Source organism: Lissotriton helveticus, chromosome 12, assembly GCF_964261635.1.
Source record: "Lissotriton helveticus chromosome 12, aLisHel1.1, whole genome shotgun sequence".
NCBI classification, from domain to species: Eukaryota; Metazoa; Chordata; class Amphibia; order Caudata; family Salamandridae; genus Lissotriton; species Lissotriton helveticus.
Genome location: NC_136073.1, coordinates 902407646 through 902551824, shown reverse-complemented (window position 1 = coordinate 902551824; position 144179 = coordinate 902407646). Strand labels below are relative to the sequence as shown.

Sequence of the window (144179 nt, the reverse complement as noted above, 5' to 3'; positions counted from 1 at the left end):
CGCTGTGCATCGCCGGATTTTATTGCAGCAATAACGTGCTATTAGCAACGTTTATCTCAAATGCGATAACATTTCCGGCGATAGCGGCTTAATGCGTGAATATTGCTGGAAATCCAGAGATATTCAGGCATTAACGCCAATAGGTTCTTAACCTGAATATCCACCTCCCATTGGATATACAGGTTAAGAACTGGTCTGAGCAGGCGTTAGTTTTCAGCGATATTTGCGCTTAGCGTAAATTTTTTAATCGCTACGCCTGTGTTGATAATAGGCGATAGCAATGTTAGCGACTGCTTTCAGTCGCTAACAGGTTGGGGATGCCCACTTTGCATGTCATTAGCGATAAATATCGCTGACATGCAAAGCGGGCCTCAAACTGCTCGCTATCGCCTCAAAACTGTCGCAATTTATCGCAGCTTTGTGGCCGCAAAAGCAGCGATAATTTCATTTTGCCTGCCTTTGTCATATGCCGCTAAGTGTTGTCATCTCTTTGTGCCAGACACGGAGACCAGATAGGACCCTCTTATCGGCATATTACCAAGGTGGCGCTATGAAACAACCACGTTGTAAAGGCTGTTTCCTGTCTTGGGACACTCTTAAAGCTCCTGAGGTGCTAAATGTCTCAGGGGAAGCAAGAGCAAAGAACACAGGCATGAATGAATGCCGTTTGCATGCAGTCGCACATTAAAGGCAGACCCGCTGGCTTTGCGGATGTGTTTTCTCATACTGGCTCCTAAGATGCCTCCGCCCCCGCTATGTGGACTGTTAGCCCCACCACAGTGGCTTTACCGACCAGCCCCCCCAAAGTTCAGGACTAGTTCTGCCCCTGTCTCTGCCTCATCAGGTCTGACACAAACTGCACGTAAATACTGGCAAGTGTCACAGTGGCATCAGATCAATTCCACAAAAGGAGGAGCTATACTCATTTCATCAAACATTATCCAGTCATTCAACCATGAGCCCTAAGGAATTCCAACTGGAAAACATTCTCAGGGATGAAATTAAACAGCGAGGAAGGACACCGTGCCCCAAGCCACTTAACCTGGAAGAGCAAAGTTAAATTAATGGCAAAGCAGGAAGGTTTTGAAAGAGACTCACCTGAATGTCAAAATGCCTATAAAAGGAGCAAGTACATAGCAGCATGTCTGTAGCAGAAGCTGAGAAGGACCTCAGCAATACGTGGTCAACATCTGATCCTAAGAACTCAGGAGCAGGGTGGAAGTTACCGCTGCCTCTGCAGGAGGTCAGGAGTAGGCATGGGTGAAGCACTACGCTATGCACACGTAGTTTGTGAAATTTGCGCTACTTCGCACTACACGAACTGCACATAGCACAGTGCAAACACGCATAGCGTAGTGTAGTGCAGCGGTCATTTTTGCTTGCTCGTGGTCCTCAGCGTCAAGTTGACGACCGCGAGCAAGCAAAATGACATGCCGGCGAGACTTTTTCCTCGTTCGCGAAAATAAACCTCCAGGCGAGATTCTCAACACGGGAAGGTCAGGTTTCTCATTGCGAGTGGTCGTGTATGCTCGCGACCGCTCGCGATGAGAAACTACCAGTCCACATTGAGAAAGCTGCCGCTCGAGTAAAAATCTACTCGAGCGGCAGAAAACTACAGCTCACACTGGGCAAGATGTTGTTTTCAATGATTGCACAGTGTCAGAAGAAAAGAAAATGGCAACTTTCTAAAAGTGGTATTTTCAGAATTACAATTTAATATCCAAATTCACCATAAGTTTGTATTTTAAATTGTGATTCCAAAGACACTAAACTTGAACCAATGATATCTTCCCATTTAGAAATTACTGTTATAAAAGGTAATAAGGTAATCCCAATGTTATCCTATCAGAGATATATGCCTTGCAGTAGTAAAAAGTGACTTGGAGAGTTTTTCACTGCCAGGACATGTAAAACTTAAAAGTAAATGTCTTCCCTTTTAAATACAATGCACCCTGCCCTTAGGGGTGACATATGTAAAACAAGCATTTACAATGCAACGGTCTCGCCTTTGCAAAAGTTAGAGCTATTGGCATTGTAAATGACAATTTTTTTATTTATGTGTTGGTTTTGAAAACAGATAAATAAATGGCTTTGTCATTTACATTGCCAATAGCTTTTCTGGCTGCATAACTTAGTCAACTATGTCGCATAATTTGGTCCTCCTCCGCCACATAATTCAAGGAGGCCTTGCTTAGTGGTGCCTTAAACCAGTCATCGTGCATTGATCTAATTTTGTGTCATTCCCATTTTTCTTTCATTCACTACTGGTACAGCATAGTGCAACGTGTCAGCCCACTTCAGCCATTGGCTAACTTCACTGAGAGCTCCTGCACGATGTGCACTAATTTAGAAAAAGTAAGGTCCTGTAATCTCAGCGACTAGTGGCTCGGTGTAGGCTTTTGATTAACAAGATCAATTAAGCAAAAAGGGTTATCTAAATAAAGTTTTACAAAACCCAACAAAAAAAGTAAGTATTCGCAAAAACAAAAGGTTAGAACCAACCCCAGACATATGGGCTTTGCCAATGTTTGATTTTATTAACACGTTCTTCTCTAGTCTACGAGGAATAACCATGCCGGGGAGCAGCCAGTCTACTCCAGCTATCTGCCTGCAGCACATGCTGAAAATGCTGATACCACATTTCAGTGACTTTCTAATATCTTACAGGACTACACTTGAAGAGATATGCTAGCACTGCCACCTCTCAAATTAAATAACAAAATAGTGCTGCATCCACATCTTTTCAAAAAATAAATGTGTGTACGTTAACCGAGGGCTGTGGCTACGAGGAAGGAACTTTCTACTAGAGTACAATATGGCCTAATGTTTATGTTTAAGGTGGCAACGTAAGAACACTAATGTATTTTAGATGATAAAAGAGACATGTGAACTGCATGAACGAAACAATGGTGCATTTCTTCTTCGTACTGCCACGGGCTGAAAAATAATAAAAAAAGATCACATAAATCCCTAATGGGCATATGATTTGAATAAGCGTTATCATGTTTCGAATTAGCGACACCCAAGAAAGACTATTTCAATATGGCAGCCATGTTTATAGCGATTAGTACATATGGTATTTTTGACTCTCGCTCCGTTTTTGGTGCTGTGTGTTGGAGGGGCTCAGCTCCAGCATAAGTCTCTGTCTCAAATCTTCTGCACTGCCCGGTCATAGCTCAGAGCTGAGGATGCAGCACAACCCCACAGCATTTTCAATTAGGCGCCAATAAATACATGAAAACATTCACTGAATAATAACCACAGAATGCCATGACGAAAAAAGGGGCGGGACTTAAAAAAAGACACAGAAACGCCCACGAATCGCATCCAGCCGGTGTAAAATCTTGGCTCCCCCACTTCTACACATTGCGTGATCCTGAGAGCAACGCGAGCTCAAAAACAAACTAAATGGCGATTTGTACATGTTATCAGAGCAGGGCTCGGGCCGGTGTGGGCTATGCCACTCGCCCGGGCGGTGTCACCAATCGGGAGGCGAGGGGGGGAGCGGCCGTGCAGGGCCTGCCCACAGCGGGATTAAGAAGCTTACAAACGCCCACAGATTGCCATGACGAAAAAAGGGCGGGACTTAAAAAGACACAGAAACGCCCACGAATCACATCCAGCCGGGGGAAAGAGTAATTGAAACGCCCACGAATCGCATCCAGCCGGTGTAAAATCTGAGCTCCCCCACTTCTACACATTGCGTGATCCTGAGAGCACCGCGAGCTCAAAAACAAACTAAATGCCAATTTGTACATGTTATCAGAGCAGGGCTCGGGCCGGTGCGGGCTGTGCCACTCGCCGGGGCGGTGTCACCAATCGGGAGGTGAGGGGGGGAGCGGCCGTGCAGGGCCTTCCCACAGCGGGATTAAGAAGCTTACAAACGCCCACAGAATGTCATGACGAAAAAAGGGGCGGGACTTAAAAAAAGACACAGAAACGCCCACGAATAGCATCCAGCCGGGGGAAAGAGTAATTGACACCCATCTCTTCCAATGGCTAGCCTCCATTTATGGAGCTAGCCAATGGAAGAAGGGGTGGGTTCAAGTACACAGTATTGAGATAACATAAAATCTCGGCCTGCGCCAACACTGCTGCACAGTGTACGCTAGGTCGAGACCTAAAAAAAATAAAGGGGAGGTTTGGGCCTGGCAAAAGGTTTATTTTGCCAGCTCGATATGACAGTGTAAACTGCACACACAGGCTCTGCAATGGCAGGCCTGAGACTACTTATGTGGAAGGCACATTCAGCGCTGCAGGCCCACTATTAGTTTTTAACGTACAGGCCCTGGGCATATGTAGTGCACTTTACTAGGGACTTATAAGTAAATTAACCCGTTCCGTGCTCCCGTCGGCCAACGGCCGAGGGGAGCACTGCCTGCCTGGTGCTGCAAACGACCATTGGCCGTCGTAGCCCCGCCCACCCATTGGAACGCCCGCACCGCGGCAGAATTGCCGCCACGGTTAAGGCGTTAAATATGCCAACTGGGTATGAGCCAATGTTACCATGTTTAGAGGAGCGAGCACAAGCACTTAGCTCTGGTTAGCAATGCTAAGTGTACAGAAAAGTAGAGGATGTAGGCAAAAAGTTATGGGTAAGCCCGCCCTAAGGCCGTCAGGTCTAACAATGAAAAAAACTGGATTTAGGTGAAAAATCACCCATGGTGCAGCAGACTTACCTAAAAAGAAGGTTGGGACAACACCAGAGGAGTTTGAATAGCAGCAAGACATTAAACAGAAAATAGATTTGCTGTTAATTTGTCTAAAGCGCAGTTTCAAACAACACATGGAACTTTGTCGTAACGCTGATTATATAACCGTTTTTAATAAAAATAGTATTTTCCTTACAACCACAATTGGATAGAAATGTATTCATGGGTTCTTTTTATAGATGTAAGATATACTGCAAAAGATTTTAAGCAAGTGTGCTCTTTTATTACTGATGTAAGATATATTGCAAATGATTTTAAGTAATTGTGCAATAAAAACAATTTCACTTCACATCACAAGATCAGCAGGAGTGAGGAAAGTAGGCCTGGAAAAAAAAATTAAATTGCAAAATCTTGTGAAATTCCTGAATTTTTGCTAACATATTTGTTGGCAGTTCACAGGTGTTACATTTTATATGGATTTTGCCCCCAAGGGACAGGAACAAACAAAATCTCTTGCAGGGAGAGCAAAACGGCAACTAACAAACGAATTTTTCTCCACAAACCAGTCTTCTGCAAATGTTTCGAAACTCCTGAACGTGACTTTTAACCCTTGGGTACAACCTCACGTTCAATGTGGACCTCAGAAATCAGCAAAAGCATGTTTTGCACAAGGAGAAATAGTGGGGCATATTACCAAGGGGGGCGATAGATAATTATCGCCGATTTACTGGCTGTTTTTGGCTAAGCGGCGATATTTCTATCGCCCTATTAGCAAGCTGTCGCTAACTGATGTTAGCGACAGCTTTTAGGTGATAGCGAGCGGTTTGGGGCCCGCTTTGCATGTTAGCGATCTTTATCGCTACTGACATGCAAAGTGGGCGTATCCAACCCGTTAGCGACTGAAAGCAGCCGATAACGTCGCTATCGCCTATTAACAAGGCAGACGTAGCGTTGGAAATATTTGCGCTAAGCGCGAATATCTCCAAAAACTAACGCCTGCTCAGACCAGTTCTTAGCCATGTTATCCAATGGAAGGTGGATAACATGGCTAAGAGCATTTTGTCAATAATGCATGAATATCGCTGTAGTCTCAGCGATATTCACGCTATCGCTGGAAAATGTATCGCTTTGGAGATAAATGTTGCTAATAGCACGTTATCTCAGCGATAATTTCCGGCGATGCTTAGCGATAAAAAATGTGTTGCTAAGCCTGGTTAGTGATAAATATCACTAATCGTTGGTAATATGCCCCAATGTTGCTTACTTTTGCTTAATTTGTGCATCTAATAGAAGCAAAAATCACCTTTTGGTGCAGGTGGGAACAAAATTGCGTTTAGATGGAAAATTAGGACTAATATAATCTTTGGCGCCACACCAGCAGACGCGAGGAAGCACTTTAGGTAAAAAAAAGCACATTTAGATGCAAAATCACATTAAATTACGAAATCAGTTTTGGTGCCACAAATTCACCTGGGTGCAACATCAACAGGACGGTAGAGACAATTTTATATGCAAAAACAGATTAAAAAGCAAAAATCAGATTTCCATTCACAAACGCATTTTTGTGTAAAATCACCCTTGTTGCAAAGCAAGCAGGCGCAGAACAGACAGAAACCATGGCAGTAAGATGTCACATCAGTGGTAAAAGATGAGCACGAGCATGGCAGCACATTTGATGCTAGCACATGGAGGTGAAAAATCAGTTTTAGCTGAAAAAATTGCTTTTGTTTAAAGGAGGCTGTACTTTGGTCATGCATTTAAGAGAAAAAAGAACAGAGTTAGATGAAAAATCACTCTCTCCGCAGTGGATTCGGTAGTGTCAAATCAATGTCAGGGCACAAATCACATTCAGGAGCTAAAATAAATGTGGTGCAAAATCACATTCAGGTGTAAAATCACATTCAGGTGCAAAATCACATTCAGGTGCAAGATCACATTCAGGTGTAAAATCACATTCAGGTGCAAAATCACATTCAGGTGTAAAATCACATTCAGGTGCAAAATCACATTCAGGTGTAAAATCACATTCAGGTGTAAAATCAAATTCAGGTGCAAAATCACATTCAGGTGCAAAATCACATTCAGGTGTAAAATCAAATTCAGGTGCAAAATCACATTCAGGTGTAAAATCACATTCAGGTGCAAAATCAAATTCAGGTGCAAAATCAAATTCAGGTGCAAAATCACATTCAGGTGTAAAATCACATTTAGGTGTAAAATCAAATTCAGGTGCAAAATCACATTCAGGTGTAAAATCAAATTCAGGTGCAAAATCACATTCAGGTGTAAAATCACATTTAGGTGCAAAATCAATGTGAGTTTTGAGAGCACTAACTCACCTCCAGCGCGATGGACGTGCTCACCGTGTCACTGTCCATGTGCTCCAATGGGATGCACTCTTCAGGCGTGGGGTCTAATTTCTATGAGCCAATCGGAGCCTGCGAGCCTTTGATACCCCTCTGTCCTTATCCAAGATGTGAATGGCACTTTCTAGAAGCATGAGCTAAACCAGGCTGCCCCACCAAGCCAGGGGCTGGAAGGGGCTGACCTAATGCCTGTGTGTAGGATCTTGTGGTTATAACATTAGCTTGGCATACCATCTACAGCTGTCTCTGGCCAGACCTGAGTTGGTGCCTTGCAGCATTCGCAAGGGCAATGCATTTTCAAAAAGAAATAGGAAATCAAATGCATGCTCGTTTGCCAAATGCAGCTCAGCAGTGTGTTCCTTGGAAGGGTGACAGGCACAGTGGGGCCGCTGGGAACACTCCCTGCCTCCACCAATAGGAACAAACGCACAGGGGGGATGCTGGGCGCCTTTGTACTGTTCTTCTGTCCCTCCCCCTCTCATCTTCTCGACAAACAGGGACCACTTGTACTTCCACAGTTCTCGCCTTCACAGCAAAGATACTTTGAAAGTTTGTGTCTGCGGCAGATACTGGACAACAGCGACATAAACAAGTGGGAAGCCTGCCCTGTCAGGGGGAGAGGGAGAGAAGCCAAGCTGCACCCTGGGAAAGGCTTCTCAGAGGCAGGTCACCCCAGGTCAACATCCGGGACCTCCTGACCTTGGATTGAGGCCCCTGGTGAAAAGCAGCAGGAAACTTCAGAAAGCTGCAAAACAAACGGGCATATTTTATTCACACGTTTTACAATTTAACTAAAGTAACCATAAGGAAGAAAAGAAAGTGCCCCAGACAATTAGACAATTTATCTTCAGGAACACCTTCAGTTTCAAAGGCACCTTTAGTTTCAAAGGCACCTTCAGTTTCAAAGGCACCTTTAGGTTTAAAGTCTCTGCAAACAAGTGTATTTTATTTACATAAATGAGCGTTTTACCTTAGTAGATCAGATTGTCAGTGCATTGAGAGGCCTTTCTTAGCAGTGGTGGTGTTCAAACAGGATTTTGGAAACTTCCATGCCGCCTCCATTCTGAAAAGAATGTTATTAGTGGACCAAGAGGGAAGCCATTGGTCAGGTGCCCCCTGTGTGTAGCCGTGGCTGTTGTATGATTGGAATACTATTACAGTTTATTAAACAAAACATGAGAAGGTTTTGTACCCTGCATGTCCTGTTCCTGAACCCATGTATTTCACGGGGCCCTCATATGTGTTGATGAAGAAATAGGAGGCAAAGTGGAATGAACAGGTTGCCTGGGATCACACAGTTTCATCAAGTGGGGCAGCCGGGACTGAAGCCAGGTGGTCTGGTTTCACATTTTTCAATGCAGACACCGGGTGAGTATCTCTTTCCCTCTCACGTTTTACATTTGAAGTTGATGCTTTGTCTTTAATTCTTGGTGCATGAGAATAGAGCATCACTGGCAGACAGATGTCACATGAAGCTCGGTTTGTTGTCCACACCATGCATCTGCTTCGCGTCTATCTACGCCCACCCTGGCATCGGTGCAGCCCTCGGTGTGCCACACACAGTTCTTTGCAGCCCCTGGCATAATGTGTGTGAGCACCCATGGTCTAACTGAACCCTCTAAGACTTCAGGGGTATATGAGGGTACATGGGTACTGCTGATCGTAGGGGGGCTGGCACAGAGACTGCCACCGTGGTGGGCATGCACATGGCTTGTTTACCCTTTCTGATTTAACCACAGCTTTATTTACCCACAAACTCATGGTCAATGGCCTCCCCGGGTTTGGACAACTGATCTCTACTTTAAACACTTTTCATGAAGAAATCCCTATGGTGCCCTCTGTGCCAAGAAGAGCCTTCATGTTCGGTGTTGATGCGTCTTGTGTTTACCCAATTACCGCCAAGTTCCTGGTTTAATACAGCTGAGGACCGGCGTGCCGGAAATGACGTGTGACACGCAGTACCCAAGGAGGGTACAACACTAGCCCAGATGGCTAGGTGCCATCATGGGCACTAAGGTGGCCGCCCTCCTAGGGGGCCCCCTGTGTGGGCCCCAGGTGCCTCATTTGGTGGGGATTATTTTGTAGAATGACAGAAAAAGAATAAAAGCAGTGGAATGGAATGCTAATCCGCATCATTCACTGTGTCTAAGATTGAATCAGGCATTCCATTCCTTCTGTTTTTGTCTTTTCGAGCTTTAAAGCCAACTGAGGCACCAGGTGGGACTGGTACAGCCTGACTCAGAGAGGGAAAATGGAACCTGCAACTCCAGCAAGACAGTAGCGCCCCCTGGGAGAGAGTAAATGTTTCCCCTTAAACTGGAGGAGAGCCTTGAGAGGCGGCAGGGTGTTACATTTACTTGTGCTTGTTATTTAAGAGTGTTTTCTTTCACTCAGAGTTCTAATTCTTTAGCAATGTTCTTGTAGAATGCCGAGCTGCATCTTGGGCAGCTGCTCTAGAAACTTTGTACAGGCTCAGTGCATGTTGCTGTGCTGCCTACTATTTACATTAAAACTTAATATTCATTATTCGAAGTTGGAGTTCACACGGCTCTGTGTCACACTTGGCGAGGGACCCTTGCCAGCTGCTGTGGGGTGCACACCTGCCCAGGCCTGAACCCCCGTGACGCCCAGTGGGACAGAGCAGCACAGGCAGGCTCTGAGGATGAGACCACGCCCCTGTCTCTGAGGGCCATTTCTGCCCCTGCCCCAGGGCAGCAGCTCTGAAGGGGAAGTGGGTCACAGCAGGGCTCAGAGCACTGCAGGCTCCGGTGTCCACGAGGGCTGAGAACACGACCCTGGTGGGAAAGAGGCGAGAAACCAAGGAGCGGAAGTGAAAGCAGAGCGAGGCCAACAAAGGGAGGGGCAGGGCTGCTTTCTGGAGAGGAGGAGGGGGGGGGGGCTCTTCATTCACTCAGCACAACGGATGCTCTTTTGTGTTATTTTATTGTATGCCTTATTTATCTTTTCGAAGCCAGCGACATAAAAAGAAAATACATCGCCTTTCTTGTAGCTGTGTGATTGTGCAGCGTCGCGCTCAACGTCTGGTATGACCTCAGAAATGCATGTCTGATGGGTAATACCACACACATGCCATGGCCCTCAACTGTGGCTGGCTGGCTGGAAACAAGAGATGGCAAAGCCAATAGGCCTCACCTATACAAGAGCAAGCGGACTTGACAATGCGTTTTAGCCACGTGGAACAGCGCGGCTGCTGCCCAGCATGGCTGTAAATTAGTGGCGTAGAGAAGAGTGTGTGGAGTGGGGTGTCATGGACTTGAGTGTCTTAGAGTGGAGTGGCTTAGAGTGTAGTGACATAGAGTGGCCTAGAGTTAGGTGGCGTACAGTGGTGTAGAGTGGCTTAGAGTGTAGTGACATAGAGTGGCCTAGAGTTAGGTGGCGTAGAGTGGTGTAGAGTGTCTTAGAGTGGAGTGGCTTAGAGTGGAATAGAGTGGCCTAGAGTTAGGTGGCGTAGAGTGGTGTAGAGTGTCTTAGAGTGGAGTGGCTTAGAGTGTAGTGACATAGAGTGGCCTAGAGTTAGGTGGCGTACAGTGGTGTAGAGTGTCTTAGAGTGGAGTGGCTTAGAGTGGAATAGAGTGGCCTAGAGTTAGGTGGCGTACAGTGGTGTAGAGTGTCTTAGAGTGGAGTGGCTTAGAGTGGAATAGAGTGGCCTAGAGTTAGGTGGCGTACAGTGGTGTAGAGTGTCTTAGAGTGGAGTGGCTTAGAGTGTAGTGACATAGAGTGGCCTAGAGTTAGGTGGCGTAGAGTGGTGTAGAGTGTCTTAGAGTGGAGTGGCATAGAGTGGAATAGAGTGGCCTAGAGTTTGGTGGCGTAGAGTGGTGTAGAGTGTCTTAGAGTGGAGTGGCTTAGAGTGTAGTGACATAGAGTGGCCTAGAGTTTGGTGGCGTAGAGTGGTGTAGAGTGGCTTAGAGTGTAGTGACATAGAGTGGCCTAGAGTTAGGTGGCGTAGAGTGGTGTAGAGTGTCTTAGAGTGGAGTGGCTTAGAGTGTAGTGACATACAGTGGCCTAGAGTTAGGTGTCGTAGAGTGGTGTAGAGTGTCTTAGAGTGGAGTGGCTTAGAGTGTAGTGACATACAGTGGCCTAGAGTTAGGTGTCGTAGAGTGTCTTAGAGTGGAGTGGCATAGATTTGAATAGAGTGGCCTAGAGTTAGGTGCCGTAGAGTGGTGTAGAGTGTCTTAGAGTGGAGTGGCTTAGAGTGTAGTGACATAGAGTGGCCTAGAGTTAGGTGGCGTACAGTGGTGTAGAGTGGCTTAGAGTGTAGTGACATAGAGTGGCCTAGAGTTAGGTGGCGTAGAGTGGTGTAGAGTGTCTTAGAGTGGAGTGGCATAGAGTTGAACAGAGTGGCCTAGAGTTAGGTGGCGTAGAGTGGTGTAGAGTGGCATAGAGTGGAGTGGCATAGAGTGGAATAGAGTGGCCTAGAGTTAGGTGGCGTAGAGTGGTGTAGAGTGTCTTAGAGTGGAGTGGCATATAGTGGCCTAGAGTTAGGTGGTGTACAGTGGTGTAGAGTGTCTTAGAGTGGAGTGGCTTAGAGTGGAATAGAGTGGCCTAGAGTTAGGTGGCGTAGAGTGGTGTAGAGTGTCTTAGAGTGGAGTGGCTTAGAGTGTAGTGACATAGAGTGGCCTAGAGTTAGGTGGCGTACAGTGGTGTAGAGTGTCCTAGAGTGGAGTGGCTTAGAGTGGAATAGAGTGGCCTAGAGTTAGGTGGCGTACAGTGGTGTAGAGTGTCTTAGAGTGGAGTGGCTTAGAGTGTAGTGACATAGAGTGGCCTAGAGTTAGGTGGCGTAGAGTGGTGTAGAGTGTCTTAGAGTGGAGTGGCATAGAGTGGAATAGAGTGGCCTAGAGTTTGGTGGCGTAGAGTGGTGTAGAGTGTCTTAGAGTGGAGTGGCTTAGAGTGTAGTGACATAGAGTGGCCTAGAGTTTGGTGGCGTAGAGTGGTGTAGAGTGGCTTAGAGTGTAGTGACATAGAGTGGCCTAGAGTTAGGTGGCGTAGAGTGGTGTAGAGTGTCTTAGAGTGGAGTGGCTTAGAGTGTAGTGACATACAGTGGCCTAGAGTTAGGTGTCGTAGAGTGGTGTAGAGTGTCTTAGAGTGGAGTGGCTTAGAGTGTAGTGACATACAGTGGCCTAGAGTTAGGTGTCGTAGAGTGTCTTAGAGTGGAGTGGCATAGATTTGAATAGAGTGGCCTAGAGTTAGGTGCCGTAGAGTGGTGTAGAGTGTCTTAGAGTGGAGTGGCTTAGAGTGTAGTGACATACAGTCGCCTAGAGTTAGGTGGCGTAGAGTGTCTTACAGTGGAGTGGCATAGATTTGAATAGAGTGGCCTAGAGTTAGGTGCCGTAGAGTGGTGTAGAGTGTCTTAGAGTGGAGTGGCTTAGAGTGTAGTGACATAGAGTGGCCTAGAGTTAGGTGGCGTACAGTGGTGTAGAGTGTCTTAGAGTGGAGTGGCATAGAGTGGAATAGAGTGGCCTAGAGTTAGGTGGCGTAGAGTGGTGTAGAGTGTCTTAGAGTGGAGTGGCATATAGTGGCCTAGAGTTAGGTGGTGTACAGTGGTGTAGAGTGTCTTAGAGTGGAGTGGCATAGAGTGGAATAGAGTAGACTAGAGTTAGGTGGCGTAGAGTGGTGTAGAGTGTCTTAGAGTGGAGTGGCATAGAGTGGAATAGAGTGGCCTAGAGTTTGGTGGCGTAGAGTGGTGTAGAGTGTCTTAGAGTGTAGTGACATAGAGTGGCCTAGAGTTAGGTGGCGTGCAGTGGTGTAGAGTGTCTTAGAGTGGAGTGGCATAGAGTGGAATAGAGTGGCCTAGAGTTTGGTGGCGTAGAGTGGTGTAGAGTGTCTTAGAGTGGAGTGGCTTAGAGTGTAGTGACATAGAGTGGCCTAGAGTTAGGTGGCGTAGAGTGGTGTAGAGTGTCTTAGAGTGGAGTGGCATAGAGTTGAACAGAGTGGCCTAGAGTTAGGTGGCGTAGAGTGGTGTAGAGTGTCTTAGAGTTGAGTGGCATAGAGTTGAATAGAGTGGCCTAGAGTTAGGTGGCGTAGAGTGGTGTAGAGTGGCATAGAGTGGAGTGGCTTAGAGTGGAATAGAGTGGCCTAGAGTTAGGTGGCGTACAGTGGTGTAGAGTGTCTTAGAGTGGAGTGGCTTAGAGTGTAGTGACATAGAGTGGCCTAGAGTTAGGTGGCGTAGAGTGGTGTAGAGTGTCTTAGAGTGGAGTGGCATAGAGTGGAATACAGTGGCCTAGAGTTTGGTGGCGTAGAGTGGTGTAGAGTGTCTTAGAGTGGAGTGGCTTAGAGTGTAGTGACATAGAGTGGCCTAGAGTTAGGTGGCGTAGAGTGGTGTAGAGTGTCTTAGAGTGGAGTGGCATAGAGTGGAATAGAGTGGCCTAGAGTTAGGTGGCGTAGAGTGGTATAGAGTGTCTTAGAGTGGAGTGGCATAGAGTGGAATAGAGTGGCCTAGAGTCAGGTGGCGTAGAGTGGTGTAGAGTGTCTTAGAGTGGAGTGGCATATAGTGGCCTAGAGTTAGGTGGCGTAGAGTGGTGTAGAGTGTCTTAGAGTGGAGTGGCATAGAGTGGAATAGAGTAGCCTAGAGTTTGGTGGCGTAGAGTGTCTTAGAGTGGAGTGGCTTAGAGTGTAGTGACATAGAGTGGCCTAGAGTTAGGTGGCGTACAGTGGTGTAGAGTGTCTTAGAGTGGAGTGGCATAGAGTGGAATAGAGTGGCCTAGAGTTTGGTGGCGTAGAGTGGTGTAGAGTGTCTTAGAGTGGAGTGGCTTAGAGTGTAGTGACATAGAGTGGCCTAGAGTTAGGTGGCGTACAGTGGTGTAGAGTGTCTTAGAGTGGAGTGGCTTAGAGTGGAATAGAGTGGCCTAGAGTTAGGTGGCGTACAGTGGTGTAGAGTGTCTTAGAGTGGAGTGGCATATAGTGGCCTAGAGTTAGGTGGCGTAGAGTGGTGTAGAGTGGCTTAGAGTGTAGTGACATAGAGTGGCCTAGAGTTAGGTGGCGTAGGGTGGTGTAGAGTGTCTTTGAGTGGAGTGGCATAGAGTGGAATAGAGTGGCCTAGAGTTTGGTGGCGTAGAGTGGTGTAGAGTGTCTTAGAGTGGAGTGGCTTAGAGTGGAGTGGCATAGAGTGGCCTAGAGTTAGGTGGTGTACAGTGGTGTAGAGTGTATTAGAGTGGAGTGGCATAGAGTGGAATAGAGTGGCCTAGAGTTGGGTGGCGTATAGTGGTGTAGAGTGTCTTAGAGTGGAGTGGCATAGAGTGGAGTGGAATAATGTGGTCCATGAAGTAAGCATCAGCGGGTGCTCCTCTGCCAGAGTCTTGAGCAAAAATCACGCTGGTAGGACAAGCAGTGTGCGACCAATTGGACTTTCTTTTATATTCAAGCTCCCTTGAGCTGGTGGGGCTGACGAGCCCGGGTTACGCACCTGCGTTCCACGAGTGGTACCGGACCTGAGAATATTTTTTGGCAGCCTACGCAGCACCCCTACATATATGCCTATTCCCTGCTGACGAGAGGTAACAACCTCGAAACACGTGTCCAGGGATGGCCAACGCAACAGTGATTTTTGCTCAAGACTCTGGCAGAGGCGCACCCGCTGATGCTTACTTCATGGACCACAATGCTTTGGGGCAACACGCTGGTAGGACAAGCAGTGTGCGACCAATTGGACTTTCTTTTAAAGCCAGCAAATAGAATGCAAGCAAATGTAAGTTGCAAACCACAGAGCAAATTGTAGGCAATGGGCAGGATTTGGTCCTAGTCCAGCTTTCCGTATGCTCCCAAGAAGTCTTCAACATATGAAGCGAGTTTTCAGAGCAGAGTCTGGACTTGGAGGTGTGTCAGGTCTTTACACTACGCCACCTATGACACTTTCTTGAAGTGACAGCAGAAACACTTTTAAACTCCTGTTTATGGGTGCCAATGTGGGGCACATTTATGAGCCTGGTAAGGGGGCAAAAATCAAACCCCAAGCCCCCAGTGAGGTGGGGTGCTTTTTGATCGTATCCCCCTGTCTAGATGACCCTGGCACACTAGTGGTCTCTCTTTATAACTGCAAACCTATTCAAACAAGCCATCGGAGACGCGATGGGTTCAGGGATGCGGGTTCAGGGATGCGGGTTCAGGGATGCGGGTTCAGGGATGCAGGGTCAGGGATGCAGGTTCAAGGATGCGGGTTCAGGGATGCAGGTTCAGGGATGCAGGTTCAGGGATGCAGGTTCGAGGATGAGGGTTCAGGGATGCAGGTTCGAGGATGAGGGTTCAGGGATGCAGGTTTAGGGATGCAGGTTCAGGGATGCAGGTTCAAGGATGAGGGTTCAGGGATGCAGGTCTAGGGATGCAGGTTCAGGGATGCAGGTTCAAGGATGCAGGTTCGAGGATGAAGATTCAGGGATGCAGGTTCGAGGATGAGGATTCAGGGATGCAGGTTTAGGGATGCAGGTTCAGGGATGCAGGTTCAAGGATGTCGGTGCAAGGATGCAGGTTCAAGGATGCAGGTTCAAGGATGCGGGTTCAGGGATGCAGGTTCAGGGATGCAGGTTCAGCGATGTGGGTTTAGGGATGCAGATTCAGGGATGGGGGTTCACGTAAGCGGGTTCAGGGAAGCGGGTTCAGGGATGCGGGTTCAAGGATGCAGGTTCAAGGATCAAGGATGCAGGTTCAAGGATGCGGGTTCAAGTATCAAGGATGCAGGTTCAAGGATGCGGGTTCAGGGATGCAGGTTCAAGGATGCAGGTTCAGGGATGCGGGTTCAAGGATGAGGGTTCAGGGATGCAGGTTCAGCGATGCTGGTTCATTGATGCAGGTTCAGGGATGCTGGTTCATGGATGCAGGTTCAGGGTAGCAGACTCAAGGATGCATGCTCAGGGATGCAGGTTCAGGGATGCGGGTTAAGGGACGCAGACTCAAGGATGCAGGTTCAAGGATGTGGGTTCAGGGATGCAGGTTCAAGGATGAGGGTTCAGGGATGCAGGTTTAGGGATGCTGGTTCAAGGGTGCGGGTTCAAGGATGCTGGTTCAGGAATGCGGGTTAAGAGACGCAGACTCAAGGATGCATGTTCAGGGATGCGGGTTCAGGGATGCGGGTTAAGAGACGCAGACTCAAGGATACAGCTTCAAGGATGCAGGTTCAAGGATGTGGGTTCAGAGATGCAGGTTCAAGGAGGAGGGTTCAGGGATGCAGGTTTAGGGATGCTGGTTCAAGGATGCGGGTTCAAGGATGCTGGTTCAGGGAGGCAGGTTCAGGGATGCAGGTTCAAGGATGTGGGTTCAAGGATGCAGGTTCAGGGATGCTGGTTCAAGGGTGCGGGTTCAGGGATGCAGGTTTAGGGATGCTGGTTCAAGGATGCGGGTTCAAGGATGCTGGTTCAGGGATGCAGGTTCAGGGATGCAGGTTCAAGGATGTGGGTTTAAGGATCAGTGTTCAGGGATGCGGGTTCAGGGATGCAGGTTCAGGGATGCAGGTTCAGGGATGCAGGTTCAAGGATGCTGGTTCAGGGATGCAGGTTCAAGAATGTGGGTTCAAGGATACAGGTTCAGGGATGCTGGTTCAAGGGTGCGGGTTCAGGGATGCAGGTTTAGGGATGCTGGTTCAAGGATGTGGGTTCAAGGATGCTGGTTCAGGGATGCAGGTTCAGGGATGCAGGTTCAAGGATGTGGGTTCAAGGATGCAGGTTCAGGGATGCTGGTTCAAGGGTGCGGGTGCAGGGATGCAGGTTTAGGGATGCTGGTTCAAGGATGCAGGTTCAAGGATGCTGGTTCAGGGATGCAGGTTCAGGGATGCAGGTTCAAGGATGTGGGTTCAAGGATACAGGTTCAGGGATGCTGGTTCAAGGGTGCGGGTTCAGGGATGCACGTTTAGGGATGCTGGTTCAAGGATGCGGGTTCAAGGATGCTGGTTCAGGGATGCAGGTTCAGGGATGCAGGTTCAAGGATGTGGGTTTAAGGATCAGTGTTCAGGGATGCGGGTTCAGGGATGCGGATCTCATTTTTCTTCAGACCATCCTTCCACACAGATGAGTACATAAAGCACCAGGAAGTTAGAATTTGGCAAATGTGAATTTAAAGATGTCTTCTTTAATTGAAAATATGTTGCAAACATTCCTCATCACAGCAGTGAACAGTATTTTGTGAAGGGTCGAAGGTGGTATGAATGTGCACCCCAATATATGAACCTTTTACACAAAACCCTCACAGTTAATAAAGACACGAGTGAGGCAGCTAGAGGCGCTAAGAATGTTTAGAAAATCAGAAGAATAACAAGGACTGCATTATACCTCATATGTCTAATCACATAATTCAGAACGCCTCTAGTGCACACCACGGTGACCTCCCGCATGTCCTCTACTTATACGGACTTCCCGTGAATTCAGCCTCATGCCCGGCCGTCTACGTTTGCTGATCTTTCAACAGTTATGTTCCGTGCTTCAGCGCTTCCTGGTCGCATACTAAGCGTAGTTAAGGCTCTTCTGCTACAATGTTAGGTGATCTAGGATTAGGAGCACTGAAGGCTTCCCAGCCAATCCTACAGCGCCATAAAGAATTCTCAAGTGCTGATTGGCAGTAGGGTCCGCACGTGTCTTTGTACGATCCGATCTCTCCTCTCACAGTCACGAGTCCCGCCCATCTTGAAGGGATTTGGGTAAGAGTTTAGGATCTGGATTGGGTTGGTGCCTAGGTACGAACCGACCCCTGAGAATATTTTGGCATGTCATTAACATTTTATTTAACAAGCGCAGCTGCAATTTAACCCCGACGGCTCTACCTGGGTCCCTGTTGCTGTCTCTTCTGGCATTTCTGAAGTCCCGGGCCACGCACTCTTTTAGACAGCAACACAGCCTGCTTGGGTGCGCGCTCGTGCGGGCTGACGTAAGAACCAGCATGGTAGGCTGTACCTTTTTCTTTTCTTTCCAGGAAGAGCAACGTGTGAGGTGATGCGGTGGCGCCTGTAGCAGCGGAAAGAGCCCGGTGAGTGGGAGGGGAGGGTGTGAGTGGGGGGAGGGAGGGTGTGTGTGCGTGTGTACGCACGTGTGCGCGTGTGTCTGCGTGTGTGTGTGTGCGCGCGTGTGTCTGTGTGTACGTGTGTCTGTCTGTGTGTGTGTGCGATTCCTGAATGTCATTGTGAGTGTCAACAGCATGTAGGAATCCGAGCGCGTGTTCACGCGCGAGACCTGATCCGATTCCGGCATGCTGCACGTGCCCATCTCTTGTCTCCCTTTTGGCTCCTTGTAAGCAGAGCTGACGGCCATAGGTCTCGCGGCGAGAACGCGATTTGCGCTTTTTCCAGGGCGAGACCTTAAAAAGCAAGACCCTTGTCATTGGAAATGGAGAAAGCAAACCCCAGGAACCTTCTGAACTTGGGGTGGGAGGAGGGTACTGGTGGTGTAAGTGACGCCCCCAGGGGCACTGTCTCCCGACCCCACTCTGAGCATCTCCGGACAGCCCCAGGAGAGGGTCGGATGGTGGTTCATCTCCAGTTTTGAAGCAGTAAAAATTAATCATGTTCACAAATCCTGAACTAAGTTGAAGCCCCCCCCACTACCACAAAATGACATACACTAGGTTTAAAGGGCCTCATTTATGAGGCCGTGCGTCACTTTTACGCCGCAGGCGCGTCACTTTTTGTGACGCACCAGCAGCGTAAATAATGTGCCTTGTTGCACCATATTTACAAAGTGACGCATCTAGGTCACTTTGTAAAACCCCTGCGCCACATTATACCTGCGCCAGGTATAATGTATGCAGGGGGGGGCGTTCTGACATAAGAAAGGGTCATAGAAGTTGACGCAGTGAAATATATGTGATTTCACTGCGCCACTTCTAGGACATAAATGTGTCAATTTTTTACGCCTGCCTCACAGCAGGCGTAAGACTGACGCAGGCCCTTTCACATGGGGCTTGCCCCATGTGAAAGGATACATTGCTGTAGTTGCGTCACTTTTGTGACACACTCCAGCAATGCGTCACTTTTGCGCCATACAGATACGTCAGAAATACTGACGTATCTGTAACTCCTTGCGCCATGATGCGTTATATTGTAAATATGACGCATCATTGGTGTCGCAAGGAGTGCGTAGTGAAAAGTGACGCATCGCTGTTTTCACGCAGCGATGCGTCACTTTTCATAAATGAGGCCCAAAGTTCATTTTAAAAACTGCCTTTTGACGTTATTTGAGGACTACAAACCTCATCTAGAAAATAGAATAAAACCATCACCATGACAATTGATAAAAGAGAAAAGACAATTCACAATTAAAATGACACAATTGTACACATAATCTCTTTTTCTCTTAAAGCATGGCTACAAATATTTTAAAAATGCATATACTTTAAAACACGAGTGTTCATTTGGAGGATTTCTAAGTAGGTCCTTCACAGCTTGGTGTGTGCGCGTTATCTCTGTAGGGATTACAGATTCAGATCTACCTTCTCTCTTAATGCTGGACACAAGGGCAGCTCATGAGACAGACCGTTGACCCCTTCTGACAGAGACACAGAGGGGAGGTTTTTGAAGAGTATGTACTCCATCTCACCATTACATCATTTAAAGGCACACTCCCTATACAAAGGGGCATGGTGAACGGCCAGACACCATGAGACATTCGAAAGGACAAAGGAAACATCTGAACATGTTGAGTTATCGCATTTCACAAATTTACATAACTCTTTTCAAGTTCCAGTCTAGGTAATTCTACAAGAAAAAACGAGTTTTATTTGCAGTGTTGTTTTTTAAAAGCTTTCCTTCAGAAACATTTAAAAATGACCAAGAGGCAATAGGAGTATGCTCTAGGGCAGTGTTTCCCAAACTGTGGTCCGCGGACCCCCAGGGGTCCGTGACACATTCCCAGGGGGTCCCGCTTTCACATGCAAAAACGTATTGGGCCATGTACATTGCCTATTTCGCGACTCACAATTTGTTTGCGACTCGCTAAATAGGTTTTGCAACTTGCTATTTGGAAGGGGCATTCCCTTCCAAATAGCGAGTCTTAAAACCATGTACAAATGTTTTGCGGTCGCAAAACACTCGCAATTACCACTTACTTCAAGTAGATGGTAATGCATTTGCAAATGGGAAGGGGTCCCCAGGGGACCCCTTCCCCTTTGCAAATGCATGCAAAATTATTTTTTAAGGGCAGGCAGTGGTCCCAGGGACCTCTGTCTGCCCTTAGAAAATAAAACGAAAACGTTTCATTTTCTTTTTTTTTTTTTAAATGCATGGTAAATGGGCTGCATTTTTTTTTTAAACTGCTTTATTTAAAAGCAGTCCCAGACATGGTGGCCTGCAGAGCCCAGCAGGCCACCATCGCTGGGAGAAACACTTCAGTGGGGTTTTTAGAAATTCAGATCTCTCAGGCGCACTACCTCGGTTATACGTTACAGAGTGTGAACTGACAGGTTGCAATGTAGTGCGTGAAGAGCAGGCGGAAAAACACCCTTAACCGTCTAAAAAGTCAAGGGACTAAACAAATATATACAATTGTGCTCTCGCTACTACAAAAAAGTTATCACAAACAGTACATTGACTGAAGAGTATTTAAGGAGACAGAAGCAGATTCTTTGGTGTGTTCTTGATACAGCAAGAAGATGGTTTATTCTCTCCAGACTCAAGAAATGTTATGCAAAGCCGACACGTGTTTCGTCGTGTACAGTTGAGTCAACACGACTCTTCAGGGCTTGGAGATTGGTATGTTCGTGGTACTTGGCATTAGGTCTGGGCTAATATCCATGTATTGGACGTTACTCTGTACGGACAGAGAGACGGCGACCGGGAACCATAGGAGGAGGGATACCATAACTTAGCGCACCGCCTCTTTAGAGACGCACTCGTCTCTAGCAAGCCCAACACAAGACGGATCCCCTCCCGGCTACCTCCTGATACACCAGGAGTCAGAGTGGACAAACACGAAGATTTCTGACATTCTAAACGGCAGATTGCCATTTCATAAGTACGTTCTATGTGACTATCCTAAAGGGACAGACCGTTTCTGTGTAGTCACATTTGAATTGTGTCTCTCTCCGACAAGTAACGTCCAATACATGGATATTAGCCCAGACCTAATGCCAAGTACCACGAACATACCAATCTCCAAGCCCTGAAGAGTCGTGTTGACTCAACTGTACACGACGAAACACGTGTCGGCTTTGCATAACATTTCTTGAGTCTGGAGAGAATAAACCATCTTCTTGCTGTATCAAGAACACACCAAAGAATCTGCTTCTGTCTCCTTAAATACTCTTCAGTCAATGTACTGTTTGTGATAACTTTTTTGTAGTAGCGAGAGCACAATTGTATACACCATCGCTGGGAGGGCTGGCATTCCCAAGGGGCTCGCAAATTGCGAGAGGCTCATTAGTATTAATGGACCTCGCAATTTGCGACCCCATTGGGAATCCGAAACAGTGTTAAACACACTGTTGTACATTTCATTTAGCGACTCGCAATTTGCCACTAGCAATGTGTCGCCAATTGCAAGGCGCTAAATGAAATGGTCGTACATCTGGCCCCAAAATCCTTAGGGGCAGATTTACAAGCCCCTTGCGCCTCTCTTACGCCGCCGTTGCGTCACTTTCGTGATGCAGCGGCGACGCAAATGATGCGCCATGGTGCAGGTTATGTACAACGTGACGCATCTGGGAGATGCGCCACGTTGTAAAGCCCTGCGCCAGAAGGAGGCGTTCCGGCGCAGGAACGCCTCCTAAAAGTGGCTGAGTGAAATCTACAAGATTTCACTCAGTCACTTTGGGGCCCATGCTGCGTCAAAACCCTGCGCCTGCTTGAAGCAGGCGTAAGGATTGACGCAGCATTAACAAGATTCGGCCCCCCAGAGCATTGCTGGAGCTGTGCCGCGCTTGCGACGCAACTCCAGCAATGCGCCACCTTTACGGCACAGATGCGTCATGCATCTGTGCTTTTTTGCCCCATGAGGCGCAGCATTGTAAATGCGGCGCATCAATGGTGGCGGAGGCATGGCGCACAATAAGTGGCGCATCCCTGCTGATATGCATGGATGCGTCACTTATTGTAAATCTGCCCCTAAGTATTTTGAGTATTTGTTTTGTGTGCACACGTGTGTATTTTTTTCGAATTACTGTTTTAATATTTGAAATGTAACTCATACAAATCGCTTGGGGGTCCCCGGCTTCCAGTGGTGACTCAATGGGGGTCCTCAGGAGTCCAAAGTTTGGGAACCACTGCTCTAGGGCACTAATTAATTTGGCGGGAAATTTAATTTTATATTTTAAATTAAATCATCAAAATGTTTTCACCCAATGAAATTATAAAAAAAACTGCAGACAGCTTGCACGTGCAAGTGCTTTGGTACTCAAATGAATAAAGTGCAATTTACCCTTCTAATTAGTGGAGAAGTTTCTACCTAACTAGGAATATTTCTTTGCTACTTCCTACTTTCCATTGCCCAGGTCCAGTTACCTTTCAGTTCTCTTTTCTTTCCTCTGAAAACTAAAATGTTTGACTTTGTTCTATTGATCTTTAAAACATGTTTTAAAGCATAACTGAGCAACACCGCAGTCTTCTTTGGAGGCTACAGGTGTCTGGTCAAATACAAGTATAACATCCGTACACAAGAGGGTGTGCATAGGTTTTATTCTATTTTAAAAAAATATCTACTTTTTGAGATGTCATTTTTTTCAACCCCAGAGCTGGCATGGAAAATCTAGGTAAAATGTATATTTTTAAAACAAATATTGGGTGTATTTCTGAAAATTTGCACTACATATCTGAAATTCCAGGTGTTCTTCAGAAATTACCTAATTGCAAATGTTGACTTAAAAGCAGAATTTCGATTTTTTTTTCTGAAGATGCAATTGAGTGCTGAATATTTCATGAAAATGTGCAGTCTTGATACTTTTGAAGAGAACCATTTAATGTCATTCATTGTTAACAGTTATATAGGTTGGATGCTAAGACTGATGGGCAGCAGAAGTGATGTCACACAACCTTTGAACTCTGATGACATCAGAGCGTTGGCCTCATTTGACATTGACATCATTAGCCTTTAGAAGCCTCCTATTTACTCATGAGGAGGGGAAGGAGTTGAAGGTACAACATGGAGGTCTCAGCACCTCATTTAAGGTATGCTCCTGCCATATTGACTCCTGAGTCCAGGAGCAGCCTGGGCAGCGCCGGGCATTAGACGTGGCGAGCCGGGTGCAGCTGCTGCAAACCCTCCGGGGCAGATTTATGTCAGACTTGCGCCGCGTTTACGCCGCCGTTGCGTCACGCAACGGTGCGGAAACGTGGCGCATCCCTGCGACCTATTTACAACGTGACGCATCTAGGCAGATGCGTCACGTTGTAAAGCCCTGCGCCACAGGAAACCTGCGTCAGGTTTCATGTGGGCGTTCTGTCGCAGGGTGGGCGTTCCCTCGTAGGAAAGCCCCGTAAAACTGACGCAGTGAAATCTACAAGATTTTACTGAGTCAGTTTTACGACGCTGCTCGGTCAAATTCTTACGCCTGCTTGAAGCAGGCGTAAGGAGTGACGCACCACGTTATATATGGGTGGCCTCTGTATATTGCAGGAGTTGCGTCGCACTTGCGACGCTACTCGAGCAATGCGCCGCCCGTACACCACAAGATGCGTCACGCATCTGCCCTTCCTTGCACCATGGTGCGCCGCATTGTAAATGCGGCGCATCTGTGGTGCCGCAAGGAGGGAATTGCATGACGCATCAGTTCTGGCGCATCCCTGCTGATTTGCAGAGATGCGCCAGAACTCATAAATCTGCCCCTCCGTGTCCATGATGGTCATCAATCAACTTCAATGAGTGAGGGTGGATCCTTCTCTGAAGATCAGCCTTAGGAGGGCGACACACACTGGGTGGCGGGAGGGACATGGAGAGACAGAAAGGACTTGGCTTATTCTGGAGGAACTTTACAGAGGGACCGAAGGAGTGAAACATCAGAAGGAAGGAGGGTCCGCTGACCCGGGTTCACTTCCCGCTCCTGAGGACCTGAGACGTACGTTGAACTATGTCAAATGCCACAAGGGGTGACACCAACGATAGACTTCTGAGAGGTGTGAGTGGGAGATCTGAAGTCCCTTGGATTTGGCAGGATTGAGCTCCAGGCAGTAAGAGGACCTCCAGCTCTCACTGGAATGAAGGTGGCCCTTTCAGTGCCATATTTCAGTATTTGAGCGCCTAGATACCCTCACGGGTGACAAGAAGCGCTTTACAAATCTACTGATTGGTTGATTGAGCACACGCTCAGACAGATCTGAGTGTCATCTCCATACCAATGGATGGGACCTTGTACCGGTCAATAAGCCACCAAGCAGGCCTCCGGGTATGCTTGATCTCCGGAGGAACTGCTTTGGGGCTGACCTTTGAGGAACCCCCGTGGACCTGGGACTGATCCATCCCACTGGTCCTGGCTTGTGGGAAAGATGAGAACTAGATCAGCACCCTTCCCTGAGCAACTCATGAGGATGGAGAAGACGGGGGCAGTTCTCCTTTGTTGATTCAAATGAAAGCCGCTGATAGGTCGAGAAGGACCAGCATGGATGAATGAATGAATGCAAGAAGCTGCCTCCGCTGTCACGCACGGATATAACTCATTGTACTGAGACATTTATGACATGTTAAGATTGCAACCTGATTACAGAGTTTATTATAAAAGACAAGAGTAAGTGGATCGTGGGAGGCAAAACATTCTCTCCAGAAGGGTACCTATGACATGAAAAGACTACCGATATATATAGACTTCTCAACACCAAACTATGATGTCACTTCCCCTCTTGGAAATGTCATTCTCATCTGTTCAGGATAGTCCGCTGTGGCCGAGTTACATAAACATACAAGGTTAAACATACAATATTTAGCCTTATTAAAATTCAAATTCAAATATTTGAGAAGCAGAAAGAAACTGTAAAGGAAGGCATTGACTGAGGGACAAAGCAAGCCCAAGGAAATGATGGACGGAGCACTCAAACTTTTGAGACACTCACCCCCAGTCACCCCCATCATCGTTCTTTAGTTCACTTCGCCAGTTCAGACCAATCCATATCAGTCTTAACCCCTAGCCTGGCTGATGAGGGCTGAAAGCCCAAAACACATCCTAGAAAGCTTGAATCCGGTCCAGGGAAGGCATGGCTTGGCAGTTCGGGCTGGACTGTTCCCATGAGGCACAGGATCAGACTGATTTGCATATGGCCATGTCTGAACTGGGGTGGCAAAGTGAGCAAAAGAACAATAGATTAAACCCAGATCTGGGACTGGTGAGTGTCTAAAAAGTTTCAGCGCTCTGTCCATCATCTCCTTGTGTTTGCTTTGATTGAGGTACACCATGCAGACACAGCACACTAAGAATGCGATTCTGTGTCGATCCTTCAATATTTGTGACTCGAGTGCCTTCGGTTCGTTGATGATGTCTCATTACTTGCGCCTCTGTACTACCCATCTCCCGTCAACACGCTGTGATGGTCGCCGATGGCTGGTAGATGCAGAGGACTTCTTGAGATCCTCAAGCCGTCGTTTAAGGAAGCAGAAGGCCACGGTGAGTCCGTACACGGAACTGAGGAAGAGTGCACTCAGATAGACATAGAAAGCCTCACCGAGAACTCCATACAGGTCAACTGGAAGAAAGAGAACACACATGAGTCTGACTTTAGGACTACAAAGGGTTTATCTGTATGGTTTAGGACTGACATAACACACACAAGTCAAGACTTTAGGACTACAAATGTGTGTTTGTTTGTAAATTGGGGATAGCAGATTAGGTGTGGTTTCTGCTGTCTTGTTTTTGTTTGATTCTCAGGAGTCAAGACTTTAGGACTACAAAAGGTTTATCAGGACTAAGAGAACACACGAGTCAAGACTTACAAATTGTAAGATACCGCCTCTCTGTACAGAGTACTAAAATGAAGAACCTAATGTAGAGAGTACGAGAAATCCCCAGAGGAGGAGAGAGGCAACAGGTAGATAATATTAACTCTGTATTTGTGATAGTGTGGCCGAGAGTTAGGCTTATCAGAGGGCAGTGTTAAGCATTTGTTGTACTCACAGAGGCCATAAATGAGACACACACTCAAGAATAAAACAGAGGCCAATTTTGTATAAACATAACAAGATTCTTTATATATGTTGTGAGAAGCAAGACTTGAAATCAAAAATATACATTGTATAGTTGTAATACTTGAATAAACACTTAGTTTGCTTGTGGTTATAAAAATAAAGCAGTGTAGTTCAAAGCATGCAGCACTTTCGGTTTCTAGGTTCTTGGTGGTCGATACCGTCAAATAGTTACCATCGCGGTCGGCAGGGAAAGCAATGGATGCGGATAGTTGTAATGGAGTTCACTAGGCCACCAAAACCGTTACCATCGTGGTCCAGCAGCAGGTCAGTGGGAGTGAATGGATTCGGAACACGGTCAACCCGGTGGTCACGGTCACTGGAGGATGGTGGATTTGAATAACAGAGTACTAGTGACTCAGTTACTGTCGCTGATAGGAGGATTCAGTCAAGGAGTTTTGGTTGACCACGGTCCAGTGGAAGGTCAGAGGTCATCTTCACCAGTGGGAGGAAGATCTTTGGGGGTCCAGGGCTTGGGTACAGCAGGCAGACAATTTATACCTGGATAAGGAGTACCGGAGGTAGTAGGGGCTTTTTTCCGAGATCACTGGCAGTGGTTAGGCCACAGGTGTGATGCAGGGTAAACCGTCACAGGGGAGGAGATTGTGCCAACATTGCTGATTTGTGCTGTCGACACCACTGAGAAAAGGGTACAGGCTCTCAGGAACGCAGCTGTTTCCAGCCTCGGTCGTTGAGCTGAGAGGATTCCTCGAGTTGATGGAGGCATGCAGGAGTCGGTTCCACCAGACTGGTGAGCCAACAGGCCTGGGATGCTGCAACCTTTCTTTCAGTAGTGAGTTGCGTCAACACGTAATGTGCCGGTCCTCAACCACAGTGGTTTCTTCACCGGCGGACCCCGGAGACTAGAGCCTCTAGCCCAATTGGTGGATCTTGGCAACTTGCAGAAGACTGGAGGGCTCTGGGGTTTCTCGGCGGCCTCGCAGGTATCAGGAGTGACAGCAGGTTGCAAGGGTCGAGTCCTTAGCAGCAGCGGGGTTTTGTGCCAGTTTCTTCTGCATCGGGTCTCAGTTCTTGAACTGCAACGGTCTTCTTCCATCGTCTTCTTGTGTCTGTCGAATCTCAAGTCTGGTTCTTGGGGAGAAACCTAAATATTGAATTTAGGAGCGTTTTTAGGGGAGGCCAGGTAGTAGCCAATGGGCTGCCTACCTATAGAGTGCCGACACCCTCTGTATGCTCACCCCACGTGTGGAGTGTACATACTGTAATTCTTAATAAGCTAATATCCCCATCCTCAAGATAGCGGATAGTGAAAAGTGGGGTCTACCTTTCCTTCACCACCTGAGGGGTGGAACAGGATGAAGGTAGAACCACCACCAACTTTATCTAATTTTCCTGCTAGTCCTCCCGCCATAAGTGGAGGAGGACTGTGGGGGTCGCACTCTGCTAAAAACAGCAGTGGGCTGGGGTCAGGGTTCAAAGGCGGCATGGCCTTTGAGATTCCTGCTTCTTACTAGGCAAATCCTGCAGGGGGAGGTGTGACCACCTCCACCGAGAGCAGGTATTGTATCTGGATCCGGAGAGCTCTTGCTCTCTACCCGGGGTCCAGAAACATGTCTGGTAATGACAGGCTGACAGGGGCAACACCAGTGTTTGGTAGGTTTCATGAGACCCTCTAGCAGGGTCTATCTATTGAGTGAATTTATTAATAAATCCAATACTGGCTTCAGCGGGGATCTATTAAGACAAGATATTTGGTAGCAAACACCTTAGAAATCAGTAAAGCCATCACGGAGCTAGGAAACTCGTGTTGAGAAGTATCCAGCCTGTGTACTTGTTATGGCTTCCCTGTTCAGTTACAACGACCAGAAGGGGCTGGATGTTGTAGGAACCTATCTGCTTGTGCTGATAGGCCCTCACATAGGATATAGTACACCCTGCCTTAGGGCTAAAAGTCTGCCATAGGCGTGACTTACCTATATCTTATGCAATGTGAGGGTGGCCTGGTGCGAGAAGGAGCGCCCTCTGCTGTTGGTCCGATGGATCTGTGAGGAGTTTGCGAGAGAGATGGAAGCTGATCAAAAGTGTCTAGTCTGCTGGTGGAGGGTCAAGATTTTGTTGATGTATGCTGGTCCTTCATTGTGCAAGGCCTTGTAGGTGTGGGTCTTTTAACGACAACAAGGGACCCCAAAATAAGTCAGCAGGGACCATGGGGAGCATACTTTTTTCACAACAACAACGGTCCCCAACATTGAGAAATTTCAACACAAGGATAAAATATAGACAGAGTCAATCTATATTTTTAGAAAGGCATGTCCAGCCGGACAGTGGTCTTTCAGAGATTTTACTCAGAATTCATGTATTCAAATCACATAGAGATACCTTCCAACAGTCAACCAGTGTGGACCACAAGCCTGTGTCCAGTACTAACAGAGCAGGTACAAAGGGTTGATGTAGACAGCAAAGAAGGGCTTTGTAAGGCGAAAACACGTTACTCTATCAACAATACAATTGTACAGAGTATTACAGTCATGCACTTGACATTCAGTAGTAATCACAATTCGGTTTCAGTGCATTTAAAGTCGACGGCGTTTCGGACCCCTATTAAATCTCAGGGTACATCATCAGGACAGATACAATGAAAAGCCTTAGGGTAATTAAGCCTCTAAATGCCTAAAAGGGGGGAAGAGGAAATATTTACATTCAGTACAAAGACAGCGTTTGTATGATAAAGAACATTGTAAGGAAACAGTGTCTTGAGTGTGACCAGTGAACGGCGCAATACCAGTCATTTAAATCAAGTGAACTGTGGTGATCGGTGCATGAATATACATAAGGTCAAGACCTAGTGTGCAACCGTGATGTACCTGCTCTGTTAGTACTGGACACAGGCTTGTGGTCCACACTGGTTGACCGTTGGAAGGTATCTCTATGTGATTTGAATACATGAATTCTGAGTAAAATCTCTGAAAGACCACTGTCCGGCTGGACATGCCTTTCTAAAAATATAGATTGACTCTGTCTATATTTTATCCTTGTGTTGAAATTTCTCAATGTTGGGGACCGTTGTAGGTGTGGGTCAGCATCTTGACCTGGAATCTCTTCTGAATCGGAAGCCAGTGGGTCCTTCTGGGGAGGTTGAGTATGAGTCTTACCGCTGAGTTTTGTATAGTCTGGAGTCTCTTCAGGAGATGCGCAGTGACTCCTACGTAGGAGCGTGTTTCCATAGTCTAGTATGCTGGTGATGAGGGCCTGCATGACTGTCCTTCTGGAGTCTGCCGCGAGCCACCTGAAGATCTTACGGAGCATCCGAAGAGTGTGGAAGCAGGCAGATGAAACTGCGTTCTTTTGCTTCTCCATGGATAGCTTGCCATCTAAGCTGATGCAGAGGTCGTGGGCATGGTCTGTTGGGGTGGGGGGGTGCCGAGCTCCGCGGGACACCATGCGGCAGTCCATGGCAAAGGGTTGTTTCTAAAGGTGGGGACTTCTGTATTTTCAGTTTTGAGTTTGAGACGCTTGTCCTTCATCCAGTCAGTGACATTCATCTTGCATCTGTGGAAGTTAGCTTTTGTGGTGGAGGGATCTTCGGACAGTGAGAGGATGAGCTGTGTGTCGTCTGCGTAGGAGATGATGTTCAGTCCCTGTGATCTGAAGTTGGCAGCCAGGGAGGTCATCTAAGTGTTGAAGAGGGTCAGGCTGAGGGTCGATCCTTGGGAGACTCTGCAGATGATCTCCGTGGGCTCTGGGGTGAATGGTGGGAGGCGGATCCTTTGGGTTCTGTCGGTAAGATACAAGGTGATCCATTTGAGGGCGTTTCCTTGAATCCAGATCTGATGGAGTTTGTTGAGCAGGACATGGTGGAAGAAGGTTTAAAATGTAGAGGATAGGTCCAGAAGGATGAGGGCTGCTGTTGCCCCGCTGTCCAGAGAGCTCTGTTGTTGTCTGTGTCTGTGATCAGGGATATCCTGATGCTGTGGTTAGCTCGAAATATGGATTAGGAGGGGTCCAGGAGGTTGTGGTCTTCTAGGTGTTAGGTGGGTTGCTGGTTGATCGCTTTCTCAAGGACCTTTGCTGGATAGGGGAGGAGAGAGATGGTCTTGTAGTTCTTCATTTGGGCTGTGTCGGAGGATGGTCTTTTCAAGAGGGGTCTCGCTTCTGTGTGTTCTCAGTCCTCAGGGAAGGAGGCTGTGGTGATGGAGGTGCTCAGAACCCTCCTGAGCTTGTTGCCGATTGTCTTGCTTCCGAGGTTGAAGATGCAGTGGGGGCATGGGTCCATGGGTGCTCCAGAGTGCACAGAGTTCATGATGGAGATAGTGTCTTGTGCGGTGAGGAATTTCCATTAGTTGTGAAGGTGTTCGGGGTTTGTGCTCGTGGGTGTGAGGTGGTTGATGCTGTCTGCGATCGAAAGTTGGTGTTCAAAGTTTTCATATATGGCCGAGATCTTGTTGTGGTTAAATGGTTTGTCTGTATGACTCAGGAATGAAAGAAAACGTGTGAGTCAACACTTTAAGACTACAAACGGTTTATCTTATGAATTAGGATAGAGGGGACACACATGAGTCAAGACTTCAAGACTGCAAAGGGGTTATCTCTATACATTATCAGTCATGACTGCTACAACCCACATAAAATAAGACTGTGAGAAGACATGTGAACCATACATTGTTAGGGGCTGTTTATTTGGTGATCTTTACTCCTGTGACTACAGCAGATGGACCAAATCAGAAAACCCCTTTAACAGAACCAATACGAAAATGTATTCTCGAGCAATACAGCTGGTCACCACTTGCAGCCCTCCCTCAGCCACCTAAAAATCAGGTGATCCTGCTTGGAGGTTCGTCCGCTCCCCAAGCCGCACAGCACCACCTGTGTGCCTGTGCCTCTGTTGTCTGCTGCTGCCGCTCTGTAAGTTCGCTGCTCCCCCTCTGCCCTTCCTCTTTTGCATGCGCCTGTTTTTGTTGCCTCTGCTTACTGTATTTTTCTGGGTGTGTTAAACTGTATTTTTCTTTTTTTCTTGCCTTTCTCCATTTCTGTAATATTTTGCATTTTGCTTCGTTCCCCTTTTGCCTTCTGTACCCCGTTCCCGCCGCTACTCCCCTGCGGTCCCGACCCCCCGCTCGCCCATTCGCCGCCCCGCTCCTGCCTCCCAGCTGCTCCTCCCTCCCACTTCTCCTTAGATGGCGGCTGCTGCGCAGCTGCGCCGGTGGCGCGCCAAAGGTAAGCCCGTATGCACCCGTCTGCGCCTGGACTGCGCCCAGTGCCAGAAACCCTGGCTCCCATGGACACCATGACGCCCGACACCACTACGATGCCAGCACCCTCCTTGCAGTCAACACCGGACGATCACACACCAGCTTCCTGGTAGCCCCAAAGGACACCCAAGGACCCTTCTTATGCCGGAACAGCAGCTTCACCAGCATACGGCCCGCCAACCCACCGGCCAGGAAAGAACCCAACCACTTCAGATGCATTCTTCCCAACACCCGCTCTGCCCGCAAACATGCCATTGAACTCTGGGACCAACTCGACTCAACCTCCCCAGACGTCGCCTTCCTGCCGGAGACCTGGCTGAACCCCTCCTCGGCACCCTACATCACCATATGCCATTCCGGAAGGCTACAAGATCACCCGCAGGGACCGCACCACCAGGAATCGCCATAATTCACAGGAACACTCTCAGAGTCTCAACCAACACCGACAACACCCTCAGTACCACAGAACACCAGCACTTCCAGATTCACACCGACCCCAACACTACTCTCAGAGGAACCCTGATCTACAGACACCCTGACCACAGTTTATTGACTCCATCGCTGACTTCGTCAGCACACAGGCCCTTGCCTCCATGGACTACATCATCCTCGGGGACCTGAACTTCCACCTCGAGAACAACAACAACACCAACTCCACCACCCTGATCGACAACCTCGCCAACCTCGGCTTCAGACAACTCGTCACAACACCCACCCACTCCGCTGGCCAGACGCTTGACCCCATCTTCTCCACAAGCCCCCACGTCGCCTTCAACCACACCACCAAACTCCACTGGACCGACCATCGCTGCATCCACTTCACTTTTCGGAAACCCACCACACACCACTGCACCCAACAGATGCGTCGCTGCTGCTGGAGCAAAGTCACCGAAGATCAGCTAACCACCACCCTCGCCCAGAGCCCACCTGCCGACCCCAGCGACCCCAATTCCACTGCCCGCAACCTCGGACAGTGGATTGACGACTGCGCCAGCACCCTCACCCACTCAAGAAACCCCCCAAAAGCCACACCAGCAAGAAAGCTAGCTGGTTCACTGAAGACCTCCAAGCCTCCAAGCAAACCTGCCAAAAGCTAAAGAAGAACTGGCACCGTGAACGAACACTGGGCAGCCACACAGCCCACAAGGACGCCACCCGCAGACACCATCACCTCATCAGATCCGCCAAAAGGGCCTCCGTCAAAGACCGCCTAGACAACAACGCACACAACAGCAAAGAGCTCTTCAACATAGTGAAGGAACTCTCCAACCCCAGCTTCAACACCAACGACGTCCCACCCTCGCAGGACCTGTGCGACTCGCTGGCCACCTTCTTCCACCGCAAGATCACAGGCATCCACGACAGTTTCAACGCCACAACTGCCACGACAACCACTGAGAACTCCGCCCCCACGACCACCATTCGCACCAACCGCCTGCTCTACTGGACCAACATCAACGACGATGACACCATCAAGATCATGAACACCATCCACTCCGGTTCTCCGTTAGACCCATGCCCGCACCACATCTTCAACAAAGCCAGCACCACCATCGCACCCCATCTCCGGCAGGCCATCAGCATTTCCTTTGAGACAGCAACCTTCCCGGAGAGCTGGAAGCACGCCGAGATCAACGCCTTACTCAAGTAACCCAAGGCGGACCCCAATGATCTCAAGAACTTTCGGCCCATCTCCCTGCTCCCGCTCCCGGCGAAGGTCATCGGAAAAACCGGCAACAAACAACTGACCTGCTACTTCGAGGGAAACAGCATCCTGGACCCCTCCCAGTCCGGGTTCCGCAGCAACCACAGCACCGAAACCGCCCTCATCGCCGCCACTAATGACATCAGGACCCTGCTAGACAACGGAGAAACCGCGGCCCGCATCCTCCTGAACCTGTCTAGACCAATCTAGTGCAGAGTCTCATACATTGTTATTGAGACGTCTTGAGTACCAAGTTGGGATATAGTTTGCATTGATGTTTTGAGAGTGAAAGCAGTGGTATGATAGCTGGTATGAGTGTTTGTGTGTGAGGTGATCCAGGGGGGTGTGGCAAGAAATGTCTTTTTATATTTGTGTATTTTATAATTATCATGGTCTAAAAGAAATATATGTATCAATGAACATATGTATTACAGGATTGAAGCCCTTATACAATTATCTGATGAATTAATGTGTTGAAAAAAAGATAAAAAACACAAATATTTTATAAACTTTTTGATATAATTAAAAATATATTTGAGATAAACTGATTTGTTCATGGGTGTACTTTTGGAAATGGATTTATTAATTATGTGAATTTGTCATTGGATATAAGTACTATAGTCTACGAGGGAAAAACTGATACTATTGCCTGTCAGCCGCCTTTGGCATGGTCTGCCACCGCACACTACGCACAAGCCTCCACGACGCCGGGATCCAAGAGAAGCGATACAAAAGGGGATGATGGACGGAGCGTTTGAACAAATCAAACACTCACCCCCAGTCAACAGATCAGTTGACTGGGGGTGAGTGTTTGATTTGTTCAAACGCTCCGTCCATCATCCCCTTTGGTATCGCTTTGTTCGCCCTAAGTTGGCAGGGTATACCCAGGCGTGGGTCCCTTGTTCACTTGGCCACTGGATTCAAGATAGCCTGGCTGATGAGGATTATGAATCCGAAACCGGTCCCAGGATGCTTGTTTCCGGTCCAGGGAAGACATGGCTTGGCAGTTCGGGCTGGACTGTTCCCATGAGGCACAGGGTCAGACTGATTTGCATATAGCCATGTCTGAATTGGGGTGGCTGAGTGAACTAAAGAATGGTGATGGATTAATCCCAGATCAGTTGACTGGGGGTGAGTGTTTGATTTGTTCAAACGCTCCGTCCATCATCCCCTTTTGTATCGCTTTGGGATCCAAGAGAAGGCACTGGCACGGACCACCTCCTTTAACTCCGGCAGAACCCAGAATGTCCGCCTCCCCCCCTTCCGCTGTTTAACATCTACATGGGACTGCTCGCCCGTGTCGCTCGACTGCACGACCTCAACATCATCCCCTATGCCGATGACACCCAGCTGATCCTCTCCCTCACCAAGGACCCCCACACCGCAAAAACCAACCTCCATGAAGGAATGAAGGCCGTCGCCAAATGGATGAGGAACAGCCGACTGAAGCTGAAGCTGAACTCAGACACGATGGAGGTCCTCATCCTCGGATCAACCCCCTCGGCCTGGGATGACTCCTGGTGGCCGACCACACTGGGAACGTCTCCAACACCTTCAGACCACGCACGCATCCTAGGGGTCATCCTCGACTCCACCCTCTCCTTGACTAAGCAAGTCAACGCCGTCTCTTCCTTCTGCTTCAACACCCTCCGAATGCTCCGTAGGATCTTCAAGTGGATCCCCACCGTAACGAGAAGAACAGTCACCCAGGCCCTCGTCAGCAGCAGGTTGGACTACGGAAACACCCTCTACACCGGAGCCTCGGCCAAACTCCTGAAACGGCTTCAACGCATCCAGAACGCCTCTGCACGCCTGATCCTCAACATCCCTCGCCGCAGCCACATCACATCCCGCCTGAGAGACCTGCACTGGCTCCCCGTCAACAAGAAGATAACCTTCAAGCTCCTCACCCACGCACACAAGGCATTCCACAACAACGGATCATCGTACCTCAACAGACGACTCAGCTTCTACACTCCCGCCCACCAGCTCCACTCCACGGACCTCGGTCCTCGCCCCATTCCCCCACATCCCAAAGAGCGACCTCCGGTGGCAGATTGGTCTCCCACCTCGCCGCCAAGACCTGGAACACCCTCCCGATCCACCTACGGCAGACCCAAGACCTGCTGACCTTCAGAAGTCTCCTCATGGCCTGGCTTTTCGAGTAGTAGCAGCACCCCCCACCCCCCAGCGCCGTGAGACCCTCACAGGTAAGTAGTGCGCTTTATAAATGCCTTGATTGATTGATTGATTGGGAGCGTAGGTGCAACAGTAATTTAAACCCATAATTCCCTGCTGCAGTTCATCAAAAGAATTGTGACTGGTGCCCGAGCCACCTCTCGCAGTCCACACCGCTCACCGCTAAAATGCTTCATTTGAATCAGCCAATGCAGTACAGCATGTGTCCTAACACGCATGTGCAGATAGATCCATACAGGGACCATGGGTGTAGAACAAAACTCCCACCCGCAAATTACTATCCCAACAGTAGATGAACATCATAATGTCACGACCTCAGTGATAGCTAGATTCGTCTCGCCCGCTGCAGTGGGCTACATTATTCGAACTCTTATCCTTTGGACTCTGTGAGCCTCTGTGGCTTTGCACCGCATCTCAGTAGGCGGAGAGAGGGATCTTTATGGTCTTCCTCTCTTTCTGTGAGACCAAAAATAAATTCCCTTTCAGTTCATTTCCTAATGCAGTCCTCCTTGCCCTCTGACGACTGGAACTGTGGCCCTGTTGGGTAATTTCAGCGGTATCTCAAGAGTCTGGCTGCTGATTCATTCATAATAGTCTTTCATGATATGTTGACACTTTTGAGTAAGTTTACTACTTTTAGGTATTCAAAACTGCAAGTCTGTAGTAACTTAAATTTTTTTAATAAGTCCAGAACCATACATGAACAACCACTGCTACTGCAATACCCTCCATTGAAAGTAACAGAGGTAGGGACGTAAAATAAAACGTCATAGGAAATAATATCAAATTATATTGAGTTATATAAAATAGTTTAGCATATAAATAAGTACAAATGAATGTTTCAAAAATATCACAAATTTGTAAATACTTATTATTTCATTATAAAATATTAAAAAAACATTTTGAATAAAAAAACGATGTTGTTATATTGTTTTTTAAATTTAAAATACGTTGTGAAATATTTCAACATTTAAAACTGACTCAACAGTATAAACTTACTCAAGTAAGTGCAGTTTGTGAATCAAGCCCTCCGTGATGCTCGGATGAAGGGAATCTCCCTCACCTTCCACCATATGATGCGAATCCGCACATGGACTTTGCATGGGCGGTTGTTAATGTCTTCACATTTGTCGAGGAGGTGTCGTGTGTGCATCTCCAACATGGAGATGGTCTTCATCGCGAGCCGATACGTTTCAACCCGCCTTCGGGCAGCTGTTTGTTCGCTTCCACTCTCTCATGCAGGTGTTTCACATCTGACCTGAGGTCTGTGAGGTCCTTGCAGATGTCAGATCCTAGCTTCTCCAGGCCCTCCACCAGAGTCTTTTCAATATCTTCTTGGAGGAATCCAGGCACGATGAAAGACCTTCTCTAGTGACGTCCGATGATTGCTTGGACGCTCTATAGGGACCTTCGCTTTCTCCCCTCCAGGGGTCCTCTCTGTGCTCTTCTGTGCAGTCTCTGCCTGCTCCTCTATGCACTGTCTCTGGGCTCTTCCACTAGATGCATAGATACACTTCCCCATGGGAGAATCCAGTGCTTAATTTGTAAAATATTAAGTTCCAGGGCTCTGACCAGGAGGCCACTGCAGCTTGCAGCACCCATCACTCTTGTCATTGTTACCAAAACAACTAGTAACCATCTCTTTCGCATGTGAATGTGACAGTTCAGATTATTCCAGGTCCCCAAATCTAAAGGTATAGCCAATTTTAATATATATTGTATTCCTAAACAATGGTTGTTCTGCTCATCTCTTAATTAGATGAGCAGCACCACCTTGTTGTAGACTGTTTTAAATATGGTGTTGACAATTAGGTGCCGGTGCCGAGCACCTGAAACTAATTAAGTGCGGGTGCTGAGCACCGGAAAGCACCGGCTCAAATTAAGCACTGGGAGAATCACTGCCCATCACAGATGACCACCCCATCACCTCCTTAAACATAGACAATGGGCTACACAGGGCAGCACAGTTAGGTGCTGTCTCTGGGTTTCATCAGGCACAGGTGTGTGTGGTCTTTCTGAAGCCTTAATGGACACCAAGAACCCACAGGCCTGTTTCATAGACTGACAACCAATGGTATCTGAATTTCCTTTCTATTGAAAACAAAACTTAGGACATAGAAGTAAAACTCCACGAAAGTGTAATTTTGAGCACTATAAACTGCTCGCTCATTTATTTTCAAACAAACGGATACAGTTTGGAGTGAAAGATCACAGGCGCGAGGAGCAGCTCTGGGCAGTGGTGGCCAGTTTGCAAAGAAGGAAGTGACCCCTCTGGCCTGTGCTTGAATGATAAAATACAGCAATAATCAGGGTTCAGTGGGCACCTCAAGTTTCTGGGCCCCGGTGCCCCTGCACCTGTTGCACCAATGGAAGCAATGTCCCTGTCGCTGGCGGATACTTGTTTCTTGGAACAGTGGGAGCCCTAGAAATGAAGGGCGGGCTCTCCCATGAAAAAACTGGACCCAAAAAGTCTGCCTCAATTGCTCAAAAGTCATTGCCTTTATTTGTGTGACATTCATGCATTTGGTCCAACAGTATTGGATTTAAAATATAATTTTAATTTAGTGTAAAGAAAATGTTTTTTAGTATACAAACTGCACTTTCAGATGAGATTACTCATAATGGAAAATTCAACACTTTGTGGAGAATGTTCTTCACAATACTACCCTAGGTTGGATCAACTCAACTGGAGGTTTCTCTTGCATTTAGCAATAGCTCCAGAATTGGACGAATCTATATGGGATAAGGTGCCCCATGTTGTACATCATACGGATACTGCAAGTCACCCATGAGTTCCAGGAACATATAGAGGAATGAGGCCAAATGCCGAGTTCCTTTATATGATTATGGAACTGCAAGGTGAATTACAATATCCTCATCATGTATGGCGGGGGTACTTTATTCCTAATAATACATGGGCACACCATCACGTTTCCCACTAACCACTTACCTTCTTGATATCCAGCTCTTTGGCATGAAAGAGAGAGCATTTTTGCAAACATGATGAAAAAAATAAAATCTCTGGTGCAAAATTAAACACAGAAAAAAACAGGGAGATACTTGTTGTAAGAAGATATTAGAATCAGTTTAAAGCTAGAATCAGTTTAATCCAAGTTTTTAAAAAATGGACACTAGCTTGAAATGTATAGAAACACAAGACTCGTGCAGATTCTAACTCTTCCTTACCTAAGGAGTGCAAAAAAAGTGTTGTCATAAATATTACCTTTCTAGTTATTGCTCTCATTCAGCTAGAAAAACAGAGGAGAAAGAAAGGAAGGACACCTTTCCTTTTCATCCTATAAATAGTTGCTTTAATTATGCTTCATGACCTGGCCTACCTGCCCCCTCGGCTGCTGGCTCTGTCAGCAGGCCCTGTGATGTCAGAACTAAACAGTAATACGCTATTACAGGTGAGTTCAGGCTTCTTTTCTTTGTCATCGGTGACTGGGTGCGTTACACGTCCCTGATTACATTGCAAGTCACCAAGGAATTCTTGACCATATAGAGGAATGAGGTTGAAGGCCGAGTTTCTTTATAAGGCCATGGAACCCTGAGGTGACTTGCACTATCCCTGTCATGCACATCAATGGGATACTTTATTCCTTATAATACATGGCACACTATCACCTTTCCCACACACCACTTAAATACTTGATGTGTAGGTAGCTCTTTCACATGGAAGAGAGCATATTTGCAAACATAAAGAATAATAAAAAAAATCTCTAGTTCAAAATTACACACCTCAAAAAGGTTGTAATATCATTGTTGTATAAAGATATTAGAGAAGTGTAATACAAGTATCATTTTTTTAAAGGCACAGTAGAAACATGCAGAAAGATCCTATCGTTGCCTTCACTACCCAAAGAATGCACAAAATGAACATGTTGCACAATTCTGCTTGTCTCTGTGCAGCTATAAAAACAGAGCAGAGAAATGCAAATAAACTTTTATTTTGTCCACAGCAGCTCCCCTTATGCTCCTTGGCCTGAACTGCCTTTCCCTTCAGCTGCTGGCTCTGGCCGCAGGGATTGTGATGTCAGAACGGATCTATAATAATGTATTATTGTTGATTATTTATAATCAATGACAGAGTCATCACCAGTCCAAGATTATAAAGTAACTAGGGACAGGGATTGCACTAAATGAGGCCTTTGGGTCTGGGATCTCTTAAATGCAGCTTTGGTGAACCACTAGGTGGCAGCAGAACTCCATGGATGGTGCCAAACACTTTCAATGTTATAAGCCTACAAAACAAGCATTTACAATGCAATGGTCTCGGCATCATTAAAGGTAGAGCTATTGGCATTGCTCATGACAATTTTTTTTTCTTTAAATCATAAATAAATGGCATTGTCATTTACATTGTCAATACACACCACTCTGCACTCAACTGCACTCACCTGCACTGCACTCAACTGCACTCACCAGCACTGCACTGCACTCACCAGCACTGCACTGCACTCACCAGCACTGCACTGCACTCACCAGCACTGCACTGCACTCACCTGCACTGCACTGCACTCACCTGCACTGCACTGCACTCACCTGCACTGCACTGCACTCACCTGCACTCACCTGCACTGCACTCACCTGCACTGCACTCACCTGCACTGCACTCACCTGCACTGCACTCACCTGCACTGCACTCACCTGCACTGCACTGCACTCCCCTGCACTGCACCCACCTGCACTGCACTCACCTGCACTCACCTGCACTGCACTCACCTGCACTGCACTCACCTGCACTGCACTCACCTGCACTGCACTCACCTGCACTGTACTGCACTCACCTGCACTGTACTGCACTCACCTGCACTGCACTCACCTGCACTGCACTCACCTGCACTCACCTGCACTGCACTCACCTGCACTGCACGCACTGCACTCGCCTGCACTGCACTCACCTGCACTGCACTGCACTCGCCTGCACTGCACTCACCTGCACTGCACTGCACTCACCTGCACTGCACTCACCTGCACTGCACTGCACTCACCTGCACTGCACTCACCTGCACTGCACTCACCTGCACTGCACTGCACTCACCTGCACTGCACTCACCTGCACTGCACTGCACTCACCTGCACTGCACTCACCTGCACTGCACTCACCTGCACTGCACTCACCTGCACTGCACTCACCTGCACTGCACTGCACTCACCTGCACTGCACTCACCTGCACTGCACTCACCTGCATTGCACTGCACACACCTGCACTGCACTCACCTGCACTGCACTCACCTGCACTGCACTCACCTGCACTGCACTCACCTGCACTGCACTCACCTGCACTGCACTACACTCACCTGCACTGCACTGCACTCACCTGCACTGCACTGCACTCACCTGCACTACACTCACCTGCACTGCACTGCACTCACCTGCACTGCACTCACCTGCACTGCACACACCTGCACTGCACACACCTGCACTGCACACACCTGCACTGCACACACCTGCACTGCACTCACCTGCACTGCACTCACCTGCACTGCACTCACCTGCACTGCACTCACCTGCACTGCACTCACCTGCACTGCACTCACCTGCACTGCACTCACCTGCACTTCACTGCACTCACCTGCACTGCTCTGACCTGCACTGCACTGCACTCACCTGCACTGCACTCACCTGCACTGTACTCACCTGCACTGCACTCACCTGCACTGCACTCACCTGCACTGCACTCACCTGCACTGCACTCACCTGCACTGCACTCACCTGCACTGCACTCACCTGCACTGCACTGCACTCACCTGCACTGCACTCACCTGCACTGCACTCACCTGCACTTCACTGCACTCACCTGCACTGCTCTGACCTGCACTTCACTGCACTCACCTGCACTGCTCTGACCTGCACTGCACTGCATTCACCTGCACTGCACTCACCTGCACTGCACTCACCTGCACTGCACTCACCTGCACTGCACTCACCTGCACTGCACTCACCTGCACTGCACTCACCTGCACTGCACTCACCTGCACTGCACTGCACTCACCTGCACTGCACTGCACTCACCTGCACTGCACTGCACTCACCTGCACTGCACTCACCTGCACTGCACTGCACTCACCTGCACTGCACTCACCTGCACTGCACTCACCTGCACTGCACTCACCTGCACTGCACTCACCTGCACTGCACTCACCTGCACTGCACTGCACTGCACTGCACTCACCTGCACTGCACTGCACTCACCTGCACTGCACTCACCTGCACTGCACTGCACTCACCTGCACTGCACTCACCTGCACTGCACTGCACTCACCTGCACTGCACTCACCTGCACTGCACTGCACTCACCTGCACTGCACTGCACTCACCTGCACTGCACTCACCTGCACTGCACTCACCTGCACTGCACTCACTACTCTGCACTCACTACTCACTACTCTGCACTCACTACTCACTACTCTGCACTCACTACTCACTACTCTGCACTCACTACTCTGCACTCACTACTCACTACTCTGCACTCACTACTCTGCACTCACTACTCACTAATCTGCACTCACTACTCACTACTCACTAATCTGCACTCACTACTCACTACTCACTAATCTGCACTCACTACTCACTACTCTGCACTCACTACTCACTACTCTGCACTCACTACTCACTACTCTGCACTCACTACTCACTACTCTGCACTCACTACTCTGCGCACTCACTACTCTGCGCACTCACTACTCTGCGCACTCACTACTCTGCGCACTCACTACTCTGCGCACTCACTACTCTGCGCACTCACTACTCTGCGCACTCACTACTCTGCGCACTCACTACTCTGCGCACTCACTACTCTGCACTCACTACTCTGCACTCTCACTACTCTGCACACTCACTACTCTGCACACTCACTACTCTGCACACTCACTACTCTGCACACTCACTACTCTGCACACTCACTACTCTGCACACTCACTACTCTGCACACTCACTACTCTGCACACTCACTACTCTGCACACTCACTACTCTGCACTCTGCACACTCACTACTCTGCACACCACTGATATCATGGAATCTTCCACCACACTTTCTAAAACTCTATAGTCCGAAGCATAATAGGCACAGAACCAAAAGAAGGGTAGACATTGCTTAAAATAATCTTCTTGTATTTATGAGAAGCAAAAGCGAGACTGTGAAATGTGCTGAATATCAGTTTGTTATGAATCAACAGAGTGGAGTTAGAGAACCAAGAAATAGTAATTTGGAATCCGGGTTAGAAGGAGTAGTAATCACAAGCTGAGCATCAACGGGCGCGAAACAGCGTGGTGGGCGCGCAGGAGACGCAGCGTGAGCGTGCACATCAGCTGAAGATCGCCGGAGAAGATTCCGAGTCTGCCTGCTGCCCTGACTGACCCGCTGCGGAGGGAAAGAGCCCGGTGAGTGGGGGTAGAGGGGGGGGGGCGGCAGAGAGGGAGTGGGCAGAGAGGGAGGGTGTGTGTGTGCGTGTGTGTGTGTGTGTGTGTGCGTGCGTGTGTCTGTGTCTGGTGTGTGCCTGCCTGCCTGCCTGCCTTTGTGTGTGCGCGTCCACAGACCCTGGTCGGCTCGTCCACCTCTCTGTAGTCCCTTGCTAGCTTACTAGGCGACAATAGTTCTCGTTGCCGAGACCTAAAAAGGGTGAAACGAACTGTGTCCCAGATACTACGAGTTGGTAAAGCCAGGGCTGCTGCTTGTTGCCCCCTTATTCACTCACTGAAGTAGGTTCCCTCCTCCTCGGGGCCAAACCCTGACGGTTCCTCCTTCCTCAACTTAAGCTCACCTCACCTAAGCTACCTTCGCACCATCTAATCCTTCCTTTATGTCCCCCTGTCCCCCTGATCTCCTCTCTCCCCCTCTTCTTCCTGCCCCTTTTCTCTCTCCCCCTATAACGTTTGTCAGTTTCCCCCCTTTGAGTCAGGTTCTGCCCACCATAAGTTCTTCTGTAACCTGGGACTTGTTCCCACGACTTTTCGTTCCTCTGTAAAGCGCTCTGACACTCTATAGTGGCGCTATTGGAAAATGTCAAACACATGAATGAATAAATCCATACATACCCGAGGCAGTGCTGTTCCCAGAGGTTTCATTCCCAAATAATCCCAGCTGCTCAGCTGCGCCCCGGGTGCATCCTGGAAACAGAAGAGTGGGGTTAGTCGAGCACCGCCAGGGGGCGCCACTGCACGCGCTCCAAGGTGTTCATAAGTGGCACATCTCAGCTGTAGCCCCTCCCTTCCTGCCCCCTCCACCCCCCACCCCCTGCACCTTCTCCCTCACCCCACCCCACTCTGCTGCCCCCTTGCCCCCATAAAATGAAGGCCTGAGACAGGGCCTGGCTCACTTCCGGTCACCAGAACACATGAGTCTGATCAGACCAGGTGTGGGTGTGCACTGCAGGGGGTCCACAGTGCAATGTTCGCACTGACACCAGGGGCCTCATTTATGAAAAGTGACGCATCGCTGCGAGAAAACAGCGATGCGTCACTTTTCACTGCGCCCTCCTTGCGACACCAATGATGCGTCATATTTACAATATGACGCATCATTGCGCAAGGACACACAGATACGTCAGTATTTCTGACGTATCTGTAAGCGCAAAAGTGACGCATTGCTGGAGTGTGTGACAAAAGTGACGCAACTCCAGCAATGCGTCCTTTCACATGGGACAAGCCCCATGTGAAAGGGCCTGCGTCAGTCTTACGCCTGCTGTGAGGCAGGCGCAAGATTTTGACGCAACAGCGTCCTAAAAGTGACGCAGTGAAATCTCATAGATTTCACTGCGTCACTATTACGAGGCTTTTTGCGGGGCAACTGTGTTGCCATTAACAAATGCCTTGACTTTGAATCGCATTTGATGCTTTTGATTTTGGAATTAAATTTGATTTAAGCATCTCAAGAAAAAGGTGAGTGGTGAATGCAATTTCTTCTTTCTTGCTAAATGAATTGCTTCCCTACCCACTATCTTATTGTACTGTAATACTGACCCAGGTCGGGTAGTTTTTGTGGGTTACCCCGTTAAAACTGGGGGCAGAGCCAGCACAAACGACGGAGAGTCTCCATAATGCGGCCTGCGATACATATGATATCTATGCCCTGTTGACGACTGGTCAATTAACATATGAGGTACAATGAAACCTCAAGCAATGGAAAAGTGGTAAATAACCCACAGTAAGCACTGCACAAATTGTGTAAGTACTAATAAACCTTTTTAAACGTCCTGACGAATGCTCCATAGACCCGGCTGGGCGAGGAGGAGCAGAAACATGTTGACTGATTTTCTCTAAGTGGTATAACAGGTCCTAGTAACTCGGTCCTTTGGTATACCCTCTCTCTTTTTAACTTGACAAGCAACATCCCATGTGTATTAAAGTTCTTATTTTGATGTTAGCTTATCTTTTTTAATTTGAAGATACCTTTTTGTGGGCACCTTACTATCTCTGGACACTACCGCGCTGGACCAGAGGTTACCTCGGGCTGAGGTAGGCATACTGCACTTTAACTAACCCTATGACTATGCCACAACGCGTGTGTCGGGCGGAGAAAAAGATATACCGCCCTTAACAACTAACTCACCGCGTTTAGGAGGGTTTTTTAAGCATAACCAAGGTAACGCGGTTACAAGTGTCCATTCCCCCCCCCCGTTGATTTCTTGTACCTTTACCAGAGGAACTGAATGGACAGTCATTCCTCTCCCTCTTCTTTCATTAAGTTTTCTTTTAGTAATTTTTACCCCTACACTATCCAACACTTACCTTAAATGCAATGTTATGGTATGCGTTGTAAAGGTATCATGCAATGTTATGGTATGCGTTGTAAAGGTATCATGCAATGTTATGGTATGCGTTGTAAAGGTATCATGCAATGTTATGGTATGCGTTGTAAAGGTATCATGCAATGTTATGGTATGCGTTGTAAAGGTATCATGCAATGTTATGGTATGCGTTGTAAAGGTATCATGCAATGTTATGGTATGCGTTGTAAAGGTATCATGCAATGTTATGGTATGCGTTGTAAAGGTATCATGCAATGTTATGGTATGCGTTGTAAAGGTATCATGCAATGTTATGGTATGCGTTGTAAAGGTATCATGCAATGTTATGGTATGCGTTGTAAAGGTATCATGCAATGTTATGGTATGCGTTGTAAAGGTATCATGCAATGTTATGGTATGCGTTGTAAAGGTATCATGCAATGTTATGGTATGCGTTGTAAAGGTATCATGCAATGTTATGGTATGCATTGTAAAGGTATCATGCAATGTTATGGTATGCGTTGTAAAGGTATCATGCGATGTAATGAAAGTTTCTGTAAATGCGATGTAATGACATGCAATGTAAAAGAATGCATTGTAAAGGATGTTGCGATGTAAAAACTGCGTTGTAAAGGCATGCATTGTAAATGTATGCATTGTAACGTCATACATTCTATGTTTTCAGTGTTCTCATCTTGCGTTTGCTTTCCTTTTGCCCTCACCCAACCTTTTCCTCTGGTACTCATGGTTGGCTGAGGATGCCACTTGCGCCCCTTGTGTGCGCGAGGGTGTTGAGGATGTTGCTTGCACACTTACCTCGCTCCGCCCTCCTGGTGACCACTTCACCCTTCCTGCTCAGGGTCTGAGTCCCCGACTCATGTTCCACCAGGCACACCACCTCAGCGCCTCTCTCCCAGGCCTTGGCTTCGACGGTGAGGCGTCCCACCGCCTTGTAGGTTCCATCTTTCTTCGCCAGGGATGGAAACTCCTGGGAGGTGTCCGAGTCCTGGATTCCATCCACCAGCCACTTGATGCGAATCACGTCCGGGTAGAAGCCGTCCACCGCACAGACGAAGGTCGCCTGGTCCTGGCCACGGACTTCACGAGGCGCCGGACCAAGCAGTCGTACCGTGGGCTTCTTTAGGTCGCTCGTGTCTTCATTAGACCATGGAAGAAAATCACACAAGATCTTTTTTTTTGCAAACAGATTTTTATTAATTTTTGATAAAACAATCAATTAACCCTGAGTGTAGTACTACACTTCGCTCGCGCAGGGTGCGTAGTTTGCGCTACTACTCACTACGCAAATTGCACATAGCACAGTGAAAAACGTGTAGTGTAGCGGGCATTTTTTGATTGCTTGCAGTTCTCAACATCAAGTTGGTGACCGCGAGCGAGCAAAATTAACTTCCCGGCAAGACTTTTTCCTCGTTCGGCAACATCAAGTTGCCAATCACGTGCGTGGTAAATAAACCTCCCGGCGAGATTCTCAACGCGGGGAGGTCAGGTTTCTCATTGCGAGTGGTCGCGTATGCTCGCGACCCTCACGATGGGAAACTATCAGTCCGCGTTGAGAAAGCTGCCGCTCGAATACATATCTACTTGAGCGGCAGAAAACGACCACTTGCACTGTGCAAGATGCGGTTTGCAATGATTGCACAGTGCAGACAAGCATCCTGCACTGTGCAATCAGTGAGAACAGCATTTCCCTACCACACTACGCAGTTCTCGTAGTGCGAAGTGCACTTCGCGTAGCTACTTGTAACGGTAATACGCAAAATACGCCCAGGGTTACAATCAATAGCATCTCAGAGATAATACTGTAGTTATCATCTAAGCCCAATTACAACTTACTATAGTTATACATACTAAATCACACGAGTTATATCAGACAAATAAACAGATACGTGAAGACCTCGCCTAGTCATATTCATCAACCCGACTCTCTGGCTCCTTGGTGATCACATCAGATTTCTATGACTAACCCAAGTTCATGACGTGCTTCAGTGCTCTGCCAATGGCAGATGTCGTTCAGGAATGACACTTCGACTAGGCCTGGGCGGAATCGGAGGAATTTTGTAATTACGTCTTACTTTTGTAATGTGGGATTACTAATAAATTCTGCAACTCAGCCGGCGGAATGAATCTGCAGTGCTTGCTTTTTAAGCAGGGCTTGAAGAGGGAGCAGTCCTTCCATTTTTAAAAGCCACTGCAGAATATAGTGCATTCTGAAGTGATTTTTAAACATGGAGAGATAGCTCCCCCTTCTGGACATGCTTAGTAACTACTGTATGTACTCGAGGGCTGTGCACTGCAATTCAGACCTCTCATGCCCTTACATACTATGGGCCCGAGTAAGTGCCTTCTGTGAATACCAAAATGAGTAAATGGTATTAAGTTTAGGATTTTGTCTTAAGTTAGTTCTGTGAATCGGGCCCTGTGAAGGGACGAAACTAAAGTTAAGGGGGGCCCCCCTGCAAGGTACATGGAGGGTCTCCTGCTCCGGATTGAATCCAGAGCTCTTAGGCCTGATTACTGTGCTGAGGGGTCCCCTGAAGGCCGGAGACCCCCGACCGCGGGGGATGCGGGGCCCTGTGTTACGCCACTGACCGAGGGGTCTGCACTGCAGTGCATTTGGTATTTAGCTGCACTATTTCTTAGTGCAAAATGCATCCTCACATCCATTTTTGGACACAATGGTGCATGTTGTGCTAAGAAAATAGCACCAAATACCCACTCCGCCCCGTTGTGGAATTCTGCGGAATCTTGTGGAATTTTAATGTAATTCAGCAGAATAAAATTCCGCTCAACCCTAACTTCAAAACACAGGGGCATATTCAGAAAGATAAATTTGCACATGAGTAAATTTGCATGTGTAAATTTACTCTTAGTCCTTGAAGTACATTTACAACTTTTGGCAATTCACCATTTAATAGCGTCATTAAAGAACAGCGGGTACATTGGCTTAACAGGAATTGTCAATACCCAGTAGGGGATGCCCACCAAATCCTTTTCACAAGGAAAGTGAGCTGGATTGGCCCTCTAAGAAAAGATTGTAAAGGGGACTGTATCATAATAATCAACTTCAGGGAAAGAAGGTGGGCAAAGGGAGTCCTAACGGGGGGGGGGGGGCAGGTCATCAACAATCGGAACAGAGTATATCATTTCCTCACTTGGGTTTCTACTTTAGCCATTTCCAGACTTCTGTGCCCCGGATGAGTAGAATAGGATCAACACTCAATCATATCCTGGATGAATGACATTACAACGCATGCTTTTACCACGCATGCCTTTACAACGCTGTTATTACAACGCATGCCTTTACAACGCATAGTGCTTTGGGGCGCTGGATAGTGAATAGTTTAATTTACTATTCCAACTCCAGTCCCCGTGGATAGTAGGGAAGGTGTTGGATAGTAAATTAAACCTATTCCCTATCCTAGAGCGCCCCCCAGTGCAATGCATTGTAATGACATGCGTTGTAATAGTTGCGTCGTAAAGGCACTGCGTGGTAAAAGTTGCGTTGTAAAGGATGTTTCCCTCATATCCTAGAACATCACTTTTACCAACCCCTGGCGGTCTTTAACAGATATCAAATACTGAGTGACCTGCAGGATATTGATTGACATGAGGTAGGGCACTGCACGGTGTACGAGCTCCTACCCGGTGAAGGGAGGAAAGAGGATACAAACCCTGTTACGAAGGGCAGCCACAGTATTGCTGGTATCCTATCTGTTGCCCCACTGCCACTTTGTAACACCACTGTGGATTCTACACCTCAAACAGTTGTTTCATCTATCTCGTTTCCTCCTAATAGTATCAGCCCAGGGGTGGAGGGCGGTTACAAAATTGCGACTTGGAATGTAGGGGGGGCTAGCTAAAAAACAGGGTCCATTAGGGTGGTTGGAATTTATAAATAACCTGGATATAATATGTATCCAGGAAACTTGGGGGCATATTAACAAGGAACAGGTCAAATTAACGCTAAGGGGGCTTAGAGTTAATTTCTTTAACGCCCGCTAGCGCTGGATAATATCACCTGGTTATCGCGTTATTAACAACGCTAACCGCCTAGGCGATAAAAAATCCAGTGATAGCGGCATTTTGGGAGGTTATCGCTGGTAATGCAGCGATAACACTACAAGGATAGGGATATCCTTGTTGATAGCCCATGGTGGACTTAGCCATGTAATCCACCTCCCATTGGATTACATGGCGAAGTCTGAAAATTAGCAGACATAAAAAAGCAGCGTTAACCGTGGTTAGAGCTGCTTTTTTTGTCTCTAACAGGGTTAGTGTGAAGCTTGATAATAGGAGAAATGTCGCTTAGCGACATTCCTCCTATTATTTTGCTCTGGAACGCCCACTTTGCTTGGCTTTTAAAGCCAAAAAAGCGGAGATAAAGCCCTTGTTAATATGCCCCCGGTGTATTGCGCCTATTTACGTAGTGGGTTTTTCAACACATTGGCTGGAGGCCGAGCCATCAACTGCAGGGAGGGCAAAAGGGGGGCTTGTGGCCCTTATATTGAATAGGCTCCTGGTAGGCATAAAGTAAAAATAACTCTATTCCCTCATTCATTCATTTTCTGGCTGACATTTAGGGGAGGTTGGGACATGGTTTTAGTTAATTTTTATAATAATGTTTTAACAACAACTGGGGTAAGGTGGTCTCAGCCCTTGAAGGGGGTTTGGAGACTTTACTCCAGTCCATAACTAATAGCTTCATATTAATTTGGGCAGGAGGTTTTAATATTCCCCCATGCCTTCTTTCTGCTACACAGGTATGTGCGGTCACTGATGTGGTGGGGGCTGGTTATTTACACGTCCCTCACCATGATTACGGGGGTCTATTGAACTCCCCGATTACTAAGCTTGATCTATATCTATTAAAAGGTGCTTATGATAGTAATGGAGACCCCATAACAACTTCTATAGGGAGGGATTCTGCATCTGTTATTGATCACATCCTAATATCAGCTAATGCATGTCAGTGGTGAACCATACTTCGGGCTGCTAGTCCGGGCCTGAGTGATCAGAACTGCATTATATTGACAGTTTTTTCAGGGCAAGACCAAGCGATACCCCTTTTAGTCATATTACTGACATTGTGGCAACACGAACAAGCGGGAGTCCCCCTAAAATGAGATGGAGTGGACCCACCCCAAATCTTGCATGATATTTGCTTTAAAGGCTATAATGACATTTTCCTTTGCCTGGAAGATGAAGTCACCCCAATCTGTTACCCCACAGCTTTACTGGTATTAATAACAGCTTTACTGGTATTAATAACAGCTTAACTGGTGTTAATAACAGCTTTACTGGTATTAATAACAGCTTTACTGGTATTAATAACAGCTTTACTGGTATTAATAACAGCTTTACTGGTATTAATAACAGCTTTACTGGTATTAATAACAGCTTTACTGGTATTAATAACAGCTTAACTGGTATTAATAACAGCTTTACTGGTGTTAATAACAGCTTTACTGGTATTAATAACAGCTTTACTGGTATTAATAACAGCTTTACTGGTATTATTAACAGCTTTACTGGTATTAATAACAGCTTTACTGGTACTAATAACAGCTTTACTGGTATTAATAACAGCTTTACTGGTACTAATAACAGCTTTACTGGTATTAATAACAGCTTTACTGGTATTAATAACAGCTTAACTGGTATTAATAACAGCTTTACTGGTATTAATAACAGCTTTACTGGTATTAATAACAGCTTAACTGGTATTAATAACAGCTTTACTGGTGTTAATAACAGCTTAACTGGTATTAATAACAGCTTTACTGGTGTTAATAACAGCTTTACTGGTGTTAATAACAGCTTTACTGGTATTAATAACAGCTTTACTGGTATTAATAACAGCTTTACTGGTATTATTAACAGCTTTACTGGTATTAATAACAGCTTTACTGGTATTAATAACAGCTTTACTGGTACTAATAACAGCTTTACTGGTACTAATAACAGCTTTACTGGTGTTAATAACAGCTTTACTGGTATTAATAACAGCTTTACTGGTACTAATAACAGCTTTACTGGTATTAATAACAGCTTTACTGGTATTAATAACAGCTTTACTGGTATTAATAACAGCTTAACTGGTATTAATAACAGCTTTACTGGTATTAATAACAGCTTTACTGGTATTAATAACAGCTTTACTGGTATTAATAACAGCTTTACTGGTGTTAATAACAGCTTAACTGGTATTAATAACAGCTTTACTGGTATTAATAACAGCTTTACTGGTATTAATAACAGCTTTACTGGTATTAATAACAGCTTAACTGGTGTTAATAACAGCTTTACTGGTATTAATAACAGCTTTACTGGTATTAATAACAGCTTTACTGGTACTAATAACAGCTTTACTGGTACTAATAACAGCTTTACTGGTATTAATAACAGCTTTACTGGTATTAATAACAGCTTTACTGGTACTAATAACAGCTTTACTGGTATTAATAACAGCTTTACTGGTACTAATAACAGCTTTACTGGTATTAATAACAGCTTTACTGGTATTAATAACAGCTTTACTGGTACTAATAACAGCTTTACTGGTATTAATAACAGCTTTACTGGTATTAATAACAGCTTTACTGGTATTAATAACAGCTTTACTGGTACTAATAACAGCTTTACTGGTACTAATAACAGCTTTACTGGTGTTAATAACAGCTTTACTGGTATTAATAACATAGTAGATGAACTTATGACCTGCCCAATTAAAATAGGTCATGTTAAACGTAGGGGATATTTTGACCACACATGTACTACAGCCTCCAAGGAGTTTAAATTGGCCCTTTGTAGACAACCTAGAGATAATATGTTGAATACATCTCTCAGATCTCATTTTAAAGAGGTGCTTCTAGCCAGGAAAAAAGAACTACGAGACGAAACCTGGCCTAAATTGTCATGGGCTGCGGACACAGCAGACCGCAAACTATTTGGGATACTGTTGACTTCCTTTTTCTAAAGGAGGATTCCTTCCCCAAATTGTTGTCACATGTCATCTGTGATGCCTGGTTGTTCATTTTATGGAAATCTTTAACCCTCCGATTGCAAGAATGGTGTCTACTATACATAAGGAAGCGTTGGCCTGGCTCCCCTCACTCCTGGATATTACGATAGAGGAAGTATTATGGGCCCTGAAGGAAAATAAAGGGGGCAAATCCCCAGGCCCAGATGGGGTCCCAGTAGATGTTTTTAAGACCGCCGTCGATTTATAGGGCCCAATTTTCATCAGAGTGTTTAATACGGCTGCGACGACAGTGATTCTGCCGTCATGGGAAACGTCTATTATAGTCCCAATTTCTAAGAAGGGTCACAAATCAGATCCTAAGAATTACCGGCCAATTTCATTGTTAGACTCATCGGCGAAAGAGATGAGCAAAGTCCTGCTCAAGTGACTGGAAGAATGGGCTTGCGAATGCTCAATACTTTCGCCGGTACACTTTGGTTTTAGGAAAGGCGCGGGGACTCTAGAACACTGCGTGAATCTGGACCTATTAATAGGCAGATATATACACTTGCCAAAGGCGGCAGGCTATATCTCTGCTTCGCTGGTTTGAGCAGCGCTTTTGATCTAGTGGATCACACCATCCTTTGGGCAACTCTGCTTGCAATGGGGGCACCTAGGTCCATTATTTGTTTTTTGCCAAGGTTATATGAGAAACTAGTGTGTAAAGTGCGCTACGGCCCACGAGATGAAAGTACCAATAGCTTTGCAGTCAAACGCAGTATCCGGCAAGGCTGTGTACTTGCCCCTTTACTATTCTCTTTGCTTATTAATGGGGTGCACCAGACTTTACAAGCAGTGCAAGCAGATGCTCCCTAATTCACTGGTCACTCTACACCAGCGCTTTTGATGCAGAAGATGCTGTCTTGTTGGCCAGGACTCTGCTGGAGCGTTTAATGACCACCTTTGAGGATTTCATTGCTGCCAGAAAACTGACTGTTAACAAAAACAAAACCTACAGAATAATTTGTGGGTCAAGGAATAAGGAATGTAGAACAAACTTTGTGGATAAGACACCAGTGGTTATTGTTGATACCTTTTGCTACCTGGGTATCACTTTTTCAGGTAACGGCTCCTGGTCCCGTGATGTCACTAATGTTAGGGACAAGATGAACAGAAGTACTCAACATATTTTCAGATTTTCAGCAAGATTTGGCTCAAGGCCGATCAGGGAGATGATAGCAATGTATAGTGACAGGGTTTTATCGATTGCAACATATAGGGCTGGCGTGTGGGGTCACCATAGCAGTAAGACGCTTCAGGCGGAGGGAAATAGTTTCCTCAAACACTTACTCAGTCTGCCCAGCTCAGCCTCTTCCGAGATTATCCATAGAGACGCAGGGATGCAGCAACTCACATATATACTCACACTCCGCCCCTTGCCGCTTTGGCATTCCATATGGTCAAAAGACAATACTAGTTGTACTAAGTTAATTATTTTAGATTGTTTGTCCTTGGACGATGCACTGGTGACTCCCTGGCTAAGCTATGTTCATTCTTTGCACAGTAAATTATTTAAGATTCCTGGTTGGACAAACTTGCCCTTCAGATCCGATCCCTTGCCCTGGTGATGGTCAGAGCAATCAAAGCACTGTGCACTTTAAACTGTTTGGTGGGTTCTACTCAAATCTTAGAAGTTATTACATAAAACCACTTTTGCTTGCACAAGGTAGTAGATTGCATACCGCTGCTTTAAAATACATGTCTGAGCTAAATGATGTTAAGGTCTGTTCTAATGTAGCACTTTTTTATTATAAATGCAATCAATATATGTAAAACTATCGCTGTACTGACATAGTGGTGGCCCTGCAGGAACCTACTTGGCCACTATGGGCCTTCTTTATGAGAAGTGTTGCATCGCTGCGTGAAAGCAGTGAGGCAACACTTCTTGTGCGCCCTCCTTGCGACATGATGGATGTGTCATATTTACAGTATGACGCATCATGCTGCAAAGAATGACAGATACGTCAGAATTACTGACGTATCTGTAGGCACAAAAGTGGCACATTGCTGGGGAGTGCCTGAAAACAAATGCACCTCCAGCAATGAGTCCTTTCCCATGGGGCAAGCCCCATGTGAATGGGCCTGCGTCACCCCTACGCCTGCCATGAGGCAGGCGTAAGGATTTGATGCATTGGCGTCCTAGAAGTGTCGTAGTGAAATCTTATAGATTTCAGTGCGCCACTCCTACGACCCTTTCTTTCACGGGAACGCCCACCCTGCATACATTTTACCTGACGCAGATATAATGTAGCGCAGGGGTTTACGACGTAACGCATCTGCCTAGTTACCAAGAATCGAGGATAAGGAAGGCGTCATGCTCAAGCATTGACTAAGACTCCGTTGTAGAGATGTACCCCCTCAAACCTTGACTTAAGCTCAGTTGTACCAATGTACCTCCTCAAGCTTTGACCTGCACTCAGGTGTACAGATGTATCCCCCCCACTCAAGCTTTGACCTGGACTCAGGTGTACAGATGTATCCCCCCCACTCAAGCTTTGACCTGCACTCAGGTGTACAGATGTATCCCCCCACTCAAGCTTTGACCTGCACTCAGGTGTACAGATGTATCCCCCACCCAAGCTTTGACCTGCACTCAGGTGTACAGATGTATCCCCCACTCAAGCTTTGACCTGCACTCAGGTGTACAGATGTATCCCCCACTCAAGCTTTGACCTGCACTCAGGTGTACAGATGTATCCCCCACCCAAGCTTTGACCTGCACTCAGGTGTACAGATGTATCCCCCACTCAAGCTTTGACCTGCACTCAGGTGTACAGATGTATCCCCCACCCAAGCTTTGACCTGCACTCAGGTGTACAGATGTATCCCCCCCACTCAAGCTTTGACCTGCACTCAGGTGTACAGATGTATCCCCCCACTCAAGCTTTGACCTGGACTCAGGTGTACAGATGTATCCCCCACCCAAGCTTTGACCTGGACTCAGGTGTACAGATGTATCCCCCCCACTCAAGCTTTGACCTGCACTCAGGTGTACAGATGTATCCGCCACTCAAGCTTTGACCTGCACTCAGGTGTACAGATGTATCCCCCCACTCAAGCTTTGACCTGCACTCAGGTGTACAGATGTATCCCCCCCACTCAAGCTTTGACCTGCACTCAGGTGTACAGATGTATCCCCCCACTCAAGCTTTGACCTGCACTCAGGTGTACAGATGTATCCCCCACCCAAGCTTTGACCTGGACTCAGGTGTACAGATGTATCCCCCCACTCAAGCTTTGACCTGCACTCAGGTGTACAGATGCATCCCCCCCACTCAAGCTTTGACCTGCACTCAGGTGTACAGATGTATCCCCCACCCAAGCTTTGACCTGCACTCAGGTGTACAGATGTATCCCCCCCACTCAAGCTTTGACCTGCACTCAGGTGTACAGATGTATCCCCCCACTCAAGCTTTGACCTGCACTCAGGTGTACAGATGTATCCCCCACCCAAGCTTTAACCTGGACTCAGGTGTACAGATGTATCCCCCCCACTCAAGCTTTGACCTGCACTCAGGTGTACAGATGTATCCGCCACTCAAGCTTTGACCTGCACTCAGGTGTACAGATATATCCCCCCCACTCAAGCTTTGACCTGCACTCAGGTGTACAGATGTATCCCCCCACCCAAGCTTTGACCTGGACTTAGGTGTACAGATGTATCCCCCCACTCAAGCTTTGACCTGCACTCAGGTGTACAGATATATCCCCCCCACTCAAGCTTTGACCTGCACTCAGGTGTACAGATGTATCCCCCCACTCAAGCTTTGACCTGCACTCAGGTGTACAGATGTATCCCCCCACTCAAGCTTTGACCTGCACTCAGGTGTACAGATGTATCCCCCACCCAAGCTTTGACCTGCACTCAGGTGTACAGATGTATCCCCCCACTCAAGCTTTGACCTGCACTCAGGTGTACAGATGTATCCCCCCCACTCAAGCTTTGACCTGCACTCAGGTGTACAGATGTATCCCCCCCACCCAAGCTTTGACCTGGACTCAGGTGTACAGATGTATCCCCCCCACTCAAGCTTTGACCTGCACTCAGGTGTACAGATGTATCCCCCCCACTCAAGCTTTGACCTGCACTCAGGTGTACAGATGTATCCCCCCACTCAAGCTTTGACCTGCACTCAGGTGTACAGATGTATCCCCCACCCAAGCTTTGACCTGCACTCAGGTGTACAGATGTATCCCCCCCACTCAAGCTTTGACCTGCACTCAGGTGTACAGATGTATCCCCCCACTCAAGCTTTGACCTGCACTCAGGTGTACAGATGTATCCGCCACTCAAGCTTTGACCTGCACTCAGGTGTACAGATGTATCCCCCCCACTCAATCTTTGACCTGCACTCAGTTGTACAGATGTATCCCCCACTCAAGCTTTGACCTGCACTCAGGTGTACAGATGTATCCCCCCACTCAAGCTTTGACCTGCACTCAGGTGTACAGATGTATCCGCCACTCAAGCTTTGACCTGCACTCAGGTGTACAGATGTATCCCCCCCACTCAAGCTTTGACCTGCACTCAGGTGTACAGATGTATCCCCCACCCAAGCTTTGACCTGGACTCAGGTGTACAGATGTATCCGCCACTCAAGCTTTGACCTGCACTCAGGTGTACAGATGTATCCCCCCCACTCAAGCTTTGACCTGCACTCAGGTGTACAGATGTATCCCCCCACTCAAGCTTTGACCTGCACTCAGGTGTACAGATGTATCCCCCCACTCAAGCTTTGACCTGGACTCAGGTGTACAGATGTATCCGCCACTCAAGCTTTGACCTGCACTCAGGTGTACAGATGTATCCCCCCCACTCAAGCTTTGACCTGGACTCAGGTGTACAGATGTATCCGCCACTCAAGCTTTGACCTGCACTCAGGTGTACAGATATATCCCCCCCACTCAAGCTTTGACCTGGACTCAGGTGTACAGATGTATCCGCCACTCAAGCTTTGACTTGCACTCAGGTGTACAGATGTATCCCCCCACTCAAGCTTTGACCTGCACTCAGGTGTACAGATGTATCCCCCACTCAAGCTTTGACTTGCACTCAGGTGTACAGATGTATCCCCCCACTCAAGCTTTGACCTGGACTCAGTTGTACAGATGTATCCCCCCACTCAAGCTTTGACCTGCACTCAGGTGTACAGATGTATCCCCCCCACTCAAGCTTTGACCTGCACTCAGGTGTACAGATGTATCCCCCACCCAAGCTTTGACCTGCACTCAGGTGTACAGATGTATCCCCATTCCCCCCCACTCAAGCTTTGACCTGCACTCAGGTGTACAGATGTATCCCCCACCCAAGCTTTGACCTGCACTCAGGTGTACAGATGTATCCCCCCCACTCAAGCTTTGACCTGGACTCAGGTGTACAGATGTATCCCCCCACTCAAGCTTTGACCTGCACTCAGGTGTACAGATGTATCCCCCCACTCAAGCTTTGACCTGGACTCAGTTGTACAGATGTATCCGCCACTCAAGCTTTGACCTGCACTCAGGTGTACAGATGTATCCCCCACCCAAGCTTTGACCTGGACTCAGGTGTACAGATGTATCCCCCCACTCAAGCTTTGACCTGCACTCAGGTGTACAGATGTATCCCCCACCCAAGCTTTGACCTGGACTCAGTTGTACAGATGTATCCCCCCACTCAAGCTTTGACCTGCACTCAGGTGTACAGATGTATCCCCCACCCAAGCTTTGACCTGCACTCAGGTGTACAGATGTATCCCCCCACTCAAGCTTTGACCTGCACTCAGGTGTACAGATGTATCCCCCACCCAAGCTTTGACCTGGACTCAGTTGTACAGATGTATCCCCCCACTCAAGCTTTGACCTGCACTCAGGTGTACAGATGTATCCCCCCACTCAAGCTTTGACCTGCACTCAGGTGTACAGATGTATCCCCCCACTCAAGCTTTGACCTGCACTCAGGTGTACAGATGTATCCCCCCACTCAAGCTTTGACCTGCACTCAGGTGTACAGATGTATCCCCCCCACTCAAGCTTTGACCTGCACTCAGGTGTACAGATGTATCCCCCCACTCAAGCTTTGACCTGCACTCAGGTGTACAGATGTATCCCCCACCCAAGCTTTGACCTGCACTCAGGTGTACAGATGTATCCGCCACTCAAGCTTTGACCTGCACTCAGGTGTACAGATGTATCCCCCCCACTCAAGCTTTGACCTGCACTCAGGTGTACAGATGTATCCCCCACCCAAGCTTTGACCTGCACTCAGGTGTACAGATGTATCCCCCCCACTCAAGCTTTGACCTGGACTCAGGTGTACAGATGTATCCGCCACTCAAGCTTTGACCTGCACTCAGGTGTACAGATGTATCCCCCCCACTCAAGCTTTGACCTGCACTCAGGTGTACAGATGTATCCCCCACCCAAGCTTTGACCTGCACTCAGGTGTACAGATGTATCCCCCCCACTCAAGCTTTGACCTGCACTCAGGTGTACAGATGTATCCCCCCCACTCAAGCTTTGACCTGCACTCAGGTGTACAGATGTATCCCCCACACTCAAGCTTTGACCTGCACTCAGGTGTACAGATGTATCCGCCACTCAAGCTTTGACCTGCACTCAGGTGTACAGATGTATCCCCCACCCAAGCTTTGACCTGCACTCAGGTGTACAGATGTATCCCCCCACTCAAGCTTTGACCTGCACTCAGGTGTACAGATGTATCCCCCACCCAAGCTTTGACCTGGACTCAGTTGTACAGATGTATCCCCCCACTCAAGCTTTGACCTGCACTCAGGTGTACAGATGTATCCCCCCACTCAAGCTTTGACCTGCACTCAGGTGTACAGATGTATCCCCCACTCAAGCTTTGACCTGCACTCAGGTGTACAGATGTATCCCCCACCCAAGCTTTGACCTGGACTCAGGTGTACAGATGTATCCCCCACCCAAGCTTTGACCTGCACTCAGGTGTACAGATGTATCCCCCCACCCAAGCTTTGACCTGCACTCAGGTGTACAGATGTATCCCCCCACCCAAGCTTTGACCTGCACTCAGGTGTACAGATGTATCCCCCCACTCAAGCTTTGACCTGCACTCAGGTGTACAGATGTATCCGCCACTCAAGCTTTGACCTGCACTCAGGTGTACAGATGTATCCCCCCACCCAAGCTTTGACCTGCACTCAGGTGTACAGATGTATCCGCCACTCAAGCTTTGACCTGCACTCAGGTGTACAGATGTATCCCCCACTCAAGCTTTGACCTGCACTCAGGTGTACAGATGTATCCCCCCCCACCCAAGCTTTGACCTGGACTTAGGTGTACAGATGTATCCCCCCCCACTCAAGCTTTGACCTGCACTCAGGTGTACAGATGTATCCGCCACTCAAGCTTTGACCTGCACTCAGGTGTACAGATGTATCCCCCCACTCAAGCTTTGACCTGCACTCAGGTGTACAGATGTATCCGCCACTCAAGCTTTGACCTGCACTCAGGTGTACAGATGTATCCGCCACTCAAGCTTTGACCTGCACTCAGGTGTACAGATGTATCCCCCCACTCAAGCTTTGACCTGCACTCAGGTGTACAGATGTATCCGCCACTCAAGCTTTGACCTGCACTCAGGTGTACAGATGTATCCGCCACTCAAGCTTTGACCTGCACTCAGGTGTACAGATGTATCCGCCACTCAAGCTTTGACCTGCACTCAGGTGTACAGATGTATCCCCCCCACTCAAGCTTTGACCTGCACTCAGGTGTACAGATGTATCCCCCACTCAAGCTTTGACCTGCACTCAGGTGTACAGATGTATCCCCCACCCAAGCTTTGACCTGGACTCAGTTGTACAGATGTATCCCCCCACTCAAGCTTTGACCTGCACTCAGGTGTACAGATGTATCCCCCACCCAAGCTTTGACCTGGACTCAGTTGTACAGATGTATCCCCCCACTCAAGCTTTGACCTGCACTCAGGTGTACAGATGTATCCCCCACCCAAGCTTTGACCTGGACTCAGGTGTACAGATGTATCCCCCACCCAAGCTTTGACCTGCACTCAGGTGTACAGATGTATCCCCCCACCCAAGCTTTGACCTGCACTCAGGTGTACAGATGTATTCCCCCACCCAAGCTTTGACCTGGACTCAGGTGTACAGATGTATCCCCCCACCCAAGCTTTGACCTGGACTCAGGTGTACAGATGTATCCCCCCACTCAAGCTTTGACCTGCACTCAGGTGTACAGATGCATCCCCCCACCCAAGCTTTGACCTGCACTCAGGTGTACAGATGTATCCCCCACCCAAGCTTTGACCTGGACTCAGTTGTACAGATGTATCCCCCCACTCAAGCTTTGACCTGCACTCAGGTGTACAGATGTATCCCCCCACCCAAGCTTTGACCTGGACTCAGGTGTACAGATGTATCCCCCCACCCAAGCTTTGACCTGGACTCAGGTGTACAGATGTATCCCCCCACTCAAGCTTTGACCTGCACTCTGGTGTACAGATGTATCCCCCCCACTCAAGCTTTGACCTGCACTCCGGTGTACAGATGTATCCCCCCACTCAAGCTTTGACCTGCACTCAGGTGTACAGATATATCCCCCCCACTCAAGCTTTGACCTGCACTCAGGTGTACAGATGTATCCCCCCCACTCAAGCTTTGACCTGCACTCAGGTGTACAGATGTATCCCCCCACTCAAGCTTTGACCTGCACTCAGGTGTACAGATGCATCCCCCCACCCAAGCTTTGACCTGCACTCAGGTGTACAGATGTATCCCCCACTCAAGCTTTGACCTGCACTCAGGTGTACAGATGTATCCCCCACCCAAGCTTTGACCTGGACTCAGTTGTACAGATGTATCCCCCCACTCAAGCTTTGACCTGCACTCAGGTGTACAGATGTATCCCCCCACCCAAGCTTTGACCTGGACTCAGGTGTACAGATGTACCCCCCCACCCAAGCTTTGACCTGGACTCAGGTGTACAGATGTATCCCCCCACTCAAGCTTTGACCTGCACTCTGGTGTACAGATGTACCCCCCCCACTCAAGCTTTGACCTGCACTCAGGTGTACAGATGTATCCCCCCACTCAAGCTTTGACCTGCACTCAGGTGTACAGATATATCCCCCCCACTCAAGCTTTGACCTGGACTCAGGTGTACAGATGTATCCCCCCACTCAAGCTTTGACCTGCACTCAGGTGTACAGATGTATCCCCCCACTCAAGCTTTGACCTGCACTCAGGTGTACAGATATATCCCCCCCACTCAAGCTTTGACCTGGACTCAGGTGTACAGATGTATCCCCCCACTCAAGCTTTGACCTGCACTCAGGTGTACAGATGTATCCCCCCACTCAAGCTTTGACCTGCACTCTGGTGTACAGATGTATCCCCCCCACTCAAGCTTTGACCTGCACTCAGGTGTACAGATGTATCCCCCCCACTCAAGCTTTGACCTGCACTCAGGTGTACAGATGTATCCCCCCCACTCAAGCTTTGACCTGGACTCAGGTGTACAGATGTATCCCCCCACTCAAGCTTTGACCTGCACTCAGGTGTACAGATGTATCCCCCCCACTCAAGCTTTGACCTGCACTCAGGTGTACAGATGTATCCGCCACTCAAGCTTTGACCTGCACTCAGGTGTACAGATGTATCCGCCACTCAAGCTTTGACCTGCACTCAGGTGTACAGATGTATCCCCCCCACTCAAGCTTTGACCTGCACTCAGGTGTACAGATGTATCCCCCCACTCAAGCTTTGACCTGCACTCAGGTGTACAGATGTATCCCCCCACTCAAGCTTTGACCTGCACTCAGGTGTACAGATGTATCCCCCACTCAAGCTTTGACCTGCACTCAGGTGTACAGATGTATCCCCCCACTCAAGCTTTGACCTGCACTCTGGTGTACAGATGTATCCCCCCCACTCAAGCTTTGACCTGCACTCAGGTGTACAGATGTATCCCCCCCACTCAAGCTTTGACCTGCACTCAGGTGTACAGATGTATCCCCCCCACTCAAGCTTTGACCTGCACTCAGGTGTACAGATGTATCCCCCCCACTCCAGCTTTGACCTGCACTCAGGTGTACAGATGTATCCGCCACTCAAGCTTTGACCTGCACTCAGGTGTACAGATGTATCCCCCCCACTCAAGCTTTGACCTGCACTCAGGTGTACAGATGTATCCCCCACTCAAGCTTTGACCTGCACTCAGGTGTACAGATGTATCCCCCCCACTCAAGCTTTGACCTGCACTCAGGTGTACAGATGTATCCCCCACCCAAGCTTTGACCTGCACTCAGGTGTACAGATGTATCCCCCCCACTCAAGCTTTGACCTGGACTCAGGTGTACAGATGTATCCCCCACTCAAGCTTTGACCTGGACTCAGGTGTACAGATGTATCCCCCCACTCAAGCTTTGACCTGCACTCAGGTGTACAGATGTATCCTCCACCCAAGCTTTGACCTGCACTCAGGTGTACAGATGTATCCCCCACTCAAGCTTTGACCTGCACTCAGGTGTACAGATGTATCCCCCACCCAAGCTTTGACCTGCACTCAGGTGTACAGATGTATCCCCCACTCAAGCTTTGACCTGCACTCAGGTGTACAGATGTATCCCCCACTCAAGCTTTGACCTGCACTCAGGTGTACAGATGTATCCCCCACCCAAGCTTTGACCTGCACTCAGGTGTACAGATGTATCCCCCACTCAAGCTTTGACCTGGACTCAGTTGTACAGATGTATCCCCCCCACTCAAGCTTTGACCTGCACTCAGGTGTACAGATGTATCCGCCACTCAAGCTTTGACCTGCACTCAGGTGTACAGATGTATCCGCCACTCAAGCTTTGACCTGCACTCAGGTGTACAGATGTATCCGCCACTCAAGCTTTGACCTGCACTCAGGTGTACAGATGTATCCCCCCACTCAAGCTTTGACCTGCACTCAGGTGTACAGATGTATCCCCCCCACTCAAGCTTTGACCTGCACTCAGGTGTACAGATGTATCCCCCACCCAAGCTTTGACCTGCACTCAGGTGTACAGATGTATCCCCCCCACTCAAGCTTTGACCTGGACTCAGGTGTACAGATGTATCCCCCACTCAAGCTTTGACCTGGACTCAGGTGTACAGATGTATCCCCCCACTCAAGCTTTGACCTGCACTCAGGTGTACAGATGTATCCCCCACCCAAGCTTTGACCTGCACTCAGGTGTACAGATGTATCCCCCACTCAAGCTTTGACCTGCACTCAGGTGTACAGATGTATCCCCCACCCAAGCTTTGACCTGCACTCAGGTGTACAGATGTATCCGCCACTCAAGCTTTGACCTGCACTCAGGTGTACAGATGTATCCGCCACTCAAGCTTTGACCTGCACTCAGGTGTACAGATGTATCCCCCCACTCAAGCTTTGACCTGCACTCAGGTGTACAGATGTATCCCCCCCACTCAAGCTTTGACCTGCACTCAGGTGTACAGATGTATCCCCCACCCAAGCTTTGACCTGCACTCAGGTGTACAGATGTATCCCCCCCACTCAAGCTTTGACCTGGACTCAGGTGTACAGATGTATCCCCCACTCAAGCTTTGACCTGGACTCAGGTGTACAGATGTATCCCCCCACTCAAGCTTTGACCTGCACTCAGGTGTACAGATGTATCCCCCACTCAAGCTTTGACCTGCACTCAGGTGTACAGATGTATCCCCCACCCAAGCTTTGACCTGCACTCAGGTGTACAGATGTATCCCCCACTCAAGCTTTGACCTGCACTCAGGTGTACAGATGTATCCCCCACTCAAGCTTTGACCTGCACTCAGGTGTACAGATGTATCCCCCACCCAAGCTTTGACCTGCACTCAGGTGTACAGATGTATCCCCCACCCAAGCTTTGACCTGGACTCAGTTGTACAGATGTATCCCCCCCACTCAAGCTTTGACCTGCACTCAGGTGTACAGATGTATCCGCCACTCAAGCTTTGACCTGCACTCAGGTGTACAGATGTATCCCCCCACTCAAGCTTTGACCTGCACTCAGGTGTACAGATGTATCCCCCACCCAAGCTTTGACCTGCACTCAGGTGTACAGATGTATCCCCCCACTCAAGCTTTGACCTGCACTCAGGTGTACAGATGTATCCCCCCCACTCAAGCTTTGACCTGCACTCAGGTGTACAGATGTATCCCCACCACTCGAGCTTTGACCTGGACTTAGGTGTACAGAGGAGTGGCAAAGGTAGTAAGATGGAGGCCGCCTCGCCTTGATTTGGACTCACCCTTGTAGATGACGCGAGTCCCGTCGCCAAAGATGTACTGGTTGCTGTACCAGATGGCGCAGTAGTAGGTGCCCTCGTCGCTGCGCTCGGTGTTCCCGATGGTCAGCGTGAAGATCCTGGACTCCTTCTCGATGCCCGGCAGGAAGCGCTCGCTGACGCCCTCGCCATAGCTCGGCTTGGCCCGCTCCCGGTGGCTCACCAGGAAGCTCAGGCCCTGGTGGTCGGGCTGCTTGTACCATGAGAGCACGTGGTCGGTCACGCTGCTCCCGCTCAAGGAGCACGTGATCTTGGGGTGGCGCCCTCCGGTGGTGATCGATGGCAGAGGCTGCATTAAGGTGGGAGACTCTCTGGCCTCCATACCTGTGAAAGGAAGCACACGATGAAGCCAGTGGGGAGACAGCGGTCACCTGCGCATGGTGCATGCGTGGAAGGTAATGGCTAAGTAGAGAGAACCTACTAGTAGTGAGCACTGTTCCTACTGGAAAAGTGAACCTTTTCCAACAATAAAGGCTAAACAGCTAATCAGATAAATCAAATGATAAACAATATGAAATTTCACGTATTATTATTTAATTCTCATTCATAGAACTGTTATCCAAAATGTATGCATAGAAGCATTATATTTATGTATCTTATTTTACATCTGTTCCAGCTATAGGAAACTCTACATGTTGTACATAAAGATCTAAATTGTTACAAATCAAATATTCTATTTACATATTTCTCAATTAGGAAACCATAATTTATAGTTGTTTGTGAATCAATATGTGTTGATTTTCTGAAGACATGATGCCCGATGCATTTCGGGACCCGAAGGTACCCTTCTTCAGGGGCGAAATCCTAGAACATACAAAAAGCTAATCAGTACGATCAAAGAAAATAAATATATTCAGCATGGTATCATCTATGCAATAATTCGAGACACTGAAGGGGGAAAAGCAAAAACGTGTTATCATCCTGGATGAAGAAAGAAACTGTCTTGTTATATGCTTCTAAACCATATAAACATATGTAAAATTGCATAACACGGATAGCATCATGTATTAGCCTAAATGAAACATCCTAAGATGCTTATTTGACATACACTTCTTATAGTCCATGAAAATAAGAAAAGAGAATCTGGGTAATCCACAGTATGGGTAATATGAAGTAGACTAATTTCACTCCAAGCATAAATACAAAGGAAAATACATATCAGTGGATATATGGTTCAGAGGAATATGGTTGCATATAAAAACAAGTGATTTATAACATACTGCGTGAAGAATTATCACCCAAAAAATATATAATGAAAACCATTAGACACTCAACACTATTAAGAAACCGCAATAGGAGAAGCATACGGCTCATATTTTATGTTTGTGTATGCACACAAACTCATGTCGCTGTTACACTGCACACGTACCTTGTTCCTAAAATGCGTACTGACTGAAATGGAATCCTGTTATTAGATGTGTAAAAACTGCACCGAAAATAGACTGTGTGCTGCGTCCCGGAGACGGGGCCTCTAGGCGGGTAAGATAAAAGACAACGCTCCTGATTGAAAGTGCAAGAAAAAGGCTAAATAGTTTTGAAAACATGTACCTAAAATGCTGGAAGCCACTTCGATGAAGATTATGTTCTTCTACTGGGGTAATATGTACGTTGATATGTTACTCTTGGCACCATACAGTTCTGCCGGTAAAACAGTATACAACTGTGGGAACAACAGATATAAAACTGAAAGTCTGTAAAGTGATGATACAATGAAACACATGCTTACTAGGAGATATACTAGGAAGCACGTACCTAAAACGTTATCAAGTGAAACCCACGGATGGGGTTTACGGTTATCACACGATGAGAGTAGAAGTAAACTCGAGGGTGGAGATAGGAGATAATGGATAACGATGGGCCACTAGAAGAACAAGAGAATAACCTGTCACTGTTTACGCACTCTGGTGACAAAATATTGATCATATTAAGGCTAATGAAAAAAATGTTCTACCTCCGTGATTCGATGGGATTAAGAGGACGTGGCAGGATGTTAAATACGGAAAACCGTATTAAGTAAAACTTCGGGGTGGTAATGAAAAGCGGGCCGCTAAAAAGACAAAAATGTCTAATGTTAATAATGGGCTTCTGCGCTTAAAGCAGTCTTAAAGATCGACACTAAGATCTCAATATTTTACCTCCGTGACTGGGTAGTCCGTTGCTCCAATGTCTAATGCTACGGCTTCGGACTCTCAGGTAACCGCGGAAGGATACTACACAACTATTTAAAGAGTTCCCATAGTTGTGCACATCTACGGGTACCGTGGGAAATGTGGTCCCATAGTAGAACTACCTATCGTGAAAAACTGGAATAATCCTGACAGAAAGGTGAATGAATCTATATGGCAATGACTCTTCTAGTGACATGATAAACAAGCATTTACAATGCAATAGGTCTCGCAGCATTTAATTTAGAGCTTTTAACATTATTTTGTGACCAAGTTCTTTGTAATGAAATGATAATGCTTAATATTATTTGTTCGCGCCGCCGTAGACAAAGCAGAAATATATTAATACAGAGTTGTGAGAAGTCTGCTTTACATATAAAACCGTGCGCGACCGGCTCCGATCGCTTTCGCTTTCCCCACCGGAAGTCAGGCAATGTCGCCTGTGACGGGGGCGGGGCCGCGTCAGGACCGGAAGAGGAGGCATGCGTATCGCGGCCCGGGGCTCCTGTGAGCAGTGGAGAACCCCGGGCCCGCCAGCAGGAGGTTAAGCGACTGTTGCGGGGCTCCCTTGACCAAGAGGGAGCCCCGTGAAAGGAGCTGGCAGGAGCTGCAGCGGCGGAGTCCCCCGAGATTGCCCCGGTAAGTTAGAAAGGGCTGGGGGGTGCGGTGTGCGGTGCGCGGTGTGCGGTGTGCGGGGGGGCGGGCGAGGGGGGCAGCACTCGTGTGTCTGTGTGCGTGGGTATGTGTGTGTGGGAGGCTGTATGTGCGTGCGTGCATGGGCGCTTCTGTGTGTGTGTGTGTGTGTGTGTGAGAGTGCGCGTGCTCATTTGAAATCGCCTCCAAGGCGATGCGCGCGGCCAGCAGTGTCTCCTGGAAAGGAGACACGGCAACAATAGGCTGTCGGCGGACACGCGCTTCCGCGCGTGCAGCCGAGACCTAAAAAGTGATACGCTTAAGTGTGTCCCGTAGAAAACAAGATCTGTATATCAGAGACTCTACTCAAAGCATGGTCGGAATATGGTACGTTCATATATGACCCACGGAGTCTAACGATGTAATGACATGCATACACGGGAACAAGGTACAACAAATAATAATAACTGTCCATAAGTGAGACGAAAAGAAAGGGTGAGTTCACCCAATAATGACTAACTGTGGATATTCAATAGTAAGAGGAAAGTGATGACGGCCAGATAGTGGGTTAACGATAAAAGGAAAGAAAAGATGCTGCAAAAGAGTGTGTGTATTCAATGAGCTTGTTACTAATGCCCAATCGTATGATATTGACCGAAGGCAATATAAAGTCCTGTTTCATACTGTAATGTCTATAAATGAATTCCAAATATAGCATGTGGAGTCATATATTGCCATATTGTACCATCAAACCTAGTATGTAGTAGTATGTAAACCCACTAACCATGTCGATGTCATTGGCAATGATGATACATCAAGTTATTACACTAGCAATCACTGAGTTGTGAAAAAATGATGTCTCTAACTTGAAACATTATACACATTGCTACATAATAATAATCAGTACATCAAGGTGTTTACATGGAAAAGTAGCGACCTAAAAACCGTATTTTGCTTCAAGATAGCGTTTGAATAAACATCAATACAGAGAATACCAATGTGAACAAAAACATACATAGTGAAATCCTTCGCAGTATCATGCTAATGATCTAAAGTAAAAAACATCGAATAATAATTGTAAAACACAATGTAGACGTAACTTGCCTGGAACTAATATATAAAGAATTAGATTTCTCATGGACTATCAGCGCTAGGCAAATGTGTAGATCATAGATATATGAGAGGTATCTGTAAAGGTTGCGTGAAACGTGCCCTTATAGGTCATTGAAAACATCCCAGATCTACTCGATCATTAAGGCCATGTGGAATTCCTGTACATAAAAAGTCAATCCAATATGTTTCACGCTGTAATAATCTAGCAGAGTTATCTTGACCCTCCTTTTTCAGTACTACCTCAATTATCTGGGCACGTAATTGCGCTATATTATGGTGACTTTCAGCCCAATGAATGGCTATGGGGGTACTTTTGTTCTTGGCTCGAATGTTACTCTTGTGCTCTGTGAGCCTAATTTTTAATTTACGTTCGGTTTTCCGCACATAGAGTTTGCCACATGGGCATTTGAGACAGTAAACTAGATTGGTGCTATTACAGTCTGATGTGTGCCTAAGTTTAATTGTTTTGCCTGTCATAGGATGGGTTAGAGTATTTCAAGTAATGATATTATTGCAGTGTATGCAGTTCTGGCATTTCATAGTTCCTTTGTAATCAGGTTGGGTTTGTATACTCCTGGGTGACCGAACTATATCCATCAAGTTGCGGCCTCTTGTGTAAGCAAATATGGGTTTCTCATGAAAAATTCCTTGGAAATCACTCTCATTTTGAAGTAGTTCCCATCTTTTGAGTATAATCCGTTTGATTTGATTAGCTGATGTGGAAAATTTCGAAACAAATGTAAATTGACATTTAGGTGCTTTGCTGGCCGGAGTCAACAATGATTGGCGATCAATAATAGCAAGTCTATCAATACATTGGTCCAGGATTTCAATAGGATACCCTCGTTGTTCAAATCTACTACGATCGACTTGTATTTGATTGTCAAATATTTCTTGAGTCGCACAAATTCTTTTTATTCTCAAGAAGTGAGAGTATGGTAAGTTTGTGATAAGGCTTTTGGGATGGAAACTCGTGTACATAAGAGTGTTGTTTCTATCGGTGGGTTTTGTGTAAATGTCTGTTAGCAATTTTTTGTCAACCAAATCCTTAGTGACAAGAACATCCAGGTAATGAACTGAATTAGAACTTATGTTGTGGGTGAACTGAATCCTTGGGTTCTTCGTGTTCAAATCAACGATTAAACCTTCAAGTTCTGACTGAGTTTTAGACCATATTAGAAAAATATCGTCAATATACCGACCATACATTACTAGGCCTTGCTTCCATTGATGATTCGTAAGAATGTGTTCATGCTCAAAAAGAGACATAAATATATTGGCATAGGCTGGAGCCCCAGAGAATCCCATGCTAGTACCGGTCATCTGCCCAAAAAATGTATCTTGCCACTGGAAATAACTGTTGTTTAGACAAAAATGTAACAATTTCAGAATGAATAGACTTTTTTCTTGAGATAACTTCATCTGTAGCAATGCCCATTCTACTGCTTCCATCCCTTGTTGATGATTAATGGATGTGTATAGTGCAGTCACATCAAGTGTACATAATATCCAATCTTCTCTACAATATTCTTGAATAGATTCCAATTTAGTCAAGAAATGAGTGGTGTCCTTAATATAAGTGCACCAAGATTGTACAAATTCTTGTAGAAAGTGATCTAGATATTTTCCAATGGGGTCAAAAATTGAGCTACATCCTGAAACAATCGGTCAAAATGGGGGGTCTGTGGGGTGTTTGTGAATCTTCGGTGTCATATAGAGTGACGGTCTTCTTGGGTTTTGTGTGGTGAGAAACATGTTTTGTGTCTCAGAAATGATCCCAGCTGTGCAGGCTTCTTGTAGCAATTCAGATAAGGCCTTTTGTAACAGATTGGTAGGGTCATTGTCAAGAAGAAGGTAGTTATGTTGTTCTTGGACATGTTCACTCACTTTCTTGTTGTAATATTCTGTATCCATAATGACAAGGGCCTTGTCTGCCGGTTTTAAAGTAAGTTGAGAATTCTGAGTAATCGATTGTACTGTGTGGTAGTCATGGACTGTAAAGTTCTTACTTTTTATTGATTTGTGTCTAATCCTAGATAAATCTCTTTTAACTGTATCTTCAAAGAACTCAAGAATTTTGCGAGATGTCGGGCCATATATTTACTTTTGGGTCTGAATTTCATCTCCTCCAATGATTGGTCTTGATCCGATTGGCAATCCATGACATTCTTAAAGTAATGTCGAAGTCTGAGTTTACGCATAAATTTAAAGAATGCCACATTAGTTTCGAGTGCCAAGGTGTCGTTGGTCGGTACAAAGGACATGCCTTTATTAAGGGTCATAGTCTGCTTCTTGGATAACTCGAAGGAGGAAATGTTTATGAGGAGGGTAGATTTTTCCCACTGCGAAGTATCCTTCCCTCTGCCTATCCTGGTGGGATGCTTGACTGTCCTTGTGATGCTTCTACAATCGGCGGTGGCATGACCACCTTACCACCCATGGAGGGTCAATGCGTCTCTGTATACATTCATCGGCGGGACAGACCGTAAATGCCCCTTGCCCGGTTAATGTAACACCAGGGAGATACCTGGGAGGACAGGCTGTGATGTACTGCTTGTATGAGAAATGCATCCATGTCTACATACCTGGGGGGGCAGGCCGCGATGTGTACCTTGTATGGGTAATGCATCCATTTATATATGTACCTGGGAGTCAGGCTGTGATGTGTCCTTGTGTGGCTAGGTATGTAGATATGTACCTGGGAGGACAGGCGGTGATGTAATGCAGGGAGTGGCTTTGAATTTGTGTACCCAGACCTGGAAGGACAGGCTGCCATGTACCCCTGGTATGGACAGGGCATCCTAGGTGGGCAGGCCGGTGTGGTGCTGTTTCTGGGAGCAATCTGGGCTGAATGTTGATTGTAGACCAGAAACTAAGCAAAGGTAAAACTTATGGGGTCTCCAGGGTGTCGACGGTGACCCCATACATCTACTGGGCTGACACGAGATGCTGAGTCTACTCAATACAAAGGGCTCTGGCTGACCTGTGTAACACATTTAAGTGGCTTCTATGAGCTATGAGGCTCAGGACAATGACAGGGCAGACAGAACCTGCAAGGAGCCCACAGTGACACACACGCTGGTGGTAGTCAGACCGTCTTCCGCGGGGCAGCAGCCCCTCGCCTCACTCGGAAGCCAACAGAGGTACAGAAAGCACCACGAAGAGTGTGAGCTTCAGGGGTGAGAGAGGCACGGCACCAGCTAAGAGGCAGACAATCCTGCTCCAGAGTCATGTTTAGGTCTTGCCTACAGACGGCCTTTAGCTCTCTGCTGTTGAAGACCCATTGTGAACAATGGCGGGACTTCCAGTAGGCCTTGGGCCCACCCCACCTTACCATTGGGTGGCAGTCTTGTCAATCTCATTTGCTTGCTTGTTATTGAATGTTCTTACTTCCTCATCCTGTGTTTGTCCCTCCCCTGGAGTATTGCTTCTATTCCATTCTTTTGATTGGATTGTGGAAAAGTAAATTTTGCCATGTTCTGTGTCCCTACGCCTCATCCATCATATGTTATGTGTGCATGACCAATATGCATATGTTATTCCTCATGTCTGATTAATGACGCAATTACAGTTGTGTCCACCTCTAGTATGTTAGTTTCCAGTCCTCGTGAATACTACGAATATCAGGCCTAGGTAAAGTTATGTTGCCACGTTTCTTAGTGTGCACGTTATTCCATAATAAAGTCCTTGTTTCCAGGCCTCAAAAGGGCCCGGACCACAGATTCAGCTTCTGTTTCCTGAAAGCCTCGCTGAGGAGCGATACAGCCCCCACCTGTATCCTCGACCCTTCACTTACTTCCTGCCTCGCAGTGCCCGGTGCAGCTTGGCTCTGCCTCTGAGTCTGCCAAAAGTATGTTATAGTTCCAGTTATCAGTTCAGTACTCCTCCTCTGCATTCCTAAGCTACTGAACTGCATCAATAGTTTCCGTCATTGTCTAGCCTTCTCGTCCCCATGTTAGAGAAATACTGTATTTAATGGTCATTTAGTATTCCTCATCACGCACTACATGTAGAATAATGCATGGTCCAGTCTTAGAATCAAGTTAGCTTTTCCCCTCATGACTTCTAGTTTATATCAACATGTTCCCTAAACATTAGATACCAGATAGGGTTTAGGTACATGTCGCTCCGACCCTCCAGACTCTAGTCTCTGCTCCTAACACAGAGTTCGTAGCCCCCAGCTTCTCCTAGTAACACGTCATTGCCAGTTTTCGCGCACCATTAGGTTAGAGGTCCCGGCTCCTTAGGTAGCCCCCTCCTATGTTTCCGCCCATTCCTGACATATTCTGTTACGTTTGCATCACATGTCTATGTATACTCCCAGTTACACCTCTTTTTACTGTTATCTTTCGCGACTGCTACGCGTCACGCCTTCTGCTCCACCCACTGCTACGCCTACTGCAATGTAATGCTATGTGTTCGCGTTATGTATATATGCCTGTGTTTTGTTATTGAATGTTAGCGCGCTCATCCCAGACCCAGCCCCGGCAGCTGCCGGGCCTTATTGTCCTATTCCCATGCAGGTTGTCCTGATCCTGTCCTTATGCTGTAATAAACCTGCAGAAACTCCTACTACCTCGAATCTTGACTCTTATTTATTGAGCTACCTGTTATGTTATAAATCTAGTCAAAAATAGGGTATTATTTATTTATTTACCACATAATGGCGCCCGAATAGGGACTTGCCCTTTCCCCACGCGTCGGTGAAGCCACGCCGACCCCCTGACCCTCTGCAGCCGTGACGGAACCATACCGGCCAAGTGCAGATATTTCTGCTTCAAGTATCCCTCAGGCCCACGGAGGAGACGGAGGAGGCGGTCCAGCATCCGAACGAGACGGTGGAGGAACGCGGCGAGTCCCGACCAGAGCCCAAGCCGAGAGTCCAAGGTCCGAGGTATCCGGAGGCCCACCCGTAACTGAAGTCCGAAGTCCGAAGTCCGTCGTAGTCCAGTCCCGTCCGAGGCTTTCCGTTCCGTGCTGCCCGGTGAGTACCATTGCTGGGGTAGTATCTAGACAGGGTCAGTCTAAATTGACTCCTGGTCCGTGGGTTGGTGGTACCCAAGCCCACAAACGAAGTGTTCACCTAGGTGGATACGGGTCTTGATGCGTTCCTTTATGGGACCGGTATGTTCCGTACTGTTACAGCAGTGCATCCAGTAACTCTAGTCTGTTCCGTTCTCGAGAATTCTGTTCTGTTTCTGTTTTCAGTATTTTCAGGTAGTATTCTGTTCGAACTGTTATGTTATGATATTGTTTAATGTATTTCCAATGTCGTGGTATGCCTGAATTGTTTTCCCAATTGTTATTGTTTTTCGTGTATTGTATTGTGTTCCGATTCAAGTTTAGAATGCCGCTCTTTTCCAAGTTACGTCAGTTAAAAACTAGAAAGGGTCTGTTAGAGGAAGCGGTTCCTGTCCCGCCTAGGGACAGTCCAGGTCACTTTATGTATCAGAAACATGGCATAAGCGCCATAATGTATCTAGATTTATGGGTAGAGTATACCAAACAGTTAGAAGAAAAGTATAGATGGCCCGTATCGGGTACATGGGATGCCGAATGTATCATGCGAGTAGAAGAAGCATTATGGAAAAAGAAAGCCAGACAGTCACAGAAAGATGCCATCGAGTTATGGCGTAAGGAAGCTCATAAAAGAACGGAAAAGGAAGTCAGAAAGTCAGAGTTAAGTAGAGAATCCCAGGAACGAGCCCAAGAAAGAGAGTTAATCGAGATAGGTGAACAAGTCAAAGCCGAACAGTCAGACAGACAGAGGCATGCCCTCATTAAGGGTATGTATCCTCTTCTTGCCGAGGGCCTGCCAAAAGCGACCCCAGAGGCATCCAGTAATTTCCCGCCGCCATTAGTTCCGACCAAGCTACGTCACAAACCGACCGCAGCTGATATTTTTATTTCGTCCTATTTGGACGACACAGTCCCCGAATATGCCAATCCTGTTCGCGCTCCGCCAGTCCCTGTAAACCAGGTAATTCATGTTCCTCCAGACACCGGAGTACCTGTTACGGTACCCCCGGTCCAGCCTATAGTTCCACTTCCCACTCTGCCAGGACGTAGAGCCTCAGTAGACGACTCCAGTCTAGGGGCCGCAGGAGGAGCTACTCCTCAAACCCCGCCGCCACACAAGCGTTTATCAGCACTCGAATTACATGCTCAAGCATCACAGCGTACTCCTAAAAGTAATAAGTCTGTCACAGAAATCAGGCAAGCCCTTAACGAATGTGTCTATGATCCAGTTCCAGGCGAATATACTATGGTTTTATATTCCTTACGTGTAAGGAGAGTGACCGAGTATCTAGTCACCTTACCGAATATGAAAGAAGATCTAGACAGAATATATCGTTTCATCCGTACAGGGGATGATCCAGAAAGTATTGGCGAGATTATGTCTCAAAGGAAAGCCGAGATTCAGCTCATGATATTAAAGTTCCTGATCAATTGTCTAATAAGAGAACAAGATTACCCGTCTAAAGATCCCGCCGAAATGAGAATCCTGACAAGGTGGAGTGATAATATAGCCGAGGGTAAGCACAAGACCGTCAGTGCCATGGAGAGTATGTACAAGAAAATTCGTAAAGAAATAGTAAGGTTACACGAACAGCGTAAAGCAGCACAAGTAAGCGAGAAAGAAAGTATCTCTGATCCTGAAGAGGAAGAGAACGAGAATCCCGCCAGAATAGCGTATGTAGGAAAATCCAGATTTCCAGATCGCCATTTACGCCTAGAACCCAAGTCTGTTTTTCATCATCCAGCACCAGAACAAGGTTCTCTAGAACAAGTATTTCAAGCTACCGATCACATTCTGAAATCACGAGTCGGTTATAGTGAGTTAAGTACCATGCATGAACAAGAACTAGCTCGATCAGCAGTCCGATGGATTACTGATTCTACCACTTTTCCAGACGAAATAGTGGCACAAATGTTTCTAAAACTGCCCCCAGCCGAGCAACGACTGGTGGGTATGTATATGATCCAGCACCTCATTACTCTGTATGAGGGTCAACATTCTGATCCAGGCCCGTTACACGATATCCTGAACGAGTTACTCCAGTATAAATGGAGAGGTCTAGGTACCGATTTAGTTAGTGTCATTCTAGAACAGCGTCACAAGTATAGAACGTTTTTGAACCCGCATTTTGTTCATGTCTCACCCCCAGAAAATAAGCCATTCTACATAGACAGACAGAATCCGTTACGAGAAGTCCACCCAGTCCAAGGGGCGGGTGGCGTAATGCAACGAGTGTTTGTATACACTCCAATATCAAAGATGGAACTTCTTGAAATGAAGAAATTAATTCCCTGTCATGACAAAGATCCAGCAGGGTTCCATGGAGAATTAAAAGACATGCTCCGTATGGGAGAATACACTTACCCAGATATCATTAAAATGTTAAAGGTCCTGTTACCCGCAGGGGTGTATGAAAAGTTAAAAGAAAAAGAATGGGAGGTGGGAGAGAAAAAGATCGATTGGACAGCTCTAGAAGCTGAAGACAAGGCACGAGTACCAGGTACCGGTCTTGGAGATAAATGTAAAGACTTACCAGAATTATTGATTCAAGTTTTACCCAGATTATTGACAACTAGGAAAGAAGACTGGGATGCAATCTCAGCCTGTAAACAGAAACAAGATGAAGATATTAGTGATTTTTATTCTAGATTCGAAAAATGTTTCAGTATTAACAGTGGTCTCAAGACAAGTAGTGAGTCATACCCTCATCTTTTCGTTACCAAATTAGTCGAGAATTCAAGTCCACAAATTAAAAACCGAGTTTTGAAAGTCGAAAGCACCTGGCAAGCAAATACTCCGTCCCAGATGCTCCAGATGCTCCAGTATCACCAGAATAGAATCAGAGAAGAGCAAGAACACGAGAGAAAACGTATGAAAGACACGAAAATGAAAGTGCTAGTTGCACAATCTATTCCTCAAGACAGTCAGAAGAGGGGTCCGAATCAAGCCAGTCATCCTGCAGCTCCCGTTAAAGGGAACTGCAATTATTGTAAACAGCCAGGTCATTTTATAAACGAGTGTGCAGTTCTGAAACACAACATAGCTACTGGTAAGACTAAAGAAAGACCACGTCCGCCGAGACAAGAACAAGTTTCACAGACTCCTCAGTCACAGAATGCACAACAGACAGTTACAGTACCGCAGCCTATTGCTGCAACACAGCATGTTACATCGCAGATGTACCAGTATGCACAGTCCGAGTATCCAGAGTACCAGTCATATTCATGAAACAGCCTAGAGAGGGAGGTAGGCTTGCCTCTCATCGAGATACCTGTAGATCAAGAAGGTCCTTATGTTCACAGTCAAGTATTAGGGAAAGACAGAAAGTTTTTGATCGATACAGGGGCAAGTAGGACCACAATTAGTCATGCCGAAGTTCCAGGGGCTCCGCTCTCAGGCTCAAGAAATGTTTCACTTGGATTTTCAGGAAAACCCATCGTTAACGAGATATCAAAGCCAGTCACTCTAGAAGTAGGTCCATTGTCCCGTACTACTGATCTGTTACTTACTAAGTCATGTCCAGAAAACCTATTAGGCATTAAGACACTGAAAGAGTTAGGTGCAGTTATTTGCTGTTCCCCAGAGGGAATACGACTGTTCCTACGTGACTTTAAGGGTCACTATGTATTACGAGATTTTGATTCAAGATTGTCTAATGTTCCACAGCATTTATGGGCGCAAGGTCCAACTGATGTAGGTTACATGCAAATCACACCCCATCGTGTGACTCTCAAACCAGGTGTAGTGTTACCCCGAATCAGACAGTACAGATTGCCACCTGAGGCTGTAGCAGCCTTATCCAAAATTATTGACGAGCTCATGGCTCAAGGAGTAGTTGTAGAAACTGACTCCAATGTATGCAATTCTCCGATCATTCCAGTCATGAAACGTACTGATCCGAATGCACCCCCAGTATATCGATTAGTGATTGATTTACGAGAGCTTAATAAATGTATTATTCCTCAGTACCCAGTTGTTCCAGACATTTCTTCCCTGTTAACAGCCATTGATTCCGAAGCCATGTTCTTCACTGTTATTGACCTCAAGAATGCATTTTTTAGTGTTCCAATTCATCCAGACAGCCAGTTTCTTTTCGGATTTTGTTTAAATGGAAGGAGCTATATGTTTACACGCGCTCCTCAAGGTTTCACAGAAAGTCCTAGTATTTACAGTCAGGCACTCAAGAGACAACTAGACAACATTCACATGCCAACTGACACTGCCCTACTCCAGTATGTCGATGATCTCCTGATCACAGCCCGTTCTGAACGTGCTTGCGAGCGAGCATCACTTACAGTCCTGTATTTTCTGGCCGAGATGGGGCACAAGGTGTCACCTTCGAAGCTTCAATTCTGTGTCCAGCAAGTGGTATACTTAGGACACTTGCTGTCCAAGAGGGGTAGGCAGTTGACACCCGACCGTATCCAGTTAATAGCGAGTCTTCCCCAGCCCAGAACCCAGAAGGAGGTACGTGCCTTTATCGGCCTTACTTCTTATTGTAGACAATGGATTCCCCAGTATGCCTTTCTAGCCAAGCCACTGATACAGTTAACAACACAGGAGGCAGCCGTATCGACTGTCCTCCCTTGGACATCTGACCATATACTTAGTTTCAATGAGTTAAAGAAAGCCCTATGTCAAGCTCCAGTTCTAGCTACACCGAACTACAGTAAGCCTTTTACACTTTTCGTTACTGAACGCGAAGGTACAGCATTATCTGTTCTCACACAAGATCAAGCAGGACAATACAAGCCCTGTGCTTATTTTTCGAGCACATTAGATCCAGTCGCCCAGGCGTTGCCTGCGTGCCTCAAGTCGGTTGCAGCCACAGCACTAGCTATCAGACAAAGTGATTCCATAGTTTTAGGGCATTCCCTGACAGTACAAGTCCCGCATTCAGTAGAAGTTCTTTTAAACCGAACACAAACTCAGCACTTGACAATTGCACGTTTAACAGGTTATGAATTGACACTGTTCCAGCCACACATAGAAATTAGACGCTGCAACGTCCTGAATCCTGCTACACTGTTGCCATCAGTTAATTCAAATCCAGACACACATGACTGTGTGGAAGTAGTTAACATTACGACAAAGCCAAGACAAGACCTGACAGACATTCCGTTATCAGATCCCGACCTGACACTTTATGTAGATGGTTCATGTATGAGAACTAGTACAGGAGAACTAGTCGCCGCGTATGCAGTGACTACTGACACTGAAGTTATTGAGACACACCGTATTGACACCCTGTCCGCTCAAGCAGCAGAGCTAGTCGCTCTGACACAAGCCTGTATACACGCCAAGAACCTGAAAGTTAATGTTTACACAGATTCACGTTACGCATTCGGAGTTGTACACGACTTCGGAGTGCTCTGGCAGGAGAGAGGTTTCATGACTTCTCATGGAACCAAGATTCAGCATGGTCTCCTTATTCAAGCCCTGTTAGATGCCATACATTTACCGACATCCATTGCTATCATGAAATGCAAAGCACATACGAAAGTTACAGACATTATTTCTCAAGGTAATGATCTAGCAGACCGCACAGCCAAGCTTACAGCACAGACTCCAGCCATTCCAGTTAACCTGACACATACTCCAGATCCGATTATATGCATGACAGTTAAGGACCCTACTCAAGATGTCATAGATATCCAGTTACATGCTACCTTCGATGAAATCAAGAAATGGTCTGAACAAGGAGGGGTCCAGACAGATCAAGGATGGTTAACGAAGGGTAGAGCCACATGGTTTCTCCCCGATTCTATGGTTCAAGTCATTATCAATACCGCACATAGTCCAGCACATTTAGGAGAAAAAGCTATGTTAGACAGTATCCAGAACATTTGGTTCAACAAGCATTTACGAGCTGCAGCCAAGCAGAAAGTCCGTACCTGTATGATATGTTGTCAGTTTAACCCAGGTAAAAGTGTCCCGGTGGAACAAGGTGGTTTCCAGCCCCCTGACCACCCTTTTGAGGTCCTCCAGATGGATTATATTCAGATGGAGCGATGTCGAGGTTTCAAGTATGTCCTTGTAGTAGTATGCGCTTTGTCCAGGTGGACAGAGGCATATCCAGTCCCAGATTACACAGCCGCGACCACTGCCAAGCAGTTGGTTCGTGAATTTTTCCCTAGATACGGACTCCCTAGAGTCGTATATTCTGATAACGGCCAGCCATTTTCATCTGAACTCATGAAACACGTTTCCCTTTTGTTAGGGTACCAGTGGAAGTTCCATTGTGTACGCCATCCTGAAGCAGCCGGTCTCGTAGAGAGACATAATCAGACTCTGAAAATCCGCATTGCAAAAGTCTGTAAGGACAAAGGTGTAGACTGGCTAGTAGCTCTGCCAGTCGCTTTGTTTTATATGCGCATGGTCGCACATTCCAGATCAGGTCTGTCCCCGTATGAGGTCGTATTCGGCCGCCCCCCTAACATGTGGGGTACTCCTAGACCCCGAAGTATTACCGATGTTTCATGTAATATGCTGACAGATTACCTAGCTTCCTTGATGTCTGCCCTCAACTCATGTCGTTCACAGGTTGCTGCCGCCTTTCCAGACAATACCGAGGTGGCACCGCACGAGATCGTTCCAGGCTCCCTTGTGATGGTCCGGAATTTCGACAGATCAAGTCCGCTGGAACCAAGTTGGAAGGAGCCACGCCAGGTCCTCTTGACCACCCGAACTGCCGTCAAGTTGGAAGGCAGGAAGGGGTGGGTCCATCTTTCTCATGTAAAACTTTTCAATGGATTGAAATCCGTCTCCAGAAACATTTCCAAGGATTTCCAGGATTCGAAAGATTGCCAGAACATTGTTTTAAAGGACTGTCCCGCACAAGACATTATTACAACCCCTCCCTTGTTAGAGAAAACTCCGCAACAGGAGTATAAGCTCAAATTAAGGTCTAGTAAAATAAGTCAGTCAGTTTGATTGTATAAGTCCTCCCCTAGGTGAAACGGTTAAATTGTTTCTGACATGTATAAAATAGACCCCCATAGTGAGAGAGTCAGTCAAAGTTCAATCAAATGTATCGTTTTTCTGAGTTTCATATTATTTCTCAGCATAATGATTTCCTGCACCAGCTATGCGTTCTATCTGTATTTACCAGTTCCTCATGTAAATATGTCTGCTAATGCTACAGTAGAGCACACGTTTAGTGATCTGCCTCCTCACGAATATTCTTACCGCCTCGCTATGCGCAACAACACATTTATCCGTATGTTACATTATTCACACCAGACCAGCAATGCCACTAATTGTTGGGTGTGTGGTCGACTCCCCCCTTTTCAGACACCGAAGGGAGTTCTGCCACTGTTTCCTTATCCATTCTCACACAATGGTTCGTGTGGAGCATGGTCCACGTTAACGTCATCCTCAACAGATATGTCTTTTCTTAACAGTACATGTTTTCCAGACAAGCAAGGTCTCCCCCACAGAACAGGTTTAGATCTAGAAAATGAAGTATATAATTTAGGTAATTATTCGTCGAATTTCATGGTCCTGAATGTTCAGTCTGATACTACTCCAGACTTACCTGCTATTTCAGTACTACCAGTCAAAGGCGAATTATGTGTCCGTAATTATGGTTCTGTACATGTAGGACATAGTGAATGTACTACTGTTATCAAGTATAGTGACAGTGGGAAATCAGTTTTCAAAGCTTCACGTCATTCTTATTTCATTTGTGGTCAAACCGCATATGTTCGTCTGCCCCTCGATTGGGAGGGAACCTGTTACATTGCCTTCCTACTGCCACCTGTTTTCCTAGCCCCATCTGATTATCACAGAAACACACATCTAGTACACATTAGACATAGAAGGGAGTCCCCAATTGTCGATTATACTGAAACTACTCTAGAACAGTATACAGATTTCAATAAAGGTTTCTTCTTCTTTGTAGGACCTGTCCAGAATAGTAAACTGATCCGTAGGTTAACAAGAACCCTTGAAGCTGTGGTTAATGAGACTGCCTCTGCTCTAGGTAACCTAACCGAAGAACAATCTGCTATGAGATTTGTCGTTTTGCGAAATCGTCTCGTCCTTGACGTCATACTGGCCGATAGGGGCGGGGCCTGTAGAGTCATCGGATCTAGTTGCTGCATTTTCATTCCAAATAACGCGCCGTCTGTTTATTCAGCTATAACCAGACTCCATAAAATTGCCCATCTGTTACATCAAGATCCAGGCACCTGGACATGGTCAGGTTGGTTCTGGAATATAATTTCCGTCTGGGGATGGAAAGTCCTGTCTTTTCTAGGTATTGCAGTAGCGATCATATTTAGCTGCTGCCTCTGTATACAATGTGGCCCTGCGATTTGCAGCATGTGTGCTACCTCTTGTATTCCTAGTCCCAAGCCCCGTTCTAAATCCCGTTCCAAGACAATTCGAGACGAGCAAATGGTACTGTATGAAATGATAGATGGTATCATGAAAATTGATGTTTCCTGATGGAAACGTAGTGACAAGGAGGGAATGTGGAAAAGTAAATTTTGCCATGTTCTGTGTCCCTACGCCTCATCCATCATATGTTATGTGTGCATGACCAATATGCATATGTTATTCCTCATGTCTGATTAATGACGCAATTACAGTTGTGTCCACCTCTAGTATGTTAGTTTCCAGTCCTCGTGAATACTACGAATATCAGGCCTAGGTAAAGTTATGTTGCCACGTTTCTTAGTGTGCACGTTATTCCATAATAAAGTCCTCGTTTCCAGGCCTCAAAAGGGCCCGGACCACAGATTCAGCTTCTGTTTCCTGAAAGCCTCGCTGAGGAGCGATACAGCCCCCACCTGTATCCTCGACCCTTCACTTACTTCCTGCCTCGCAGTGCCCGGTGCAGCTTGGCTCTGCCTCTGAGTCTGCCAAAAGTATGTTATAGTTCCAGTTATCAGTTCAGTACTCCTCCTCTGCATTCCTAAGCTACTGAACTGCATCAATAGTTTCCGTCATTGTCTAGCCTTCTCGTCCCCATGTTAGAGAAATACTGTATTTAATGGTCATTTAGTATTCCTCATCACGCACTACATGTAGAATAATGCATGGTCCAGTCTTAGAATCAAGTTAGCTTTTCCCCTCATGACTTCTAGTTTATATCAACATGTTCCCTAAACATTAGATACCAGATAGGGTTTAGGTACATGTCGCTCCGACCCTCCAGACTCTAGTCTCTGCTCCTAACACAGAGTTCGTAGCCCCCAGCTTCTCCTAGTAACACGTCATTGCCAGTTTTCGCGCACCATTAGGTTAGAGGTCCCGGCTCCTTAGGTAGCCCCCTCCTATGTTTCCGCCCATTCCTGACATATTCTGTTACGTTTGCATCACATGTCTATGTATACTCCCAGTTACACCTCTTTTTACTGTTATCTTTCGCGACTGCTACGCGTCACGCCTTCTGCTCCACCCACTGCTACGCCTACTGCAATGTAATGCTATGTGTTCGCGTTATGTATATATGCCTGTGTTTTGTTATTGAATGTTAGCGCGCTCATCCCAGACCCAGCCCCGGCAGCTGCCGGGCCTTATTGTCCTATTCCCATGCAGGTTGTCCTGATCCTGTCCTTATGCTGTAATAAACCTGCAGAAACTCCTACTACCTCGAATCTTGACTCTTATTTATTGAGCTACCTGTTATGTTATAAATCTAGTAAAAAATAGGGTATTATTTATTTATTTACCACAGGATAACTCATATCCTTCCACTGCTTACATTCAGGGAACTACTTTTTCTGTTTCTTTCAGCCCTTCATGGGAGTCCAAGTGTTTTATTGCTCTGGCCCACTTGTGGCGCTTCCCTATCACATCTCGAACCCCTCATGCTCTCCATTTTGCGCTCTCGCCCCACCTGCTCATCTACTGCTTCCCCTACCTCCCTGGCCAGCTCAGCCTTTCATCAACTCCTCCAGCACGTCCGTGGCCCCCCTGCCCCTCCCTGCAAATCAACACTGCCCCCTACTGCTCTGCAGAAATGAGTTGCTAACTCCCCACGCCTCCGTTGCTCTCCTACCCCCCTCTGTCATTATTTAACTTTTGCCAGTGCTATTCAGCAGTATCAACAATCACTGGCAAAGCCGCATTTTTGGCTAATGCCTTTCAAAGAGGAGTCCTATTGTTGGCTTTACCAATGCTTGTTTCTCTTGCACTGTACTGCTCCCCCTATGAGGGAAACCTGCAGGCTCCTACTAACGCCCCTAGAACATGTGGCAGGGTCTGGAACTTCAGCCACGCCCCCTGTGGAATAAATCAGCCAATGAACAGGATTTCACCCCAGTCGCGGAGTTTACACTCCACCCTCAACCGTGCAAAAAACATCAGCTGTGGAGTGGGGGTCCTGGAGGGAACTGCGTCTATGCACAGATGTGTCATGCGGAGTGCCTCTGCACCCCTTTCCAGGGCAGTGCCTCCCCTTGGAATCTCAAATTCACTCTTGGGCCGTCGGTGGGTCAAAAGTAACCCTGGGCGAAGCACTACGCTACGCTCGCGGAGTTTGCGAAGTTTCCGCAACTTCGCACTACGCGAGCTGCACATAGCACAGTGCGAACATGCGTAGTGCAGCGTAGCGTAGTGCAGCGGTCATTTTTTGCTTGTTCGCAGTCCTGAACGTCATGTTCGCGACCGCGAGCAAGCAAAATGACATCCCGGCGAGATTCTCAACGCGAGGAGGTCAGGTTTCTCGTTGTGAGTGGTTGCGCATGCTCGCGACCGCTCTCAATGAGAAACTACCTGTTCGCGTTGAGAAAGCTGCCGCTCGAGTAATAATCTACTCGAGCAGCAGAAAACTACAGCTCGCACTGTGCAAGATGCCGTTTTCAATGCTTGCACAGTGCCGTATGCTTGTCCGCACTGTGCAATCATTGAAAACGCATCTTGCACAGTGCGAACATGCTACTACGCAGCTCGCGTAGTGCTACGTGAAGTTCGCGTAGTGCGAAGTGCACTTCGCATAGCTTCGCGTAGCGCTACTTCGCGAACTACGCCCAGGGTTAGTCAAAAGATGGAGGGGCATGTTATCAAGAAACAGCGTTAAAATGATCGCCGCTTTAGCGGCAGGAAACTGCAGTTAAAGCGGCGATAAGGGGCTTGATAATAGGCCCTTGTGAATTCCCATAGAAGCCCATGCTCTGGAGTGAATATGGGCTTCTACTGGAATTCTCTACGGCATATTATCAAGCCCATTATCGCCGCTTAAGAGGCTCTTCCACTAAAGCGGGGATAATCTTAACTCCGTTCTTGATAATATGCCCCGACATCACTTCCCACCTTCAGTGTTCAAGGGAAGGTCTTCAAAGATGCCCTGTAGTGACCACCCCTCCCCCACCCCCCTGTAATCCAGAGCATGTATCACACAGCACATTACAACTAGCCATACAACTAAACCAGCGTGGTTGCGTGTTCTTACTTTCAGCATCTTCTCTTCTGCGTAGTCTTACTTTATTTTATTTCCTTTACTTCATCTCACCTTCAGCTCCTCCCACAGCCCTGACCCTGAAGTTTACAATCACGCCGACCATTTTCAGAATTTTATTTTAAATGTAATACCAAGTAGTGTGTGGATTAGTGAAAAATCTTTTATAAGTAAACAATTTATGAAAAAGAAAACATAAAAAGCGTTTTGCGTGTTAGTTCAATTTTTTCAAAACCCATAAAGAGCAAAAAATGTGAAACACTATAGACTCAATTTCAAATCTCTGGTGCAGTAGGTGATAAAAAAAGTTTCAAAAACCACATGCAAAATTTCCAAAATGTGCAAATGTTCTTAAAAGCGAGAGAGAAGGAAGGCTGTTTTTAAAGACACTGGAAATAAAGAAAAATCTTACAAATTAAAGAGGGCTCGAGTCAAAAGATATTTTCACTCGTAAATATTGTTTAAGTCTAAAAATAACTCCATTTAAATCTTTTGGGAATTCACAAAAGGGATTCCTGGCAGGTGTAAATACTACTACAGATTTCACCATCATGTGTCCAGAGAAATAAGAAGTGGTAAATTCCAGTTGCGGCTCACAGAGCACAGAGGGAGTGCTGCGGGGCGGTGAGGTGGGGGAGGGGCAGGGTGGGGGGTTAGTGGAGTCGGACATACAACAGCAGGAGTAAAGTAAGTAAATAAATAAATAAAACTATTACCTTGCACTAGCTGCATCGCCGAGTTAGTGATGCAGCGAGCGCAAGGTAAATCGTTTTATTTATATGAGAACCAAAATCCTGAGTAGAAAAAGCGAACTCCTTCACCTCCACAGGAACGGACCACCACAAAAGGATTAGAAATTAGTGCAGTTTATTGTAGCCTTCTCACAACATGACGCGTTTCAGCCGGGTCGCCCCGGCCTTGATCACATGACGTGCCAGGAAAAACATCACCCATAAATACTATGACACAATTTAGAACCCTCCCATTTCTCTCATAGAGGGGGAAAAAGACTAGTAGTCATTATTAAAGTGCATAATGCAGTAGTGCAAAAACAAATCCTATAGTTCGATCCATATTAACCAGTGGTTCAACAATTAATATCATAAATTATTAAACATGGTTAAAATATTGTTACAAAAAACAGAATTTTGCTAATGTATTAGATCGAATCAAGAAAAAATATATGCAATCCGGGGCAAGTGCCCAAATCCTAATCTTAATTCATAGAAAAGGACTAATATATTTCACAATATGAGAGCACAAAATTGATCATAGTAAAAGTCCCAAAGTGCAAAAAGTGCAATGTGGCTGAAACAGCCATACATAAATGAAAAAAATTAAAAAATGAGGAGTATGCGGATGCAAACATAAAGCAAGTCTTACACAGAAGATAAAATTTGAAAAAAGAGCTAAAACTTAATACCTTAGTTACAACTAAGAGCAAGGAGCAAGAAGCAAGAAAAAGAACAGTATTTAACATGATACCTCTAAATATAAGTGTATATGCATATACAATATAAATCTAGGCTAACAGAGTGGAATCATGGTAAATTTAATCATATACAGATTCTATTAAATTGATAACCCTCTGCCAGAAGTCCATACATTAGACCATTAAAATTTGCAGAATAAAAAGGTTATAATACAAAACAGTCATATTCAATAAATATCATATCCAAAAAATAAGAAGTGGTAAATTCCAGTTGCGGCTCACAGAGCACAGAGGGAGTGCTGCGGGGCGGTGAGGTGGGGGAGGGGCAGGGTGGGGGGTTAGTGGAGTCTGACATACAACAGCAGGAGTAAAGTAAGTAAATAAATAAATAAAACTATTACCTTGCACTAGCTGCATCGCCGAGTTAGTGATGCAGCGAGCGCAAGGTAAATAGTTTTATTTATATATTTACTTACTTTACTCCTGACTGCCATATATCCGACTCCACTACCCCCCCCCGCCCCTTCCCCTTCCCACCCTACCACCCCACAGCACGGGGTGGTAAATGGGCACTCCACACACGGTTACTGTGTAAATTTTGTGAATATACACACAAACGTACATTTGTGGTCATTCTGAGACCTAGGGCCTGATTTAGATATCAGCGGTCGGGTTACTCCATCACAACAGTGATGAATAAATATCTTGTCTGCTGAAATGTAAACCCTATATATATATATTTATATATCAGCGGATGGGATATCCACTGACTCAACATCGATGTCACAAATATTGATGAAAAAATATGGACTACAAAAATATCGACTCCTATACTTAAACAGGTAAGTTAAAAAATATTGACAAAAAATATCAATTTAAAAATTATAGATGTATAAAATATAAACTTTTATATAAATATAAAATATATATTAAATATCTTAAATATTGAATATGATTGTAATAAGATAAATTAAATGAAATATACATTTTAATAAAATATACCAAATAAACCTTATAAAAAATAAACACAGAAACATAATAATGTATACATATATATTTACTTTCAAACAATTAATAAACTATTATTTATGGTAAAAGTTTAAAATATTATAAAAATAACAATATATATTCATGATTTAAAAGATAAAAAACAAAAGTGAAGAATAAATTAAAACAAGAAACTATTAAAAAAATATGTAAACTTACATTTCATAATATAATCAGTGCAATCGTAGGGAAAGTGTTGGACAGAAAAGGGTTAAAAATAACTATTCCTACTCCACTGAGTGCAACAGTAGGGCAAGTGTTGGATAGCGGAGGAATTACATTTGCTATTCCAACTCCAGTGAGTGCAACAGTAAGGAAAGAGTTGGATAGCGGAGGGGAAAAATGCCTATTCCCACTCCAAAGTGTGCAACAGTAGGGAAAGCGTTGGATAGCAACGGGGTAAAAATGACTATACCTACTCCAGTGAGGGCAACAGTAGGGAAAGTGCTGGATAGTGGATAGGTAAACATTACTATTCCCACTCTAGAGGGTGCAACAACAGGGAAAGTGTTGGATAGCATAGGGGTCAAAATTACTATTCACACTCAAACAGCTAAATAAAAAATAAAAAATATTAAAGATAAAAAAAGTTATAACAATAAACAATGAATATTTAAAAAATGAAAAATAAAACAAAATATATATATATATATAAAAAGAAAACATATTATAATATTAATTACATAAAACAAAAACCTACAAATAATATATAAAATAATAAATACATTTATAATAAAAATAATTTTAAACTAGAAATATTTACGAACAAAAACATTAATTAATACATACATTTATTTATTTTATTTCCTACCCTATATAACACCACACCATTAACAAAATATTTCAACATTTTCGATTAGATTTACTTCCATAATTAACATAACTAATAATCAATGACAAATATTACTAATAAAAAATAATAAACATTAATTGACTACACACACTTTAAAACTATAATATCCACAACACAAACTTAAGTTAAACTATAAAATAATAAAACACAATTAAAATGTTTTTTAATTAAAAATTATTACTATAAACACATAATAAAGTAATTAAAATGTATTTAATACCCACCCTTTACCCTTTTGAAAGTAAAAACACACACAAAATAAACAATTACCCAAATTAATTATCAAATAATTAACATTAATTAACAAATATATATTAATTAATTAAATGAAAATTACTCCCCACCATTTACTCCTATAAATACCACAACACACCATACAATTAATTACACAACTATCATAATTAATTACCAATTAATTATTTTAAATGAATTTACAACCAATTATTAATTAAGTAATTAATAAATTACTTTACACATTTAACACTATAACATCTCAATTCAACAGATATTAATAAATGAAAAGTAATTAATACATTTAATATAATTAAATTACTTCTCACGCTATTTCTTTATAAGCCCACAACCTGCTATTGAACACAAAATTGCAATGACATCTTTTTTTTATAACTTCTAAAAACGTAACACATATATTAAAAATACAAACAATTCTAGGCGCACAGATGACAGACGACATCAAAGGAAGAAAAGGCAGGAGGCAGAGATGGGGGGGGGGCTAGCAAATAGGGCGAACGGAGGGAAAAACTGTTCATGCTTGGCCACACGGACCCCCTGAGTTGAGCCGGAGGGACTGGAGTAAAGGTGATTCACAGAGGCATGGGAAGTAAAAACAAAATAAACAGAGGTGGGTAGGTCAGCATAGGGAGGAGATTTGGGGGTCTCCCTCCAAGGAAAAGAAATGTATCAACTGAGGTGTGTTTGTTCCCTGGGTGTCAGGGCTCAGCAGGGTGTCCGGGCTTTGAGGGCCTGCCACCAGACCCATGAGGTGGTGGCAGGCCCTTGGCAGCTGGGGCGCTGTGGGTAGCAGCCCTGCCTTGCTCCCCAGGGACACAGCGATACAAAAGGGGGTGGTGATGGACGGAGCTACTGAATCAATCAAACACTCACACCCAGTCAAAAGATCTGGGTTTAATCCATCACCGTTGCCCACTCTGCCACCCCAGTTCAGACATGGCCATATGCAAATCAGTCTGACCCTGTGCCTCATGGGAACAGTCCAGACCGAACTGCCAAGCCATGCCTTCCCTGGACCGGAATCAAGCTTCCTAGGACCGGTTTCTGGCATTTCCAGGGAAGGCATGGCTTGGCAGTTCGGGCTGGACTGTTCCCATGAGGCACAGGGTCAGACTGATTTGCATATAGCCATGTCTGAACTGGGGTGGCGGAGTGAACTAAAGAATGGTGATGGATTAAACCCTGATCTGTTGACTGGGTGTGAGTGTTTGATTGGTTCAGATGCTCCGTCCATCGCCCCCCCCCTCCCCTTTTGTACCACTCTCCAGGGACACAGCTCCATCCCACAGCTCCTCGCCCCTCACCCTCCTCATCTTCACTCAGCCTGGCCCCTCGAGCTCTCCAGGGACAGAGCTCCGTCACATAGCTCCTCGCCCCTCACCATCCTCACCCTCACTCAGCCTGGCTTCTCATGTTCTAGTGCAGGGATACTCAAAGTACGGCCCGGGGGCCACATGCGGCCATCCCGACCGTTAATTGCGGCCGCCTGGCGATGAGCAGCTGGGCTGCTGTTCCCTTGACAGAGCAGGAACATTCAGAAAGCTATGAAATGGACATACTTTATTTACACATTACAGTACAGAAGAAAATAAGGTGCCCTAGACAACTTATCTTTAGGAGCACCTTTAATTCCAATCGCGGGCGTGGTTATGACGGCTCCCGGCTGTCATCAGCACACGCCCACCGTGACTCATGACGGCCGGGTGCCGTCATGAGCATGGAAGAGGTTAACATGCATGAGTGTTTACCTTAGTAGATCCGATTATATCACGGTATTGAGAGGCATTTATTAGCAGTGATAGTTTTCAAATATGGTTTTGGAAACATTCATGTCACCCCCATTCTGAAAACATGTCATTAGTGAACCAAGAAGCAAGTCATCATTTGTCAGTTGCATCTTGTGTGTAGCCTCGGTTGTTATATAATTAAAACAACATTACAGTATTTTAATTGAAACAATAGAAGGTTTTGAACTCCTATATTTTAAGGGGCTCTCATATGTTGATGAAGAAATAGGAGGCAACGTGAAATTAACAGATTGCCCGGGATCACACAATTTCATCAAGTGCGGAAGCCAGGACTGATACCTGTTTTTTTGGTTTCACATTCTGCAATTCAGCCACCAGGTGAGTGTCTCTTTCCCTCTCACACTTTAGGTTAGAAGTTGATGCTCCGAGTTTCATTCTTGGTGATGAGAATAGAGCATTGGTAGCAGACAGTAGTCAGGTGAAGGTTGGGTTTGTTGTCCACTCCAGCTTCACCTCCCCTACACCCACCTTTCATCGCCCTGAGACTCGCATCGCTGCGCCCCCCGGGCACGCTGCAGACAGTACTTGTGTGGCCCCTGAGAAATTCAATATACAAAAAGACTTGTTATAAGCATCGTCAGCTCAGGGGTGGTGAGTCCCGGCTCAGGGGGGTGGCCTGCCTGTCTCAAGGGCAGGAGAACGGAGCTATCCTAGAACCGCGGCAGATCACACCTCTTACCCTCCACACATTCACTTTAGTGCACGGTCAGATTAACCTAGTGCTTATATATAGCGCCATCTGCTATGTGTGACTTTACAGCGCTAAGACATTAAAACGAGCCGCCACCAGCGCACACAGCTTCTGCATGTGTGTGCGCTCTTTGCTTTGAATATGTCACCCCATGGCAGAGCAGGAGGAGTGGAGAGGGTATCTCTCCATCTCTCTCGGGTTCACCCTGGTTGAGGCGTATTTACAACCACAGGCAGGTGTGCGTTAATCAGGGGTGGCCTGCGTGATAACATCAGTGAAGGTACCACCCCCCCCCCCCCCCTCTGTGTTTGCCTTTGTCGTGCACAGCTCACAAACACGTGGGACTATTTGTGGGACCGACTAATATGAACAACTCTTCGACTTCGAGGAAAGTCACCACAACTCTCCCGCCGAATATCCCCACTTCTGGCCGCGCATCAGGCAGAGGTGAAGGTCAGTGCCCCCCTACTTTACACACTCGAGGCCGGTTTACAAAGGCGTGTAGGACAGCTGAGGTAGGAGTACGTCAAGGATACTCCTGTAATACTCTTTTCCATACTCTAACACGCTTTTGTGATTCGGCTGCAAAGCTTCGGAATGAAATGGGGGTATTTGGGCCTCATGCAGACACGTTTCGGCACCGACACACCTGCAGTCCTTCTTCTGGCGCTCAAACATGCTTTTGTGAATCTGCCCGAGTCTGAAACTGGGACATGTACTGTCTTTTCCAAAAGGCTGTAAGGTGCAAACATTTTGTTAAAAGACAAACTCAAAGGGCAGCGGGAAGTGGTACCTTTTGTGTAAGTACCGGCAGGGAGGCGCTGTGCGTGGCGCAGTGTGTGTGCGGCAGGGAGGCGCTGTGCGTGGCGCTGTGTGCGTGCGGCAGGGAGGCGCTGTGCGTGGCGCTGTGTGCGTGCTCCCTGATGCACGCCTGGTGCACAGAAGAACCTTCAGCAGGGTTCACCAGCACGTGAACCTGTTTGACCTCCAAGTACGGAGACTCGACCCCAGCCTCTGCCTGGGTCCCTCCATGTAAGGATGGAAGCAGTGAGACAAGGGGTGTCCACTCTAGGCCCAGAAGAGCCTCACCAGGGCTCACCAGCACGTGAACCTGTCTGACCTCCAGGTACGGAGACTCGACCCCAGCCTCCACCTGGGTCCCTCCATGTGAGGGTGGAAGGAGTGAGACCAGGGGTGTCCACTCTAGGCCCAGAAGAGCCTTCACCAGGGCTCACCAGCACGTGAACCTCCCTGCCCTGCAGGTCCAGAGACTCGACCCCAGCCTCTGCCTGGGTCCCTCCATGTAAGGATGGAAGGAGTGAGACAACGGTGTCCACTGTAGGCCCAGAAGGGCCGCAGCCTGCCACGTTGTAAGAAGGTGCACATATGCACAAAGAAGCAGAACTGAGGGGCACAAGGTGCCAGGGGTAAACAGAGCATGGTACGAAGTTTGACAGGATTGCTGATTTGTGCAGAGCGGGGTGAGCACCCCAATATTTCTAGGCTGCACAGATGAGGTGCAGGCGGAGGCCAGCTCCAGGCACGAATTCAGAGCTGAGAGAAAGCCTCAGACCCTCCCCGCTGTCAGTGATGGGCACAGAGGAGAAAGGCTCAGACCCTCCCCGCTGTCGGTGATGGGCACAGAGGAGGAAGGCTCAGACCCCACCCGCTGTCAGTGATGGGCACAGAGGAGGAAGGCTCAGACCATCCCCGCTGTTGGTGATGGGCACAGAGGAGGAAGGCTCAGACCCCACCCGCTGTCAGTGATGGGCACAGAGGAGGAAGGCTCAGACCATCCCCGCTCTCAGTGATGGGCACAGAGGAGGAAGGCTCAGATCATCCCCGCTCTCAGTGATGGGCACAGACACAGAGGACAGAGGTCTGATCGATAAGGAAACTGGATGGAGTAGGGCGAGCCGCCGAAGGCTCGGGCCTGGTTCGACCCGCGGAAGGCTCGGGCCTGGCTCGACCCGCGGAAGGCTCAGGCCTGGCTCGACCTGCTGAAGGCTCAGGCCTGGCTCGAGCCGCGGAAGGCTCGGGCCCGGCTCGAGCCACTGAAGGCTCGGGCCTGGCTCGACCCGCTAAAGGCTCGGGCCTGGCTCGAGCCGCGGAAGGCTCGGGCCCGGCTCGAGCCTGGCTCGAGCCGCGGAAGGCTCGGGCCTGGCTCGAGCCGCGGAAGGCTCGGGCCTGGCTCGAGCCGCTGAAGGCTCGGGCCTGGCTCGAGCCGCGGAAGGCTCGGGCCTGGCTCGAGCCGCGGAAGGCTCGGGCCTGGCTCGATCCGCTGAAGGCTCGGGCCTGGCTCGAGCCGCGGAAGGCTCGGGCCTGGCTCGAGCCGCGGAAGGCTCGGGCCTGGCTCGACCCGCTGAAGGCTCGGGCCTGGCTCGAGCCGCCGAAGGCTCGGGCCCGGCTCGAGCCAGATGCGGGACCTTTCCCGTTTGTTGTGAAAGCGGACAAGTGCACCCCCCAAGGACTTTCGCGGCGCTATGGAGGGCGCTGGAGACCCACACTCGTTGTTCCCACCCCAGAGGGCAAAGACAAATGCTAAATGCCGGCCCGGTGGAGCTGGGTGTGAGTGTGAGCCCTGCGCCTCACTTGTGATGGTGTGAAGAAGACGCAACTAGTGCATCGCCCAGACCTCATGACGTCACCGCCTTCACGGGGGTGTTCAGTGTTTATTAAAATCGGTCACTCGCTGAAGGAAGTGGAAGTCGATAAAGTCCACATTAACATACCACAACAGGCCTTATCTGAACTTTCAGGTTTTTTTTCAAAAAAGCTTCGTGTTTCAGTCTGGTTTAACATGTTATTTGCGAATTTAATTATCACAGTCGATTGATTTAGCGCCTCAAAGCCCCACGCCTTAAGGTGTGTGTAAAAAGGCGGCTGGAAGGAGCTCACCACGCAGTGTCTGAAGGGCTCAATGAAATCCTGTAAACCTGGAGTCAATCCCGGCTCCACTTCACCACAGGGGGTTATCCTGGGCCAGCGACTCCCAAACTGGGGTCAGAAAAGTCCATAAAGAGGCTTTTACAGTCAATGGCGTCACATTTGCAGCGCTTCGAAGGCAGAGGTCACATGTCGGGCTCGGTCTTCTGACAAATTGTTGCTTTCTTTTTTTTAAAAATTATTTTCTGACTGCAAAGTGAGAAGAGTTTTTGAAGTGAGTTAGGTGACAGCCTTGCTGGAGTACAGGGAGTCTGGCAGGAAAGGCTGTGGGATTTTTTTTTTTTTTGTGCAACACACAACAGAAATGAAAATACCTGCAAACGAATAGTCCACATTCAGCAATTAAGACAGAAGATGAAACCCTTGTTTTCTAATTCTGAGATGTCACGGGAACAGGGAATTTAACCGGATCTAAACAAATCAAGACCCTTTCCTTAGTGATGCACAAATAAAAATATTCACGGAAATCACATTTCCACAGATTACCATGTGTGTTCAGTAGAGTTTTAGTAGTCACGCTGAATGTCTGTGCGAAGTTAGCCACCATTTCGATAGAACAAGTGCTGCCTCTAAATGGCTGTGCACGGCCACACCATGCTTTAGCATTACAATTGGGGGTGGGGTCGCACACTACTCACACACCAGCGGGATCGCCCCTAAGGACTGGGGTAAGTGTAGTTTGTGTTCCGCGATGCATCTTCTTTCGATTCTCTGCTATCTACGCTATCTTCGCCATCCCTGGACGCGTGTTTCGGGGTATTTACCCCTCATCAGCAGGGATTAGGCCGTGTTCTGGGGTTGCCGGTGGCTGCCAAATATTGCCAGGTTTAGTGCCACTCAGGCGTTAGTTGCATTTAACAATCGCCCTCCTCGTGCCCATCAAAGGCAGGTGGGTCATGAAAGATTGTCATTCTATAAAAAGGGGATCATGTTTCTTTTCTTTTTTTATTTCAAAGTGTTTTTTATTTTAAAAAAAATGATACACAAAAAGTTGGGGAACCACTGCTTAGGCAATTTTTATTTTCACAGTGCGTTCTTCCCCTTCATCGTCACATTAAAGTGTCTTGAAATACATCTGTTCAGGGCTTGCGCTGCACAAAACCTTCGCTTGTACATGGTTAAAATCTATAATATTACTCCATCCATAATTACTCCCACCACCACTACTACAGGGATTAAATAATGACACTGTAGTCATCGCAAGGGCGAATGCTCCTACATTTGTGTTTACAACCTATCGATTCTAAAAGCGTCACTGAATGCAATCATTTAATGATTAAAATGCTGAAATGAAATGCACCGTGCTATAGAGGAACACACTATTTCGAATTTTGAAGGGTCCTGATCATACATGAACTGGATGTGAGTTGCATGATTTAAACTCCAAATACGTTGGTGGCTCAGCTCATGTTTAGGCTCTTACGGCCATATGTATCAACATACACCTTTGGGATTCCTAAATAGCGATTTTTAAGGAATCGCTATTTAGAAATCGCAAAATGGTATGTATGTAGGAAATCGCTTCTTTTTAGCGATTCCTTACCATTCCTAATTTGCTATTAGCAAATTGCTAATCGCAATTTTCCCATTCATTTCTATGGGCCAGAAGGCCCATAGGAATGAAGGGGATATTTGCGATTAGCAATTTGCTAATCGCAAATTGCAAATATTTTCAAGGGTGCAGGGGTGTCACAAGAACACCCTGCTGCACCCCTGAAAATGACATGTGTGGGCATATGGCGCACATACATGCCCTAAGGGCATGCATGAACGTCATATGGCACCTTTGGATTTTAAAAAAATTGCTTTTTGAAAAGAATTCGCAACTTACCACCAACTAGAAGTTGGTGGTAATTTGCGAATCCTTATGGGCATTTTTGATTTTTTTTTTTTTTGATACATTGCATTTAAAGAATCACAAAATTTGCGATTCCTTAAGTGCAATCGCAAAATAAGGAATGGCAAATTTTGCGATTCCTTATTTTGCTGCCAAATTGTTTCATTCATACCATTTAGCAAATTAGCATTCGCAAAGGCCGAAATTCTGCGAATTTCGGCCTTTGCGAATGCTAATTTGCTTGATACATATGGCCCCAAGAGCCAAACTACACCTTAGCTAGGCTCGGCTCTCCCTACTAAGTTACTGGTTTGGGAGATACTAGAAAAAATAAAATAAAAAGTTTTGCTCTCTAAAGAACCCCGAAAAAAACAGTAGATGTAAAAGGAGTGATTTGAGATGACAGGATAGAGGCCTATAAAAGGATTGGATGATCAATTTAATTTTACGTGTGAGAATCAATGTTTATCGAGCCCTCTAGGTATCAGGAATTTGCGCGTTAAAGGAAGTCTGATCAACAAGCAACAACGCGCCCAAAGAACTTTGACCACTGTAGGCTACCTGACAATAATACCTCTAAGGTTACATTTCTGCCCTGATGGACTCTCACCTGCTCACACTGTAGAAACTCCCCAGCACGAGGGAAATCTTAGCCCTGAAGAAGCACCAATATACTCGGCGGTGTTGCGAAACGTGTCAACATTCTGGAAAGTACAATTCTTATCGAATTCACTGTATGTTCAGATTTTAATATCAGTTCACAATTGAATTGGACATAAAACAAGGCTAAATAAATATTGTAACGATGGGTCACTTATCAGTTTATTTACCCCTTTTCCTGTCTTGTCCATTGTTACGGAATAGACAGCGCACCGTGAGGTCTTTCTGCTGATCCCCTTTTTTTCAGGACATTCCCCATCTCCTCAGTTTTCTTAAGTAAAAGAGTGATGGTGAACAGGGTAAAGAGGAGATGTTCACCTCTGTGGGTGTTTATCTATTTTTCCTCATCTGTCCTCGGGCATTAACCGGTCGCTCCTGTGTTCCACGTGCACCTGAGACGTGTTTTCCGCTTCTACTCACTTTTGTTTCACGCGTTTTGCAGCTGCAGACAGTCGCACACTTGCAACTCTCAGCCAAGCTCAGCCTGGCGCATCTTTCAAATGTTCGACTTTTTGCATCGTGCACATTTGTCGGTTGCACAAATTGCATTTTTGAAGGGGAGGTCGACAGGGGAGTTTGAACTCTGAACCTGGTCCAATGACTCTCCATGGGAAACATCTGCCCATCACTTCTCGTAAAGGTTTGACCAGGATCCTGGCCCACGTCTGGCTGTCCTGGCTCAGGGGGTCCCAGCGCAGCGAGTGCACTGTGTGCTCTTCGTTGAAGAAGGGGAGAAGTTTCCAACGCTGACGTCAAAGGATGCTCTAATATACGGGCTAGCGCTACGAGGTACGTCTGTATGTTTCAAGTAGCTACAAAGCAAGGGAGCGGTGAACGACAGACCCTTGCCATGACATGTGCCTTCTATCTGTTAATGTTGAAACTTAGTCTGAACTTTGTGCTATTTGCAGAACTTAAGTCCTTAAAAACACAAAAAAATAAACAAAGCAGCCCCAGTATCTCAGAGGTACGTAAGTCCAGGGGTCCTTGTAGGCCACTTGGGGAGAGCTGAACTGACCACAGGTGTCGGTGAGACTGGTACGGCGTGAACCCCTAAAACTAAGGTTTTCAGCAAAAGGCGGCAAAAAACGTAACACTTCCTGAAGCAGAAACCTGGTCGATATAACTAAATGTTTAGAGCAAATTAATAGAAATCTATTACTGGGACTAAATGAACAACATCTCGTTTCTATGTACCTTTTTTTAATTTATTTCTTGGTGTAAACCGACCTCCGAGCCCCCACCCCGGTCCCTTTTGAGTCAAATTGTAATTTATGCTGGAAAATCCGTAGGAGAAAGCGGGATAACTTAAAACTAAAAATAATAAAGCTATAAATTCATACTCTAGACTAGAGCCTCTATTCTGAAATAGAGATACAAGCGCTCGAAGAAGGTCTAGAAACACAAATTGAATTCAGCAAAAGTGCCTCCGCGGAAGCCGATTATCCGGGACCCCCCCCCCCCCACCCCCCACCAGTTCCTCCAATGCCACCAACACATATATTACAGCTTTTTATGTTATTTACTTGTTGACATTTTTGTCTCTGTTCATACATATTTGTTTTTAGTAGCTCCTTGACGCCTATGACTGTTCCTTGAAAACGGACGGCGCTCTAGTATTTTCCACGTCTTTCCACTGCGGTCTCGCTAGGACCGTCCACGTCTTTTACATTTTTCCCCATTTGTATAAAACATTTTTTGCAAATCCACCTCGAACGAGAACAGGCTTCTCTCCACAGCCCTCGGTCTAAGGCCGCCCTCCTGGCTTTTAAGGTCCCCAGCCTCTTCGGGAGACCCCCCTCCTTCCAGGCAGAGCGACCCTCACATCTGGCCCCGGGGTCCAGGGATTGCAGCCCCTTTAAAGGGAAGGCAGGCCCCTGTAAACTGCGCCTTCAGGGGCCACGTCAAGGCCATGGTGTATTCACACGTTTTGTTGGCAATTGAAGCTTTTTGCTTTTCACTCTCTAAACGTTCCCATAAAAGCGCTCACCTGTGAAGAGTACGAGGAGCACAAGAGTACACCTGGCGCCCTCCATCCGTCACCTCTGCCAGCTGATTGGATACTGAGCTCACAGGGCCGCAGTGTGGCCTCACGGAGAGCTTCTCGTCCTCTGATTGGTCCTTGCTGCTTCGGGTTAGAAAGCCCACCCCCATCACTTTTATACCCCCCTCTCTCTCTCTCCCCCCCTCTCCAGGGGTGTTGCAAAGGCAAGTTATGAGGCCATTAATGACGCCACACGTGGCCTCAAACCCCACACGAGGCCCTCACAGTCCTTTGATGCACATTTATTACTTGAGGCTCTGAAAGCAGCAGCAGCAGCTGCAAGTGTGAATGACCCCCCACTCCAGAGACCTGGTGGTTCCACACCTCCTGGGGGCTTGGGGGTTACCTGTGTGCAGCTTTTATACTCCACAGGGCCCTAGGAATCACTCACGCGCCGGTATTTGTAGATAATACAAGAAGGATCACCTTTGTTTACACAGAACCCCCTGAATTACAGATCTGCACTTTGGGGTTTTATATGATTATAAAGGTGCACCTGTCATTCTTCACCGGCCCCCATGTATTACAAATCTCCACCCCTGGAATTTTTAGATAATTAAAGAAATGTACCCTTTACTCTTCACAGGGCCCCGTTCATTACACCTCTCCGCTTATGAATTAAAAAAAAATATATATATATATAAAACTGTACCTTTTAGTCTATAGGCAGCCGTACTAATTTCAGAATCTACCACTGGGCTTGTTAGATGATGAAAGAAGCCTGCCTGTCACTCTACGCAACCTTGTTTCAATAGTCATGTTCTTATGATCGTCAATGCTCCTTGTTTACTGACTGAGACAATTAACGACTCCGCAAGTACTCTGCACTAGGGGAGGAGGAGCAGGGGAGCCCGCGTCCATGTTTCATTTTATTATTTTCTGTTACTGATTTATTACGAAGTAAATAATGCTCTCTGAACATTTTAACAGCTACTGCACAACAAACTACCGCACATACCAAACTTCTTCACACGCTAAACAGACTTTACTTTACTGCTCCTCTTTCTGCTTTCTTGTTCCTCAGAACTGCATGAGAACAAATTGTCAACCAATGGAACATTGAAAAATAGGATTCTCTGTGGTCTACAACTGGGCTAAAAACATTAGCAAAGCCAATAGCTCTACCTAAATAAGGTCCCAAAGGCGAGACCTATTGGCTATGCCAATGCTTGTTTCACTTTGTATCCCACAGTTTTCTTTAAAAAGTAAGACTGATAATTTCACAAAGTATGCACAGTTCACCACAGAATGTGGTAGTTCTTGTGCCTGTGACGTCAGCAGTGTCGCTCACCCTGCCTTCATCCTGCATCTGTGAATCCTGCTCCCCCCCCCTCCTCTTTGACCACTTTGCTGCCAGCTTGGAAGCTTTCTGTTTCTTTCCTTTCTGTCACCCCCACTCCCTCTCCCCTTTCTCAGCAGTAAACAGAAAGGCCCCAGGGAGGCACTGAATAGGAAAGCAAATTAAAAACAAGCATTTGCAATGCAATAGGTCTCTCATTTGCAAGAGTTTAAGCTATTGGCATTGTAAATGGCAATGCCTTTTTTATTTATGTGTTTTGATAATTAACACATGAAATAAAGGCTTTGTCATTTACAATGCCAATAGTGCAAACTGTTGTAAATGCAAGACCTATTTAAAGAAGCGTCCGTCATTGTCCCGGGCTGCTTGGAAACTGGAAGAGCGCGTGGAGCGCTGAATATTGCAGGAAAGCGTGTCATGCCTGCAGTAGGATAAAACTCGTTAAAGAAAAGAGTGCTTACAGACTAAATAAGAGGTACCGTGTAACAAACTAAGTAAAAGGGCCAGTCCAGGGGGCGTGGCTACGGCGGAGATGTGAGCGGACGCAACTCAAGCGAGTTCCGTCGCCCCGTTGCCCTAATAAGCATTCCTGAGCATTATTCGGGGGTTTCCTCTGTGTCCCTGATCCCCCGCCGACCCTCTGTCAGTGTGGAGACTCGCCTGGTGGACGGTCCGGTGCAGAGGACACTGCCGGGGGAGACTGCAAGCTTGGGGGCCCGGCCGCCGGAATATCGCGGCCATCTTCCCGCCTCGCAGCGGTCCTGCATCTCTGGCAGACGGCGCCCGGAACGAGAGAGCGCCTGGAGACACAACCGGACGCTCCGAGGCAAACCCCGGCTGGGGGCGGTAGGTCGCGGAGCCTGCTGATAGCGGAGGCGGAGCCGTCGCGAGCGGAGCGACTCCTAGAGGGGGACGCGGTACTGGCCCGGCTGCTGGACCTACGAGAGGACCCGGCTTTGGAGTGGCGGCAAGGCCGCGTCGGGGGTGAAGCGGACCACGGCCACACGACAGCGGAGTTACTGTCCCCTGGGAGGCTGGCCTGGAGACCTGCACCTGGCGGACCCTCACTGCCCTGAAGCCTGGCGCCGTGGTGGTGCTCTGAACTGCCGCGCTGCCGCGCTGGGAGTTGGCGCGCTGGATGGACCGCCCGCCATCTTGTCCTCCCGGACGGGAGCTCGCCCGCCATCTTGACCCTCCCCATCGGCGTCGGTGACCAAGGCGCCCGCCCCGGCGGACTGTGGAGATCATCGGCGAGTGCCCAGTAAGGGCGATCCTGCAGGAGCACCTGAGCGGACCTTTGACCCCTGCCCCCCGACATCTGACCAGCCCCTCGAGCACTCGCTGCCGTCTAGGGGGCTGAAAGGGCGGCACGGGCGCCTCCCTACCCGCTTGCTGAGCCAGTGCTGGGAGAGCGAGTGGCCTGCGCCCCCCCTGCTGTTGGGGCCTCCGCGAGTGGCTGCCTGACCGACCTGCTTCGCCTGCTGGAGATCGCGCCCCTGCGGCCTGGAGGACCGGCCTGAGGCGGGGACGTGAGGCCTCTCCGAATCGTGAGTACTCCCCCATTTTCCCGAGGGACCTGGGGCCCAACTGCTTTTTGGGGGACACAACGGAGGTGGGGAGACGGCCCACACACCTGCCACTCCTGAGGGACGCTGCCTCTGGTGGGGAGCGAGAGCGCCGCGGCGTCCCGATCCCGGGGTGAGGTCTACCCCCAAGACGCAGAGCGCTGACCGACTGACCACTGCGGTCACCCTGCGACCCCCCGGAAGAAAGGGCCTACGTATAACACTCCCTGGGAGACACAGGACGGCGTGAGGGGAGGCGCTTGCTACGGGGGAGGTCAATTGGTGGTGCTCTGACCCCCCGCTGCACAACTATAGCACCAGGGGGGTGCGGAGCCAACGTCGACGTGCGGAGCATCGGGTGGTGGAGCGCCGCGCTCAAGACAGACCATGACCCGCGGAAGAGGAGGCAAGCCGGACCAGGCAACGACGTCCAAGGGCACCTCGGTGGCTGCCATGTGGGGCAAGGCAGGGGCGGCAGCACCAACTGAAGAAGTGCCACCATCGGTCACCGACTCCCCGCCGGTGACACAAGCCTTCATGTCCTCCTTCATGATGGACCTGAAGTCTGAAATAGGGTCCCTGAGATCGGAGGTGCAAACGTGCGTTAAAGAACTACGCAAGGATGTGACGGAGCTGGGTGACAGGGTAGACGGTCTCGAGAAGCTGGTGGACACGCGCACTGAAGACTTGGAACAGCTGTGGCAGAGAGTGGCAACCCTGGAGGAGCAGAATATCGAACTTCAGATTAAGCAGGAGGACCTCGAAAATAGGGGACGCCGCAACAACCTCCGCATCCGGGGCGTACCACTCGGAGAAGAAGGGACGGACACCATGGCCTATGTGGCGCAGCTCCTGCATGAGGTGAGGGGCAACAAGGAAGCCCCCCTGCCGCTTTTGGACCGGGCACATCGAATCTTCGGAGCGGGAGGCAAGACGGGTCTCCTCCCAGACATCATCACCCGTGTGCACTACTTCACGGAGAAGGAGGCCATTCTGAAGGCGGCGAGGGACCAACAGGATTTGCGATATGGAGCCCATAAGATCCAAATTTTCCAGGACCTGGCCCCTAACACGCTGCACAGACGGAAAGTCTTCCGCCCGGTGACTGAGAAGCTGAGGGCCCTCGAAATCCCCTACCAGTGGGGACATCCCTTTGCTCTCATCTTTCGTTGGGAAGGCAAACGCAAAGTCATCCGCTCCTACAACGAGGCGGCGCAGCTGCTTAAGCTCTCGGAGTCCCCGGAACGCAGTCCCGCTCACACCAATCGCCCGGAGAGGGCCCCGGCTCGGCCCGAATGGACCACAGTGAATCGACGCCGCCGCTCACCCCCGATGGATGCAGGCTCCATGTCCCAGGCAAAGCAGGACATCATAGACCACATCCGCTCCCTTGAGCACGACAACGAGGATCCAACCTTGGGGCCCCACACTCCGTGAATGGTCTCATCCTAACCCTTGCCACGCCAGCTATGGAACCCCGGCGCCTTGGGCCCAACGGAGTGAAGGATGCTGCACCCCATTGAGATGCAGCGGACATTTTTTGCAATCCTGAACCCCCCCTGCGGACCGCTGGTTGACCCCTGCAAGCCGGCGGCCCCTCTATGACTGCGCGTCCAGGCGCACCTTGTATCGTACACCGCTGATGCCGGAGCCCGCCGCTCCAACAGGTGAGGCAGACGGGGCGCTGCGGGGGGTCCCGACAAGGCACTGCTGGGAAGGGAATTGGTTCGGAAGGCGTTGGTTTGCAGCTACCCCCCCGCGGACGCCCACGAAGTTCAGCTGCGGCGGCTGGAGGATCAGGGTGTGGTGTCTTTCCGCCGGGGCCCAATGCTGCCGGCCTGGCTGTCCTGACACTACTCTCTCTTCACTGCCCCTATGATACATACCCCCGAATCCACCCTGAGCAACGGGGCGGTCGGGCCTCGGGGCACTTGAGACTACTTTCTCTGATAAAGACAACCCCCACTTTGTCCCCAAGGAAGTGACATTCCTGAGACCATCCAAACCCTCGGGTAGAGGATGCCCGGAATCTGGGACATTGTACTACGGCCACGTTGGCCAGTTGTGGTTATACTCTCTCTATGTGTTCCCTCTTTTCTTACCTGTTCTATCCCTCCTACTTCTCGCTCGACCCCCCCCTTTACCTGGTTTCCCCTTCAGTTATGCAGTGTGGCGGCCTGGAGACTGTCGATGGAACCTGCATGGTCATGGTGGGTGGGGGTGGCTGGACCCCCTTGCTTGATGGGGTGGGGGCTACCGGGTGGCGAGACGGCTTTACTCCCCTTGATTCCATGGCGGTGAATGTCCCTACACCTCTCAAAGTCCTGACGCTTAATGTCAAAGGACTTAACTCCCCCAACAAGCGGAAACAGGTGTGGCGCTATCTCCTGCAACATTCTCCTGACATTGTCTTCCTTCAGGAGACACATCTCCTGCGGGGAGACACGGGCCGCATGGCACATCCCAGATACCCCATGCAATTCTGGGCGTCAGCTGACACTAAAACGGCGGGGGTGGCCATTCTCTGCAGAGCGGGCTTTAGGCGGGGATCCACAAGACCCTACAAGAGTGGTGATGGACGCTTCCTTCGGGCCACGGTACAGATGGGCGGGACACAGTACACCCTGGGCAACATGTATGCACCTAACCAGTCGCAGGACAAATTTCTCCAGGCACTCCTAAGGGACCAGTTCCAAGCTGGCGAACCCCACACAATCTTAGGCGGGGACTTCAACCTGGTGTGGGACCCAGACATAGATCGTGGAGACAACACGTTTAGCGGCACGGGCGCAATGTCGGCCGCACTGAAAGAGCAGATCACGGACCTAGGGCTGGTGGATGCGTGGAGGTACCATAACCCAGGAGTCCGTGACTATACCTTCTACTCGCACTCCCACAGAACGTACTCGCGCATTGACCACCTTTTCACCTCTCTAGCCCTGGCGCGAGAAACGCTGAAGGTCACCATCTCAGATATCTCGCTGTCGGATCATGCACATGTGGAACTGCTGTTGCAGGACCCGCGGGCGTGCGCCCCCGGGAGCGACGTTGGCATCTCCCACCGAGCGTTCTTCGAGACCCGGAAGATGTTGATAGCATTCGGGAAGCCATAGACTCGTACTTCACTCTCAATGACATCCCGGAGACACCATTCCCGGTAGTGTGGGATGCCTTTAAGGCCACCATACGGGGGCATATCACTTCTCTGGCGATCGCGAGAAGGAGAGCGGCCTGTAAGCTGGAGGCTGATCTGGCAGGTGAGATCAAACAGGCGGAGGCGCACGACAGGGAACGGTCCTCGCTGGCGTCCAGGAGGAAACTGGCAAACCTCAGGGGACAACTTCGCCTCATACGCACTAACAAGGCAGAACACTCCCTCTTAGCGCTAAAACAGAAATACTACGAAGGGGGGGATAAAGTAGGTAGACAACTGGCGAGACGGCTAAAGGCGCGGATGGCTAGAGCTCACATCGCTAATCTGCGACATCAGGATGGTAAATGCGCAGTCACCGAGCGAGCCAAGCAGGACGCCTTTGTGGCCTACTATTCTTCCTTATATGCGGAGGAACCTACATCAGCAGAGGCGCGGGCTGCTGTCCTCGCTGACTTTGAGGGGACCCCCCCTATTGCCGCATCAAACGGCGGAGTTGGAAGAGCCCATACTTGAGGATGAGATCTCCTCGGCTCTTAAAGATCTTCCCATGGGGAAAACTCCGGGACCCGATGGCCTGCCGCTCTCCTTCTATCGCACCTTCCAAACCCAGCTTCGCCCCCATCTGCTGAGATTGTTCCACTCCTTCTCAGACGAGGTGGGACCGTCCCCTGACATGGGAATGGCGGAAATCGCACTAATACCGAAGCCAGGGAAAGATCCTGCGCTGTGTGCTTCCTATCGGCCCATTGCCCTCCTGAACACTGACCTGAAGATATATACTAAGATCCTGGCTAAGCGACTAGACCCGTACATGCCAGGGTTGGTGAACCCGGATCAAGTGGGATTCATCCGCGACCGGCAGGGAGCCGACAATGTGCGCAGACTGGCCCACTTGGTGGGCAAAGTGCGACATTGGGATATCCCTGCTTGCCTTCTCTCGCTCGACGCGGAGAAGGCTTTCGACCGGGTGGACTGGACCTTCTTGAAGGAGACCCACCGGAAGCTAGGCCTGGGCCCCAAAATGATAGCGTATGTTATGGCCCCGTACCGGGGTCCACAGGCCAGGATCAGGATAAATGGCCAACTTACACCGCCGTTGGCGATACACCGAGGCACGAGGCAGGGGTGCCCCCTCTCGCCACTCCTGTTTGCCCTGGCGGTAGAGCCCCTGGCGGCACTGATCAGACGTGACCCCAGAATACATGGAATATCCCTTGGGGGGAGAGACAATAAGGTGGCGCTCTTTGCGGACGATATGATTCTCACCCTTACACACCCTCGCACGTTTCTACCAGCGGTCCACGATGTACTCTGTCTGTATGAACGAGCGTCGGGCCTCAAAATAAACCACACCAAATCTTGGGCACTCAACCTCACGATGCCTACTGCGGACGTCCTCTCCCTGAAGGAGTCCGTACCCTATCGATGGGCGGAGAGCCATATTAGATACTTGGGCCTCGCCCTGACCCCCCACTTGGACTCCTGGTCCTCGGTAAACTGGACGGAGTGTCGTAAAGCTGTGTTAGAGGACCTTAGGAAATGGAAACCGTTGATGATGTCCTGGCTGGGGCGTCTCAACGCAGTTAAAATGTCGATCCTCCCCCGAATTCTCTATGTATTCCAATGTCTACCCACCCCTACACCGCTTCACTGTATCCGGGCCCTCCAGCGGGAGATCACGTCCTTTATCTGGGGTGGGAAACGCCCTCGGTTCTCGCAAAAGGTCCTCATGGAACCGAGAGACAGAGGAGGCCTGGCCTGTCCCAATTTGGTGCACTACTACTGGGCGGCACATCTCCGATTCGTGGTGGAATGGGGCGCACGCGAAAGCGATAAACACTGGTTCCACATGGACCGAGCGGTCACTGGATGTACAATATGGGACCTGCCTTGGCTTCCGCGAGCTGCACGCTCGAGAAGTGCGTACCTTGCAGTACCCACGAAAACGGTACTTGACATCTGGGATAACATAGCCGTGCCTAGAGGTCTGACCACGTTCCCGTCCCCCCACACCCCGATAGAGGGGAATCCGCAGTTCCCCCCGGCCCACCGGACTCGGGCGTTTGATAAATGGATTCAAGGGGACTGTAGAGTAGCTGGAGACCTCTTTTCTGAGGGCATGCCCAAATCTTGGATGGATTGCAGGGAGGAATTTCGGGTGCCGCCGCAAGCTGCCTTACAACACGTCCAGCTACGCCACTGGACTACCGGGGACGAAATGTACCAAGCGGCTACCCGAGCATACACGCCCTTTGAGAAATTGGCGCGCTCCCTCGGGGGATTGAAGAGGCTAATCTCCCAGATATATTACATTCTGCAGCACCCCATATTGGCGCCAGAACACCCCTATCAGAGGCAATGGCAATTAGCGACGGGCGTAGACATTGCCCCCTCTCAATGGAGCAGACTGTGGCGGGATATACCCAAGGTATACCGCAGCATTCCACAGAGGGAAAACGCCTACAAACTACTTACGCAATGGTACTACACCCCCCTCCGCCTTAGTCAGATGTTCCCCACCGCCTCCCCGAAGTGCTGGAGGTGTGAATCTGCGACTGGTGACTTCGTGCATATATGGTGGACGTGTCCGGCCCTTACTGTTTTCTGGAAGGAGGTGCTTAGCCATATCAAGGGGGTGTTGGGGTTCCCGCTGCCCGAGGAAGTGAGCGTGATCCTACTTGGCGTACGTCCTGCTACGCTCACGGCGCTCACTCGTGGAGATTGGACCCTCACACTCCAAATGCTAGGTGCCGCTAAGCAACTCATTGCCCTGTACTGGAAGCGAGCGGAGGCACCTCCCATAGCCGCCTGGTTTGTGCGCCTTTGGCAGGTCCTAGCGATGGAGCTACTTACGGCCAGTCTACAGGCGCGAGATGTGCGCTTCAAGGCGGTTTGGGAGCCCTTGGTGCGTCATCTCTGTTCTGTGGAATATGCGCGACACATGCCCACTAGACTCCGCGCTCTGCACCTATTCGAGGACGTACTTGTCCCTAGAGACCCGACCAGATTTCATCCCTGATCACCTTCCACACCGCGGCTGCGATCACACACACGCACGCCCCCCTGCACTCTACCCCCCGCCATGCTGCCAATACCCGCTATTCCATCGAACCTCCCCCTCCTTTCCCCCCCCTCCGCTTTGTCTGTCCGTAAGCCTCTTTGACCTTCCTACTCTCTTTCTTCCTACTTGCCACCCTGGCGCCTATCCTCTCTTGAGATGGTTGTGCCCCCGTTGGGCTGTTAGAGATAGCTGGGCTACCTGCCCTCCACGCATCCTACCTGCCAAAGCGAATACACTCATGAGTATGGCAAGACTTTGACCACGGCACCCCTAAGCCATGCGGCCGGCCCTCCTGGGAGGGTTGTAGGCGAGGCGCTGTGTTAAAGCTTTTCCCCGATTGCACTGACACAGAACTCGACGAGATACATCCTGCGCGGCCGGCCTCGGCTAGAGGTTGTAGGCTTAACGCTGTGTTAAAAAATAAAACAGATTTGAACAAAAAGGGCCAGTCCTTTTGGGAGGTTTCAAATGAAGACAAGGCGGTACTAAGGAGGGACTAACAAGCCTATTAACAAATCAGAAGCCAGCATTTACAAAGGACAATGACACAAGCCAATGACAAATATGGACAGAGAGTGGGCGGAGCTTCAACTCCATATTCAAATACAGCATGGCTCGCAGCGCATACGCTGCCCAAGCGCGACCTAAAAAGGGTCAATCATACGCCCTCTGGACAGGGAGGAAACAGTGAAAGTGAAACATACAGACTATCTGATCAATTGTCTATAAGTTTAATGCATAATCAGCAGGTCTATTGCCAATTAATCGTACATTGGTTTCAGTTTTCACAAAATAAGGAGGAAAAACGTAACATCATTTATAACGGATTGTCTGAAAAAACTTTGTAAATGTCAATTCTAAGAAGTTCTGAACTAGCGGCTTTAAGAATATCTGCCGCTGGTGCGGGGCAGGCTGGGCCCCTAGCCCCTCTGGGCCCCAGTTGCAGGGCAGGCTGGGCCCTTAGCCCCTCTGGACCCCAGTTGCATGGCAGGCTGGGCCTCTAGCCCCTCTGGGCCCCAGTTGCAGGGCAGGCTGGGCCCTTAGCCCCTCTGGACCCCAGTTGCATGGCAGGCTGGGCCTCTAGCCCCTCTGGGCCCCAGTTGCAGGGCAGGCTGGGCCCCTAGCCCCTCTGGGCTCCAGTTGCCGGGCAGGCTGGGACCCTAGCCCCTCTGGACCCCAGTTGCAGGGCAGGCTGGGCCCCTAGCCCTTCTGGGCTCCAGTTGCCGGGCAGGCTGGGCCCCTAGCCCCTCTGGGCCCCAGTTGCAGGGCAGGCTGGGCCCCAGCCCTTCTGGGCTCCAGTTGCCGGGCAGGCTGGGCCCCTAGCCCCTCTGGACCCCAGTTGCATGGCAGGCTGGGCCCCTAGCCCTTCTGGGCTCCAGTTGCCGGGCAGGCTGGGCCCCTAGCCCCTCTGGGCTCCAGTTGCAGGGCAGGCTGGGCCCCTAGCCCTTCTGGGCTCCAGTTGCAGGGCAGGCTGGGCCCCTAGCCCCTCTGGACCCCAGTTGCAGGGCAGGCTGGGCCCCTAGCCCCTCTGGACCCCAGTTGCAGGGCAGGCTGGGCCCCTAGCCCCTCTGGGCCCCAGTTGCAGGGCAGGCTGGGCCCCTAGCCCCTCTGGGCCCCAGTTGCAGGGCAGGCTGGGCCCCTAGCCCTTCTGGGCTCCAGTTGCCGGGCAAGCTGGGCCCCTAGCCCCTCTGGGCCCCAGTTGCAGGGCAGGCTGGGCCCCTAGCCCCTCTGGGCCCCAGTTGCAGGGCAGGCTGGGCCTCTAGCCCCTCTGGGCCCCAGTTGCAGGGCAGGCTGGGCCCCTAGCCCCTCTGGGCCCCAGTTGCAGGGCAGGCTGGGCCCCTAGCCCCTCTGGGCCCCTAGCCCCTCTGGGCCCCAGTTGCAGGGCAGGCTGGGCCTCTAGCCCCTCTGGGCCCCAGTTGCAGGGCAGGCTGGGCCTCTAGCCCCTCAGGGCCCCAGTTGCAGGGCAGGCTGGGCCCCTAGCCCCTCTGGGCCCCAGTTGCAGGGCAGGCTGGGCCCCTAGCCCCTCTGGGCCCCAGTGTGGGGCAGGCTGGGCCCCAGTGTGGGGCAGGCTGGGCCCCTAGCCCCTCTGGGCCCCAGTTGCAGGGCAGGCTGGGCCTCTAGCCCCTCTGGGCCCCAGTTGCAGGGCAGGCTGGGCCTCTAGCCCCTCTGGGCCCCAGTTGCAGGGCAGGCTGGGCCCCTAGCCCCTCTGGGCCCCAGTTGCAGGGCAGGCTGGGCCCCTAGCCCCTCTGGGCCCCAGTGTGGGGCAGGCTGGGCCCCTAGCCCCTCTGGGCCCCAGTTGCAGGGCAGGCTGGGCCTCTAGCCCCTCTGGGCCCCAGTTGCAGGGCAGGCTGGGCCCCTAGCCCCTCTGGGCCCCAGTTGCAGGGCAGGCTGGGCCTCTAGCCCCTCTGGGCCCCAGTGCATCGCCCCGGCTGCACCACTGGTAACTGCACCCCTACTATATTCTACACCTATTCATGCACCCCACTCTTCATCCTCTAGATGGAGCCCCTTACACTCATACTCCAACAATCACATACCATCTACATGCGGATGACACACAGCTTTACCTACAAATCTCACCTCTGGACGATGTTCTCAACAAAATAATACTGTAAAATTGTTAAGTCATGGCTTTCCGTCAATAACGTAAAGTTAAACCCACTAAAGACTTAATTTCTCCTCATCTGTCCCCTCCACAATGATCCCCATTGCAACTCCACAGCCAAAGACTTCCTGTTCAGCTCAGACTCCTAAAAAAGATCCAAGCTTTCATCTGCCACTGAGTTCTGAAAGGCTTCCTGGTGCTTGTAACCTCCAGGCTTGACTATGGGAACAGGATTCTAGGTGGCACCCCGGAACCTCACATCGCACTCATGAAGGCCACCCTCGAAGTGGACGCACGGCTAGTCTCGGGAGACAGAAGCTTTGACCACATCCCTCTCGTACGGGAAACAACCTTTACAACGCAACTTTTACAACGCACTACCATTACAACAAAACTTTTACAACACAACATCCATTACAACGCATGCAATTACAACGCAACCATTACAACGCATGACACTACAACGCACACCACTACAACGCATGTCATTACAACTCAGTCATTACAACGCATACCATTACAACGGATAACATTACCATCCAACACTTACCCTACAGTTGCACCCCCTGGAGTTAGAATAGTATTTTTTACCCCAACACTATCCAACACTTACCCTACTGTTGCACCCCCTGGAGTTAGAATAGTATTTTTTACCCCTACACTATCCAACACTTACCCTACTGTTGCACCCCCTGGAGTTAGAATAGTATTTTTTACCCCTACACTATCCAACACTTACCCTACTGTTGCACCCCCTGGAGTTAGAATAGTATTTTTTACCCCTACACTATCCAACACTTACCCTACTGTTGCACCCCCTGGAGTTAGAATAGTATTTTTTACCCCTACGCTATCCAACACTTACCCTACTGTTGCACCCCCTGGAGTTAGAATAGTAATTTTTACCCCAACACTATCCAATACTTACCATACATGCAATGTAATGTTATGCGTTGTAATGGTATGTGTTGTAAAGGTATTATGCGTTGTAATGGAATGCGTTGTAAATTTAGTTTTTAAAATTTCGTTGTAATGGCATGCGTTGTAATGGGATGTGTTGTACAAAATGCGTTGTAAAAAATGTGTTGTAAAGGTATGCGTTGTAAAAGTGTGCATTGTAACATCATACATCCCTCTCATACTGACCACTCTGAAGTGGACACTGATTGAAGTCCAACGCAGTTTCAAAGTGGCTTGAGTTACTCATGAAGCGCTTGGGACCCCTAAACACCTGGCCTGCCTGCCCACCCTCTCCGCAGGCAACGTCGCCCTACGAGGCTCGGACACACTGCTCATTGAGCCACCTACATTCAAGGTAGAGTGGTCCCACCCAGGCGCCTTCACCAAAATGCTCCAAGGATCTGGAACTTGCTACCTCGAGAGATTTGCTTCTTTCAAGAAGAGCGTTAGGTCCCTCCTGCTTGAGAGATATCACGGCACTGACCAGTCGATATCCCTTGAATCAATCAATCAATCAATCAATCAGGGGTTTATATAGCGCGCTACTCACCCATGAGGGTCTCAAGGCGCTGCAGGGTGAAGAAAGTACTCTCTCCCCCAGATGTATGATGGTACAAAGCAGTGCATAACAGCGCAGTACCATCACAACGCAGCTTTTACATCGCAAGTCGTTACCACGACTTGCACTGTGCGGTGCTGGACTTAGGAATAGTAAGATTTACTATTCCAACTCCAGCCTACGTACAGTAGGGAAGGTGTTGGAATAGTAAATCACACGATTCCTTAGTCTAGAGCGACCTCCAGCGCAAGTCATGGTAACGACTTGCGTTCTAATATCCGCGTTGTAATGGTACTGCTGTGTTATGACCACGTCGTAATGGTTGTTTCCCCTCCCCCTTCTCTCTCTCTCTCTCTCTCTCTCTCCTGTATCGAACCGTTGCACATTTCCTCCAGATGTGTATTTATCCTCCAAACTGTAACCTGTTTTTACCTTGTTTACTCTACAGCGCTATGATACCCTCCGGATCGCGAATGTGCTATAGAAAACACTCAATAAATCAAAGTATGATATCCACTGTGGTATGGGACACCAGACAGGGCAGAGGGCCTGTTCAGACCAAGAAAAACGCCTGAGAGTTTTTAAGGCTGGCTTGACGGAGTGCGCCGACATCATGAGGGATGTTTTTGTGACATCTCTAGAAAGCTGTCTACACAGTACTTATTTACAGGCTAAGGCTGAACTCGCAGAATTTTACTTCGCGGAATTCTGCGTAGTAACCCAAAAACTCTGCAAAATTCTGCAGAATCCATAAATGGGCAGAAATAGGCATGTTGAGCTGCTCGCACAGTGATTTACCACCAGGAGCTCGTTCCGCAATGAAAAATCAGCACGAACGGCACCGCGTGGCACGCCAGAGCTCGCCAGAGCACGCTGCTTCTGGAGTTGATTTTGCTGCTGCTCGAGTAGATTGGCAGCTTTCTGTCCGTGAACGGTCGCAACCGCCCTCATTGAAGAAATCTCGGTAAGTGCCCTCCAGGAGATGATAATCAAACTAGGGGAAGCCAAATCTCGCTCATGCTCAACAACTTACTATTTTCAAGCCATGTGCGAGAAAAACTCCACCAAGCGGCGGTTGGCGGGATTTTGCCGAACTCCGCGCTACAAGGGTAACGCAGAGTGACCAAGATTCCGCCAATTTAGCCGGCGAAGCAGAATATATCACCCACCCCTAGTATTCATTCACCTGGTCTTTGAGGAGGCTCTGTGCACAAACCCGCAGTGGTGCTTGCCACAAGAGGGCGCTGTTACTACTGAGCGCCCAGGAGCCCTGAAGGTCTCCAGTTGGTCAGAATCACCTCAAAAAGAAACTGAGTGACAAGGGGTCAGTGCTTTGCAAAGATACTTTCCAGGACTGCAATGTGGAGCCCCTGTAGCACCCCAAACTGCCCTATACCTCCCCTCACCATCAGGAGAGCCAGTATGCCCCCATCCAGGCCCTGCGGACAGGGCGCTTCGCTCTTCACTCCTGTCCTTGGGGAGCGGTCCCTTGCGATCACCCTGTTCCGGGCTGCACTTATTAAAGGCACAGTTGCCTCCTGATCCTAAATCACAGGGGCATATTATCAAGAAACAACGGTAAAATTATCGCCGCTTAAGCAGCAGAAAACTGCCGCTAAAGCGGCGATAATGGGCTTGATAATATACCCTTGGAATTCCAATAGAAGCCCAGGTTCTGGTCTCAACCTGGGCTTCTATGGGAATTCTCAACAGCATATTATCAAGCCCATTATCGCCTCTTTAGCGGCAGTTTTCTGCCGATAAAGTGGTGATAATTTTAACGCAGTGCTTGATAATATGCCCCATAGTTCTCTGAACTAACTGCCCTCCCTGTGGACAGCAGGGTCAGAATGGGACCTATCTCCATAAAGATTTTTTTATTTTAAGTCTCACTCTCGCTTAATTATATGTTCTTTAGGTTGTACAGTGCCACATTTCAGATAATGTGGCACACGGTGCATTTTACGGGAGAGCAGAAATGGAGAACATTGTATATAATATTTAAAGGGACCTTTACATGAAGATGCTGGTTTTTCTACCAATGATTTTGGGGCATGAGGGCAAACCACTCATTTTAAAACACGTTCGGCCTATAGCATTGGTGAATGCAGAGGAATGGCGGACAATTCGACATCAGGCCGGAGGGAGGGCGCTCTCCTCCAATACATTGGTGATAAATGGTGCATTTGAAAGTACACCCGACTGCTAATTAATTCATTAAACTTGATAGGATTAAACAAGACAATTTTACAGATGGTTGGGGAGAGCTAGGGGTTCACTTCCTGCTAGAAATATTGTAAATGTGTAATTAATAGTCCATTTTATTGGATGGATTTTTGTCCTGAATTTTAACCTTCTGTCCTGAATTTTTGTCCTTAATTCTGACCCTTTATCCTGAATTTTTACACTGACCGTCCTGAATTTGCACCCAAGCCAGTTGGTCGCCCGGATGCCCTGGGACTGCCTTCCCCCAGGAGCTCATTCAAACATACATCCAGCTTGGGGATACTAGGACCCCGGGTCTTCAGCTTCGACGCACAATGCCAGTGAGGTAAGAGATGTTACATGTACCAGCAAGATGGCTCAGCGAGTTGAGCGCTCACTGCTAACATCTGCTCTGAAGCCCAGATCTGAAGCTTGAAAGACCCCAACCAACTCAACCTTCATCCATCTGATGTCGAGGCCGTTAAATTAAATAATACAACCACCTGTTGTTAAAGTGCCCGGAGATGGGAAAATTGTGGTTTGAAGACCTAAATTAAAAAATAAAACGTTTTTATTATACATCACTTAACCCTCTTTCGACCGACGCACTTTATAGAGGCCAGGAGAGGTGTGAGTTTGTTGTGGTGCATTAATAGCGAAGCATGGCCTGGAGGTGTGCGGGGGCGGGGGGAGGGGAGGCGGGGGCCCCCAGGGGCGCAGGACTGGGGCGCAGCGTGCGCCCTTCAGCTGCATAAGGTGTGCAGGGACCACAAGCTTTCTTTGCAGCCCTGACTCAGGCCGCCCCACTGCTTCCTGTGGCGGGGGAGGGACGGGGCTTCCGGTGCAAACAGGAAACGTACCCCTGACACCAGAGCTCGTCCACCCAGCGACGGAAGCTTGGTTCAGATAATCCGCACAGATGTTTCTTTCCTTTGTATAATCGAGGGTTTTGTTTGTTGTTTTAAAAACAATTGAATGAACAAAGATACCAGCGCAAAGAGATATGTTTTTTAAAGAAAATAAAACCCTCCAATGATGGCTGAAGGCTACAAAACGCTCAGGTGGGAAAATCATTGGGGGCCACCCTTTCAAGTCCAACCAGACACCCCAGAAAAGGGCAGTCCATATGGAACTAAGATGTGCACCTGTTCCATTAAGAACAGTCCAGCCCAAACTGCCAGGCCAACCCCGCCTCCTTTAGCGGGAGAACACAACCGGGCCCAGATATGGACCAATCCTCGTTGGGCCTCATCCGCGGGATGCAACTTGCGTCAAGTGGACACGCGAGCGTCAAACCCATGTCTGGGCGTATCTGTGCCACTTGAACCCAGGTCTGGGCATATCTGTGACGTTTGGGGCGTCTATGGAATGTTTGCACAAGTCTCATCCATTGTCAATTGCTTGGAGTCTATGTTTGGCCCACCATGTTACTTCACTTAGGGTCCAGCCATATGCAAATCAGCCTTGGTCCTGCTCCAATAGGAACAGCTGAGCCAGCACTGCTGGTCAAGGTTTCCTGTAGACATGAAAACAAGGAAGCCAAGGCTGGTTTCAGCGGGTGTACACACCTGAGTTCACATATCGCCTACTCTTGAGGTTCACACAGAATAAATTCTCTTCTCAGGATTCTTCTGCAGCTATCCATCTTTAAACCACTCTTCCTCCTGAGACATACTCTGTCTGTACTGCTGTAATTGTGCAAACTTTTAAAAATATACAATTGTCACATATAAAAAATAGGAGAAAAGGAAGGTGGAAACCTATCAAGACTCCTCTGCCTTGATCACAGCATCAGCCGAAACGTGTTCAGAGTACCTTTTGCACAATTAACTAGTGTAGTGTGCTACTCACCTACCAGAAAACACAGTGTGTGACTAGGTGCTATCATGCATGTACTGTGCGTCTGCAACCCTTGTCAAATGAGCCCTGGCGAGGCTGGAGGTGGCAAGCAGCAAGAGCGGCCCTCCTGGAGGCTGGGAGTAGAGGCCAACGGGGGCGAGCACCGGGGCATCGGTAGTAGCCAAAGTGTGTTTGTGACGAGGTACAAATATAGGGGAGTGTCTCCTTGGGTAAGGTTTTACTGCTCGGTGGATGAGTGGTGCATAGCTTAAGCAGCCCTGACAGTTGGAGGGGGGCTTCGTGGGTCATTGATTCTTTTTAGACTGCAGCGTACATGCAGGGGAGTATGTGTACTTTGCAGTGCGCCTGTAGTTGAGTATCCGCCCAGTGCCATGTATCTGCAGGGTGTTGTTTTTAGCTCCAGCGCCCCTCCATGCATGGGTAATTTGTTGATAGTGTTGGGCGCATTTCAGCATGTCCATATTATAGCCTTATGGCCGCCGTAGTGGGCTACACCGGCTATTAAAGGCCCGCTGTAGCGCTTCGGCTCGGGCCTTTAACAAGGGAGCGGGACTTTAATAGCCGGTATAGGCTACTACGAAGGGCTATAAGGCTATTAGAACATTCTGCCACTAGAGGGCAGAATGATCTAACAAAAAAGAACAAAGCCTTTTGGGAGCGCGAGGGGATTGGAATCCCCTCAGGTTCCCTGAAGCCTTTGTTCACAGCCAGAGCTGTGAACAAAGAAGCATTGGAATGTTGGAGCTCCGGGCTTATACCAGCCATTATAAGCCCGGAGCACTCCACTGTTTTCAATGGAGCTCCCAACATTCCAATGTTCTAATACTTACACAGAGTGTCCCTAGCCGTCGAGCAGTGGAGTCCTGGAGAGCAGGTCACAACCCAAGCATGTGATTCAAAATGGTTTATGGAGGGGTGGGGTCTACACGGCTTCCTATCAGTAGGATGGGAGAGCTGTTTACACTGTATCAGGGTGGGAGCAGGTGTGATGTTGACGGAGATGTTGCATACGCCAAAGAAGGGTCTTCCTTAGGCCTCGATGCAAACCACCCTTGAGTGGGCACCTGGTGAGTTCCATATAAAACCTCACCCGCTTGACGTGTCGAGAGGCGCGCTGCATCACAGAGTTTTCACAAAGGAGCATTTGCGCTTCCCACCTGGGCTTCTACTCAGAGACGTTTTAAGGATTTTGGGGGTCCTGCGCCAGATGTATTTTGGGGGCCCCTGTTGGGACCAGCTTTGATTTTATGTCTCAGTTTCAGATCTTTCATGCCCTCTTTGGTCAAATTCTAAGTGTGCTAACATCTAATATTCAGGGATAGTGATGTGTGCTTTCAGTATTGTAACAGCTGCAGCTCACCAGTATTATTGCAAATAATTTCTGTTGCACCCCCCCATTTCTCATATGTTAGGTTTTGAATAGATCGAAAAGAAACTTTTTATATAGATGTTGCATGAATCATAAACACATTTTGTATGCAAAATGTCTGTAACAGACTCTCCCATCTTAAAAAAAATAATTGATAAAAAATGCTGTTCACAACAATCTGTTTAAAAATTAGGCAGTCAAGGTCATTAGGGCAAGGCTCTCTGCAGAACAGGGCTGGCTCTATCAGGGGCCCCCTAAAAGGCTGGGGCCCTGGGCCAGAGCCCACTTTGCCCATGCCTAAACACGTCTCCGCTTCTACTTGTTTCCTCACAGGGCGCGCTTGCATCATTTTTTTGGGCCCGTGAAATACATTTTGATGTTGCTCCCTGGGGATGTGAACTGTGTAGGTCCTGAGGAAAGTTGGGTAAGATCAGGCACGCAACACTCAAAGGGCTTCAGCCCCCCCCCCCCCCCGTCGTGTGTGTCAGCCTGGGCCGAGATGGCTTCCAGGGCACACGTACAGGCAGTTTTTGAGCTGCGGTGGGCCGGCTGATCTGGCGTCCGTCTATTGCAGCCGCAACCGAGTACTTCACAGGTCTTTAAAATACCATTTACTTGTTAACGAGGCTTTGTTGATTTTCACCCCTTCTTAGAGCCCCTGCATCTCCACTCTGCCTATTGTTGGAAGAATCAGCCCCCCCCCAAAATGTGGCTCTAGTTGCGCCTCTGGGTACGATATACCATTGCTGAAACATGCCGACTATACGACCCTAAGGTCGCTCCCTCCTTGGTTACTGGTGTTGGCGATTTTTCTCTAGATCCTGGGGGATTATTTACAAGCCACTTGCGCTGTCGGTTCGTCACTTTTAACATGGGAAAAAGTGAGGCACCGGCGGCGCAGGAGGCTTGTAAATAAGCCCCTGGGTGCGTAGATAGACATAGCCGCGTCCTGGTCTTGTCCGTCTTGCAATTCTTCGTCTCCAGTCTGATGGTTCCTGGTTCTTGGTGAAGCTGCGTCTGCCTGGGATGGTTGCTTTCTCAGCCAGGGATGTATGGGGTGACGTTTCGGTTCATCTTGCAGGTGTTGCAGCTGGTCTTAAAGATAACGCGGGCTCGGGGTGGAAGTGACGCAGTTCCTTCAGTGTTGGGGGATGTCATCAAATATCTCTAGGCCTTGGTTAGGCTTTTGGGGGCCAGAGTGGTGCTGGGAGGCTGTTGACAACAATACCGCTGTGTATGACTGATTCGTAATGTAAAAGGGTGGACTAGGATGAATTTGGTGTTATCCACACACACCTGAAAAAAGCTTTGAAACAGAACTGAGAGGTACTGAATAAAAGGGTGATACTTTTATTCCAAGAAATGTGTACATCTATTCTTCTTTTCTGCTATGTGCAGCACTGCAGGTTTTGTACTTCTACTCTGGGTCTAAATCTGGACCTCGAAGAGAACTTGAATCATAGCCTCCATCTGGCCTACTCATCAAGTCACTGAACCTGCGAGCGACCGAGGAGACCTTACTTTTTGGCCAATGCCTGGTAGAGCTACATGATAGCTATAGAGGAGATGGGCCGCAGACTTTCCCTCGGCCCCCACCTACCCAACCGGACTTTGGGCAGACTTTCCCCCGTCTCCCCGTCGTTCTCTCCCTCCTACCCCTTGACCCTGCCCTTTCCCCTCTACTCTCCGCTTACCCCGTTCGCTGTGCTCTTTTAATAGTTTTCCCACAGAGACCTAGCGTTCTGGCCGTTGCTCAGTGGAGCTACCTGATAGCTAAAGAGGAGATGGGCTTTGGACTTCCCCCTCTGCCGTCACCTACCCAGCTGGTCTTCGGGCAGATATTCCTTCGTCTCCCTGTCCTACCTTCCACTACCCCACCTTCCCTGCCCCCATACTCCTCCTCCTCACATCCATGCTCTTGAAATGTCTTTCTAGCAACTGATTTTACCCGAATCTAATGTACTGTGTAATTTTGTGGAACCTCATGTAAAGCGCTCTGATACCTTCGGGTCTAGCCAGCGCTATATAAAACTCTTTAAATAAATAAATAAATACACACAGTTTACTCTGGGACATAAAGGGTCATTGTTGATAGAATGTTGTTGCTCTGCTTCCTTGCAAGATAAAATCACTATCGGCTTGCGTGAGGTTATAGGAAGGAAGAGATAATCCCCTGGCAAAGGCCGCTGGTCTCACAAGACTGACCACAATCTACTTGCTGTTTGGGAAATCTGAGCGAGCTTAAGATTCTGCACCAGCATCGAGTGAAGCTCTCTGTACCAGGCCTTCTACCTTACCAGGTCACGTGCACAGACCCGCAACCAGAAGCACTTCTGCCACGTGACTCCATTGTGTGGGATTATAGGTGGGAGCTGGCCTGGCCCTCCCCCTCTCCCTCCAGCGCCTTGAGGCTCTCACGGGTGAGTAGCGCGCTCTATACATTTATTGATTGATTGATTGATTGGGAGGTGGGACCAGGAGAGGGGACAGGCTCTGATGATCACACCGCAAGGGCCAAAGGGAAGCAGTAAACCTGCTCGCATTCTGTGGCTCCGGAGCATTTATGGTGAATGTTAGCCACATATGGCGCTATAGTGGTAAATCTTCACTGCAAAGTGTGCACACTTATGCAAAGTGGCATAATGGGTTAGTTATGGGAATATTGTGTAAAAAGCATAAGCTAAAATTCCCAAAATGACATGAATTATGCCCGTGTGATTTAAATGTTGTCCAGGCCTCGCTTTACGCAGCGCTTTGTCTTCCAGGGACACCTCAACACTGAGAAAGGACAACCCATCGCAAGAGTCACAGTCCATGAATCATAGCACGGAGGAAAGGCAAGTTTTCACACCCTTCCTAACTTTCAAGCGTGCGCTTCCTCATCAGATGGACACCAGGAAGCTGCTCCCGCGTGACGGAAAACGCTCCCCCCGCTGTCTTACGTTTCTTGTGTTCCGCAGTGTACAATTGATGTTGGTCCACAGATACAACACGGCGGATTGGTTAATACCAATGGAAGGGGTGAGATAGGAGTAGTGCTGGGCAGTAAACTCCGCTCCACGGGCTGCGTTCACAGAGTTTTTGCTACTCCGCGCTCCGCCTGGAGGGCGGAATTCAGCAAAAACTCTGCCTACACCGCGTGGAGGAGTTTACAGGCGTTCACGCGGCCTATTCCCTACTGCAGGTCAACACTGCTCCTCATGCAGGGGTATACCTCGTGGTTTGGGGTCCGTTTTCTTGTTCCACAGGCAGGGCTCATTAGACTAGTTTCGAGGGAATGAAATGGAGGCGACACTCGCCCCTGTCAGCTGTGCTGGTCGGCTCATGGGAAAAATTGAACCTTTGTTACAAGCTGCAGTGTGGACTTGCAGGAGCCGGAGTGCTATTTAGGTGAACCCGAGATGCAGAGAGAAACAACCTTACAACGCAGTCATTGCATCGCACTACCTTTACGTAGCAGTCATTACATCGCAACATTCTTTACATCGCATGTCATTACAATGCAGCGATTACATTGCATGTCACTACAACGCATGTCATTACAACGTATGTCACTACAACGCAGGCATAACATCTCAAGTCATTACAACGCATACCATTACAATGTATAGTACCCTTACACTATCCAACGCTTTCCCTACTGTTGAACTCACTTGAGTTAGAATAGTAATTTTTACCCCTACACTATCCAACACTTACCTTAAATGCGATGTAATGGAATGCGTTGTAAAGGTAGGTTCTGAAAATGCGATGTAATGCCATGCAATGTAAAAGAATGCGTTGTAAAGTATGTTGCGATGTAAAAACTGCGTTGTAAGGCATGCATTGTAAATGTATGCGTTGTAACGCCATACATTCGATACAGAGGCTAAGCCAGCGCTAACACAGCAGTTGAAAGTGTAGGTCGAAGCTGCAGAGTCACAACGGGGACCCGTGCAACGAGTGGGGGGGACCGGCTCATGGAGGGGGCATGACAGAGACTATGGTGAATTCCTGAGAGGTGCCAGTCTTTTAAATTATCCTCGCACTGTGTTTTCTTTCTGCTATTTATTTATTTCTTTGGTGAGCGCAGTGTTTTATCTGAGGGGAGCCCAGCTGCCGGGTCGGCTGTTTGTGGGGGGTGGGAGGGTGGTGAAGGGGTGCAAGTGAGCTGAGAGTGCCAGCCTCCTCCACATGATGTGTTGAGTGCCTTGACACACACCCACAGGGGTGAAGTGAGTGAAGAGGAAGTGTTTCAGACTGCTCTGCGGGTGGCAGGACCTAGGCAGTGTTCTTGCTATCATTCCGGGGCACCGTCCCTTGAGTTCCGCAGATTAGAGCCGCAGCTTCGGCACCCACCAGAGGTCACACAGATGCACCTCCCTGGGCACAAAGAATGGAGGCATCCACACAATGACATGTTTTTAGGGCAGAGCGGAACTCCGCGGAATTCCACTGGGTTTTTATGCAACTCTGCGGAACTCCCCGTAGTGCAACTCCGTGAACTCTGCCCACCCCTAGATAGGAGTCTGGCATGGGCACTCTATATTCTGAGGGCCAAAATTGGTCACTTAAAAAAATATTGTCTGTGTGACTAGGAGCCACTGTAAAGTTGTGAGAGCAGGGTCGGGGGATGTCTGGTCACTTTTAGACATCCATAATCATCATCACTGCAACATTTTGGAATAAACGCAGCCTGGACATGGTGCCCACTGTTAAACTCAGATATTAAGTATTAAATGTGTGCAGAGGTGATGGGATTTATAATCAGAACTTTAAGGGAGAAAGAGAAAAGATGGAAGATTCTCTTAAGCGTGCAAAGATGAACAATGCAGACATTGACTCCACACTAATCTGGAAAGCACTCTGTAACTCAGAGACTGAAAAGGGGGGGCCCTCGGCCCCCCTGCACGCATGGCGGCACGGCGACCGTCTCTCCCCCTTTCTCCATTGTTGTCTCTCGGTGGTGGGGGCGGGCCCTGGGGGGCGCGACCCACCACCGATTGGCCGGCGGCCTCCCTGACCCGGATACAAGGTAAAAGGTCCGGGTCGGGGGGGGCGGGCTACAGGAGGGGCGGGCCGGGGGGGGCGTGCCCCCCCCCGCCTGGCCCCTCGGGAATAAAGAGGTGGGGAGCGCCCAGGAGACCCCCTTGTCCCTGGACGCTCCCTCACAGTACGGTGTGCCCCGCGCTCGGGGCTTCTTTGTTTGTTTAAACTTCTTGTTTGGTTTTACAGGAACTCGCTGGAATCCCGGCTTGCGGATCAAGGTGGAGCATTGCCGGAACTTTGTCTTCGTAGCCGACGACGCAGGATTAGGGGGACACGAGGAGCATCGTACCTTCTAGGGGGATGCCGGCAGCAGGACGTTCAGCGCGGGAAGAGCCAGGCAGCAGGGACGTGTGGTGCTCGGCACCGAAGGCCACAGAGGCGGCATCCAGTGGCGTTGATTCGCTATGAGACCAGCGGTGAAAGTAAGCACATGGGGGGGCTGATCACCCCACGGGACTCACGTGTGTTAAGCGCTTAGAACTGGCATGTTGTTCTGCACCATGTTTTCGGTGAATGGGGGAGGGAGGTAGGGGCAAAGAGCGGTGTGGTTGGTGCACTGGGCCGAGCGCTGGCTTGTGGAGCACATGGCGAGGTCATTTGGGATTTGGGCCGTTTTGGGCCGTTTTTTGAGAGCGGTTGAATGGGATACTGGTCCTGGGTATTCACATTGCTGGGAAGCGTGGATGCAGCACGAAGCGCTGCATAAAACCAGTTTTGATGTTACGTGTTCGTGTGCTGTGCACACGGCTGGGTGGTCGGAAGTCGATGGAGGGTTGCTTGCTGGGTCTCTGGTTTCAGGGGGTTTCGGGCAGTGTTGCACGTGCTCCTTGGAGGGTCCGTCCCTTCCGTCGCTTTTGCCGCCGAGGTGTCCGGGCAACCGGTTTGTGATTTTGTGATCTGTTTTGCTTGGGTTATTGTGGACCAATGGCCTCCGTATTTGGTTTCCTTGTTGCGGATCGCTCTCAGAGGCCTTTCTATGTTTTTCTAGCGCAAACTTGGGGTTTGCGTCTTTTTCCACGGACTCGTGCTCTGCCCGCATTTTGGTTTAAGTGGTTTTGTATTGGCGTTCATTTGCACCAGCTCTTGTCGTACAGCAAACGGGATGGCACTTGCTATGTGCTATGAGCTCTGAGCCTGGTAGTCAAATCGTGCAATACTAAAGGAAAGCTTGTGTTAGAATGTTTATTACAAATGTATGTGTTTCTGGCAGGCAAGTTATGAGCGGGTTTGTCGCTCCTCAGAACAAATGAAACATGGTATTTTCTAAGACGTTTCTTAACAAGTCATCTTTGAATGCATCTGAATCCCTGCCCATATATCCATTGCTACTACGCTGCATTCTGATATCTCACCGGTAACCGTAATAACAGATAAGTATTCTAGCTCTGCCAACCGGTCCCCATTTTGCTTCACAAATAGTTTTTGCTTTATTAGCGTGTCAGCTTATCTGAATGTTGGCACGGCCGCTTGTGTTTATTTGGATAGCAGCGCGAGAACCCCCCTTGCGTCCCGCCTCTGACCCACGTGCGTCCGTCCTCTGACCCACGTGGTTGGAACCTCCAGAACAGGCCTAGTGAATGAGCGTATGACACGATTGCCAGCTTGGCGTGACACACTGCCAAAGGATATACAAAAGTGACGCTTCCTAATTTTCAAAATGTCACACGCGCTCCATCGTCCATTGGCTGTTGTGAACTGTTTCAATTCAAAAGCGAAATGTATCTCACTAGAAACACAATACAAGGGAAAGTATTTCACAAGCGCTTTAGTTTAAATGCGTGTTTGCTTGTCTAATGCCGTAAATGTAAAATAAAGGCATAAATTATGCAAGGATTATGCAAAGGAATAGGATAGTACAGTGATGTCTCGCTGCCTGGCTATTCACTCCCATCACTCCATTGGAGCGACAGCTGCAAGTGTCTGAGGGGTGAAGATCCCTTCTGGGAGGAAGGCATCTGTCCTCGCCTCTCGAAGCCAAATAGTGTCACCCTGTGCCTTCCTGCACCTGGGCAAGTCTCATTATCATGGGTAGAAAGAGTAGAATACGTTGGCAGAAGTTTCTTTCCCTGAAGGTGGATGCACTCTGCGGCTTGTTTGTGTGCTTTAGTTAAATGGAAAATATGAAAGGCGGGTTCCCATACCGCTGACCTCGGTGAATTTTTACTTCTACAGTCTGCTTGCTACCAGAGAAATTAGCATGTCGATTTCACTTCAATTCTGTATTATTTCATAATTTTGGGTAGAGAAAACGCAGCCAATAGCCGACGCTGTATGCGTTTTACAGCGTAAGCAATCCCGATAAACTGAGGAGCGAGGAATTCATTACGGTTTTCCGCCAGACAGAAGCATATAATGTTTATTAATAAAGAGTAAAGTTTACACGCAATTTTATTATTATTGAGCATAAAACGCTCTATATTACAATCCGGGGTGAAATTACCAGCTAATGAGCCTAGGAAGATCAGGTTTAATGGAGTATAAATCTCCATTCTCCAGAAGCCTTAAGGGTCTGATTCATTTAACATTTATGCAGCAGCCTTTATGCTAAAGCAGGGAATTCTGAAATCCAGACGTCTGCGCAAGGTCAAAACTCCCATTTTTAAATGCGCAGGAAGAGAAGAAATACGCACTGCGAGAGACTGAAGCACATGTAAATGCCCTTCGTTTAAGATAAAGCTGTTAAACAGCGTGAAGTAATTTTAAACACACACCAGAATGTCCCAGATCACAGAGCATTGTTATGTCCTTCGTAGTAAATTGAGGCAGGGTTTGTTGTTACCAAATTGTGTGACATTTTAAGGTGAAGGTGATGTGTTCTGCTATTGTTTGTGTTGCAGTGTTTGTACTTCATTATTGCAAAATACTGCGCTGGGCTATAGCTGTTGGGCTGGATTCAGTTTTTTACTATTTCGTGATGTTATGCCCTTTTACAATTTTAATTTTCTTGTTATATTACTTTGTGTATATTATTGTGTTCTATTGTTTACATTAAGGATATTGGGGGGCATGCTGCTGCCTTTCTAGCCGAAATTAGACTTGTACCTTAAAAGTTTCTTTCACCAGTAACCAGTTTAACACAAATGTGGTAGAGTAACACTTCTCCAGCTTTTCAAGCATTTAAGAGTCCAGTCAGCCCAAAACTGTGGCACTTACTCTATCTTAAATTAGCACTGGCAGTATTCACTGTATTCAATGTGACCCGATGAACACGAAGTCACCGATGCCCATCAACTGGATCGCATCCACGTGCTGGGGGGGACTCATCAATTGGAGCTTGGGCGTTTTAAAATGCTCGGGTTGTACTTGGGTAGAATTCACAAGGCAGACGCAGCCCCCTGATGGGACGGGTCCCCACCATGGGTTGTGAGTTACCCAGAAGATGCTCTGTCGGCACTCAAGACCTCAGGTCATTCAGTTGATGAGTTCAGTTTTTGGAAAACTCATTGTCTAAATCAGAGCTCACGCTACATGGGTGACATTAAATTTCACCTGGAGAATAGGATGGATGTTGACTTTCCTGGGCTGCTTTATTGATGTCCTCTAAGCACTTGCAATACTTTATCCAAGCCATGGTTGCTGCTTATTTCTCTTACGCAAGGAACAGCCATTGACATAAGTCAAATTTTGACACTCTAGAACGACTATCATTGGTATCTGCTAGGTGATAGTTAGAACAATCATGGAACCATTCACGAATAGGGTATATCACCTTCTCTTGGGGTCATCCTGGGGATTAACGACATCTAGGGGTAGGGCTTGACAAGACTGAGAAAGCCAGTTTCCCAGGTCCCACTTTCCTTTGCAGGCCAAAGCAGAAAGCCAAACAATGGACTTATTTCATTGTGGAGGTAATCACCATATGAGGTGCTGTTCACTATTCTAGGGGGGAAATTGCACCAGTCCAAACATTGCACCTGTCCAAACGACCTTTCATGGATGATAGGTTAAAGTCAACATCATTAGTAAGCTATCCTAGGGTTAGCTGTATTGCGTGCAGCCTTCAGGATAAGTCTTGAGGGAATATAGAGCAGCTTGTTTTACCAGTCTTTAATCTCATGAATGAGTAAATGAAGAAAGAACAGGTGTATAACAACAAATATATGTATTTGTTCTAAACACACCCCTTTAGTTCCTTTCCGAGGCTAAAAGCAAGAAATTACAGTCAGTAAACTTATTTAACACACAAGTAAATTGGCACAATATACGTTGAGCCTATGATGAGATTTGAGGCGAATAATTACAGTGTGAAAACTTATATGGCACACAGTAATTTAGCACCATATACGTTGAGCTCTAGGGGTGTACCAAAGCCATATATTAAAAATATGGTGGGGGAACCACGAATGGCATAGAGACAGGGCCTAGAGCCTGTAGAAAGACTACTCGGGGTCCTGATAATGTTACACACCCTGATGTCACACCTAAAAGGTGCCCAAGAGCCTAGTTGCGGCATCACATAGTTCTGGGGATGCATGTGATCATGTCCGGTTGGCTGGGATGATATTTCCCAGAAGCCAAAGTGGCGAGCGGAAAAGGTCCTTGGGCCAGCTTATGGCCTGGCGGAGTTGGGGCTGTGCTAATTCTTTTAGCTAAAGACTGTGATGCTGCACTGTTAAGTAGATTGTCTTGTTTTTACACATGGATCCTATGCATAAAGACGTGGGTAGAAAACCAGGATTAAGAGGTGATGTCCTCGCCTGCAGCACAACTTTCTTGTGTAACAATGATTGTGAAAATAGGAAGCCAATTTTACAGCCTACCATGGTTAGGGCGGCGCTGATCCTATGCTTAACGACATAGATGCTGCACTAGCAAACAGACAAACTGAGGCTATGCTTAACATTTACTGTCGACGCGTTAATGTGTAGTAATCTGGCACTAAGATTATCTAAAACTTAGCAACTGATGGTAATGTAAGACTAACGCGTGTACAGCAGTTATCGCCGGAAACACTAATGGTGTGTGTCTATCTTTCCAATTTATGTATGACCGGGTCCATGGCGTATACCTGGAGTGTTCCACATCACAACAGCTGCAACAGGTGGACAGCCCAAGGGATGCTTACGTCAGTCACGGCTGGGTCCATGGCGGATATCTGAGGAGTGCTCCACACCGCAACATCAGCAGCGGGTGGACGTCAAAAGGGAAGCATACGTCAAGAAAGAGGACACCAAGGGCCTAAGTATTGCTGGCAGGTGTAAGTGCTACCCATTCCCTAAGGTGGAAGTGGGAATTGTCACCCAGGTTTGCTTGGTCTTTTCCTGGTTCTTGCAGTTTCTCAAACCTGTCACGCAGGGGAGGATCAACACACAGTGGGACAAATTATTTCAAGCTCCCCTCGGTTGCAGATGATCCAACATGGGGTATTTGTTCTACCTGGTGAGGGGAGTCCATTTGACGGAGGAAGGAAGGGTCCTGTGGTCTGATGATGTCAGGGCCTGGTTGGAAGGTTTTGCTAAAGTGAGAACTTTCTAGGGTAGGTCTAGGCAGGGGGAGGCCAGATCGTCGGTTAACAATGCTGGCCTGTGGCGGTAAGGTCATTATCGGTGAGCACATATTGGAGGTCTGAGGGGGCGGGCATCATCCTATGGAGGTTCCCGCCCAGGGGGAGGGGCCTGCGGGCCACTCCTAGAACTCCAGGGGCAAGGTAATGGTTGCTGCAAAGCAAAGGAGCGCGGGTAGGAGTAGTTCACGCTTTCCTTAGGCTGGTAGCCACCCCGCGCGCGTGGACTCATGACGTCACCGGATGGCGCAGAGTAAGGGCCCTCCTTTAGTGGGTAAATGGAGTTCAGGGCGTAGACCGGGCAATTCCCGGGGTAACACTGCGCATGCGCACGTCTCTAGGGGAGGCGCAGCTTGTAGGACCTGACACCGGTAGTGACCTTGCCATATGGCCAGAAATGTACAAAAATCAAGATGAGGATGTTAGACTCGGTTAGGAAACAACATGTATTAGAGTTTTGTTAAGGTCAGGCTCTCAAACTTGTTGACAATAATTTTGTATCTAATGTCCTGCTGATTTTTGTATAAATTGTTGATCATGCAATTAAAACCTTTTTTAATTTCATATTTTAATAAATACGGCCGGGCGACTAGCGCCCGCCTTCCAAAAGTAAAGACGTCTCGTGTCCACGTTTCTGGGTGTTGGGTGCCGGTTTGGGGGAGAGGCGGCAGCTAGTCGCTGACCATGTGAAAAGGGGGGGCCCTCGGCCCCCCCGCACGCATGGCGGCGCGGCGACCGTCTCTCCCCCTTTCTCCATTGTTGTCTCTCGGTGGTGGGGGCGGGCCCTGGGGGGCGTGACCCACCACCGATTGGCCGGCGGCCTCCCTGACCCGGATACAAGGTAAAAGGTCCGGGTCGGGGGGGGCGGGCTACAGGAGGGGCGGGCCGGGGGGGTGTGCCCCCCCCCGCCTGGCCCCTCGGGAATAAAGAGGTGGGGAGCGCCCAGGAGACCCCCTTGTCCCTGGATGCTCCCTCACAGTACGGTGTGCCCCGCGCTCGGTGCTTCTTTGTTTTCCCACCCACCATCCCTTGGAACAAAAGTCTTGTGGCATTCATTACGTCCGGTTTAATGGTAAGTTTTTTGAAGGTACTGTCCACATGTCTTACATGGTAGTAGAAATGGATCTGTTGGTATATTTTGATGATGCTTTTGTTTAGGAATTTTTTCCCTTTTTAGCAAACTGTGTGTGAAGTAATTTTTCTTTGATGCCAAGTGTCTTTAGGCCTTTTTTCCCTTTGTAGCTGTACTGTGATACTGTTATTTATTAGCCAGTGTAGCTGTCCTTTAGAGTTTTTTCCCATAGGTCGTCGTATTTATTAGGTATGGGGCATGCGGTAAGGTCATTATCGGTGAGCACATATTTGAGGTCTGAGGGGGCGGGCATCATCCTATGGAGGTTCCCGCCCAGGGGGAGGGGCCTGCGGGCCACTCCTAGAACTCCAGGGGCAAGGTAATGGATGCTGCAAAGCAAAGGAGCGCGGGTCGGAGTAGTTCACGCTTTCCTTAGGCTGGTAGCCACCCCGCGCGCGTGGACTCATGACGTCACCGGATGGCGCAGAGTAAGGGCCCTCCTTTAGTGGGTAAATGGAGTTCAGGGCGTAGACCGGGCAATTCCCGGGGTAACACTGCGCATGCGCACGTCTCTAGGGGAGGCGCAGCTTGTAGGACCTGACACCGGTAGTGACCTTGCCATATGGCCAGAAATGTACAAAAATCAATATGAGGATGTTAGACTCGGTTAGGAAACAACATGTATTAGAGTTTTGTTAAGGTCAGGCTCTCAAACTTGTTGACAATAATTTTGTATCTAATGTCCTGCTGATTTTTGTATATATTGTTGATCATGCAATTAAAACCTTTTTTAATTTCATATTTTAATAAATACGGCCGGGCGACTAGCGCCCGCCTTCCAAAAGTAAAGACGTCTCGTGTCCACGTTTCTGGGTGTTGGGTGCCGGTTTGGGGGAGAGGCGGCAGCTAGTCGCTGACCATGTAACTTTACTCCTAAATTCTTCACTTGGGAGACAGGTTGTCGATCAGAGGCCAGAGTGATTTTGCCAAAAACATATGTTAACAAATGTTGTTAATGTCTGTTTTATCTCCTTGAAGCTTCCGTTGAGTATAGAGCCTCCAGTATTGACCCAGTTGTTGTAGGTGAGAAAACAACTTGTCTGCATTGTCGTCCAGCTCATTAGAAAGTTTAGGGAGTATTTAAGAGTTCTTGGGATACACAAAGAAAGTGCAGCGGATGGATTGCATCGACTGTGACGATGGGAGACTGTTAAAGTAAACAATAGAGGAGACAACACAGAGCCATTTACTATTTTGAAATTATACGGGTGAACACTGGAGGCAAAATGTGACAAAAGTACTTTCAGTGTTCGTGATGAGAGCAAATCCCAGAACTAGTCTAGCTGGAACTGTGCCCTGGACTCCGAGACCATCCATGTGGTCCAGCGTCTGGTAGTCTACGGTGTCGCAAGCCGGAGATCTCTCTGATAATATGAGGGCTTCATGTTTCCCTGCATTAGTACTTATTCTAAGTTTGTCCAGAGCGAGGACTGCGATTACTTCTGTACTGCTGCCTGGCTGGACGCCGGCTTGAGCGGGAGACAGGAACTGTGGATTCTTGTAGATGATGGCGACGTGATCAGTATCCGCTTATTATGGTGTCAGCTTCAGACCTATTGAGAGCTGGACAATTTGAAAAGAAGCTGGTAGCTTCCAGTGGTGGGTGTGGATGGGTGGCAGAGCCCAGCTTGCCATCTGAGCATGACTAAATGCCAGACCTCCCTGAATGCCCACGCTTGTATTTTCTGTATATTAATCGTGTTGTTTGCACAGGCTGCTTTACTAGACCGCCATATTAAATCTGAATCTCTTGTAGTTTTTGTGTCTCAATGCACTGCAGGGAGGGTGCAATGATTTCCAGCCGACAGGTGACATAACATTTTTCCTGCTGGAGTGCTCTGAATACACTGATAAACTTTTTCAGGCCTTTAGTTGTAACTTGACATCAACACTAGGTGGCGCCTAAGACTTACAATGCATTAGGGAAGCCCTGGCGCGGCCGCTTGGGCACATTGCATCTGGTATATTTTGAGACATATCTGGATGTGTTGTATTTCATACTATGTGTGTTCTAGGATGAGTCAATTGGAACTAAATGGTGGTGTGACCCCACACGTGGTCTTAAACACAATAAATGGCACCTTACAGCATCACTGTAATGTCTGCCAGCACCACAGTCTGCCCTTTCCAGTTCCACCTGATGTTTGTTCGTGCACAAGGAACCATCTCTGAGGGCAATCCATCCCTCAGTGACACTGGGTCACTTTGTGTCTCCAACCAGTGCTGGATTTGAAATAAAACAAAGTGCAGGGCCCAACCTTTTCTTAGGATCCACTGTTGGTGCTGCAGAACACCAGGCCACTCCAGTCTTGATTCCACCTCACAGCTCTTTCTTCCACCATCTTAGACTTCCTGGCCCTTTCTCTCACTTTGCAGGTTCTATTTCCATCCTGCTTTCTCCTTTTCTCACTATTTTCCAATCTTTCTCTTACTCAATATTTCTACCGTTGTCACTGTTTTCCTGTATCTGTCTTTTGTTCCCTTTGTTCCTTTTTTGTCTTTCTCTTGTTCTGCTCAAAGTCTAACAATGAGAAATAAGTCCTGGGGCCATATTGGAAACTGCCGCTAAAGCGGCAATACGGGGTTTTATAATATGCCCTTGAGAATTCCAATAAAAGCCCAGGTTAGAGGTGCAGGACATCTAACCTGGGCTTCGATTGGAATTCTCCAGGGCATATTATCAAGCCCATTATCGCCACTTTAGTGGCAGTTTCCTGCCACTAAAACGGCGATAATATTATCGCCGTTCTTGATAATATGGCCACTGGTTTCCCAAAATGAGCACCGGTTCCCATCACCTGCCAACGCCAGCATGAATAAAGCCTCCGTTTTGCTCTACAAAGTACAACTGAGTCGTTCACCACTTTTTCATAAACGATGACGCTTTCCATGTATCTGACGCCGTGTCACTGGACCGACGGAAATGTGATCAGAGTATCAAGAATCAATATTAGGAGCTTGTGAGAGAGTCAAAGACCCCTCACCTCGACCTACCACGAGAAAGGTGAGTCGTGCGAGGGAGAAGAGCTCACTTGTCAGTGTCTGGTCTGTGGTGGCACCGACAACCCTTCGAGACAACGGCTTCCGGCTATTTCCATGTGTTGTATGCTAACACGTGGTTAATAGCCAGAGTTCCTCAACTTGAGGAATAGAATAGTGCAGGAATACTGTCTCCAGGTGTCAGAGGGTTTCCATTACCTCCAACTCCGGAGCAAGCCTTTAGCTCCATCCCTCTCCAGTGGAACAGTGATTGAACCTAGCACTAGGCCTGGGCAGTAAATTCCGTTCCGCTTGCGGAATTTGAGGAACTTGGATAATTTCGCGTTCTGTGAAGAACGCGGAATTTCCCAAAATTCAGCGATCCGCATCTTCGCAAAATGTTTTGCTTGTTCGTGCTTTCAAAATGCGTGTTTGCAAGATATTTCCCCCGAGCATGCAAACAGCATTCGCGAACAGGAAAAAAGCATCACAAACGGGCGAAACAAGCAATTCCGCGTGTTTGTAGAACTCTGCATGTTCGCGTAGATTTTTTCCCATTTTGCAGAGCTTTGCGTAGCTAGCACAGGAAATATGGATGGATTGTGGATAGATTGGTGTAAAAGTGCTGCTAAATTTTATCACATGCTCCAGTGCCAGATTGTGCTGTTTACAACTTTCATGTGACGCGTCCCAGTCCAGGGGTCATGGCTGATCCACCCCGTGATCTACAGGGGAAGCCTCTGAAAGGGTGCTGGTGTGAACTAAGTGCCCCAGATATCCTTCTGAGATCCCCTCCAAGACAGGGCAGCACAGAAGACGATGCAGTGAGTCAAAGGGATCGACTAGGATTGGACCCGCCATCTTAGGTACGCGCCGCGTGCAAACTGGAATGTACGTTGTGTAAACTAATATACAAGATTAAAGCCAGCTCCACCTGTTTGGGGGACTTCAAATATTTTAATTACTTCTGCTTGGGATATCCCAGATAAGGAAGTAACTCTCCCCTAACGTATTTTAATTCCTTTCCCTGTTGGGTAACTCCTGATAGTTTAATCTCTTCCTGTTGGACAACATCATAGATTTTCATGGTCTCTGAACAGATAGAAAAGAGCATTTGAAGGCGATGGATGATGCAATCTACACTCAGTGACTACTGGGCAGAACTGATCATGTTCATAAACAAAATGTCTCCTCTGCCCAGAAGGAAGTTAAGACCTTTGGAGTGAAGACCAGCTTGTGAAATCAGTTAATCCTGCTTGATAAGAGATGCTTACGCATGCCATGGAGGGATTTCCAAGGGCTCCTTGTGTTCAGAGAGGGATATAAAGTCAGAGAGAGGCAGAGTGTCTTCATACCCACTACCACCTTGTACGTAGTCATGAGCCCCGCAGATCTCAGCATGCGCGACACACCATCCTCAATCTGGTTGGCTCTGCTTTTCCTTATCCTTGGTGGTGGTAAAGTTCAGAGCGATCGAATGGTCAACCGCGAGTACAAGTCCATCCTGACCGTCCCCAATGGAGGCCGCTGGGGGGAGTGGCAGAAGCCTGAGATGTGCCCCGAAGGATACTTCGCTTACGGGTTCTCCTTGAAGGTAAATGGAAACAGTGTGTGAGGCGTGAAACTGACACATTGGTGGATTGATCCACCAATCGATTGGTCCATTTACAATTTACCCAGGTGTAAGACTGTGGATTTCAGTTGTTATTGAACCAACAGTCAACTATTGTTGGGTTTCAGTCCCGAAGTCCCTCATCCTACGGGGTATAGCAGCTTCGAAAGCACGACAAGCGAGGAGAAGGGTCTCACGACTCTCTGTCCACCCGCGTCCCACCATACAAGGTTGGACAATTGTTTAAGCCAGCAGAGGTACAATAACATTCTGGGTCTGTGCAGAAGTCTTCTCTCACTGAAAGTCTCTTGTGATCTTGCTTCTCTGTGTCCATGTAAATAAAAACTTGCCGTACGCCTGGCAACCTGTCCTGGCCACCGCTGGAGAAATGCCGCATTGATTCCAGCTGCTTCTTTGAGCTGCTTTCAGATGCCAGTGATTGTTTCTCACTGTGCTGAAGTTACTGATCTCAATTATTATTTTTATTTAACAAGTACATGGGTAGGCTTGTCTAAATGGATCCAGTGGAATCTATGGTGATTGGATCCCGTGGAAGCTATGGGCACTGGATCCAGTGAGAGCTGTGGGCACTGGATCCAGTGTAAGCTATAGCTGCTGGATCCAGTGGAACCTATGATAACTAGATCCTGTGAGAACTATAGTCACTGGATCCAGGGGCAGCTGTGACCACAGTGGATCCTAGGATAACTGGATGATGTGGAAGCTATGGTCACCGGATCCTTTGGAAGCCATGCCCACTGGATTCTGTGGAAGCTAAAGCAACTTGATCCTGAGAAAGCTATGGTCACTGGATCCAGAGGAAGCTATGCCCACTGAATCCAGTGTAAGCTTTGGTCACTGGATCCTGTGGAAGCTATGCCCACTGGATCCATTAAGAGCTCTGGTCACTGGATCCAGTGGAAGCTATGCCCACTGGATCCATTAAGAGCTTTGGTCACTGGATCCAGTGGAAGCTCTGGTCATTGGATCCTGTAGAAGCTATGCCCACTGGATCCATTAAGAGCTTTGGTCACTGGATCCAGTGGAAGCTCTGGTCATTGGATCCTGTAGAAGCTATGCCCACTGGATCCAGTGTAAGCTACGGTCACTGTATCCAGTGCAAGCAACCCCCACTGGGTCCAGTGGAAGCTATGGCTAATGGATCCTGTGGAAACAACAGCCACTGTATACTGAGGATGCTATGTTCACTGGATCCATAGCAAGCTATGGTCACTTAATCCAGTGGAAGCAACAGCCGCTGGATCCATAGCAAGCTATGGTCGCTTAATCCAGTGGAAGCTCCAGTCACTGAATCCAGTGGAAGCAACAGCCGCTGGATCCATAGCAAGCTATGGTCGCTTAATCCAGTGGAAGCTATGGTAACTGGGTCCAGTGAAACCTATGATACCCATAACTGCTTCCTATGGCATATATGGTCACTGGATCCTGTGGAATCTCCAGTCACTGAATCCAGTGGAAGCTATGGTCACTGGATCCGGTGGAAGCTCCAGTCACTGAATCCAGTAGAAGCTATGGTCACTGGATCCAGTGTAAGCTCCAGTCACTGAATCCAGTAGAAGCTATGCCCACTGGATCCATTGGGAGCTATGGTCACTGGATCCAGTGGAAGCTCTGGTTGTTGGATCCTGTAGAAGCTATGCCCACTGGATCCAGTGTAAGCTACAGTCACTGGATCCAGTGGAAGCTACGGTCACTGGGTCCAGTGGAAGCTACGGTCACTGGGTCCAGTGGAAGCTACGGTCACTGGGTCCAGTGGAAGCTATGGCTAATGGATCCTGTGGAAACACCAGCCACTGTATACTGATGATGCTATGTTCACTGGATCCATAGCAAGCTATGGTCACTTAATCCATTGGGAGCTTTGGTCACTGGATCCAGTGGAAGCTCTGGTTGTTGGATCCTGTAGAAGCTATGCCCACTGGGTCCAGTGTAAGCTACAGTCACTGGATCCAGTGGAAGCTACGGTCACTGGGTCCAGTGGAAGCTATGGCTAATGGATCCTGTGGAAACACCAGCCACTGTATACTGAGGATGCTATGTTCACTGGATCCATAGCAAGCTATGGTCACTTAATCCAGTGGAAGCTATGGTTACTGGATCCAGTGAAACCTATGATACCCATAACTGATTCCTATGGCATATATGGTCACTGGATCCTGTGGAAGCTCCAGTCAGTGAATCCAGTGGAAGCTATGGTCACTGGATCCAGTGTAAGCTTTGGTCACTAGATCCGGTGGAAGCTATGCCCACTGGATCCATTGGGAGCTATGGTCACTGGATCCAGTGGAAGTTCTGGTCATTGGATCCTGTGGAATCAATGGTCACTGGATCCTATGGAAGCTCTGGGCACTGGACCCTGTGGAAGCTCCGGTCACTGGATCCAGTGGAAGCTCTGGCCACTAAATGAATGAATGAATGAATATTGAACTTGTGAAGCCCGAACTTAGCCCAAGGGCATCAAGGCACTATTTGCGGACCTGCGAGGGCAGATAGAAAGACGTGCTCATACTGAGGTCTGTGAGAAAAGCCAGGTCTTCAAGGCTTTACGGAAGAGAGGATGGGCCACCTGACTTGAAAGGTCTTCCGGGAGGGAGTTCCACAGTCTAGCGGCAGCAGAGGAGAAGGCTCCACCTCCCCATTTTACCTTCTTAAACCTCGGTACTGCTAGCAGATTTTTATCTGAGGACCGGAGCTGTCTGCTAGGAACATAGCGATGGAAAAAAGCCTTAATCCCCTCTGGGCCTGAGACATAGTCTGCGTCATGAGTCAGGCATAATCTTTGAAGAGGATTCTATGGTCCAAAGGCAGCCACTGCAGCAACTCAATGGAGGCTGTGACTGAATGATATTTCGGTAGGTTCATCACCAGCCTGGCCGCAGCATTCTGCACCAACTGCAGACGTCACACCAGGCCTTTGTTAATGCCCAAATAAAGGGCATTACAATAGTCCAATCTGCACGTACCCATAGGCAATGACGGCCTGCTTACGTGCATCAAAGGAGAGGAAGTGGGAAATCTTTCTGAGGATCCTGATAATCCCGAAGCATGTGGACACCGTTCTGCTGACCTGCAAATTGAGGGAGAGTAAATCAGGGCCGGACTGGGAACCGAAACCGGCCCTGGCAAAGTGCTCGGCCGCCCCCCCCCCCCCCCAGGGGGTTGGGGGGTGTGACTGCTCTCTTTGCTAGGGCCGGTTTTCGGCCGATTTTGTTACAGTGCCGTTTTTGCAGCTATGCTGCAAAAAACGACCCTGTAACAAAACCGGCCCCCTGGGGCCCAAAACCGGCCCCCACCCTCGCAGCCGACTGGGGGATTGCCCGGTGCCTTCAACGGCCAGTCCGGGCCTGGAGTAAATTATCCACTATGACCCCTCGGTTTTTCCCATGGGATACTGGGCAGGGACAGGAGCCGAGCGCATCCGGCCACCAGTCGCTGGACCAGATCTCCTGTTTACTGCCAAAAGTTAGGACCTCAGTCTTCTCACCTTTCAGTTTCAAAAAAACGTCCACCACCCAAGAGGAGACGGCCTGCATGCAGTTCCAGAACTTAAGGGCAGAATATCTAATACTGTGAGAGATGGACACCATTACTTGGGTGTCGTCCGCTTAGGACAACACCTCTAACCCATAGGATCGTACCACCTTAGCAAGTTGGGCAACATAAATATTAAAAAGTGTTGGACTCAGGGATGAGCCCTGCGGAATACCGCACAACAGGGGTTTGGAGGCTGAGTAGAATTGGCCAAATTTCACCACTTGTGCCTGCTCACTAAGAAAGGAAGAAAGGAGCCCCTAGGCCGAGCCCCCGATACCTATCCCTCCGAGGCGTTCAACCAGCATCTACAGAGACAGGGTATCAAAGGCTGCGATGAGGTCAAGTAGAAAAAGCAGGGTGGTATGCCCTGCGTCTACTTGAGTACGGATATTGTTGAATACGGCCGTCAATGCTGTTTCCATACAATGGAGGCTTCTAAATCCATGTTGTGAGCCATAAAGTAGATGGTGATCCTTCAGGTAGGCACTGAGGTGAGAGTTTGGGTAGGTTTCCAGAATCTTTGCTGGAACAGGAAGTAAAGAGGTTGTCCAATAATTCTTCAATTGGACACAATGCGATCCACATCGTGAGTCATAACAAGCAGCTACAAATAAAGCACAACATGTCTGGAAGTCTAAAGTCTGACGACAGTTTAATACAAACCAACAGACAGGAAGGCAAGAGATCAAAGACAACTGCCCTACAAATGGATCAGGCCTCTCGCCAGGAAACGGCCACTTGGTGCTTAGAGCTAAAACTCATAGACAATTAGGCGAGGATATGTAGGTTTTCTCTCAAAACACGTAAATGAAGTTTAATCATCTGACAGAAAATTGTTAATATCAGCAAACACGCCCCAAATGTGCAGGCGGCAGGCTCCTACAATCAAGGAAGCATTGACGGGCGGATAGAACCCACATGCAGAGCTCTCACCATATCCTCAGTCCCATAAAACCCCGCTGTTAGACCTGGCACCATTGGCGTGGGTCTCCCTTCCATTTTTTTGCTGTTGCCTCCTGCTGGTCTAGATGCTTTAGGCACTTTGCCACTGCTAATCAGTGCCAAAGTGCAAGTGCTCCCTATTGTAAAGTATTGTAATGGATTAGTAACTACATATTTGGCTTATTTGGTTTACTGGTCAGACCCTAGTACAGTGCACCGCTTGTGCCCAGGACCTGTAAATTGAAGGCTACTGATGGGCTTGCAGCACTGATTGTGCCACCCACAGAAGCAGCTTGTAAAATGTGACTCAGGCCTGCCAGTGCACCCGCTTGCCAGCCCCCAAACCTTCCCTTTTCTACATGTTGGTCACCCCTAAGGTAGGCCCAAGGTACCCCCATGGGCAGGATGCATTATATGTAAAAGGTAGGACATGCCCTGATGTTTGTGGCATGTCCTGATAGTGAATTACAGCCAATTTCGTTTTTCACTATTGCATGGCCACCTGTTCCCATAGGCCAGAATGGGCAATTTGATTATAACATCTTATAATCCTAACTGACTCAGGGAACTAGGTAGAATTTCAAGTTTAGTATGCCTGAACTCAGAATGATAAAATACATCTTTTAGTGAAGTTGGTTTTAACATTCTGTGTTTGAAAATACCACTTTTAGGAAGTAGGTATTTTCTTGCCTAACCATCCAGCCTATCTCTGCTAGCTTCTGTATTCCATGTTTGGTTTATGAGTGGCTGGGGGGCTCCAGGAGGCAGGGTGAGTCAGCACTAGGCTGAATAGACCTATCTGCATGTAGAGTGGTGGGAGGAGTAGCACCTGGGCCTGAATAGGACTGTGCCTGCCTTCCACAATGCTGGCTCCACCTTCTGTGGTGTGTCTGATGACCCTGGCCCACACTGACAAAGGAAGAAGTTGTGCACTGGCAGAGTGCACCCAGCACTGGTTTGGACTAGGTACAGACACTCCCTGCCTTCAGAGACAAAGGATTTGTGTGTATAAAAGGGGGGACCCAGACCCCAGAACTTTAGATCACTTCTGGGAATCAAGGCAAACCTTTGCTGAGGAGAAGAACCAGGAAGCTGAAGGAGGAGACTGCCCCTGTGCTGTGTGTTTTGGGGGTTGGCTTGCAGTGGTTGCTTCATTGCCAAAGAAAGGAGAAAAAGGACTGATTGCGCTTTCATCATCTTAAAGAGGAATCGCCAATGGCTTGATCTGTGCTTGCCTTCTGCCTGAAGTCGCAGGGATACTTGACTTCACCACCAGCTCCTCCCTGAAATCCCTTGCTGGCAATTGTAGTGCCTGATGTTGTGCTGGGCCTTCTAAGAGACTGCTTGTCACTGGGAGCTGGAAGCGCGACTCAACACAGAAGAAACGTGTCGCCGCCGCAGTAGTTGTCGTCGCATCGCCGAGTAAGCGTGCCGCCACTGCCGCTGTCACCATCGCATCATCGAAGCACGTTGTATCACCGGAGAAGCGTGCTACCGCCACAGAAGTCACCGTCGCATCACCAGAGAAGAGTGTCGCAGGGCCTGTCAAGGCTCAGAAGTTCATCGAGTCACCGCAAGGCCGTCGGGCGTGCACGCATCGCATCTACATTGTCGCACCGTAACCAAGATGCCATTTTGTTGCATCGCACCAGTGCGTCATCGCATCGGATCGCAGTAAGAAACCAGCGCGTCAACTCCCCACACAGTAAGGAAGCGAGCCCCAACTCCCCTGCGCAGCAGTAAGGAACCAACGCATCCACTCCCCTGAGTGTAAGGAACCAACGCATCACCTTCCCTGCGACCCTTTTGTTTGTTTTGCGTTAGGCATCCCAGGTACTGTGAGAATAAAGTGTCACAATATTGTGGATTTTTGTTGTTTGATCTTGTGTAAAGTCTAGTAAAGATTACTTATTTTTCTAAACTGGTGCAGTGTCCCTTTGTAGTGTTTTCACTGTATTACTGTATGTGTTCACAAATGCTTTACACACTGCCTCTGAGATAAGCCTGTCTGCTCGTACCAAGCTACCAAGCGGTGAGCCGGGGTTGTTTTAGAAGTGTAGCCCCTTACCCTGACTAGAAGCAAGGGTCCCTATTTGGACAAAGATGTATACCATTGCCAACTATAGACCCCCAGTTCTAACACCTGCTCACACTCGACCAGGTTTCTTTAAGTGAGAATGCTTTGCTAGGAAATGTGTAAGGTACACCCCTGAGCCCTGAGGCTGCCAGGCCTACGGAAGTCATGAACATAGGCAAGCATGTTCAGTGTTACAGAAACCGCGAGCCCATATAACATGGCGTCCATATTTGATCCATGCTGTTGATGTATTCAGGGCCAGATGTCCTGTTACTAACACAATGCTATATGAGAGTATATTAGCATAACCCACACAATATTTGCAGTTTATTTTCACAAAGCCCTTCTCAGTGACCCGCCTGCTCCAGGATCTAACCAGGCTTTTCTTCTTCAGGTGCAGAAACCACAGGGGAAGCTAAGGGACGACACTGCCCTGAACGGGATCCGCTTGCACTGCTCACAGGATTCCTCCGCCAAGAAGATCCAAGACGTGCAGTCCGGGGCTGGCCGGCAAGTTCCATCAGCTCTCTTTCAGCATGGGCCTGGGACCTGTAGCCTCAGTGTGTGGTCATACAAACCCCTGCAGTAGCAGAATGACCCGGCATCTTAACAATATTTCACTTATCAGATCTGGGTCTTAGCAGGCCTTTTTAATTCCAGGACCTGCCCCTATTGAAGCACCCTATATACCAGCTTCAGCAGGGGTGCCACTGGGGCAGGATAATTGTATGTTTTCATCCATCTTAACTGTGATCTGGGACTGGCTGGACAAGAGCAGAAGCTAATAAACACAACAGAATAAATATGTAATGCACAACTATGGGTTGGGGGCTTTAGGTTTAGAAGAATAGTGCCTAATTGGTAAAGGAATAAGTGCCGGGGCCCAAAGTATTGTTTAAGAGCCCGATGCTGGGACTGTCAAACATTGGGGTGCGGAATACTCAGGCTGCATAGTCTTGATTCCACCTCATGACTCTTTCATCCACCACGAGACAACCCCTGTCTTCTTATCTCTTGAAAGTACTTTCTCATTCTTTCTTTTCCAGTCTCTTTCCCCCTTTCTCTATCTCTTCTGTCCCCCATTGCATTGTTTTCTCTCTCTTGCTCTAGATCAAAGTTTGTTGAGGAAAAATACCTGCCGGTCCCCAAATATGAGTTTCAGCAGACCCCGTCTGCAATTACCGGCTCACATGTAACGCTGTCGAAGAAGTCAAATAGGGAACAAAGAACACATACAATAATAGGATAGAGAGAAAAGTAGCATGATGAAAAACAGAAGCAGCAAAGAAAGAAAAGTGAAAAGAGGAAACAATAAGGAGGAAAGCAGGAAATGAGAAGGACATATTGGAAATATGGCAAGAAACGTGTAAAGAAGGGACAGGGGATGGAAGGTAGGACGATAAAAGCAAGGAACGAAGATGAGAAGAAAGAATTGAAGTAGAGAAGGTGTACAAATAGTATGAAGGAAGGAAAGACAGGTAGGTAAGGAGGAAAGGAAACAAAATAATGCAAGAACAGAAAGGAGAAAGGAGAGATGGAATGAAAGAAATGAAACAAGACTGTAATGCACAGAAAGAAGGAAAGCAGGCATGGAAAGAGTGAATGATAGAACGTGGGAAAGATGAATAGAAAAAAGAATGAATAATAAAGGGAAGGAAACAGTACCAGAAAGAATAAATGAAGGATAAAAGGTAAGAAAGAAGATAGAAAAGTGACAGAATGAATTAAATGAATAGGTCAAGATGGGTAAGCGCGTAGTTTGTGGCTACATTTCCAGAAATGTATGCATTATAACGTATCATTACCTCGACGTCCCTCGCCCCCGACCCAGTCCTTAGCCCTTGAGGTTAGTCACCCAGTCCCAAGACAGGAAACAAATCAGGAAATGCGACCAAGCCACACCCACCTCCACTGGGACTACAGGAGCCTAGCCCTCCCCAGCACATCCTGCTTTGTTTCCTGTCCTGTGGACATGGATGGGGCATGCTGTGGATATTGGCTTCATGGTGTGTTTGCAGGGCGTCTGCTCCCTACATTGTCGGACTCTTTGCTCTTCCTGCTGGGCTTGGAAATGTCCTCTTCTTCCCTCTTGGGATCTTCAGTACATTGGGGCCTGGTTCGACACCCCGCTGGGCGAGGTGTTTCTTCCGTTGGGAGGATGCTGCGCCTCCAAGCTTGGTTGAGGTCCCTCATCCACAGCGCTTCTGCCTCCCTGCTTCAATGGGTGAAGATTCAGGGTCATAAGGTGGAAACTGTATTTGGAATCAAACTTCTGACCTACGCGGATGACACCCAGCTGGTTGTCTCCCTCAGCCGGCAGGAAAATCTCTCCATCGATCTGTATTCCTGCCTGGGGGACATAGTCAGCTGGATGAACACATCCCATTTAAAACTTAACGGCGACAAGACGGAGATAATGGTGATGGGCAACCAGTCTCACTTCCGTCCGGAGTCTTTGTGGCCCCCGTGTATGGGCCCGCCCCCAACCCCCAAAGCAGACATCAAAAGTTTGGGGATTTGGCTTGATCATAACCTCACCTTAAACACCCAGGCAAGGAAAACAGCAGGAACTTGCTTTGGTCTACTACGTACTGCTCGCAGGATCCTCCCCCTGCTCCCTTTCCAGTCAAGAAAGCTCCTCATACAGGGCCTTATCCTGTCCAGACTGGACTAAGGAAACGCCCTGTATCTTGGCGCCCCGACGAAAGTTACAGCTAGGCTACAGGTTGTGCAAAACGCCGCTGCCCGGATTCTTACTGACACCAAGCACCGCTGCTCGGCTAAACCAGCGATTAGAGCACTACATTGGCTGCCGGCTCTGCAAAGGGTGCAGTTCAAGGCCCTGTGCCTAACCCACAAGATCCTTCATGGAAAAGCCCCGCCGATCCTCAAGGACCTGGTTGTCCCGCGTACCACGTCTGGGACCCTTCGATCCTCTAATGTCTGCTTGACCCAGGTACCCAGGATCAAGAAAGCACGCTCCGGAGGCCGGCGTTTTTCCCATCATGCGTCCAAGTTGTGGAACGCTCTCCCTCTTGACCTCCGTGCCCAACACAATCTCCTGCCCTTCCGGAAGCTTCTAAAGACTTGGCTGTTCCCGTAACCTCCTTCTCCCGCACTCGCCTGATCTTTTTTGGATCGTCTGTTAGCGCTGGGACGCTCACGGGCAGCCATGAGCTTTAGAAATCTCATTACATTACATTACATTACATTACATATATTTACAGTCCTGCGGCACTTCAGGGGGTGGAGCCTCATGAAATGGATTTACAAATGCAAAATTACTACTAGTAACTGTTCACTCATCGGTGGAGATCTCCACATAGAAACGGCGCGAGAGGCGATGGTCTCCACACATAGGTTTACGAGTAGCATTTTGCGATATGGGAGTAGTGCTATTGCAATATTACTCACAAACTGCAAATGCAGTTTGTGAACAGGCCCCGGTGTGTTGTTATAAGTGTGCTCTGTGTCTACGTCTTGCATATCCACCTTCGGTGACCACTAGTGACGTCCTCCAGTCCACTCTGAGGGTAGCAACAGTAAGTGGGCTCTGCTCCTCTCTGGCCCTTGGATCTATTAGAATTTAGGAAGCTACCCAAGCCCTTGCAAATCCATAAACTAGCCAATTAAGCTATTCTCTCTCCTTGCGGTGTAAGTTGGCTGAGCTGAAATGTCACTGGGGAAACGCCTGTTGAAGGGCCGCACAGTCTAAGAAGTCACTGTTGAGATCTCACCACAGACAGCTCCAGCTGTTGCCAGATGGGTCATTCTTCCTGCTGCCAACAAAGCTTTTCAAACAGAGCCAACTTTATTCACCAGTTTGCTGCCTTTCGGTGCCCCCTAGTGGTCACTAGAAAAACTGTCGCAGAAATGTGGACGATACAACCTCATCTCTGATAGACTATTATAAATAAGGCTCCCTGTTTTCCATTTTTACTGATTTTTACAGATAAATACAGACAGAAAACCATTTATTTTCTGCCTGTGTTTATTTTTAAATGTGGATAAAAATGAAAATTGAGTGTTTTTTTTGAGTGATTCTAAATACACTTTGCCATGACTGCCAGGCCAATAACTATGTGAATTGATAGGTAAGGAGGCTAAAAAATAAAGGAATTTTAGTGAAGAGGCTTAAACAGCAGTAGCTATGCACCAGGCTGTTACTGAAATGTGCATATTTTCATATAAGTGCATAGATTTATCTTCTGAGGTTGGTCAGATCACCTAAACCTGGCAGGCATTCAAGCATGACTGCATATTTATTGGTTAAATAAATGTGGAAATATACTAGTTTCAGCTTTACTTTTTTTCACAAAACCCATAATAAACATGGATAAATACAGATAAAGTTGACAAAAAAAAAATATGGATAAATACAGATGGAAATGACAACAACAAAAATACCATAAAACCGGGAGTCATAAATATAAACCAGCGGCCTCACGAGTATGAAATGCTAACTGAGACCGATTGGCTTTAACAATGGTTGTTTAATGACTGTGGACC

The 144179-nt window shown here is 48.0% G+C and overlaps 2 protein-coding genes across 2 annotated transcripts in view; one reads left to right on the top strand and one right to left on the bottom strand.

The window, feature by feature from the left end:
• Window positions 1-24620: 24620 nt before the first annotated feature.
• On the bottom strand, window positions 24621-98271 carry LOC144797699 (immunoglobulin kappa light chain-like). The gene is made up of 5 exons (XM_078668433.1): window positions 98151-98271; window positions 64261-64620; window positions 45766-46104; window positions 43259-43330; window positions 24621-25607 (listed from the first exon to the last, which is right to left on the bottom strand). The coding sequence occupies exons 1-5, from the start codon at window positions 98194-98196 to the stop codon at window positions 25408-25410; spliced, it is 1017 nt and encodes a 338-aa protein (XP_078524559.1). The 5' UTR covers window positions 98197-98271; the 3' UTR covers window positions 24621-25407.
• Window positions 98272-132798: 34527 nt separating this feature from the next.
• The window catches only part of VMO1 (vitelline membrane outer layer 1 homolog), a 22787-nt gene continuing 11406 nt past the window's right edge, over window positions 132799-144179 (top strand). Inside the window, exons 1-2 of the mRNA XM_078668380.1 lie at window positions 132799-133078; window positions 140065-140180. Coding sequence (XP_078524506.1) covers window positions 132863-133078; window positions 140065-140180 — 332 coding nt within the window. The 5' untranslated portion in view covers window positions 132799-132862. The remainder of the gene's footprint in view (window positions 133079-140064; window positions 140181-144179) is intronic.

Bases quoted from the DNA above. Each gene is read 5' to 3' on its own strand.
- LOC144797699 (XM_078668433.1), bottom strand. From the start codon at position 98,196: ATGGAGGGCGCCAGGTGTACTCTTGTGCTCCTCGTACTCTTCACAG. The intron at 43,331-45,765 runs GTAAGTGTGCAA...TTCTGTTTCCAG, and splicing joins CACCAGGAGGGCGGAGCGAG to GATGCACCCGGGGCGCAGCT. The intron at 25,608-43,258 runs GTATGTATGGAT...TCTTTCTTCCAG, and splicing joins TGGGAACAGCACTGCCTCGG to TTGACCTGTATGGAGTTCTC.